General features: G+C 39.1%; 1 protein-coding gene across 3 annotated transcripts; it reads right to left on the reverse strand.

Moving 5' to 3' along the window:
• Nucleotides 1-14,275: 14,275 nt before the first annotated feature.
• Nucleotides 14,276-109,952, reverse strand: USP25 (ubiquitin specific peptidase 25). Of its 3 annotated transcripts, XM_032182739.1 has the most exons (26): nucleotides 109,859-109,952; nucleotides 89,160-89,237; nucleotides 87,942-88,086; nucleotides 78,502-78,625; nucleotides 72,358-72,520; nucleotides 58,323-58,409; nucleotides 52,592-52,729; nucleotides 51,617-51,693; nucleotides 50,816-50,889; nucleotides 49,186-49,334; nucleotides 46,393-46,520; nucleotides 45,486-45,581; nucleotides 44,975-45,136; nucleotides 43,064-43,272; nucleotides 42,282-42,352; nucleotides 37,990-38,218; nucleotides 36,446-36,643; nucleotides 35,176-35,315; nucleotides 32,188-32,301; nucleotides 30,196-30,291; nucleotides 26,710-26,888; nucleotides 25,784-25,862; nucleotides 23,787-23,866; nucleotides 18,980-19,103; nucleotides 18,106-18,301; nucleotides 14,276-17,599 (listed from the first exon to the last, which is right to left on the reverse strand). In XM_032182739.1, the coding sequence occupies exons 1-26, from the start codon at nucleotides 109,901-109,903 to the stop codon at nucleotides 17,427-17,429; spliced, it is 3,354 nt and encodes a 1,117-aa protein (XP_032038630.1). In that variant the 5' UTR covers nucleotides 109,904-109,952; the 3' UTR covers nucleotides 14,276-17,426. The 3 variants fall into 3 exon arrangements, with proteins under 3 accessions (XP_032038630.1, XP_032038639.1, XP_032038648.1); XM_032182748.1 differs by lacking the exon at nucleotides 32,188-32,301; XM_032182757.1 differs by lacking the exons at nucleotides 30,196-30,291; nucleotides 32,188-32,301.
• Nucleotides 109,953-144,179: the final 34,227 nt, after the last annotated feature.

The following is a 144,179-nucleotide window of genomic DNA, read 5'->3' on the forward strand; positions in this document are numbered from 1 at the left end:
TACAACTTGATCGTACATTTATAAGATACTGCTTACTTGGCTGGAAAATCCCTTAGGAAAACTCTTACCTTATGTGGAGGAGACAAATTAAACCCAAGTTTGCAGCTTCAGACTTTTTTTTTTTCCTTCTAAGGATGAATTTATCTCTTTTCAGTTCAGTACCTCTGCTCTCTTCTGACCTAATTTTGTCTGTGATAAATGCCAGGGTTTCAGTGGCGTCACTTGAGCTCCTGTAAGAAAAGAACTGAAGTAAAAAATGAATGCACTCAACATTCCTGCTCTGACTGATTGCTTGTCAGGACACTAAAAGCCTTGCAAGGCTATAGGTGAGGTACAGCCTCAGAACTGCCATTCTTCAGACAAAATTGCATTTCAGTTTTCTACTAATTATTCTGTACCAACATAATGAAGTTAGAGCTCATTCAGACTAAACAGGTCTACAGTTCGTACAGGCCTGATACAGCCTGTTTTATAGGATTCATTCCCAGGGGTATTGCATGGCTAGAGGACATTCAAATTAAATTTCAGCCTTGGTTTAGACGGGAGGAAAGACAACAATTGCAGTCTACTGAGAGGCATTGTGAAGCACAGCTGGCCAAAGAAGTTTCTCATTTTGACTGCTTTCTTTTTTTTTTCCTTACCCAAGCACCTTACAGAGAATGTTTTTGAAATTGCACGAACGATTGAGCACAGCTGCATCTGCTCTTGCAGAAATGGGCATGAAATGACCATGGGAGGTGTCTTTTGGATGGATGCTGAGGTGTGGTGAAGGCCCTGCCACCAAAGCCCATGCCGCAGAATGAGGTGGGCAGGAAGGACCAGGCGTGTCAGGTGACAGAAACATGAAATTGTCTGTACTGGGTGAGGCCAAAAGCACTTCCAACCCCATACTCTGCTCCTGATATTAATCAATAACAAAGTCAAGGTGAAATTCCATGGCAAGAATTTGGTAATTTTTCCTCTACTGTATGCTTCCAGGTTCTGACGCTCCATGGCCTTGGGGCTTGCTGAACTTGAAGGTGTTTTTTCATGGCTCATTGCTCAGCCATGCTAAACTCCTCCCAAGGTCATAGGACTCATATAGCTTTACCTCAACAAGAGGAGCATCCCTCATAGAGAAAAGAATTGAGTAAGAGGGAAAAAACATAGAAGGCAAATCAGATAAATTTAGAATCACATGTCATAAAACATTTAAGATTTTCTTTAGAAGCTGTCCCAAAGTATGTAGCACCTCATGAAGCAGTTGGTGGAGGGCCAACAATTAAATACATGGCTGAATGATACATACGCTTTACTCTTAACAACTTAATAAAAACACTGTTAAAGGATTTCTTACAGTAGAAATTGCACCAAACTGTGCTACTTTAGTACCATTATCAGTGATCCTTTCCAAACACTCCAAAGTATTTTCAACTTGCCAGAAAACACGCAAATATATGACCACTCTTCTGAGGTCTCAGTTTGCCAAGCAGCCAAAAATTTCTTGTTTAGGAGCAAACTCCTACTAACAAAAGAAGACGTCTTACCTGACGTGCACAAGAACAAAAGTCTGCTAATGCTATTAACAGACACTCATTTCACATGAGATGAACCAGAAAATACTGTCATCAGAAGAACAAATTATCCTTCATTGTAACATCTCAATTCTTGCTAGAATGTCCCCTTATGCCTCTGAAAATCAAAAAAAAAAAAAAAAGTAACCTTATTTTTAAAGGAACAGTATTATCAAATCTCCAAACTAATAACAAAATATGGTATTATATTTTTATATGGTGTTAAGAGTACAGTGTTTCTCAAGCCTACCTAGAAAAATCCATAATGTCTTAAAAGGATTACAGAGGCTCTGAAAAGACAATATTTACTAATTACATATCGGGTCTGATGTTAAGATGCCCAAGTGACAACTTAAAAAAAAAATATATGCAGTATATATATATATATATACATATATATATATATATATATATAAAACAACACAGCTACTGCTAAAAAGGTGGCTGAATTCATATGAATACTGCAAAATTGTGCACACACACACATGACTGGGGGACCATCAAAACCTGGAGACCTACACAAAAGGAACATGCTTGTGAGAGTTTTTATTGTTCACATTCTTTCTTCTGAAAGAAGGGTAGGCAGCTTCCATGCATGCTATTGCTTAATCATTTCTTCATCTCCAAAAAGCATTTGGATTTTCAAAGGAAATTTTTAAAGGAAATTAAGTGCTGTCCCCCAGCGTCAATGATACTGAGATGTTTAATGTAGTAGCAACTCTTTTGAAAGCTCATCTAAATTTAAAAGAAGTTTTAGAAGTTATAGGCATATTAATTATTAATATTCTCTCTTACACAATCCTTCCCCATTTCTTACATAGCATTTAAATACCTAAGCCAAATAGAAATCAGGGTCCTCTTCACAAAAGCACTCTGACTATGGAGAACTTCACAGCAGACGATCAGCTTAGGGAAAAAAAGAAAAAACAATCAGCTACGAACATCTTATCTTTACTCAATTTCTCCACAGGTAACTTCAGCACCCTAGATGTTTTTTTCCAGCAATGAGATATAAAAGCCAAAGTGCTTCATTCACTTCTAAAACCAGGATAATATTTTCTAATGTTACTTTCTAAAAATAAATTTTAATGTTACTTACACAACATACAACCAGTACAGAATGCCAGTTATGGAAAAAATTGCAGTAATATCTGCAAAGCTTCATATCGTTCTTGTTAAATATCTTCCTAAATTTGATACTCTTTCTATACACACTTTTTACCTTATACTTGAATTGTTCTGGCCCTTAAGACTTTTCCTCAAATTGCTAAATAGGATTTCAGAAAAAGCTGTTGGGGCTGCAATAGAGGAGGGAAAATCAAATCACATTTTACATGTATGTGCCATGTTGTTCTCTGCCTTCCATGATTCATTATGGAGATGATGGGATTTCCAGAACTCGGATTCCTAAGACAGAGCTCTTCTCCTCCATGTTGAAATCAAAAAGGGCATTAAACTCTGAAACTATAGGAGGAAATATCAGTAGCACAGTCAAAACTACTTTCTAAAGTAAGATACTGACAGAGAAGGAATTGAAATTATTATCATTGTTATTACTGTTATAATCATTATTAAAAGATCGCAGGGGACAGGTTGTCTGCATTCTTTTACACCACCTACTCCCAAGAGGAGTTTGCATGGTGGTTTGACCTGCTATGGCTGCTTTTAGTCCTGCAGCTAGCTCTGACACCAGTGATGACAGCCAACTTTTTCTCTTTTCCCTGTCCTTCAGGAGGAGAGAAGTACAACTAAATAAGGACTAAAAGCTGGATCCCAGAAGCAGTTGTCATCAAATGGTCATTTCAACAAGGCTGTTTTGCACTGGTATCCAAGCTGCTGCTGCTGTTTATGCAAACAGTGATCTACGGTAGTGATACAACAAGCCATGCACAAAACAATTCGGGTCACTGGAATCCTGCAGTTCACTGGGGACACACAAAGGCTCTGGCTAAGGGAAGAAGGCACAAACTAGAAGCTGAAACCGACACTTAAAGTCTCACCTTTATCTTTAGTTTTTACCAGAAATAAAAAGCTTGGCTGAAAATTCTTTTTTTTTTTTCTTTTTTTTTTTTTTTCACAAAAAAATAGCTCAGCAACTCCTTACAGTGCCCAACATTCCAATAATTTTAATATTGGCATAACAAAAACTAAGTTTTAATTGATTTTTACATCTCAATTATTCTAAAACTAATGTTAATGTTATTTAATGTTACTACTTAAAACTACATTTTCAATAACATTTCCTTTCATATTACCTGTAAGATGATAATGTTATCCAAGAGAAGAACAGAGTTCTTCTTGGGTTGTGAGTATATCAGATACTGAGGGCTAAGCAACACTCTGAAATGTGATTCTGTTCCACACAGCCTTCCAAAACATACAAACTTGGATTTCAACAGTAATTATATGAATTTCTCAGTTTCTTTTATGCTTTTCATTTTCTTCATTACTTTTCAAAGTGATTTTTAAGAATACTCAATATTCAGAAAAATCAAAACAAAAATATTTAAATCATTTTAAGTTTGTGTATTTTCAAAGCCACAAGTATCTCCAGACATAAACGTGTTGATTACCAGCTTTTAAGATAGAACCAACAAGTCTTTGCAAAAAAATCTGATCCTACAGTAACTTACAGCCATCCAGAATTCTTAAAATGAAAGTTTGCAGGTTTTTGTCTTTAGCTAAGCATGCAGTATATTCTATTTTCTCCTTTGTAGAGGAAGAATCAGAACACACACACACACACATTTTGTGGTGAATCCCAGACTATGGACAGCAACTATTTTGTCTAATCTGTAGGAGGAACAGACAAAGAATGGCTTGATGGTGCTCAATCAGGACTTATTTTTAACATCTCTTAGGCTTTTTTCTAGTTTATGTAGAAGCTTCATGGTTCTAGAAGTAAGATTCACTATCCCAATCAGAAATGAATTCTTCAAACAAGTGGCCTAACATCATTTTTTCTTTATTTTTGCTCAGCTTCTTTTCTGTACACTTGGGAGGACATATCTAGACATAACTAAAAGATGTTGATGTAGCCATTCACTTTTATCGCTAATGATGTTAGGACACTGTCTAGCAGCAGAACTTTCCTCCTCAACTGGTGGGGTTTCAAATGCACGTGTTCGCGCTACCCAGCAGGTGACAATGAGACTATACATCTTCAAATTTTGTGCCCCTACCTGCCACAAGTGTCAGGTCCAACAGCCCAAGGGCTGTATTTGCTCAGGGAGGCATGCTCATGAACTGTGACAGATGATGCTTCCATCTTTGAAGCTGAAAGCATGTTTCCAGGCAATATACAATCAGCCTTTTAGAGCAGGAATAACAGAGTGGGAATCCATGTTTCATACCTTCATAGCACCTCATTACATCATATCCCATTAAGATTTTTCCAAGTGTATGTAATTTTAGACCATGCAGGGTACACTACATGTTCCCACTGAATGTTTCCATTACAGCTTAAACTTTGCTGAACGAACCACACAGAATATGCCTTGACACACAAAGTGGGGATGGTGCTGCACGGGGTTATTTCCACCATACAATACAAGGAATCAGTACAGACATCTCATAGCAGTCTAGAAACAGCTTGACATCAGAAACAAATAAATTACTGCACTTCCATTCTGTAACAAGGTATGTATATGTATAGTGGTAGAGTAAGGAAAGGTAAAGTGCTGTTTGGAGTTTATAAGAAATGATGTTTTGATCTCACTTTTCTGAGCACTGTAAATACTCCTTTAGTGAGTGACATTGGTGGTAGGGTATGGTTGGACCAGATGATCTTGGAGGTCTCTTCAAACCTTAATGATTCTGTGATTCTATAACTGCAGGCACCAACTCCATCTTTCACTTTTGGCAAACTCCCTGAGTGTTTGGTAATGAGCAACCAAAGGAAGCTACTGCTCCTTTTCAGCAAAGCATTTGGAAGTGGAACTATGGGAAAAGCTCAGTGCCAGAAGTATGGCATATTTCCTTCTGTTCAGTGCCAAGGTTTTGATAGAGCGTGCTGGCAGCTGAGGATAGTTGTCAGCCCTCGAGCTTCCCATGTGCAAAGTGACAGAAGTCCATCGTCACCAGGCTGACAGCCGCATGATGTGGTGCCAGCAATCCGCAGCGTGACACGGCCGAGGGAGAAAGGCGGAGCTCCGTGGAGCAGGTAAAAGAACATCTTCAGTCAAGAAAGCAGGAGGGGAAACAGCAAGCACAAAGCAGCTGCTGCGTTAACAAAACCCATCAAATAGCACTCTTCCGCTCTGACACCACAAATGGCCCAGTGCTGGCCTCCACTCTGCAGCTCTCACAGAGTGCTGTGACTTGCAAGCAGGAGAAGAATATTTTATTACAGCAAGAAAGAAAAATGCGGCAGTCCAGGTCTTGAGAGTTTCATTGTTTTGGTGTCTTTTTTAAACTTCACGTTGATATAATAAAAAACTGACTATCAGAGAGATTTTGCACTGTAAACTTGGCTGCTGTTTAATAGGGCAGATTTCAGTAAACAAGCATGTACATTCTTTCCTGCCCATATGACCTGAAACGCTGAAAAGTTAAGGGAAGAAAAAAATTCAGAAATCCTAAAGCACACATGGAGAGGGGAAACGCTCACAGGAAAGCTCTTGTACATGTGCTGCAGCAGACCCAAATCCATCCATCTTTATGCTTTTAACCATGAGTACATCTAAATACCCCAGGTTCCCTACCATGTTGTTACAGTCATCATTTGCAGTACTCTTCTGGTCTTGAACACGTGGGATTGAGTAACAAAGAGAAGCAAACATTGAGCATAGCTTACCTTCATCAAAAATGAAAAAGTTGCCAGCAGTCCTAGTCCAAAAATAAAAAGTGACTAAATGTACCTCCCAATAGGTCCAGCAAATAACAGGGCTCCACTCTGTAACTTTTGTCCCTGACACAATTTTTCATTTTCACTTCTCTGTAACGTGCAGCTTGCAGGGTTTTGTGTAAAAGGAACTCTTCATTGTCCGTGGGATGAAGAAACATGCAACGTGTGCCACAGGAATGGCAAGCACAAAGGCAAAACAGAGTCAGAGGACAGAAAAACTCTTTGGGAAGAGTTTTCTTTCTCCATTCAGGCTGCTGATAAAACCCTTGTTAGTTTCATTAGTGGTCAGTGATGCAGAAGGTAAGGCAGAAGGCTTTTTGGGAACGTACCCAGCATTACACGCTGAGCACCTGAACTCATGTGCTAGCAGCCAGAGGTGCTCTTCTGCACCTCTGGCCACAGCAGAGCAGAGCCCCTCACTCTCTTCCTGCACTCCCTTCATCAGCAAGTGGCCCTTGCCTGCCCCCAGCTTGGCAGCCCTGCAAATGGAACTAAAGCTGGCTGGAAATTAGCTCACTGCATGCTGACTTACCACTCTGGAGAGCCTATTTAAAAGGTTAATAACTTTTAAAATCCAATTAGAAAGTCTAATTAGCTAAAGTAATCTTTGGTCTGCCTACTTAATCTCAAACAAGGTGAATGCAATAAAGATTAATCTCATCTTCACTTTTTACTTAGGCACCAGATAGGGTGCTGCAGATTGCTGATCACCTGTTTTCAGGTAGGCACAGCAAAGAGACCACATTCACAGCAAGTTCAAATACAGCAGAAGAGCTCAAGCTGCAGAGCTGGTGTACCAGGTGGGATGCTGACGCATCAGTCTTGATGGGTGAGTAGGGAACAATACCATAAATACTAGAACAGGGGCAAAATTGCCATTTTTGGAGCAGCCACCTTTGCATCTTGGGCCAAAATTACCTGATTTGCTAGGAACAGTAGCAGTTAAAATACAGTGCCCAAAATTACAGACAGTGATTGTATTTTCTTCAGTCCGATACCTCTGTGGAATTCTTCCTTTGTGACTTTGACCAAGTCAGGTTGAGTTCACTATTGCTTCTTCACACGTATGTATTTCCAAACAGGTGAGAAACATGTTAGTTACTACACCACTAGCTAATTGGTAAATGGATCTGGACATTCCTGGAAACCCTGTCCCATGGACTGTTCCTTCTCTTTCTTGCTACACATCAATATCCATCCTTAATAAATAAATAAATAAATAAATAAATAAATAAAAGTAAAATAGCTGAAATAACTATTTTCACAAAAACATAAAGAAAACTCCACCAAAGTTCCCAAAAGCATGGATATCCTGAACCGGTTATTAGCACACAGCCCCAAGGTAGAAAGATTAAGTTCACAATATGTCAGATTCCTTTTAAACACCTTTTAATAAGCTATCCTTGATTCTCTTGTTCGTGGACACCCCAGCGTCCCAGAGAGCCCCACCAGGTTCCCGGGGATGCTCCTGGACGCCCATGGATCCTGCTGAAGCCATGTTATCGGTACAAACCGAAAGGTGCATTTCAGAGCACAGGGACGAGTCGCCGCTCCCAATCACCAGCCATTTTACAATCCCAAAGCTGTTCAGTGTGAGTGGCAACATTACCACAGCAAGTAGAACAACCCACCGAAAGAAGCTGCCTGCCATACCACAGCTAACCACTGGAGGCTTGATGTTAAGATCTGCACCTTATTTCTAACCCAGGCTAGGAAGGGAGAAAGAAAAGGAAGACATTGTGATTCGCACAGAGGCAGCAGCAAAAACTGCAACATTATTTTCTCTTGCTATGGCAAGAGGCAGGTGGGAAATGCCGAGACACGATAATGTCCATGCGACCTCAAAAAAAAAAAAAAAAAAAAAAAAAAAAAGTGACTGAAAAACCATGTGTCTGGTTCTGATTTAGGCAGTCAGGCGGCTTCTAACGCCCCCAGCAGCTCCACAGCCTCCCCGCACCGCAGCAGGAGGCAGGGAGCCGGCGAGCGAGGCCGCGGGTGGACGGGAGCCGAGCCCCGCTGCCTGCGGGCGGCCAGCAGGGGGCGGCTCCGGCCCGCAGACGGGCGGCGGGAGCGGCCCGGGCCGCCTGAGGCTGGGCCGGGCCTGGGCCGGGCCCCGAGGCGCAGGGCCGGGCTGCTGCTGCCTGCACGCCGCCTCACGGCTGCAGAGGGTCTCAGCCTGAGAGCCGACAGCCGTCGGTCTGGGCTTTCTCCTCGTCCAAAGCCGCACTCTGCTGCTTGTACATCTCCAACAGACGGAAGGAGCTGAAAATATTTCGGGGTCTTTTTCCCCCGGCGTTAAAAACACAGATAAGCGGCAGTCTCGGTCTCTGTGGAAAGCATTCACGGCTTTAACTGAGAGCTGCACTGGTGCACTCCAGGCCTCAGCAGTCCCTCTGTCCCTGAGAAAATACATCTAGTGCGATCGCGTATAGGCTCTCTAGAAAATACAACATCGAAAGTACGACAGGTGTCAAAGTAAACCAAGCTAGTCCAGACAAAAAATACCAGCACTGTAAAATCTGCAACCTGACAGCACTGCAAATAATATGCGTGATTTATACACTCAAAGAAAAGCTACTCAAATTAATTCAATCATTTTAAATGACTTGCTATATAGGTCAGCTGAAAAGCTCAACAGGAAAGTACTATTAAATATATTTATGTATCTATACACAGATTGTCACTGAGCACTGTGCAAAAAAACTTCCAGATTTCTAGTTTATGGAAACAGACAATTTAAGATAAGAAACAGAAACTTTTAAAATACCATAGTATGTAAAAGTTTGGTCAAAACTGAATAGGAGCCTTCAGATAAGTTGCATCGTACTCCTCGCTGTCAGGCTGCTGCCATATAAGGTTTTTTGGAAAACAAAATGTTTCAGTTTCATGTATCGGTGTTCATTTGCAGTTTGTCTTCAGTCATTTTAACATCAGCATTCATCTGTTTCTGGTGTAAGCCCACCTTAACGCTGAAACGTGTAACTCTGGGACTTACCACATAGAAGTAGCTTCCTATGTGCAACCTGATAGTGTCCTACACAACTCTTCTGTATATGCTGTTGGGACGTCTGCTGCTGCCCTGGAGAGCCGTGACAACTACTGCGTGACAGCATGCCGTGCTCCGGTCAGAGCCTACTGCAGGTCTGACTGACCAAGGTTGCGCAGAGAGCCCCACTACCACGTAGCAAGGGGGAGCATGGACCTCCAGAAGCACTGTCCCGTCACAGTCTTGTGGCTCGTAACTCTGCCTGAGAAGGCTGTAAGACTGAGAGTTGATGGTGCCTTCCAGAGAAGTTTTTGTGGAATCATGGCACATGTTTTTTGTAACTGGGAGCTAACTTTCCAGGGGAAGCACTGATGGTGAAGGGAGGGGAAGGATTTGGGTCCCACAAAGGTCTCTTCATCAGCAACCTGAAATATAAGCACTGGCTGATGGAATCTGAAAGTGCTATACAATTTGAAGGAAGGACAAATTGCCATGAGTCAGTCAGAACTACAGCATATCTGAGATTACTCAGCAAGCTGGATTCAAGTTTAATATAGAATCCTCTGCTTCACTATTTAGGAAGAAAAAACATCCCTTATCTGACAGGGCTAGCATGCTGGAAAAGAAAGCCTCAGAAGGGATTTAAAAAGGGGGAGAAGTAAGTTTCTAGGTAGGACACTAAGGAGAGGAGCAAAGCAGGCACTCAGCCAAAGATGCAGGCTGCTGGTGGATAGGCTCATCAGCACTGCGCTCACTTTGCCAGCACGCTGGCCCTGGAATTGCCATCCTGCTGGTGATGCAGGGGAAGAGAGGAGGTGGATGGTGTATGGACAGCGATTCCTAAGAAAAGAGGGGGCTTCTTTCAGCTACTGGCATTATTCCCACTCCCTGAAATGGCACACCTGACTCCTGTGTAAAACATGCCCATTTTCTCTCCTTCTACAGAATGGAGCCCTCCTCCTCCCCCTCTCACAGCAAAATCCAGCTTTGCCTACATCACTGAGATATCTTCTGCACAAAGGGCATGAGGTTGATCAAATGCAAGATGAGAGAATGCAGCAGCCTCCACTCTCTCCCACTCTGCAGAAATCCTGAAGGAATGTCTGTTCATTCACACATTTGAGCGTTTCTGTGGTGGATAATGCCTCTAATTTCTTTTCTGATCTCTGCTGGGATGAAACTCCACAATACTTTCACTCTGGAAAGATGTTCTAGATGCACTTGGGAACCATCAGTATTTGTTCATAGTCTGGCACTTCATTTTATAAATTTGTAGAAGGCTTGTAAATAGCATTAATGTTAATTAGCATACCATTTAAAACCAAACTCAGTCTTAATAGCAGAAATAAAACAGACTAGCTTAAACTGACAATGTTAAAAGCTTCTCTTAGCCAGAGCTTACCATTCTTCGGTGGCTATGTTAGACAGACCTCTTGTAAGACTACATATATGTCAAACAACTGCTTTCTTACCCAAAAGAGGAACATTATAGTCTGCCATGAGTCCATTACTTTGATTCGCAAGCGTTTTGGTTGAGTAGGAGAGGGGAAGTAATTACCAAGTGAGTAAGATGGAGGTAACAGCAAAGTTTTTCAACTTAACTGAACTTCTGATAGACAGCAGCCACCTGAACTCTTTATACTTTTTTTTTTTTCTGCTTATAACCAAGAACTCACATCATTTATGCTACAAAACAAGCCCCTTTAAAGCAAAAAAATATATAAAGCAAAAATACTCATAAAATTACTACAGAGCAGATAAAAATACATCTTAAAACTTTTCAGTGAACATTTTTAGCCTACTTCAAGAACAAAGACAGAAGAAGAAACATCTTATCTATGCAATCTGTTGTCCCTAAGAGATTATGGCCAGCCTTAAAACTTGCCAGATTTACCTAGTAGCTTCTATTTCTTAGAAAAGATACTCAGCTTTCCAAATCTCGTTGGGCACTGTGTCAAGGGAAAAAGAAATATTTAATTTCACATTGTTACTAATTAGAAAACATCATTATGGCTCTTCTCTGTCAACTATGATGTGCATAAAATTAGACCCATCACTTTCCATTTCAGTTAGACAATTTTACAGAGCATAAATGACTGAAGTATTTTAAGAAGCCTAGAAACACAGATATCCCGGCATCCAGTGGCAAAGGTAATAATAGCAGTACGATTTTAGTTGCCCAGTGCATTTGAATACCTGAAATACACTGGACCAAAAATGGGGGGGAGGGGGTGAGGCAACAGTGATGACTCAGTTCTTAAAACACAGTAACACAAATCTTCATATGCAAAGTACACTGAGGACTCCATCCAAGAGATGGCCAATGAAGTGCAAAGTATTCTGTGTACCTTGCAACAACCACCCCGACAAACTACAATCGCCATCAGCTGGAAATGGAACACTTGTCTGTGCCAAATACAGTGGGGCAGGTCTCAATCTCAAATTCAAAGGTTTTGAAGGTAACAAATTCTCCTTCAGAAATTCAAGGGGTGATGGTACGCATTCCAAAGCAGAACTTACTTGTTAAACATAAACCATGGGCATGGAAGGAAAGAGGTAAGACTTTTGACCATCCAAACTCAACTCAGAATACCAAAAACAATAATCTCTCCCTCAAAAATTTAAATATATATATATATATTATTGGGGGGGGGAAGCTATGTTTATTTTCTTTTTTTCCCTCTCATTTATTTATTTTTGTAAACTATCTGCTTCATGAAATGCAAAAATTAAAAAAAAAAAAAAAAAAAAAAAAAAAACTTTCCAAAAAAGCTTCCTAAACAGATTACAAGAATAAATTATGCTGGGCTATTAAAATTTATAAGATTTTCAATTACATAGATAAAGGTTTCTTTCAAAAACCTAACTCCCTAATCTCTCCCCTGAGAAAACATGAGCTTTTTCAAACTGCATTACTTAACTCTGAATTATTTTTCTTAGAACTTGTTACACAACAAAAAGTTTTTTGTCCTAATCCATATAAATTTATTATGTTTATATAGTAATTCCCTCCAATTTATAATCCCATATTATTAACACACACACACACCCTCCCTCCCCAAAAAAATAGCACCACTCTCCACATAGATTAATGTCACAAACAAAATACACATTTTGTTCCTTGAAGGAAGCCTACAGCAATTACTGTTTTCTTCACGTTGATTACATGTTCATGAAATACAAATGGATTCAAAGAACTTTAACACAAAAAAAAAAAAAAAAAAAAAAAATTGAGGAAAAAAAATCTCATAAAGCAATAGGATATACCTGGATACAGACCAGCTAAAACCTGCACAGCAAGAAAGAGCAGCTTTTTGCCAAAGATTGACTACAATTTTAAGCGCTGTAGGCAAAGCATGAAGATCAAATTCAATGTTAGCCACAGCATCTACAATCTTCATGAACCTGGATATAGTACTATGATACTCCCTCACACTGCTAAAACACTCAGCCTTTCAAATACCAAGTGTTACCAGAAGATACATGTGCGGACTGGGGCATTTTACCTAAAGATCCTGCACATACATACACACCAGAGCAGTCCCAAGGAAACTCAGGTACCTGTAGAGGGGAAATGAGTTTACACTCACGAAGAGTTTACACTGACATGCAGATGGAAGCAGAAGCCGCAGAAATGAAAGCAGAAAAATCCTGGTTGCATACCACTGGTTCTACCTGGTAACAAAGGTATGGTGGCTATACAAGGTAATGTAAAAGTAAAAACTAACCAAACTAGAAATCCTGGGACATGGATATGCCACTGACTTAAACAGGCAGCATCAGGGCAGGAGGGGGAAAAAAAAAATTAGAACAAGGATGAAAGTGACATGGAGCCAAAACCTTTATCTAAGAGATACTTCAATTAAGATATGAAGGGAGAGACGCAGGATGAGCTTTACCCTTCATATTGATAATGAATCCAAGCAGTGAACATAAGCCTGTCTCACTACTTATTTCCCAGCCTGTGAGGAGGGGACTTGGGTTGATCCTAGTCACCAGGAAACAAGTCAAGCTGTTCTCACCAAGTACTGCCTCAAGAAGCCATTTCTGGGAGCGAGAGTCTCTGTCTGGGACTTACATGGAAGATCTCAACAGGGAAAGAAGTTCCTAACAAAATTCAAGATTTTAAAGGCATGACAGTAAAGTTGGAGTACACATGTTCAGTAGCAATGACTGGAATTAGGAAAAAAAAAAAAAAAAAAAAAAAAAAGCATGTGTTTGCCAAAGCTTTTTGGCTTGGCTCTGATAAGAATCAAAACTGAAATAAAAGAGCTAAACCAAGCAGGAAGGTTCTGCTGAGGGAAAAACAATTAGATGAATACCGATACTGTTCGTTTGCCTACAAAGAGGCAACAATCCTTATAACAATCTTAATTCATAATGATCCTCATGAATTAGAGTGTTTTCAGTTAGAAGCTCATCCATCAAGTCTTGGATTTCAAAAGGTCTTCAGGGACATAATGAAAACTGGTATCAATCACAAGCAAAAGAATTCTGTTTCGTTTGAAAGAACTCAAAAGGGAAGTTCACCTATTACATTTTGCTAAAAGACCCCTTTGGATAAGAACTTTTATGTATCTATTAATCTCCATTCAAGGAGCAATGCCATGACTGGTACTCCCCTCCTTCCCCTCTTTTTTTAATCATTCTAGACAAAAAAAAAAAGAAAGTATATTTAAAAGATGTATGTAAATACATGTTAGAAAAGGCTGCATAAAATAGTCAATTTATTATATACTTGGTACAGTATATAATATAGTGGTACACTCTTTCAACAACATTCTTAACTTTTGTTTATATAAGGCCCCCCACAAACATTTGGATTCACTGTATTTTGAGGGAAAAGAAACAAAAGGAAGAATATGAACAACCACCATCATGTCTTTACAATTTTTTTTTTTTTTTTACTCTTTGGACAATATCAGACTTTCCTGTGTGCTACTGTTCACATCAGGTACTTTTCTGGAGCAGCAGTTTTCACATGCATGTCAGAGTAGCCTAAAATAATCTGAAAGATATTTAGGTGTAATACAGACATTATCAATGGTTTTTTGTTTTGTTTTGTTTTCTAAATGTTTGAATGTGAAACATATGCTTTTGACTGTGCTCATACCTCACACTTTCTAGAGCAAATCTGTTCATTGTATCAGTCATTCACTGCAGTTGGAGTACATCTGTCCTCAAAGCTGTGGTGACTCTGTAATGAAATACTAGTCTATACCCTTGTGTCTGGAGTGATTTCAAGATGATCATTTCTAACGAATACATATTCACTCCATCAGTCCTCTTTGTTCACATTAATTCTCCTGTTGATCATGGTCTTCTAGGCTGGAGCTAACATCTGCAATCACAGCTTTAACTAGAAACAATGAGATTTCCAATTACCAAAATATCAATGGAAGTGCAGCAATATTACAGGTCACCTAAAAAGAAGTCACATGAGTGAGGAAAAACAAAAAGGTACATAATAAAGACTGCAGTGCCTTCAGGGTCCTCCACTTTATGAAGCAAAATCTGGAAAAAAAATACCCTTGCATTTAGTTCCTGGTGCTTTATAAACAAGTTTGGGTTAAATTCCCTTAAAGTGAATTCCTGTATAATTGAAACAGCCTCAAAAAGACCACATTTTCCATTTTGAAGAGAAAAAAAAATCTACACGTTACTGGGAAGCCAAATGAATTGTATGCTACTACCTTTAACAGTTGTGCTAGGCGTTGTGAATCCAAGCTCTCTTATTTCAGTGAAAGAAGCAACCTTTTAATAGAATATAGTACCTTAATGATTTAGCTGAATGTTTAGATTCATACAGAATACTTAAGAGATATTAAAATAGTAAAATACATATATATTTACTTCTCTACTGGACAGATCTTCTCAATTCTACTCAAAATTGAACAGTCATTAGAAAATTAATACATATTTATCTTGTGTATTATGACCTACAATTGATTATTTTTGCTTGCTAAGAAATTGAAAAAGCTGAAACTAAATAATAATAATAATCATCTTGTCCTTGTTTACATCTTTATAATTTAAATACCTTAGATATTCTTCCCAAGTGAAATATTTTCTACCTCTTTTTACCTTAGAAAGAGTGCCTTTTCTCCTGTGTTTGTCATGGGAGATTAAACAGATGCTGAGGTTAACAAGTTCCTGGAGGGTTAGAGAGGAGCTTTCCTTAAAATGTTTCACAAACATTCAAATTCAAAACCTGTTAGCAATAAAGAAATAGAAGTCCTCTTTCACTTTTGTTTTTTACCATTGCTTAAAAAGGCAAAGGACAAATTTAATCTGTTCCAAACCTTGTTTAAAAACACATAATGCTAAGTAAGCATATTATTCAGATTCTGATGGAAATGCAACAGATGCAAAATGTGAAATACTTTAAAATGCATCTTCATCCTTTTCATAATATGTGTATCTTTTTCCATGAAAGGTCAAATTTCATAGACATACTCATACCTAAAAAAGAAAAGGCTCCTGAGTAGTACTGCACTAAAATAGGAAATTACCCCTGAAAAAACTTTGAAGTGAAGCTCACATTCTATTTACTTTATATACAATCCAGTGTATCTCAAGAGAGAACAAATTTCAAGACTGACACATGCTGAAAGTGAACTCAGCCTCTTCCTGCATGTGAGAAGCCTACATTTATTCCCACTACACCTCTAGGTGGTCTGAATTCAATCCATCTTTCCCTCTGTGTTATTTTGTTAGCAGAAATTAAAATATTATCCACTTGAAAGCCTATAATAAGAAGTTGAGTGCTGCTCCAAGAAAACATACAAACAAATATTCACATATTTTACTATTCTAATACAAAATGTTCTCTATAAAGAATAGGAATCAAAATAGTGTCAGGTAACAGAATTACTTAAGGACATGTTACATTTCTTTTTCCACAAAACAATTAAATTTCTTCATTAAAACCAGACAGTATTTGAGTTCTACAAAACAAGCCCTGTAGATCTTTTCTTTCACTTCCAACAGAAATTTAATTAGGACACACATAAGGTTTCAGAGATACTTTGTTGCAACAACAGCAACCCATTTCAAGTAAGGAATTAATGAAAGGTTTTATTTCTGGTCACTTACATAACTAAAATACCAATTAAAAATAACCAACCCCTTAATTAACCCCTAAGATTCACAAAGTCCATTTTTTCAAAACCTGTATTTTCTCTACTCAAATGAATTTCTAAAAATTTTGCACAGCAGTTGTCATAGTTCTACTGAAAATAGTTTTTTTTTTTTTTTTTCATTTTTTTCTCTAAGAAGAAAAGGAAGGTGCCATTTTTTGTTTTGCTTCAGAAGCCAGTCCTTGCCATCAGTACAGATGTGGCATGGCCACACACAAGCCAAAGTGTTCAGGTGCAGTATCACACAGATCAGAAAAGAATATACAAAAAAAAACAGTGTATAATACCGTGACAGGTATTCAATATATTCACATACAGTAATCTTTGACTACCTGCAACTAAACTGGCCATAAATCCTGAAGAACCTTGTCTACAAAATTGAGTTACCCACCAATATACTGTCTGTCATACTGTCTCTCTTCTAAAAATAGCCGTATTTACACTAATACACAAGGTATTTGCTTACAAACACAGAAGTAGCCATAAATAAAACTTTATTCTTTCATTTCATTTACAAGCTACCAAGTACCATGTATTTACACAGCACTGGACACTTAAAGTAGTTGCAGTCACAAAATGATCCAGACAGCTGTTGATAAAGTAAAGGATCTTAAGATAAAAGCAAAGTAATACTGTAACAGATAAGTGGCAAAAAAGCAGTTTTGCCATAATGATCAGACTTGCATGTTGCATCAATTCTGGTTGAAACAACTGAGCGCCATGCGATTCTCAGCTTTAATTGTTTGCAGTCTTGCTAAAGTTTGTACAGTCATTTCTCTTTTGCAGTTATTAAAATAAAAAAAAGTTAAAAACTATAGCAGCAACAAGCAAACCCTGTGACAGGAAGGCAAGGTTTAAGAACTAAAAAAGTTTATACAATGTGCTCAGGAAGGCTGCAGAATTTATCTTCCATCAGCTGGAGTTCGACTGAGTGACATCATGATTCGGGCATATCTTTCACACAGTTCATGTGTGGAGTAGGAGGGTAACTTTGGCGGGTCATTGAAACCTTTAATCTCTGTAGAACAATCTAGCAGTTTTGGCAGGAAATCTGTCAGCTTTTCTTGCAAGTTAGCTGCAAATAAAAATAAGAAAAACAACCATGAACTTTTATATCTGCAGGTGAAATTTTCCTCTTTCTGCCCCAAACTAACTCTCCCCTCCCCGGGTGGGAACAGGAGGTGTTACTTGGAATAATTCACTTTCTTCAGGTGCTCCAGCAATTACTAGGACATACTGGTTCCTAGCAAGACCTTAACATAAATGCCCCTTCAAATGGTCTATCAGCATAAATGTTTTTCCACTTTAAAATAAATAAATAAATAAAATAAAGCAAGACATCTTTCCTTTAAGGACATTGCTATATATGGAAAATATTGCAGTACCCCATTATTACATATGGAAAAACTACTCTTCATTTAAAAGTGTGCAGGATTATTCAAGAGTGAGGGTATTTCAAAATATTTCACCAAGACACAAAATATATAGGGTCAGTTCAAGACATCAAAACCAACACATTCTAAAAAATAAATAAATCAGGAGCACTTAAGAGCCTTTTACCTTAAAAAATAAATTACTTACGTTCCATTTCTTGTCCAAGATATGAACACCAACGGTTTCTCATATCTTCCACGGCAACAATATCTTTTTCTTCCATCTCATCCACCAGTAGTAATGGCAAACATGGGACAATAAGCTCATTCATAATGATCAGGCCATTATTTACTTCCTGATCATCTCCTGATTCAAACAGTGCTGCAGCATGTTCATTTAGTTTCTTCATGTACCACCACAAAAAAGGAAAGCCTTTAAGTATACAGCATTTCACATTTTACCATGCAGCAGTTTTTGATTTTCTTAGGGCAAATTTGCAATAACAACAGTTGAGCTTTAACATTCACAGCAACAATAAATATACTCTATGAAACCATTTGATTTTTCGCTATTCCTCAGGCCACTTTGATTGATACCTGCCAACAGAACCTTTGCAGCTGCTCTTTTTAAAGACTGAGGTCCTATCACCTGCTCTTGCCTCTTTTCACCATTGCTAAAAAAAAAAAAAAGTGATACAATCAAGGAAAAAAACCTCACTTCCTGATGGAAACTTTTTTCTAATATTTGTGTCCCTGTCCAACTGTGGTGATGTTGCAAGTTCACCCACCAACAGTGTCAACTGCTGTTCCTACCTAGACCAGACACAATGTCCGCAAGCACACTTTTTACAATGATAAAGAAACTGATTATACAAAAAAAAAAAAAAAAGTAATACATTTTTAATGCTTACTACATACATTTCTTCCTTTCATTTTTTTCCTACACAAGTTCAAAGTATTAATTTGTTAATGAAAGGTGGTTTTGTTTTGTTTTTAAATTATGGCAACACTGTCTACTAGCTCATTTTGTTAAAGCTATGCAGCAAATCCAACTTTTGAGACATACTTCACCCTTCACTTACTAGCAAACATTCTCGTCTGTAGTGAGATATCAGCTCTTCATCATGCCCTCTGTATGGGCCTTTGGACAAGAGTTCTTTGTTATTCTGGTAAGCATAGATAAGGTAGAGCAAGGCTTCCATATAGCTAAAGCAAAGTAAAGAAACAAAATAATTAGATGCAAATCCAGGTACCACCTGTTTCAAGTTAACTACTGTGCTCTTCAAGGATAGGTAACTTACTCATTTGAATGTAAAACCTCACCTCCCCACCCATCTTTTCATTATGTTGTTTTTTTAATAGACATTTTCTTCTTTTTGCACATTAGAACAATGTATTTTATTATCAGTTTAGAACACTTGTACATGAAGTGTGATCCAAAGCTCACTGAAATAAATCTGTATTGTTTCACTCACTTCATAAATGGCTTTGGATTAGCCTTGGGTATACAAGAAAACTTTTTTTTCCTGCATGCATTTATGTCACATCAGATTTGATCTGCTGCTGCTATTATCTTGATAGTATTTTATGCCTTAGCAAATAAGAATTAAAGCCATCAAATTATTTCCAGTAATAAACTGTGAAATTTTAGTCTCACTAACGTTAAGTTTTTCTGGACTACCGAAATCTAAAGTGATGGAAGAAGCCACAACAGCATTTCAAAATCAGAAATATCAGCACTCTATTGGCACTTCTGCCTTTACTCTAAATGCAGAAAATAAATACATTCTTAATCGGTAAAGAATGAGTAACAGAGGATCTAAGAACCTAATAATTAATAATCAGAGATCTCATGATGCTCCAGTTAATAATCTCCCTTCACACTGCTGCATACCATTTTCAGCAAACACCTTAAAGCATTAATTCTCTGATTTGCAGAAAGCCAGTTATGATAGACAGACACTGAAAAAAGTTCAGGCAACTATCCTAAAAACAAGCAATTAGAAATCTTACTTTGTTCAAACAACTAGAGTAACATAGAGAAGTTTTCTAATGGAGTGTTAGAGGAATAGTACGTTATGCACTCCTAGTGAAAAATGGAAGGTCAAGGTTAGGGCTTAAACTACCAAAACACCAAACTAGTAGAAGTGGCTAAAAATTATATGTGAGAACACAAAGCATATAGGATACATGAAAAATACAAGTCAGAATTTTCTAAAGTAGTCAAACTCAAGACTTACATAAGGCCTCCCAACAAGACAACATAAAAAGAAGGGAAAAGGTTACTTGCAATAGCAATGGCTACTGAAAGCTTCACCTTCAAATATCTCTGCTTGGAAAAACAAGATGAACCCCAACACCAGAATTTCAGAATCTACTGTGAAGTTATTTTTTCCACCATGAAAAGGCCATTCCATCACAGTTTCTTGCAATCCTAAATATTTCCTACTTGAGTAATGTGTTACATATATACAGTCACTAGTCTCTACTTTCTTGTCCTCAAAATACAAATTTTTTCATTAAAGTAACAAGTCCTACTGCCCTCTTCTCAAGTCCATTTCTCCTGTCCATGAAAACTCTACAGAGCAGTAATCTCTAACACAAGTGACTGGACAGCACAAAAGTTAATGTAGGAGGACAGGGACATATTGCACAATACTACCGCAAGGAACTGGGATTGCAAGATACAAAGCCAGAGGAGTGGGACCTTTTCTCCCTTTCCATTCTTGGTTCAGTTACTTGTGAAACCACAGGTTGAATTAACAGCATCAACAACTCAGTTGATCCAAATTAGAAACTTGCTCCTGGCAGCGGCCTTATCTCCTAATCCGTCTGTTCCTGCTTTGTCCTCTAGTTGCATGATTGTTCCCCGAACCAGCAACAGTGCTATCTAACAGCAATGTTAAGTCATTTTAAATCATCATTACTGTAAAGCCAAGCTCAGAGGCCTTCTGTGTCTTGAGCCTCTGAGGAATATTACTACGATTTAAGTTAAGCAAACGGATGCTACCTTTTCACATATAAAGCGCATATAAGCTCCAGTCTATGAAGCCTGAACTTAATCTCTCTGCATTTAAAATTAGTAAAGCTGCTCACAGAGTTATGGAGCTCACTGGGTATAGACTTTGGAAAAGGTGCACGAAGCACAGGTATGGTTAAACTAAATGTTAATGCTGCTTTCAAAAAAGAACTGCTGCCAAAGCTGAAAAAACATACTGTGCTTCCAGAAACTTAAAATCCAACTGCTGAGGTCTACATTTTGTTCACTTTTCAGTCACTGCCACAAGAATAAACTGCGAGTAAAACTCCTGCCAAGGTTCATTAGCTGACTACATTCATCTCATCCATAGCAGATTCCTACTCTACAGTACAATCAGAGAAAGTACACCTTAAAGACCCTTTAGATCTTCATCTGCTGTGAAAAGAAAGCCTTGTCAACCACCATAAGGGATCATGACTGAACTCTGAAAGTAGGCATGACTTCTCAGTACTCAGCTAAAACCAAGCTCCAGGTGATTTTCAGAAGTAGTAAGTGCCTGTTTCCTTAACCTTCAAGTGCAGCCTTCCATGCTCAGCACTCCGACACCAAGACCTCTAAATGTAAGCTACCAGCATGAAGGGAGTAGAAGGCATGACAAACTGCATTTTGTGTTTGCTCCACAAAGCACTGGTAAGAAAATCAGACTAACTGGGTAAAGGCCAATTTTTGGCTCCATCTAGAGACTGCGTGCTGCAAGCTATTAATTAGTGTTATTTAAAACAAGAAAAGTTGGTCAACTGAGGGAAGCAGGTTTCTGAAAAAAAGCCTCAAGACAGTCCTGTTAATGACAGTCATGTTTCAATTATGGAAGTCTATTTTTTCATAAATATTTTTAAAGTTACATTTTTATGATTTAAGAGTTAAGGGAATATTGAAAGGAGATCAGAAGAGTCCATCAATTTAGTCTTGTTTTCAGAATATTGAAAATTAGCATTGACCTAATGACCATAATGCTAACGACCACATAGATCATTAGCATTGATCTCTAGAGCATACAGGATGTGAACTTCAAAAAATACCTCAGCCATTTGGAAAACACAGGAGTGTAATTGCAATAGATGCCTTTAAAGTCAGCCAGTGGATACCCAGATTCTCACCCACTCTCTAAGCATGCTCAACTCTAATCTTTGTGTCATTGTATTAAATACCACTTGAAGCATTTATGAAATGGCATTTATTGCCAAAAGGAATGAACACTACACTTAATGGATGTTAGATGAGTCTGATAAATTTTAATTTCTTACCAACACACGAATCTAAGACTAGTTGTTAAACACTTGTTTTCTAAATTATGAAGATGTTTGGTAAAAAATACCTCACCCTAATTATGCCAATCAACTAGGTAGCCGTACCAAAAATACTGTTCAGAATAAAGAGAAACCTGTGTTTCCCTCCCTGATCCCAATCAGAATATATTACAGTAAGAAACGGATTAGTGAAAACACTGCAATTTTCCAATTAAAGCTGCCATCCTGGAGTCCCGATGCCAAGGTACTTGAGGAAATTTAAGCTCGGAGTATGCACAATTTCCAAGGAAATCAAGGAGGATTCCTATGTATCACACTGATAGCTGTGATATTTTTGCCCCTTTAAGGCATCCAGCAATATCAGACTGATTATTTGTTCAAAAAAATCACGCAATCTTCTGACCAAACTTTGTATACAAGCTGTTCAATACTAGCAAAGTAGTATATGCTAATTTAGAGTATTAGTGAATGTACTATTTATTACATGGTGCAAAAACAAGGTTATGAGCTCATTTTGTTAGCCACTACATAAAAACATAGCTTGCAAGAGAGATAAGTAGTATTTAATTATCTTTTTTGTTTGGGCCTTTTTTCACTGGGAGCATACAGGACAAGAAAGAGAAATATGAAGCAATTTCCTGCACAACATAGAGTCAACAAACTAAATTTGGTTCCCCTACATATTGTGTTATGAAAATCAGTGATTGGCAACAAATTTTTTTCACAATTAAACATTTTTATCACGTGATAGTTCAATTTTAACACAACAGATGTCAGCTACTGAATATTTTTCTGCTAGCGCCTTCCCCCCCGGCCCTTGATTGGGGATGGGAGGAAGAGGTAGTTTTTGAACAATGCTTTTTCAAAGACTCTCTCCTGTAAAATACTTTGAGGCATTATATACTGTTATTTCCACCCTTGCTACATGTAGTTGATCACAGTATAAGTTTTTGCTGTAATGCATTAAATACATTAATGTCACCAGTTTGATATAGTTTCTGGGTTGGTAAGAAAAGAGAAGGGAATGAATTAACATTGACACACAGAGCTAAGAAGAATCAGCTATAACTATGATAATAACGTGTGATAATTTTCCTCAAACAGATGGTTTTTTTTTTTTTTTTTTTTGCCTGATCTTTAAAGCCCATCATGAGTGGCATTTTGGCTCAGACAAACACACGAGGCAAAATTTTGCTTCTCTGGGAATCCCAATAAAAAGACAAGATAATATAGGGATTTGACTAGCAGTGATTACTGATAAAAGCAGATAGATATATGTGCACATGTGATGCCAGAGAATAAAGATTTTTATGTTTGAGGGATACCCACAGCACTCAGAGTAGGAGAGAATGAGGAATACAAGTGCATGTGGGGACACTGAAAAGAGTCCATTGTTTGATAAGGTGCAAAGAAATGGAGATTAAAAGTAGAAGGTTGAGTGAAACTGAGGAAAACGTGAGACTGAAGAAATTAATGAACTGAGTAAATTGTAAATAAAATTAAGAATATATTAAACAATTCTTAATAATTGTTTTACTTTATCAATGTCACATTTTGCCTTCAGATTGTTCTACCACATTTGAGTTCTATACTACCACTTACCTCTTTTTTTGGAAAAACTCCAATCCTACCATGAGAAACATGGTTGTTTCCCTGAAATTTCTATAGTCTTGATGCCATCTCTGCATATAAGAAAGGGTATATAGAATTTCATCCACAAACATGAAATACAATTTTACACACTTAAGTGATGAACATTTACATTAAGTGATTAGGAATTCTAGTAAGCTGGCATGTGGGAAAAGTCAGTCTGAATCCCCCCTCCCTCAATGAAAATAAGATTCTTAAATTCCTAAAATATTTCTAGATGAGATTTTTTTTTTCTTCAAACAGAATGTATTGCCATTTGAATTGAAAAGAACACAAGGCATTTTTGGAGAACCACAGTCAGAATTATGGGAATTGTGTCGTCCGTGTCCCCCCCCAAAAACAAAACAAAACAAAACAAAACAAAAACAAAACAACTAAGAGGCTAATAGCCACTTTTCTTCCCTATATTAGACTCAGTTATTTACTCAGAAAGGGTTAGAAAGCATTTTTATGCACTAAAATTAAGTTTAAATTTCAGTGTAAGAAAGACAGAGAAAAAGCCTGAATACATTTATTTGTAAGGGATAAAAATCCAAAGTGTCTTGTTGAGTACTTCAGACCATGGAGATGTTTACATTGGAGCACAACATTTATTTCCTACATCACCATTTTATACAAAGTGACTACTGATACACTTTACAAGAAAAAATGCTCTAAGGGAGAAAGGTATTTTTCTCGCATTCATTTAGCAGCCAACTTTCAGTTGCACGTTAAAGATTAAATAAGTGAAAAAATACCATAATACATAGCCACTTGAAGATTCAATACAAAGAGCATGAGAAAGGTTCCATGAAATGACAACTCCCTATACAGGACAAATTGTGATACAAGTTTGTAGTTTCTCCAAAGATATCTGCCTCAAGAGCTAAAAAGGCGACATATATCTGCAGGGGAACAGAAGATCTCCCTCACCCCCTCACTTAAAGCTACGTCCAGGATTGTTATTCTACTTGTGTAACTGTATTGGTTTCTGTGGCAAGGCCGTTCAGAAAATAGTAAGAAACTGAGCCTTGCACAGCCAAAAAAATGCAACAGAAACCTTACTATGAGAGTCCCTTCCCCTCACCGTGGAGAGGGCATTTAAATGTAGTAGCATTTCCCGTAAGTCCTAAACCTGGTAAACAGAAATGACAAGTAAATATTTTTCACTTGGTTTGTTGAAGGGAAGATTACTCCCATAGATAGTCCTTCTGAACAAGCTGTTGGGACTTCCAAGCATAACAATGAGGTTTAAGTGGTGCACTGGAAGCTGCCTAGGATATAAATATCCGCTGTTCAGAGGCCTTAACGAAGAGTATCATGCAGACTTGAAGCTGATGTAAAACCAGCTACAGAATTAGCTTTATATATGAGATGAAGTACTTTGGCAAATATAAGTCGTGATTCTTTAGTATTTGGGATTTGCTCCTTTCTTCTTTCAAAGTTTTTGTAGGTAGCACAGAAGGAAAAATTAAATGCATAAGCTGGTTATGTATGGTCTCGGCAAATGAAAAGAACCTGGTGCTAATAAAAGAATGGGAATAGTCACAAAAACAGCTGGAGGAAAAGCACAAATGTGACCCTGATGTCTGTGACCCATTTCTAGAGATGCATAAGGTTGGCTTTAAGACTACTTTCACTCCTTCACTGCCAGCACTTTCTGACTAGACAGTTGGTGCTACATGGTGCTAAATTATGAAATACTGCTAGTGACATCAAGACATGTTAAGGAGTAAGGACAGGCTCAAATATGATGTTTATCTGTGGCTAAAGTCATATCTGACCTTGGAATTACAGATGTGGAAGAAAAAAAAGCTTTAGATCAACTGGTCAGATCAGGTTTCCTGCAAATAAATGGTGTTTCGGTAACTAGTTTCAACTTCTCAGTGTAAGAAATGTGTTAAGATAAATTCTGATTATTGATAGTTATTTCACGATACAGTTTAATTTACAGCATAAGAAATACTGACCTCATATTCTTCCATGTTTACTTCATCTGGTTTTATCATTTCAAGCTTAGCTTGAGCAACCTTCATTATGTTACGGCACCTTATGAAAAGCAACAAGAAATCACGAAAGATGGAAATTTGCAAAGGATATTATCCATACAAACACAGCAACCTCATAGGCTATAGCCTTATGCAACAGTACAGAAACACTATGGAAAATGTGCTTTACAATATGCACCATAGAATCAGCAGTGGAAGGCATACTTTTGAAGTACATGTGATGACTACCTATGCTATTTAAGAATTACTTCTTTTATTTTGCTAAATTGTCACATTACTTAGTTTTTCTTTCTAATTTAAATTTCAGGTGGCTTGAAGCTTCCCTATGTTTATTTTGCCAAAGTAAAATTAGAGGATTGGATTCAGAGATTTTACAGCTGTCAATATGCAGAAATCAGACTAACATTCTCTGCATTTCAATTTTTATGTTTTAAATAAGTGAATATATGGAATTTCAAGTGTAAGAGAAATGGTCTTGTTTTCAGATAAGTTATCCATCTATTCCGGTGTCCCATTTTAAGACTTGGCTCTCTATTGCTGGCCTTTAGGCCACTGAAGAAATACAGATTTCATTTCAGTGTTTCAAAACAAGGTATGGTGAACTGTGTGCAATCATGAGCAACACTGAGCATTCTTCATACCAATAAAAACCTAACTTCTTGTTTATTCTTTTTAATAGATATTTTTATAAAGATTTTTTTTTTTTATATATATAAAATTGTTCTTCCATACATTTTATATTTTCAAGCTATTAACTAGTGGATGAAGCCAAATGCACACACACCGCTCTTACCTCTATTACACACCCTATCTGAACATAAAGGAGCATCTCTACACATCACAGAACACTCACAGGCACAGGAAGTGAGACATGCTGCTCTTATTACCTTTCATCAAAGCTAAGATTATGATCTCCAAACTGCTCCAGTAACGTTCTCTCAATTATCTTCTTTGGTGCCTGGTTTTGGATGAAGTAAACAATTGCATGGCGCAAACGATAATCACATTCAGGTGGTGGATCCTCCTGGGCTAATTTTAGCAGTCGTGCATATTCCAATTTAATTGCCTAAATAATTTTAAAAATATATATTATTCTTTTTCGCTTTTAACTCAAACTTCACCAGCATTAACAGAATAATTCCCATGGACACTTGGCTACAAAATCATTTTTAACAATCCCACCCACCAAGTCTAAATTACAAAAAAAAAAAAAACAGACAAATATAAGGTTGTTCCCTAGCTAAAGCTGACAAAAACCCAGGTAGACCTTTATTTCAGAAACAATCCCAGTGTTGCTCTACATCTCCCTGAGTGAAGTTTTATCCAATCTCTACAGTGGCTGCTTTAAGCACGTACAATCTAAAAACAGTATATTTCAGACATTTTACTGAATTAAATTTTCTAAAATCTCTTAAGGTCAAAAACTACCTCTAATATATGGTTGAAAAGCAAATACATAAATAAAACACAATCTACATAAAGTTCAATGAACATGTATGATTTTGAAAACGTTATGTCAGAATGGAAAATGATGTACAACAAAAATCAAACTGTATGATCTCTAAAGAAAACACTTTAATATGATTAGTATCAGCCTCCTATAGGGCAGGACAGACTCCTCACTGAATATTTTAGATAAACTTTAGAGGTCATCAGAAGTGTTTAGTTTGTCAGCATATTAGATTTTAATGAACCACATCTGTTATCTTCGTTAGATTTTACTCACTGAAACTATACAGCATGAACAAGAGTAACAAGAAAAAAAATGGTGACAAATCTTAGTGTGTTCTGTAATTTCTGTCTCAAAATATAGAGGTGATCAAATTGCTGGCTAACACTACTTATCAACTTGAAACATAAGTTAATGCATAAGCAGTTTTGATGCGATATACAGCCAAAATAAAGCTCCAAACCATCCAGAAAAATAGCCTGTTTAATATTCCAAATTCCTTAAAATTAAAATACCTAGCAGCACCAGCAGCATTTTCTTGATGTTTAACTCTTGGAAATTTGGGCTGCTGTTCTCTACCAAGAAACCTTGTGATTCAAGACTAAACACATGGGTGGGATACTATTCATACCAGCCTAAACAGATAATACGTGGAGAACTTTAAAACTTAAGAAAAGTTCTGCATTAACATTTTTAATTACTAATCATATGCATTAGCATTAAAAAGGAGGTTTGGGAGAACCAATACATATCAAAAGCCACAGATAGAGTTTTTATTATCTTAGATATGACATTCTACCATTAGCAAGCCAACACAGATAACTATGCAATTAAACCCTCTTTAGTGGGGTAGGCTAGAAGCAAAAAGCAATTGCTATTTTGCATTTGATTCTTCTGAGAATTATTTAGAAACAGGAAAAATTCAACATAAAACTTAGATTTTCATATACAAATTAAGTAAAATTTAAAATGCTGTGCTATAGATTCATTAATCCTATATGCAAAGGAAAATCAACACTATTTCTTTAAACTGAATATGGGAAAAAGGGGTGGTAGAAAGAAATTTCATAAGCTTTACTTTTCTCACAGAGAACGTTATATATAAAGATCTTAAGGCAAACATACTACAAGGAACTGCCTATAAAGTTTAGAGAAGGATGACAGTACAAGGTCATTGATCAATAAACGTCCTAATTGGTTTGTGTTAGTTATGTCTGAAGTCTGAGATCTAAAGAGGGAATCAAACTTTGGCAGTAACAACAACTCGTATCAAACAGGTTCTACCTGCATTACACCAAAAAAAGGACATCATAGAAAACAACCACAATCTTTTATAAACGATAATTTTATATTAAAAAAATAATAATGAAAAAACAGAATATAAGAAATATCACAGAAGCTTCTACAGTAAAACGGGATTTCACCTGTTACATTTCAAAATACGAAATATGGTACTAAGTAGAATCACTTCATCCACAAACATCCATACTAATGTATTACTCAAAAAACAAAACGTGTTCCACCAGTTCTAAGTTGCTTCTAACATTAGTCAGCAGGATATGAGAAGGGAGACTTTCCTACCCTCCAATAATTTAGCTTTAACAACATTTTCTCAAAGACAGTTCTTGCCTCTCCCCCCCATGTTGACATAAAAATGTTTAAGCATCAAAAGTAAAAAATAAATAAAAAAAAACCTGAGCATTTCTTTGATAATTCCTAATAAATAAATATTTTTATTTTATTTTTAATCAGAATTCCTGTTTTGTTTTTAAACTCATCAAAATACTCGTCACATTTTAAAAAATATATTAATGTAATTAACCTTTCTGGTAAAAAGTTTGATATGATCAAATGAGCACTTTTTTTTTTTAATTAAAAAATGAAGCTTTTCATTAAGTGAGAAATTTGAAAACACGACACTGAATCACAAACAAAATGTATTTCATTAAACAAAGGCTATGGCAGGTGTCTCTCTGTTGCCTGAGTGCAGATGCATACTACAGATGGTCATAACACTTTTCAAAATATCTATTTAAAAATAAATAAATAAATAAACAAAAGAACACGAGATTTTGATTTCCTTACCAAGAGGCTAAAAAGTTTTTTGTTTTGCTTTATTTTTGTATTTTTAATGTTTCCTTTCAGTGTAACTGAGCCATAAAAACTAAGTAGGAAACAGAACGCTACACAAAGGCAAGCAAGAAACTCTCCCCCACATCACCACCCATAAAAATCTTGTTTGAGAGGATTTTACATCATGTCAAAGTAATTCCCTTGCTAATACTCTGAAAATTAATTCAAAAGACTATGAGCTAGAAATGCTCCGAAATTTGTGCATTTAAGAAAACTGATGTATTTTTTTCAATCTGGTATCATACTGAAGACTAACAACCACAAAGAGCCTACCATCCAATTCCTAGTAATAAAATACTGCATAAACAATATTGACATTAACGAAGTTAAACAAAAGAAAGTGATTTGGATTTACTAAAAATCTTTTAAGGAAGACAAAACAAGAACATTTCTTTGAAATAAACAAATAACTAAAGTCTGAAGTCCCTGAATGAAAACACCAATGTCCCAAACAGCCTAGTGAAGGCATGCTTTTATGAATTGGGAAAAAATACATATTCTTATTGATTACAAATCCAGGTTTCAGGTTATTTGCTACTAATATTTAAAAGGTAAAATGCATGAAGGTATATACTTTACTAATATCAAGGGAGCATACTGCTAAATCAAGATTGAAACAGCTATAGATATTTCTTCCTAAAAAAGTATATCATTTAGAAATATCTAAATGGAGGACTGATGCCACAGAAGAGCACTTATAAATGCTGGAACAGTCTTAATACACAAAGGGTGGGGTGAGAAGGTATGTCTAACAAGTCAGAGGAGAAAAAGTTGAAAATGTTAGTTGTACCTTAAAGAACCCTGCTTCTGGCCCACACCTGTCATAAACATTCCTGGCTTTACCTATAGCCATGATAATACCTTGCATGTTCGGGGTCAGCATGACCTGCCATAAGGGATTTAAGGTAAAAGTTTGGAATGATTAATATTTTAATGATTAAATTCAATATGCTTTTAGTCTCATGCAAGATAAAAAGCAACTTAATGCATGCATACATTGAAATGGCACTTTCAATACAAGATCTGTTGTGCTTATTCTGCAAATCAATCACGGCACGTGTAAATATGTTTACCACGACAAAATATGGTTAAAGGAAGCTTAACAAAAACTGAACAGTTGTGTCAAATACAATTTAAAAATCACATGGTCAAAACTTCCCAGAAAAGGAACATGCATCATTCAGCATTAGCATCCATCAGAAATTGTGTACGGATGGAGTGCTACCTCAAGAACTCATGGCTACCAAAGGGTAAAATAAACTGTTACAAATACAAAAAATCACCCAATCACACTTTATATATACTATACTAAAAATATAATAAACTACACTGCTTGTATTTTATACATATTTCAACACCAAAGTCAGGGACCCAAATGCTGCAAATACAATTGGTCCCCAAAGCATTTGCTGACGAATACTTAAAATTAAACCCAAAACATTTAACAAACACAACACCAAACATAACACACACATCTCACTGCTAATCACATCAATTATATACAAACAATTTGATACTTTTAGGTTACCCAGAAAGGCCTTTCCCCTCTGTTATCTGTGAGCAAGGCAAAACACTCCTCCCTCCCTGCCCAAGGTCTAGCTAGCACCCCCACTGGCACAGCAACAAAAGCTGGCCTTTAAGGACAGAAGATGAAGAGCCCTAAACTCCCCAGAAGAGTCTCCCGAAACATAAAAACAGCCTTAAAAATACAAATATGCTTACAAAAGAAAAAGGCAAATGAGGAATAAAGTTAGCATCCTCTAGAAAAAGCAGTGGCATGTGGGCAACAATGCCCAAAATAATAATTAAAAAAGGCAGGTCATTAGGTGAAGCTAAATCTTCCCATCTTTAAAGGTGGAGACTGCACATTGGTGGAAAACCAAACTCAGTGAGATGTCATTTAAATTGTTTTATTCCCCATCCCACACTCCCCATCACTAGTGCTCATACAGGCAGAATGAACAGACATACCCATTTGCGCAGGGAAGCGAAAGCTCCCTGCAGCCTACCTATAACACGTGCCCAGATACCTGAGAATAGGGGCTACACCAACTCTTTCCCCAGCCAAAACTAAGATGGAATAAGCATTGTCAAGGCAAAACAGTTTGATGCCCTGGCAGTGCTGCTTTCTGTTGCCAAAATCAGCCAGAAGAAAATATTGTCTCCTGGGTTAACATGGGTCTAGCATCTGTTCCTCAAGTAGTACCAGGTACTCTCCCACCCTGTGCCTGAATTGGGAAAAAACAATTTTATTTATTTATTTTAATTAAGCTTTGGACATAGTCACTTCCTACAGCCATATATATCAGTTTCAGGGTATTTCCATGGATAATTTAATCCTTGGAGTCTAAAAAGCTTAACCTGAGCAAATAAGAGATTGGATTTGAACATTAGCTTTATTGGACTGACAAGAAAGCACAAACATTAAGAACGTCACTCGCTATCCTGACATTTTTTAAAAAGAATGTAGTGGTCCACAGTCTATCACCAGCATTTCAAAGGCTACCTGACCTGACACAAACATTCAGCTTCCACAGCTAAAAAGACAAATATACCTCCAGTGTAAACAGTACCATGCAAAGCGTGCCCAATTAGAGTAGCTTGTGCTTTCCTTTCATACTTCATCACAAATTAAGACATTGTTACGGTTACAAACTGCTAAGCATTTAGTTATGCGGAAATCTGTTAGGTGTCACAATGTGCAAACATGCCAAAAATTCTCATCAGGCAGCACAAGAAAGCACCGAGTAGGAGCGGTGCACACAATTGCAATCAAATGTACCTCATCGTCATAACCCCCCTCCTCTGACTCAATCACAAAAGTCCCTACATCAGGGATCGCCACCTCTACAACTCGCTGGTTAGGAGCTGGTGGAGCTGGGGCATTATCAGAGCTCTGCAGAAGAAAATCATTATCAGTACGTGTGGGGAGGGGAATCACAAAATAGAGAAAATCCGAGACGCAAACTAACAAGCTGATTGAGTAAAATCAAGCACACTGCTGAAGTTCTGAAAAAATGATATATGTCACTTATATTCTCTAATTACTCATACTTTACTTTAAGCAGTACATTTTAAAATTCGGGCATAATTTTACAAAAAGGTTTCATTCACTAATTACATCTTCATAGGCTAGTATGCCAGTATTACAAATTTAAAGCAGTTGTCAAACGTGGAGTCTGTGAACCACTGTTTCTTTTCATATATTTAGTAATTTTGGGTGAAATATAATTGAGATATCTGAAGAATTCATACTAAGGGATGGCAGCAAGCCAAAGGCTAAGATTTTCTGATGCACTGAAAAAAAAATGGAAAAAGGCCTCTAGCAATTAAGGTATTTGAAAGAATATTTGAAGGTGCATTAAACTCACCAGGCTTTTTTTTTTTTTTTTTTTTTTTTTTAATAATTACACTTAAAACCAAGGGAAGATTATGTTAGTCACTGAAACTCTTGTTATGTTGAAGTAAGCTTTTAAACAACTGAGATGATCTCAGCTACTGCAGTCTGTCATTTTATAATCACCGGTTTACAACACTTGCAGAACTTCAACCTTCTCTCTAATCTAAGCAATCACAGAGTACAGAAAGAATGCTGTGCTGCTGTTCTCCAGTTATTACAATGGCTTTCTTTTAAAATAAAGATTCAGAAACACATAGTATCTATTTACACACAGCATTGTATAAATACAAAGAAAGACTGTGCAGATAAATAAATAAATAAGTAAGAACAAAGGTCAGAAAATGGACACAAATGATCATGTGGTGAGCAACCTACAGTCCTGTTTGTTTTATGTCCTGATGTTGTTTTTCCTTCTTCCAAAATGGACAAACAAAAAGTGGAAGAAAGAGATGTGGCTACATGTCATAATGCATATGGAAGTAGAATAATTAAAGAGGGCTGATACACTGAGAAGGAAGCACAGTTCTCACCACGTTAAATTTGGCTACACAGAGGGCAGCTTTTAAACATCAATAGAGTACCCTCAGATTAGTTGGAAATTGGCTTTAGATTTTAACAGTAGAAGAACATTTGTTTCTAAGTAAGAGATTTTGTGGGATTGTAGTTTGTATTTGTGTTGCTGGTTTGGGGGTTTTGTTTGTTCTTTATTTTGCTTTTACTTTTAAATATTCCATTCCCCTTCATGCAGTACAATGCAGCGGAAATTGGAATAATTGGAATAATGAGACCCGTCTCTGCTTCACTAAGCGTACCATGACATTTCCCAGTCACTGCCTTGTAAAGCCCTAGGGCCGATGACTGTGCAAAATGCCTAGCCTAAACAAAAAGATTTTATTCATGGAATCAGATTTGTAAGATTCTTCCCCATCCCACCAGGATGGATGCCTGCAGATCCTAGAAAGAGGATTAGCATCAGGCAAGACACTTTATCATGACTTGGACATCATCATAGCTACCCCCTCAGCTGGAGGTAACTCATATTAAAGCAGGCTCCCCCTTAGCTGGTCTGTGCTCTGAGAACTCAAGTCAAATTTGCAGCAGCCTAAATTGTTAGTGGCAGAGCACCTTTTCATAGATGGTTAGCTTCCTTGTTGGTTTTGATTTAGATTTAGCAGAGAAAGTATGCTTCTCTGCTCCCCTGACTCCACAGGAGAGAGGGATGGAATATACTCCAGGTGTAAGGGTCAACACCTTGTCACATCATTTTCAAAGGCTTTAAAAAGAGTTTCCTGTTGACACCAAAGTTATTTGGGGCCAGACTGCTTCTGTTTTATGAGGATTCATACCAGAACTTAGGATTATACTTGAAATTTTGCATATTCCTAAATTGTTCATATCACTAGTGGTTACAAGTGGTACCTTAAGAAGGTATTATGTTAGTCACTGAAACTCTTGCTATGTTAAAGTAAAGCTTTTAAATGACTGAGATGATCTCAGCTACTGCAGTCTGTCATTTCACGTACATTCTGCATGTTTCATCCTTAGAGATATGGTTCCAAGGCAGATTAATACACTGCTTTAAAGGAATTTGGTTTTGTGTCAAATATAATCATCTATATACCTAGAGGGAAGCAAAAAAGGGTATTTGCTGAAAATAAAAAACTGTTAAATATTTGTTTCACTAATAGATCATGAAGCAGTTAACCTCCAATTCTTCTCAGAATTTGCAACATGAAAACAGTATCACCCAACACTAATTCTTATAAACATTTTAACATATGCATCTGATTAATCACAATTTTCATAAACTTCTGAATTTGCACTAAAGCTACAGAATAGGGTAGAACTAAGAGTTTTATTATGTTACAAATTTTCTTGACCATTTTTGAGCTTCCCTCCATAATATTTAGAAAAAACTCGTTTTTGAAAGCTATTTTAATTTCCATAGATCTTTCAAGAGAACTCAATTATATTCTCAAATTTCTCCGATAAAAATTATGATATTTGAAGTAGCATTTTTCAAGTCTTTTACATGGAATGTCAATGTTTACTCCTCAAAATAAATGGAACCATCTAATGCTTTGAAAAGATTATTTGATGGTGGGCACGAACATATGATTGCCATTTGAACGATACACTGTACTCTTGACAAGTACTTGAATCACACAGAGTACATCTACCATACTGTTATTCTTCTATTATGCTCATTAACATAGTACATACTTTCTGATGGACTTTTAATGTTGGACATTCCCTGAAGAACAAAAATTATTTGTTCAAAGCTTTTCTTCCCCCATTTTAGCAGCTATAATCCTTTCCACTTGCAAAATAAAAGAAAAAGAGGTATTTCAAGCTTCAAAGTATCCTCACCGTATCCATTATAGCTTCTGGACCTCTATCTTCTTGTTCAGCTAAAGCCTTATTGATCGCTTGTACAGAATCTTCTTTTAAGTGCTTTGAAAGATCAGTTCTTGATGGCTGCTCTAAATATTCTGGTTCTCCTGCTTGAACTTAGTGACAGAAATAAGATAACAATTCCATATGTTAACAGAAGCATGAATTTTGAATTGATTAATTTTATCTGGATCACTATCTGATAGATAAGGTAACCCACACAGAAGATGCAGGGTAGGTCACATCCTTTACAAATCCAACTTTATGCCAGCCTGTGTCTCAGCACATTATGAGCTCTTTCATATAAATGGACTCATATTTTTACATTAGGAACAATAGCCCTGTCCTGTCTAGGCTCCCATTAAGGCTTGAGTGAGGGGTTTTTATCAATCATATGAGGGACAACTGAGAGCAGAGATGAGATTCTGCTTAGACTTTTAGTAGTATACACACCCATTACATGGAACAATCTACAGCCACTTGACTTCCATTTATATTTTGTACTTTGTAATATAATCAATACATCATATTCTTCTGACTTAAGGGAAATACCAAAGTCTCCTCCCCCACACTTGGGAGCAATAAAATTGATTATCATAACAAGAGCAAATTTTGGCAGACACATATATATACACACATACACACATTTGGTATATGCCCTTACTAATAATAAAATACTCAAACTAGTCTCAAAGCATTTACGAAGTCAAAATATATAGAAGATGAAGTTCTTATATGTCATGTAAGAGAAACACGCTCAATCGGAATGACTCAAATACAACAAAGAAAACATCTGGACAACAGCTTCACTATACAAATCTGTCATGTAACCTTTCATATAATGTATGTGCAACCTTCTGAAATGGAGCAAAAAGTGGATGTGACCTAAGACACAATAGTCTGTGTAAAAACAGGCATATTACTCATAGGCAGTTTGCCAAATCCAAAACAACAAACCAAAACAAAATAAAACAAACAAACAAAAAATAATTGAATTTTGTAAAAGCTAAGCACAAAACTGCGAAGAAAAAGGCAGAAGAAAAAATAAAAAATGAAAAAACAAAACAAAACAAACAAACAAAAAAACACACAGATTAAACTTCAAGTTACCTTGGCCAAGTAAATAATTATAATTTAAGATTACACAAATTAACAATTTTTCCTTTCTTAAGAGGCAAAAAAAAAATATTCCCAAACCAATGAGTTTTGTTTTTACTTCTTTTACAAACAGCTAGAAGAAGCTAACCTGGAGCAGGTGAGGGTGCTGGTGCTCTGGGAATCTGAGACAGCAACTTTTCCTGCTGTGCCTTCTGAGCAAGTTCTGCATCCCATTCTTCTAGTTCCTTTTCAAAACGTTTATTGTCTTCCTTGACATAATCCCTTAGATCAGAAGGTAGTGTGTCCATTCCTAGAAGTATCTGTCCCGTTTCTTTATTAAACTCCTCTGCGGTAACATAAAATTTACATTTCAGAAAAGGAAAAATTTTGAGAAATAGATATGTATGTTAAATTGCCTTAAGTGAATTACTGAACACATGCAATACAACACCAAATCTCCCAAACTGTCTTACTGTCTTAACTTTTCTCATCATCTGTTTGGCACTCCTCTGCTACTAGAACATATTGCTATTGCTCTTTCAATCTTTTGATTACAGATTCTTGGGCATCATCACGTCATAGCTACTTTGAAAGACGAGCCTTCGGGCCTATGAACACCCTACGATTCTGATCATTCAAAGCAAAGTTGCACCAAAAAAAAAGTTTTATTAGTGCCATGGGAATTGGAAACAACGCAACTCCTCAGAAGAGAATGAGAAAGAGAATGGGCCTATATGAAGGCACAAAGTCAACTGATAAGAACACCATCTACATGAAGTGACCTTCCTTTTAGCTTTGAGAACAGTCTCCGTAACAGCATACCAAGTCCTGGGGGATCAGTCAGTGGTAACTGTCCCCCCAGCAAGCAGGCCTCCAATTTAGAGGAACAGCCACCCTACAGGGCTCATAAACCCTATGGCTGCAAGTCCACTATTAATCTGACAGTCTAGAAATGTCAAGGTTAATATCAGTTCCCATTTAAAAATGGAACAAATGCCCATTCTAGCTTTTTGTCCCTACGTATAGAAAGGAACATGGAAGTTTTCAACCGTTTGTTACTGAATCTGGCCATTTTCAGTCAGTCCCCTAGCCACTGTTAACAGAGCCTATAAAACTTGCAAAGGGCCTTCCCACTCTCACCACACATATCCTTTTGAGCCTTTTTGTGTAGTTATATTACTACACAACCTGAAAAAAAATCCATGTATTTCTTTGGTTTAATGTGTGGTTGGGAAGGCTAAGTTATTCATATTTTAATATACTGCACAAAGCTTCACGTTTTAATCTTTCCAGTAAAGTTCATTCGAGTTCTGAAGCTTATGAAGAAAAGCTATGTGACAATTTTAAAAGGTCAAGAGTCACTTTTGCATTTTCATATTTCTGCTCTATTCTTCAGTGAGATAACACCTCCAAAGCACTGAACATGTGATGAGCTGGCTAAAATGTTTACTAATTAGCCAACTTAGTTACTTTTTCTCTCTTAATAATGCCAAAACACTGGCATTATCTTTATTCATCTGGAAGTTGAAAAGAAATCATATCATCTGTGAAAACAATTTGACTGACAGTTACAGAGTTTTCAGTAATTCTTAAAACCATTTCAAAAATCTGGAAATCCATCTGAAAAAAATCTTTCTTTATCAATGTGCTCAGGTATTCTATATCATGCTGCAAACATAACCATAACATTACCTTGTATCAAGTATTGTTCCTTATCATTTATATACATTAAACAGTATGCACTGGCATTCCTGTAACCACCAAAAGAGTCCCGTTCCAACTCTTCCCAAGTTGACTTCGTCACAGAAATGTCATTGTACTTCATCCATCTGTTGTGATGGTGGTCATAAATATATGCCCAGTAGTGTCCTGCATTAGCTTGACCTTCATGAACTAGCACAGCATGTAATCTATAAGGAACCTTAAAAAAAAAAGAAAAAAAAAAAAAGGTAAAAAAAAAAGTCAAACTCCTCTTGTCAGCATTTAGTTCTGACTACCCGCCATAATTGCTATGTTAAAAGTAACAAAAATCAAGATGAAAATATGACACAGAGGCAAACTAAAAAGGTAAAACTAGCAAACCACTAAGCAAAATGACTTTGAACTACTTAAGTTACTATAATGTGTCACAAGAGATCTTAGAAAGCATTAGTGAACCTCCAGCACAAATGCCTACTTTGCTATCTTTACTGCCAAGTAGCCTCTTTTTTTAATTCCTTAACATTCTTACTTTTCTTGTATCTCCAAAAATCCCTCAATATGTCAGCCTTAAGCATCTATGATGTGCTCCAGTCCTGACCTGGTAACCTAATACTGAAGTCTGCTAAGACATATGTAAATTCAAGCTAACAATAGCAAATAAAAAGCACAATATTTAAGCGACTTTATTTAAAGGTATATCTCATATTTGAATACTTCACTTTCCAAAAGGTAAAATTTTTCTAGTGTTAATCAGTGTATGAAAACTACAACTGTTTTTCTATATCAGTAAAACAATTGCAAAGAGAAGGCTGGAAGAGAAGGAGATAATTTCCAGGACCATGTAGAAAGCATGACAGGTTACATGTGTTCACTAGCAAGTACGAGGAATGGAATACTTAGCTCCTATACAAGTAGTTCTAAATTTGAAGAGAGAAGCAGAATCCTTACTTACATTTTAAAAGCATCTTAATGATTTATCTATTTCAACCTGCTGAAATAGGACATGCAACAGAAAACTGATTTTCCCTGATATACCTGAATGATAGCATCTTTTACTGCTATAACAGTCCATACTGTAGATGAAATGTCTACTTAACAAGTTGTAGTGAATATTTGTCTGAAATGTGATTTAAACACCACAGTAATCAGTATCCATAAATATATGTGCAACTATGACTTGACAAACTCCTTCAAGTTATTCTTAACCTGATTGCTCTCTTTCAGATGATAAGCAAGTACTGAAGATTTTGCAGCCTCCCTTGAACTGTAAAGCTGGCTGGCGGCAAAGCAGCTGGAATCAAACAGACTCTTATCCCAGATACCAAACTGCACTAAATCTTCAAACACAAGACGTGTATACAGAAGAAATCCTAGCAAGTCCTTAAATCTGAATGTGCTGGGGGTTTTTAACATCCTATCAAAACAGCACAAAAGCCTTCTTAAAATGATGGCAAGTCCATGCATATGCATATATTTTATATACATATATAAAAATATATGCAGATCCTGATTAGAAAAGGTAAGTGAATTCTCTTCAGACTTCAACAACAAAATTTTCTCACTGAAAAACAGAACAGTACAATCCCAGGTGAATTTAAATCCTTTTACTTAAAGCCACGCTAACTGGGTCAGCTTGGAGGTCCCTATCCTTTCCTCCAGCTCTGGAGGGCTGGCTGTCAGAGTCATCCACGCAGTTTCCAGGAATGTCCCCCCAGAGTCTGTGGCTGAGACACAGGCAAATTCAGCGTCTACAGGCGTCTCTTATGATAAGCCATTATATCAACAACAATTAAAGGTCCAGGGCAACAGACAAAATAAATTGTCTACAATAAGCTCCACAGCTTACACTTACTACTCATGAAACAGAAATGGAACTTCACCACGCTCTTCATATGCAGTTACAGAACAGATGCATCAGAGCAACAAAATGAAATAAAAAGAACATCCCCTAAACCAAAATAACAACCTGGTAGAAAAAGTTATGAAAATCAGAATGGCATCCTTTCAACGGCAACAACATGACAAAGAGTATTTCACTGTGACATAAAGCGTTTCGTTCACGTGCGCAGCACTGGCCAGCTTAGAATTTTAAGTAGACCAGGAGGATTGCAAACAACAAATTTTTAGACAACCAACATCTTCAAATTACACTTACTATGTCTTCACTGGCTATATGACTTTACCCCATCTGGTCAACAGTGAACTTGCATGTTATATGTATGAACATCAAAAACAGTGTAAGGGCTATCAGTGTAAGCTATCAGTCTAAACAACTGCACTGAATAGTCACTACAGCAATCCTCTTCGGCATCACAAGCTACCTTACACATAGTTTTTTCCCCTTCTGGCTTCCACATTACAGACTTGAAAAACAGAAGTTAATGTTCCTTCTTCATGAAATGCACAGTAACCTAATATAGGTTCATGGAAGGAAGAAAAAAAAAAGAGGAAATATAAATAAGCATTTGATGGAATCTCTTCATTCAGGAGGACAAAGAAAAATACAAATTTCAGGAATACACATGTATATCATAAGAAGGGATCATTTAACTTCTGAATCTGTGTGAATTAACAGACGAAGTGAAAGTTGCCCTTCTGCTGCTGAACTGTTTTTGTCTGTGTGGGTACTTTGGCACAACAGGGAAGACGCGGGCGCATATAGCTGTCTCCTTTCTCCTGCCTACCTCTGCATCTGACCAACTGGATAGCTTAGTATTGCCCCATTCTCTGGGAACAGATTCACAGTATTGATCTTTTCCTCTAAATGATACAATTGCAGGAACTAAAAGCTTTTCTTCTGTGAGTCAGTAAGATCTGGGCACATAAAATTAGACTTTTTAAGGAGAGTATTTATATATTTGCAGAATACTTCCTAGTCTTTCTATGAACTATTTAAGAAGTTCCCTATCTTCTCCTTGTGTCCTCCTTAGATTCCATCTAAGGAAACTACAGATATCCTTTCTCCCTTGTCAAAAAAAATTCCCTAAGAATAACTTAACAACAGACATCACTACTTTAAGGCATGGCACAGTAATTCCCTCTACAACACTATATACTATCCTTATCTTCCTCCATTTCTGTTATTTTCTCTTTCAAAACAAAACAAAAATCTAATCTATATTGTACAAATCTGTACTAAGAAAAAGTGCTTTACTAAGTAATCTCCTTTTTCCAGTGTAATGATTGCTGACTATTACCTTAGTCAGATATAGATAGATAGAAACACATGAGCCAACGAAGGCTAGCTATTTGAATGTGAAAACAATAAATTACTTCATTTTAGTGCTAGATGATGTAGCCTGTAGCCTTCCTGTTACAACAAGCATTGATGAAAAAAAGCCTGCCAGCAGCAAGCTTAAAGAATGCCATCTAGGCCAGTCTGCCTGAAACTCTTAACATCAGAGTTCAGCTGCCACGAACTATTACAAGCCACGTACAAAATGAAACAGTAACTCAAGGAAAACTAAGCTGAAAAGATCTTACTTGGAAGGAAAATAACTCTTGTTACTTTCTGTTAGCAACAGAGGAAGTAAGCCTTAACCTTAAAACCTGTCTCAGTAAGCATACATGAGCTTGTGAACATCAGAAATACAGCAGGAGCCGTAACTCCAGAACAAAGCATTCTAAAACTGCTTTCAGATTACAGAGCATGTGAATCTCCCCAAAATGCACATTAGCCCAAAAGTCAAGGTTGTGATGAACATTAAATAGAGACATTTAAAAAACAAAAATAATAAAAAAGTCCCACACAGAGAGTCCTACTGGCATTACTAGCTATTAATTAAAACCAGGAGCCTTGAGTTCCCAAGTCTTAGTATGTAGGCTGCAACTTACATGTACAATGGCAAATAAACATCGAGTATAAGGTATATAAAAATAATAGTTTCTTGTGCCTAATGCATTGTCATTCTTAAAGGCATTAAACTCCCAAGTAACAAGGTCAAATTGGGGGGTGAGAAAATTTTATAGTCGGATTAAAACTTTAGTTCTGAATTCAAAAGAGCTGATCAGAGATGGAAATTATTTTGACTTTTCATCACGAAGTTGCTTAAACTTAAGCATGTTGCATGTTGTATCTGTCTCGCATCACCCGTAAAATATTATAATTGTCTTTCATCTGACTGTGCATAATTAAAAGACTTGCAAAACCTACAGTGATTTTCCAATGAAATTTCTAAATCCACTGTATATAATAGTTGTATACTTGCGCTCTTTTTCAAGCATCTAAGAATTTTAATAGAAGTGACAAAAACATCTATTATTGATGCAGAAATTGTACTTACTTGGACCATTGTTTTGTCAGAGTACATCAATTCAATTGTCCGATGTATTCTAGATATACTTTCTTGTAAATCTAAAAGAAAAAAATAAAAAACCTCTTCTGTGACACTGTATAAATGTGCAGGAATATATCTTTATTTTTTCTCGTTAAAGGCTCTGTACATTCCACAATTGATGCATCTGTTTACCTACCTATAGACCCAATGATGAATTTCAGATGAGAAAGCAGATAATGATTTGTGATCCACTGTTGCTCATTTCCTAAAACTCAACCAATCCCACCGATGCTGGAACAACTACTTACATGGTTTTCCTCAGGGCATCAGAATGGACTAAAAGGTCTACCCAGTCCAGAAAGTCTTTGCTCAGAAATTCACTGAATTCTCCCTCACTGAAGGGGCCACTCTACCCTAAACACCTCTGCAGATCACCAAGTCTAGGCCTAGCCCACTATCACACTGACATCTAAAATGCATTTGCAGATGGTCCTTCGGCATGGATCCCACGTCCATTTTGCTCTACTCTCCCCCAATACCTTGCATGCAGAAACCTTTGTTGAAAAAGCTGCGCTAAACAAACTCAATGCACTGTTTGCATCTTCAGTCAATATACCTCCAAGTCTACTAAGATGTATAACTGACTTTCTTATATGCTAGAGGTAAGTTCAGAAGTACAAAAAACAATTCAACACACACATGCACATTAAGGCTACTTCCCTCCCCCCCCTTCCCATGTCCAGAAGTCCTTTCCAAATGTGGCTACGTTCTCCAGTTTGTGGCAATACCTCTAGTATCGTTTTCTACTTCAGTCCTCCAGCGATGTAGACAGCCTTCTAGGACGGAAAGCTCTTCCTCAGTGATGTGCCTTGGTGCTGGATGCATTGGCAGATCAGGAGGAATTCGTGATTGTGTGAATGGTTTATGTATTACTGATCTTTGTACAGGAGATGTGCTTGGAACATCTGAAGAGGAAGGCCCCTGCTGATCTATTGTGCTGCATTCATTCAAAACACGAAATACCAAAATTGAATCATCACATACACATACTAAACGCTGCACTATAAAAACAAGCTTTTAATCTGAATACAAAAAAAAAAAATGGTAATTTCCTACAGAGCAATCCAAGAGAAGTACCTAAAATATCAATACGAAAATTACTACGTAAATCCTGAAAACTTTGTGGTATACCACATTAGCACAATAACAACTTTGGTTACTATTATCACAAATAAAGGAATTGGATCGGTCAAGTCACAACTTACTTTACTTGAAATGCTATTCAACACCTTCAGATAATGTCACACAATAAAAATAATACAAGAGACTCTAATATTTTTGGCTGGCTGTGAATTTAGCACTAAACTTGTTCCAAGCAAGTCTTGTGATTCAAACACTAAAGCGGCCAACTTACAAAAATTCTATGACGGGCAGAATATTAAAAATGAAAATCTGTTACATGTTTTTCTCCTCCTATCAACAAGATGGCATACATGTAATCCAACGTGTAACACGAATCTGCAGACCTTCTTAGCAAGGCACTGTTTATTTACTTTGGGTATGGCACCACGATACAGCCTGAGGAACCTGAGGAACTGTTCTATAGTTCAGAACATTGTCAGAATATTAAGAGCTTAGTGTCACTCCTCAAAACATGTGTTCACACTTTTAGAGGTTGACAAAAGTTGTAAGACTTGAATTTTTACAGAATAAACTTTCTATATAGGAATCTGAACAAAGTATAGAACTTCTGATATTGTATGTCATGCAGTCAATGGCAACTTAAAAGCTTTTCTTATCAGTCATCAATAGATATATATTGGCATTCTATCAGTAATACATTTGAAATCTTTTAAAAGCTTCTTAGACTCATTTACTTCATCAAAGTATAAAATATAAGTATTTTGACTGAACCAGAGCCCAGCTTCCTGAATGCAATATAAAAAGTTCTGTTATAAATTGTTAGTGTTCACCTAGTCAAGACCTATCCTAACTTGTACTCTACTTTATTAACTAATACTAATAGTTACTAGCTTCAATAGTGAGAAAAAGATCTTTCTTAGACATTTATCTCCCTAATGCTTTGGCTACTCTGAATTTAAAGTTGGGCCGTTAGGTTCCTGACTATCTCAATCAGGAATGTAAGCAGAGCAAAATAGAAGAAAGAGTTTAACTCTCAAGCAAAAATTAAAAGAAATCTACACCAGAAACCTGAAAACTCTGCAGCACATATGTGCTGCCCAAATTCAGATTCTTAAAACCATATAAGCCACCTGGGAACCAGTAACCTCATCAGATATTGTGTTTATTTGGAAATGTAGATGTCCTTTCAAGTAAGCAAAGGACAACGACCTGCTGTTTAAAAAACTACACAAGTTTTGATGTTCAGGACCATCAAGCACTATAGTTCTTGTGCTTCATTTGAAAATGGTAGTTCTCCACCTAAAGAAGTTCTTATAGGCACATTGGAGAATACCAGATTATTAACTTTTTGTCTTAATTTATTTTTAAGTCTGTCGTGACGAAAAATACTTCTAGAAAGAGAGCAGAAATCTTACACTATAAGCCTTAGGAGATGCCTGCTTGTATCAATCCAATGAATGAAACAGATTTCTTCCCCTCTCTCTCAGCTGTTGGATTTACCCTGAACAGGTCACTTGTGTCTCACCCTGGGAGGAGAGTTGGGAAGCAGCCCTTACCTGGGTGAGGTCTGGGCAGGCAGCGTCCCACTGGAGGGGGCACTAGCACCCAGGTCATCCACTGGAGATGTGCACACCGGTTTGCTGGAGGCAAACTCCAAGGCATACTGCAGGACATCTACCAAGGGGAATCGTTTAGGACCAGAACCATAGCTTAAATATCTGTTAACCATAAAATGTATTAATGCCATCACTCACATATACCAAAAAAAAAAAAAAAAAAAAAAAAAAAAAAAACCACAAAATAATAATAATAAAAAAATAAAAATCAGACAAACAAAACGGATTTTTTCTGGTTGACTACAAATAAAGCAAGCCTTTCCTAGCAAGTTTCATAAACCACAACTATCATGCTTAAACAGTTTCCAAAGGAAACGGTAAAAGAAGAGAGATACAGCAGTGAAATTGAGAGCAAACAACTACACAAAATGTAGAGTTGAAAGGAGTTATTCTGTTCTACATAGCCCATAACATTATTTCCATTTACACTGGGAACAATTATCTATAGTACCGTTCTAATCTCTGTTGTAAAACCGTGAGATACTCTTTGAGTCTCTTGATTTCATCCCGTTTAATTCTTGTTATTTCTCTGTTTTTGTGCATATACCTGTAAAACATGAAAGTTACATCAGCCCATATAATTAGAACACTGAAAACAAGGTCTGTATTCATCAGCAATGACACTTAGTGCTAAAATCAAAAAAAAACAAAGAAAAAAATTCATGCTCCAAAACTTGTTTTATCTACAACATATCAAGACCTGAGAAGTAAATTAATTATGCCCATCCCCGTGCCCCAACTTTCAGTAATGCTTTATCCCCAGTGTCAAAAGCTCTATTCATACATACCATGGATGCATCCTATAAATGTATACAAACAAGTATTTGGAAAGCTTCTGAAGTGGTTTTAGAAGCAGCCAGGTAGCAATAATCTTGCTTCATTGCTTAGGCTCACAAATAACATTTAGTATCTAGAAAGCCATGATGATAGTTCACCTCTACATACAGACATCATGCACTGATGCTGCAGGTCCTTACATTCTGGGTATCTTCAAACCATGCAGTCTACCTGGAACACCATGAAATATCTGACTTTTCTCACCCTCTTTCCTGAGCTGACCAATAAACACTGCAAGACAGTGACATTTTACTGAGTATTTTGCCTGTGTATATAACTACCTAGTAATAAGTTAAAAACTGAAGTGTAAGTGGGTTTTGGCATGATGTAGCAGTATGTCGTAAGTTGTTATCTCTGTATATTTTCTGAAGCAGTCACTGAAACCCATGAAATTACAACTTTTTCAGACAGAATAGAAATTTACTGTGATTTACCTGACTATGAGATGCACTAGCAACTTCACCAAACTCAAGACGTTAAATTTACATTTATACTAAGACTTTGCAGATAATATACTGTACCTGTCCAGGTATAAAATTGGAGGAAATTCTAATTTGTTGTGTATCTTCTCTGGTCTCCCCAAAGCCTGATTAAATTCAAATCTTGATAACTCAAAAGTTAAGACAGGAGGAAGCTCAGTGAACCAGTGCTGAACAAAGCAAAAACAGAAAAACCCACAATAAATGTCTTTCAGCAACAGAACTTCAGTAATAATGGTACAATACTTGCACACTGACATAGCTGTGGTAGAAATTGCTTTTAGAGAGTGTATCAGCATAAGCTTTCTAAAGCTTCTGTCTTTCAGCTTCACTGAAAACAGAGATCATTTGTCACCTGTGCACATCAGAGCATTTCAACTCACCTACTGCTAACTGCATTAAAGCAGAGCAGGCAGAAAGGCATTCCTTTCACATTTATCTCGCTTGTACTAAAAGCCATCTACTCTTGAACCTCTCTGCCTTGCCAACTGTTCTACTATTCTTCTATAACTCTCTAAAGGCCAGAGAAAGGCTTGTTTATACTTTATGAAGTGATCTTCCTTCTAGTTCCCTCAGACTCGTTTCTGACCCTTTCATTCACCTGGTAACACTCGAAGTTTCTAATGACCTCCTTACACATCAGTAAGTGCTCTCAGCACTGTAAAACTGAAAACTTTTTTTCTTGAAATCTCCTTCATATAAAAACTGCCTCTTGAAGTTTTTTCTCTCTCATAATCACTGCTAACCTGTCCATGGATGAACCTGGTATTATCACCTTATCCCAGCTTTCTTTGGATATTCATCGATGCTCTATCCTTAGTCTCTTTTTATACTTTGCTTCTCAGTAAACCCAACTACAAGAGAAATTTAATTCCATCTCCTGAATTAGAATTATTTTTTTATCTCCACTCCCCAAAATAAAAAAATGTAGTCTATGCATTTATAGATATCTAATATATTTTGGAAGTCTAAGCATCAAGGTGAGCTTCTCCTGATTACTGTAGACATGGCTGTCAGACAATTTTGATGCCAATGTCCAATGTATTTGACTCAGGGCTCAATTCAAGCTCTCTACCCAGCAAAACATCTTGAATATTCTTTTCACGTAATACCTCCAAGACAGACTTTTCTTCCTTTGCTCACGGCTAAAATTCTGGTCTAGTTTCTTGACTATTTACTATTTCACAACTCAGTGCTGTATTTCCTCTCTTCTCCCCTCGCCAAGCTTTAGCAAACAGTCTTGTCACTCTAACAGCTACCCAGGCTGTTGATGAATTTTCCTAGTTCGCTGCCTTCAAAGTACCTCCTCATCCTCCACACAAAATGAGCTGCCTTCCCTGGTCTTGTCTGTGTTAGCCTTCACCAAGTACCACCTCAGTTTTAAAGGAGCCAGTTATAACTTATGTTGTGCAGCTCCTTCACACAGCAGTACATTTCAGTGCTAAAATCAGCAAACCCAAATCACAATCCTTCCCTAAAACCTTTCTACTGACCCCAAACCACTTAACAATGAGTAAACTCCTAACATGCTGAAGTTCATCAACCATAGTGCTGACAACTGTTATCTTACTTTCTTCTTACTTCTAAGCCCAAGTGTGTACACTGACCTCCATCTTTTCCTGAGTTTGGTTTTAAGTTCCTTGGGATAGGGAATGTTTCTTTTTACCTGTTTGAATGTTAACTCACGTGCCAACACCCTATTGCATGGCTGAGGTTTTTATGCACTATTTTTATAAACATAGTGAACAACGAACTAAACATCCCATTAAAAAGAATGGTGGAAACAAGAAAGAATCTTACTTTCAGGATAAAATGGATCTCTCAATACACAAGACTACCATATCAAGTTAGACATCTATCACCTCAGATGAATGCCACTTGAAGACTTTATTCAGCAGAGACAAGAAATTCAGCTTCCTTCAGTAATTCCAAATCTTCTAACTTCGAGGCATTAATTTTTAAGCACTACTAATAGCTGCAGCCACTACAAATTAATTATTTAAGTCCAGGGAAATATAATCAATTTACTTGGCTCTGGTAGTAATAAAGTAATGCTTTCTACTTTAGGTTTTAATGTTAACTTTCTCATTTTGCCACTGCTGTCAACATGACTATGTTTTCACATGCTAAGAAGCTAAACTGATTAAAACCCAGACACCTTCACAGAGCTCAAAGTTTAACACTAGAACAGCACGTGACTATCCTTTCATCCACTATAGAACCTTTTTTAACCATTAAAGGTATAAAAGAAAAGAGAAGAGAAGAGAAGAGAAGAGAAGAGAAGAGAAGAGAAGAGAAGAGAAGAGAAGAGAAGAGAAGAGAAGAGAAGAGAAGAGAAGAGAAGAGAAGAGAAGAGAAGAGAAGAGAAGAGAAGAGAAGAGAAGAGAAGAGAAGAGAAGAGAAGAGAAGAGAAGAAAAAAGAAAAGAAAAAAGAAAAGAAAAGAAAAGAAAAGAAAAGAAAAGAAAAGAAAAGAAAAGAAAAGAAAAGAAAAGAAAAGAAAAGAAAAGAAAAGAAAAGAAAAGAAAAGAAAAGAAAAGAAAAGAAAAGGAGAAATATGACCTCTCTGGAGATCAAATACCAGCAACAGGTTGAAACCAGTGATGTAATACCAAAAGATGATTCTCTCAATAATCTAGAAGAGATACAAGCCCCAAAATTAATGAACCTATAATGCCAGACATCAGAACATGCAGGGCAATAAACAGTGGGTCACAAGACACACACACACACAAAAAAAAAAAAAAAAAAAGACAAAAACAACAACAACAAAAAATGAAAAATAAACAGCATGACAGTAACATTTTGAGAGAAGCCCACAGAAGCATTCAACTCACCTCTTGACCAGACTTGGCAGAGTTTTCTGAATGGAGAGATTCAATTTCCCCTTCAATCATTGCAGCTTCTAGGCACTCATGCAGATCTTTAAAGCCATTAACCTGGAGTGGATACTGGCCAAACATTTCTGTGTTTTCAAATTTTTTACCTTCACATAAGAAATTAAACATTAAAGATTAAGTGATCATTCCTAAAACTGTAAAACAAAACAAAAGAACAATAACCACCAAACAAACAATTCTAGGTCACCTGGCCTAGTCTACTGAACAATGCTCACATTTTCTTATTGAGCAACTCACTTATATATCTTTAAGATACTTCAAAAGTCGCTTCAACATAACACTGAAAATGACTGTTTTTCTTCTTAAACAATTTTTGCCTTGTTTCTGCACTTATCTGTTATATCAAAAAAAACAAAAAAACAAAAAAAAAAAACTCACAATGTTTTATGTGTGTAAAACTGTGATGTGAAGTCAAAGTCCTCCACTTGCAAATAGCAGCTGAGTAGTACAACCCTGTACCGTATCATCACTCTGTGGAACTGCTGGTATGAAGCTGCCCTTTATACATTTTGCAAAAATAAGCCACAAGAGCACATTCATGATTTCTGTCCTGAAAACAAGATCGTAATTTGGTAATAGTGCATAAAGATGTATGTTTAAACATGAGAAGAAATATGGGTGGCGAGTGATTTCAATTTAAAATTGTTACTGACTTTAGGATGAAATAAATTTAGTCTTCTTGCATCAGCCAGTTTCTTTTCCTTGGTTTGTTTTTTATATCTCCTCTGTTGAGATGAGAATGTGAGGGACTAAAGTACTCAAATGCAGAAGAGTGAGAATACTAGCTAGTAGCAAGTAATCTGGAGAACATTTTTGAAGTCTGACAGCAAAGCAGCATTAGCTACAGTATTCCAGGCCAAGAAACAACCTGGAAAACACTTTAAACATTATAGCTGCTTCATTCAAACACATCTCAAGAAACATTTGCTCTTGGGATGGGGACTGAATAAGCAACATTAAAATGCTTTCACAGCTGACGGCCTCCTGGAAATTGACAATAATGCAAATCTGCAAATTAAATGTAGATAACAAAGAGAAGCTCATTCTACACTCTCTGACTCCTCAGCACACTCTGTGACATTGACCTTGACCAGGCTTCTGATGTTTCCTTGTTTTCAAGGAACAATACTTTTAAGAAGGTGAGTTATCTGTACCAGAAACTGTACAGAAGAAAATGCAGTAATTGAAATTCAAAATTTTATTAAGTGAAGCAGAGTGTCAGAGACTAGCTGTAGGAAATGCAGTCGTTTGACTTCTGTACACCTTTAGCAGGGCAAAAATGCCATGATAATCAGTTCTTGCAACCATTTTTGCTCAGCATCTCCCCTTAACTTCTGTGCTTCAGGACATACACTCAACTCCTGAAAGGTATCAAAACAGTCTTCCTGGACTGCTGAAGTTCACTACATTCACGTTCAGGATAACCTTTTGACACACACTGCAGGTGTATTCTCCAAGTGTATTTCTGCAGACAGCTAAAATCATATAAATGCATCATTTACCTAGGTACTTAGATAAGCACTCAACAGGCACCAGCAGAGAAGTCCGAGCAAATTCAGGTGCATACCTTCAAGTACACCAACTGCTAGAAATCGTCCATAAAACAACTCCACCATTGGGTTCTTTGGTTTCTCTCCATCCCTGAAAACAGAGTGTGTTAGCGCAAGATCCCACAAAGCCGCAAATCTTTTTACAAAAATAAGAGTAGAATATTTTGAATTCATTATGGAAATGCCGCCTATTTTACTTAGTTACAGTTCATTATGTTTTGTTCTTTCCACTAAAGGCAATAACAATTCACATATTTGCAATAATAAGTACAATCTGAAAATTAAGTTTCAGAAGTGCTTCATTTCAAGAAAATATATGTAAATCAAATTCATTTTGTGAGTGGTTAAATAGCACATAGCCCTTGTAAAAAAAAAAAAAAAAAAAAAGTTTCTTCCAACACTCTAGAAACAATTGCATATTCAAAAGACAGTTTACAGATGTTCACGTACACAAACTATGAACATTATCTTCTGAAAAGGGAAACAGGAGCAAGGTTTTGAAGAATTTACACTATAGTACTGAAAAGTAAAACTACACTCAAGTGAGAAACAAGCTAACATTACTGACAATATATATCTCTACTGTTCAGAAATTTTGGAATTCATTCATTAAGATTTCTAACATAAAAGAAGTAGGTGAAAAAGGAAATTAATGGTAAATTTAAAGTATCAGCATGTATGGAAAATTACATTTTAACTGATATAAGCTATAGAGTTGGATCTTTTTCAGCCATACAGTTAGAGACGGATTTTCATTTGGTTGGGTTGCCTTTTCCTTATTGAAATGTTCAATTTAGAGAGTAGTAGAACAATCTTACCTCTCTTCTTCAGCTTTAATTTGGAAGGCATCTTCTAACCAATCTAATAATTTGTGTGTAAATTCACTAACATCTTGCTGTTGGAAAATATTAAACGGTCAGTAAACATTCACATATACTACAGAATACAATGAAGTACCATTTTACATGATCAGCATAGAAGCACATCCTCTTACAAGAACTCCAGAGTCACACTATGCCTAAGACTATGCCATGGTTTTGTTTTTTTACGGGTAGCTTTCACAGTCCTGTGATTCTCATTACTTGGGCTCAGCTTTCATACCATGGCAGTTCAAAGGCATCTCATGAATCCCATTGTTCAAACCCTTTGGTATCTAACAAGTGGTGACTAATATTACTTTCACCAAGCACTAAATTCAGCATGTTGCTGCAGCTAAATACCTTAACCATATAACCTCATGAGCGAAAAATAAATCTTATGAAGAAACAAAGAGTTTCTCAGAAAAGCAAAATACAGATGCAGTGATTTAGGCAAGATACTTGAATATGGATATTATGGCCCACAAAACCAATATCTAGACAAATAGTATACTTGGCTTACACAGCCTTGGATGTGTAAGATCAGAAAAATTAAACTCTTTCAAAAAACACAAACTTAGACTTTAAACTAAGCCCTAAAAGCAAAAAAGTGGGACTACTGAGAAGGTTTCAAAAAGGGTGTTAGGTACTTTACTTTGAGGTTTCTAATATAATAAGAAAGTAAGAAAGTGTACTGCATCTGGTAGTCATGATGCCAGAGATTATTTATTAAATTTGTTTTTTATTTTTATTTAAATAAAGGTTACTGGAGGTCACAATATTAGAAAAAAATGTTCAAAAAGACTAATAATTAGAATTCTCTTTTTAGCACCTGTGGACATTTTGGCTTTTTGATTGTCCATTTTAAGTATTCCCTATTGCTAGATGACCATATGAGAGCATGCATAATCTTGAATAAAATTGCACAAAAATTACCTGTTGGGAATCATTTGATTTAAAAGCATCTTTAAGAATCTCAACTGCTCTAGATGGGTCGACATATTTTCTCTTTGAACCAACTAGAAGTGCAAACAGGTACCTCAGTTCACGCATGAAAGGCAGATTCCTATGTTCCTGTATTTGAAGAATTAAAAATATTTAACAAAGCAGCAACAAAAACATAGTTTTAAAAAGTGTTACTGAATGAGCTAAACAAATATTCCACCAGTTGTCATACTAATACTTAAACTTACACGCATTACTACCAAGATTGTGTTACCTGGCCTTTACTTTTTAGTTTTATCACAGAACCACAGGCTAGTTGAGGTTGGAAAAGATGGTGGCCATCCTGTCCAGGCTTAAGCAGGGACACCCAGAGCCGGTTGCCCAGGACCATGCCAGGGAGCTTCAAAGAAGCTCTTCAGGAAGGGTGACTCCACAACCTCTCTGGGCAGCCTGCACCAGTGTCTGGTCAGCTGCACAATGAAGTGCTTCCTGATGTTCAGAGGGAACCTCCCACTGATTACAGATAACGCCCTATTTACACAATAACCTTCTCTGGAAAGAAAACTACACTTCAAGAACTGAAACCTCCATGAAACCACAACTAGACAAGGCTGTTTGGCTCAAAATAAGGCTGAATGGACATGTGGAAAAGCTGAGCTGAGCTTAAGACAAAACAGTTAATCCCAAGACTTACTACTAAATATTACACACCCAGCGCCACAAGCCAACTTCTCCATGCTCATTTCTATTAGGCGTGTGACCCCAGTTTTGTATGTCTTACCATGAATCTTATTTGGGAGCCACTAAACAAATTTCAGCTGATATACATAGCTTACAACCATACTGGAGAATGAAAAGGAAAAAAGAAAAGAGATACCTTTTCCCTACAGGATAATCCATGGAATTTTAGTTTTATAAGAAAAATATTTTTCCATATAATCACTGCATCTCATTATCAGGTATGACTTATCCCTACACTTACCACACAACTCCAATATAGCAAAAGTGAAGTTAATTGGATAAACAATGGAGGAAAGCTATTTACAATTATGTGTGCATCTGATACACTGAGCAGAAGAAAAAAAATTGAAGTTGAGTGAATTATTAAAAATACAACACAAGAATAATTAGATGAGATAAGAAATAGCATGCAAGCTTCATTTAGTGTAAAAAAGTTGAAAGCATGCAGGTTCCTCAAAGAACACCACATACAGCCCTATCAGTTAGTGCAGGCAGATTTTACAAAGCCTCAAGTAAAACACTGCAACCATATGCATCACTTTTGTTGACTTAGCATCCCTCTCTAAATCTAGCAGAATTACTTGTGAGCCTATGCACTGCCTTTGTTTGAAGTTTTTTTGTTACCTGAAGACTCTGAATTTATAACGTGTAAATAGATTGTTATTTCTCTTAACAGAAATAGCCTGCTCTCTTGAAAACTTAAAAAAAATAAATAAAAAATTATATGGTTTCCAGGAAAGAAACAAAAGAACTACCTTCGCCTGTATAATGAAAAACAAGTAAATTGAAACACAATCAATCACACCATAGATTAATCCACAATTTTACTGCTGTGGAGACTGGATATCATTCTTACTCCCGAGCAAATAGTTGACACACACTTGTGAAATTAAAACCCATGTAATATCCACTTGCATGTAGAACAAAGTATCATTCAAACACAGCACAGATGTCAGATACGGGCCAAACTGGAATAACTTGGTGACAAATGTGCTCATCAAAGAGCAGACCTGTTTAGTTATTCACCTGTGAATCCAGTGCACATAAAGCTTCTAGTACATACAGTCTTTTATTTCATCTTTAAAAACCATGCATTGTGTGGAACTGGAATGTGTTCTGCTTATTACTTAAAAACTACTTCTGGTCATGTAAATCCCCAAAATGTTTCACTTGCTCTTCTAGTCCACCTTGCAAAACATTGACCAATTATAACCAATGTTCACAGAAAAGGCTGAAGACTTTGTCAAATGACACCCTAATTCAACAATCAGTCTTCATAATTAAAGAATAAAATCAGTTTTCCATTTATATCTTTAAATCAATTTCTAACAAGAAAACAGAGAAACAAGTTCTGAAGTGATTTGTTCTTACTATTTTCATAAAGTGATCTACTAAAGATGAACAGGGTTTTAGATACATTTTATCAAGATGCTTCAGAACTAGCAATCACCTGTTCACAGGCATAATACACGTGTAGATGATTGACCAAAGAATAATCTAGATATCATCTTTCTTTTATTAAATTTGAATTGCAGAAGCAATAAGCATTCTTGCATTACCCACCCAGTCTTACACTACTTACTTTGCTGAGTTTCAGAAATAATTGTAGTTTTGGGTTATCAACTGGCTACTGATTTCAAAATGATTACTCAGAACAAATGTTCCTCTAAAGCCGAAAAAGGTTCTCTAAAATGAATAAAATGTGTTGGGTTTTTTTTGGAAGCTCTCTTTAATGCATTTGCCATCATCCTTTAACATGTAGGCATTAGCTCAACAAACAGCGATTCTGACTAAACAAAGCCTAAAATCTTCAAGTGGATGTGAGCCAGTCCCCAAGCCATGGACAGTTCTACAAAGGACTCACATTTTATTACAAAAAGAACTGCTGAAGTAACCACAGCACAGCACAAGGTTCTCAATATTCAAGTACACTCTACATGAAATGAGAAAAAAGTTAAAATCAATTTTAAAACAAAAGCTGTACAGAAAGTTTATCATCTAAAATGTTCTCTATTTTATCACCCATCTTGCCTGCATAAGCAACTTCTTAATGCTCTGATGTTGGGACAATCTATGATTAAGAAATGCTTCTAAAGCAATCTAGATGTTTAATGCATAGCAAGCATTCATTATTCTCAGTCAGTATGCCAGGACACTGGCATAACAATAATGTTGAAACACTGGGAAGGACATGCTGACCTGTAATACAGTAACCCCTTTCTTGTGATAATAAAAAGCTTCTTGAAGATCCAGTCCACACCAAATATTCAGGTGGCCTCACTGCATACAGCTGGAGCTGCATGGCAGCAGGAGCTAAGAGAGCTGGGAGGGCACAGGGGCTGCAGTGACTACAGCCAACCATATTTTGTTCCGCAGGAAGAAGCTGAGTAACACACCAACCGAGGAAAAGGAATTTCACATGAGAAGAAAAAACTGATCTGAGATTTTAAATGTATGCCAATGTTTGAAAAACAAGAAAAACAAAGTCCAGTTAATTGAGGCAAACATGCGTGCATTTTTTTTTGTGCTGGTGGCAGTGGGTTTTTTTTGTTTGCTTAAGTAAAAAATTTATACAAATGACTTCTGGATGAAAAATTTTACATGTCAAATTATTACCGGCATTTAGATTCAATATATTGATAGGAAAGGATGGAAACATCTTACTATGGAATATTGCCTGAAGTGCAACCAAATGCTTTAATTCTATATCAAGACACTGTCACAATCTTAGAATTAAACCCTACTTTCCATCAAACAGAAACAAAACAAGATGACAAGATGTAAACCAAGGTCCTGAAAATCTGAGATTATTAATTTTTTTCTTTATTAGCAGGTTATGTAAGTCACACCCAGCATTTAAGATTAAGTGGGGGAAAAAAAAAGCAAAACCAAAAAAAAAAACAAACCACACACACAAACCACTATCAGCACCAAAAAAAAAAAAAAAAAAAAAGAGATAAAAAAAAAAAAACAACACTGAGTCACAATATTTTTTAAAACAAGTAAGAAGACAGAAGTACATTTTCCAGGGCATTTTTTCTCCAGGACTTTTTTTTCTTGTCAAGTGGAGGTTTATATTACAACTTTAAATGAATTTGATTCTACTTGTCTTCACCATATAATGAAATATAAGCACCATATTTGGGGACATGCCTATTTATTTCTACTGTCTATGTTTCAACTAATGAAGAGTTCTCTTTTCTGAACGTCTACCCACAACATATTTCAACATAAATGCAATCCCCTTTGAGCTGCAGATAAGAGATATGAGTGCATAAATAATTTACAATTCCATTCTGGTATTTAGACGTAGGAGAGGATACAAACTACTGCTAATCTTACTAGCAGGCTTGCAGTAGGTTCCTACACAACTCCCTATCATTTGCTCAGTGTCTCACAAATTTACACAGCCTTAGTATTGTTTGTCATGGTCAGAATTTCTAAGCAATAGCACTTTGGAATTGCTAAAGTCGCATATGGCTTCTAACATCAATGCTCTGGTAAGCCATTTTTCAAAGACAACAACATGGCATTATCTATTTCGTATCTCCTCTTTGATGCCAACTGCCTTTTTAAGCCCTCAAAAATGACGGTAAAGAAATTTGAGTACTGGAGTATATTATTAAAACAACCAATAATGAAACACAGGCCAGAAAGTCAATCTAAAAAAAAATAATTAAAAAAATATTTCAGGAAAACTCTTTGGTAGAACATAACATGACTTTATTCTGCCCTTACTAAAATACACCATCTTGCCACACTCTTGTGATATGTTCCCAACACTACCAATGCTGTATCTGCACACCATCTCACAATCTATTGCAAACATTTTTTTCCTTAAGTAAACAAGTGACACCTTGTTCTTCAGTGGGGGGAATGAGGGTGCAGGTGGAAAAAGGGATTATACAATTATGATTGAACATGCAACTTCCCTTTAACGGTGCATACCTAGAGGTTTTGAAAATGGACACTAATTTCTTTGTTTTTTGTTTGTTTGTTTGTTTGAATTGCAGCTTAATTTTTGCTAGTGAACATTCCAGTCAAGCCTGAAGTGCCAAACAAATAAAAACAGGCTGACAACACACTCCATGTGTAAAATCTGAAAGGAAGGAGTAAAGGACAACAGTCTAATTTCTGGATATGCAAGAATTCATTGCTCTGTTTACCTGAAAAACCAGGACATTAAGTGTTTTCACATTTCATGCAGCTACTTCCTCTTTCCATTTCTTTAACTATTTTATAGCACAGAATTCAGTGTACTCCTATGCATTTTTCCTCAGAGAGCATCTACTGAAGGAAGAAAACTTGGCCTGTTTTGTCTGTCAGTCCATGCCCATTCTTCCACATTAACCTGAGGTTACAAGAAACCTGAGCCAACTCCTCTGTTCCACAACCCCATATGAATACCAGAATGAGCATGAGAAAATTTATGTTTACAATCACTTTGCTAAATGTCCAGAAGAGACTAGCTAATAATCAAAAGCTTAATCTCAGATCATGAGTTGCAAATAATAAACATCCCCAAAAAGCAATGAGGGGGCCAGGTCAAAGCTAACAAAGCTGCCAAAAAACCTATACAGATCAAACACATGCAGACTAACCAAAAAGTATGCCCACAGCTGCACAGTGCAAGGGGTGCAGAATAAAACATGCTTCTTCATACAAACTACTTCCACATTAAAAATGCTCACCCACTAGCATCAGTGCTGCCACAACTGTTGCACAAGGCTCAGAGTAGCCCTTCCACTGAATCTAGTCTATGCGGTTGTTTGCTGAGCAGTCTACAGGGCAGGATGTTAAGAGAGGTACTCTACTACAAAGCCAAAGTGTTTTATGTAAGATCCATAATAAGAAGCTCAGAGCGATATTAATTGGCACCTATAACATCTGTGCTAATTTGAACTAGAGAGCAGTGCAAAAATCAATTACAATAGAGAAATGCCGTTATTAACCACTAGGGGAAGTCAGCTTCTAATTTTACCTTTTGGTTTCGAGGCAAGTCTTGAGCATTTGCAGGAGGATTGAAATTCAAAACTAGTCTTCGAAACTCCAGTAGATTAAATAATGACTGAAAAGAAACAAATAAAGTGTTACAGCACATCTGAAAACCCTAAAAAATTGTTCCAAAGTGTGCCAATAAATTAAATGTTAAATATATAGCTTCTAAAATGAAACTTTACCATTATATATTGTTTTACTTAAACTTTGCTAAATACATTTTCAACATTACACAATTACTTTACTGAAAAAGCATAATTAAAAAAAAACTTTATATTTAAATGAAAAAATAAGTTTATATGATAGGTAGAATAAATTACTTTTTTCAGCGCATTTTATTAACTGTATAGCTGTTAGTTTTCAAATCAAAATAAAAGCTTCATTGACTATGTAAAATTTGCCTTGTAGCCCCTCTATTGTCTACCGCCTCAATGCAGAGAGGCTATATCTTTGTAATTGCAACTTAAATCCACTTGCAATCTGTACTTATTCCATTCTTTCCATTCCTCCAGGATTTGAATACTGCATGTTAGAGTAAGGAAACCAGGGTTACACAACTTAGCAAATAAGGAACTGCTGTTATTCTAATTTTATGTACAACAGGACAAGAAAAAGGGCACACCTGTGAAGAACACCATAGTGTAACACAGAGCCTGGAGCCAAGAGAGTACAAGAAAAAGACAACTGATTGCAAAAATAGAAGTCCAAAGCAGTGGCTGAGGACTGAAGTCCAAAGCACTGATGTAACCGCATTGTTGCTTTTCTGTATAGGCATGAACTGCTTCGGTTAAAGTTGAAGATGTAGTGCTTCTTAAAGGTAAGTTAGGCTTAATTCTATCCCTTCATTACCACAGATCAGCATCTGGATGAAGAAAGGGTTTAACATATTTTAAACACACTCAGAGAAGCACAGGAGAGGTTTACCCTCTAATTCATCCCATTTGGTTTTACAGCCTGTAACTTTTTTTTCCCTAACCATATATTAGCTATTTATTTTTGAAAGGCAGAGTTTGCCTACTCTGGCAGCAGACTTTGATCCCACAATTTGTTCTACACAGGTAAAGACTTAAGTCACAGACCACAATGGACTTAACAGGATTTCAACTCCATAATGCCAAGAAAGTGAAACTCAAATTGTGAAGAGGCAGTGGATTTATTCTAAGAATTTTAAACACATTGGATGGAAAAAAAAGATGAGTTTGTGAGAATTTGCTCTCCTCATGAAAGACCCTTGTCCGAGTTTGACCTCTTCTCATATACCATCTCCAGCAAAATCAGGCGGCTATCAAAGTTATATTTCCTAACACTTTTAGATTTAAGAAGACAAAAACACCACCGAAAAAAGTCCTTTCTCACATTGCTAAATCAATATAATCAAGTAGGCAAGCTTTTTTTTCCCCAGCTATTTTGATGGTCAGAATACAGGTTTCCCTTTTATCCTTCCTTGCAGAGAAGAAAGATTAAAACACCGAGTCCTTTGTTTACTTACTCAAACCATAGAAAATGTTAATATTTAATTCAAGTGTCATTCTAGAAGTTCGTACTAATTGAAGTTATGTCTCATGATGTAACAACATTCCACTGATGGGCTCTTCATCAAGCGAAACATAGCAATGCCTTACACACAAAATAAACCAGCTGTTGAAATATAATGTCCAAAGACTGACTTCTCTCCATGACTAATCCAAGTGCTATCAAAGTGCCAAGCAGCTGAGCTGGCCAATTTCATAACACATCCAAATTTAGTACAGAAAATTGTAATAAACTTTATGATTTTGCCTGGCATTTCAGTAAGTATTAGCTCTTTATTTCCCACCTTATTTCTGATTTTCTTCTTTTAAAATTATTTTCTCTTATTTTTTTCTAAATCCATTTGAATCCTTTTAAGTACCTGTACAGATATTCCAACTCATTGTTAAAATGTTAAATTTTAACAACTGCAGTCAGAACATTTGCTTGACCAAGCAAAGGCTGACCATCTCAAAGATCCCCAGCTTATCAGAAACCTCTGATTCTCAGTAAACTTTCAAAGATGACAGACAGCAGCCTTGCTAGGACTTGACCCTCTTCTCTCAACTCCACTGGATGGAGCTCAGTGGGTCCCATAGACTATTTAATATGGGCCCAGTTGCCTCCAGTAACCACTGACTCAATCCTCACCCACAGCTCAGAGCTAGACCCAGGTCCTTCTTTGGCTTTTTATTACCAGTATAGGAACAAAAGTTCTTCTTATTACCATAGGCATCCTCTGCAAGCATTAATCCCAGGTAAATTTTCACTTTCCTAACACCATCCTTTCATGCCTGGGCAGTGTTTCCAAACTCCTCCTCAGTAGTCTACCTCTGCTTCCACTTCCTGCACAATGCTTGTCCTCTCAGCTCATTAAGCTGACAGCAAATGATTAATTTTTACTGTTTTATTTTCCTATTAGCTTAACACCTGCTTACCAAGTGGACAGATTAACACCACTGCTAGGAAAGGGAATCACAGTAGTAGTAAGTGATATCAATTCTAATTACCATGAAAATGAACAGATTTTCAGAATGCCTTTCTGCTACTGCTTCAGTTAGGGACAGAACGAGAGCATAACAGAAAATGAGAATAAACAAGCAAACAAAAAAAAAGATACATTGTCAGTTTAGGGAGTTCTAACAATGCTGAATGACAATAGACTTTTTGAGGCTTTCCCCCAGAACAGGTGGTAATATAGATATTTTCTGTCATGCTAGAGAGAACTATTTAGAGGTGTAGCTTCAAGAATGTAAGATATCAAAAACGTTCAATTTTCCAAGTAATGTCTACCTTAGTTACATACACAGACACCAGTTTCAGAATATAAGTAGCCTTAGTTTCACTTTAAACATCCTGCCTAACCCTTTTCCCCTCTTAGTATCTAGGATTATCAAAACAAGGGCCTTGGAATTAGTTTGGCTGAATAAAGTAATAATTCTTAATATTCAAGTACTGTGATGCTGCATTAACACTGTAAGAATGTAAATTAGTCATCACATTAAATCCATAAAAGCTTAGCATGCAACTCAGATCATTACCAGCTGCCAACGGAGTCCCAAAATAGTAAAGGTACTGACATCAACCATACTTGGAGAGTAGGAAACAGTACTTTTACATCCAGATGAAAGATAACCTATCAAGCTGTTGCATATAGCTTTGGACAGGCACTCTTTGATGGATTCTTGAAGATCTGTAAGCACAGGGCACTAAAAACAGCTGTTTCAGCAACAGATGTAAAAAGAAATAGACTAGCAATTTCGTATGTTTCCACTGTCCAGGTCAAAGAAGCAAGTATAGCTGGTGAATTTTTAATATTGATTACCTTTCTAAAGTTTACATGAAGAACACAATCTTGTAATACAACAAACACAGCCATCTTTCTATTCAATTTGCAAAGATTAAACTCAGAAGTAAGGAAGGGCTTTCAAATTGTTCTATGAAGCTTGTATTAAAGCAATTCAGGCTACTAATTCTAAAACAGGCTATAAGATGCCAAAAACATTTCTCATTTCACATAAAATGACAATGATGTTTAAGTAGAATGAATACATTTGACCAATGTTGTAATGGCTGTAGAAAAATGAAACTTCCTAAGGTGATAAGCAAGAAAAACCGTGGTTATTAAAGCTTAGCCAACAAAAATAGGCCATACCTATAGGCAGGCAGCTGGAACATTGGCTTTTGTGAAACGTGGTCAGCATTGAGGTTTGTCTTAACACAACCACAAGAAAAAGCTGTGCAATTTCCATTCCTGGGGCATGCTACTTTCACCAGAATGAACTGATTTAAAAATGAGTAAGAATGCCACCAATAGTGTACGTGTGCATAACAATAGCAATGTGTCTGCAGCAAATACTAGCAAGAAAATTTGTCTCAATTAGTGCCAAGGCATGAGATTTAACAAGAGAAAATTATAAACTTGAATTTTGGCAAAGAAAATTTAGCAAGGATTTAATTTGGTTAGAAACCAAAATTGAAAGGTATCTTGTTAGTACAGCTTAAAAAGCAATTATTAGGCAGGGGGGAAGAGAAACACGCGTTTCTGCAAAGCTCTTAAATGAATCCCTTCAGGTATTGGCATGTAGCCAAAACATGATCTTGTGCAAGTCAAAAGCTTATATATGCATTAACACCCCAAAACAGCTATTTGCCGAGATGACATTTAGCCACCGTGGGCCCTTTGTGCATTTCCAATTTTATATTTATTCAGAGTTTAAAGCCACAAAGCAGAGACCATATCTACCTTTAGTCTGTATAGCAAGCATAGAGCAATCTTAAAGAATTAATACATTACTGTTCTGAAAATAAAGAGCATAAATAGAATTCTGCCTATGTCATTAAATATATTATTTAGAAGAGTCTGCCTCTGCTAACATGACAAATTTATGTTCTTACTTCACTTTATAAACAACTCTGGTGTACACAGAGCTACTGTTAGTGGGGAAGATTGGCCGTTTTTAGGGTTAATTTTTCATTCGTGCCAATAATATAAATCAAAGAAAAAGCAGAACCCTATATGCTAACCTGCACATATGAGCATATACTCTTGTCAGTAGCATTACTAACTTCAAGTTTTTTAACTAGTGCTAATAAAGTGCTAAGGGTTCCAAAAAAAAAGTAATCCTACTACACTAATGACTATTGGTGTCTTAACACTCTCACAAACTGTGGATTGAATATTAGTGTTTAGCAGAGCTCAATATTGCAAGAACACATGCAATTTCACCAGGAAATAACTTCACTTCTCTCCAAATTTCAAGTCTTTTGGATTCTATACCACTAACTCGGAAGAATTGCTTCTCACTCGTCTCTAAGGCCTTCCCCACCTTTTCTATTCAACGATGTACTTTACCTTTTGGTTCATGTTCTTGAACCTACTCTTTTGACTACAGGAGTTCACGAAGCAGCTTGTTTGTTACCACTGCACCAACTTACGCACTATGCTGCTTTCCATCCCTGTAACTTACTCTGGGGCTGCTTGCTGCTCCACTTGTGTGTGTCTTATTCACAGTAAGTGGTAAATCCTGTTTATCAGAACAGAGACTAATGACAGGTATTAAATGTGCTCATCAGACCTATATTTAAGCCAATACATACATCACATAGCAGTAAAACACAGACAAGAATCCTTCCTATAATCCTTAAGCTAAAATGAATTTGAGTGCTATACTTACTTGCTTTTGCATATAAATTAAACACATTTTATTACAGTGTAGAAAATAATTAATGTTAAAAATTACTAAAAATTTTAAATATATTTTCCTCCTGAATAATGGCCCTGTGTATTGCCTTCCACCTTTTAAAGAAAAAGACCATGATAAAACGAGGAAGTTATCCAGAGCATCATTCTGATATTGCTTTTTTCATTCACTGAGAACTTGGCACAATCAAAAGCTTTCCTAAAAATCCTCACATTCTTTAGAAACCTGCACAGAGTGACAAAGAACAAACGAAATAAGAAAGGACCTTAAAAGCTAGGACTTTAGCAAGTTCCTGTTCCTATACTTGTGAAATTATAGGTATGAGAGTTTTTTCTCTATCCTTCTTGGAAGCAAAACTCCTACAGACAGATATGACACTACCTCGTGGTTGAATTTGTGCAGAACAACTCCACATGTACAGTGGAGTCCAGAAAACATTTAGTGTTTTCAAAGTCACAGAGAGATTCAATCACAGATCTTAAAAGCTTTGGAAAGCATCTCACAAAGCACATTCTTACTCATAAACAATCAACAATTCAGCATTCCAAACTGCTGAAAACTCAAGTATAAAATGCAGTTTTGAGCTGTTGTGGTTTGTTTTTTCTAGAAGGCTTAGGTGTAACATGGAAAAAGATGGAGAACAGCTTTCATACTGTTTGATCTAGAAAGTCAAACTAACTTAAGAACTCCAGCAGACTTGGGTTAAGTTGACATTTTAAGTAAACAGCAGCTCACCATGGTATTACCAGCCTGTATTTAGAGAACGTTTACTCATTTATAGCAACAAACTCAGAACATTACTGTAATTCAGAAGACAGATAAGCATGATCTGAGATACTTCCAGAAGAACTCATCTTACATTCGTGTCTTGGCACATATTAAAAAACGCCATTCAACCACTCCTCTGTTACTTGCTTTAAGCAAGAAAAAATTATGTTAAGACATAAAATATCAGCCAAGATTTCCTTATATGGTTACAGTTCTCAAGTTCTTGATTAAATGCACAAGTAAACAATACACCTAAGCAATTTCATGGCTTTATGCCCTTCTGAACCTAGAAATTGCACATAAGATCACAGCTCAACGCATTTATTCTGTATCCTTTAATTAAATGAACAATCATGTTATTAGTCAAAGTTAAAGCCATCATCCATTAAAGATTTCCAACCCTTCACAAAAGAAATTTCACATTATACACCACTAAATATAAAGTAAGTTTGAAAAATCACAAAGAACCAGAGGAACTTGGAGACAACAGAGAAGAACGAAAAGAAGGAAAGGAATATCCCAACAGAAAAGATCACAGCACGTCTGAACTTGGAAGCGACAGGTAGATCTTTACTCAGTAGGTTAACAGAGGAAGTAATGGAAGGAGGGAAAGAGAACCTAGATTTCCAACATCCTTATTCCCCTGCCTATGAAGCCCTACCGAACAGTTTATATCACATTCCTCACCCACCCCCAGCTCAGACTGTTCCACAGAAAAAACAGTGGAGAGAAAATATTCTGTCAGTGACTTTTAACTTAATAACTCAGAGATTGACACCAGAAGTTCTTCAACACCAAGCCTTCCATTTACATGCCCAGGGAAGCAAGAGAATCATGTACAATGTACATATATGCAACTCTTTTACATAATAAAAGGCATTTTGCTATTAACATACTGGCCACATCATCCATCACAATCCCTTTCATTCAACTTGACAAACAGGAAAAACAAAACAATTCAGAAATTAGCTTCTTGCAGAAAACTGCTTCAAAGATGGAAGAACAATAGCTGAGCCGACAACTGGGAAGAAAACATTTGCTTGATTCTCACCAATCAAGCTGGCTTTCTAGAACTAAAAGCTTCAGATCAAGTAAGATCCTAGCTCCAAATATATTGAAATAAGGAAAGAAAGAAGGTTTCTTCTAAGCACAAAAAGAGTAGAATACCAGAAATGGTATTAGGGACCCTGAAATTAAAAGCAACCACAGAGAATTATAAGACTAGCTTGTTAATTCTTTGTTCTGAAAGCTATGCACTTTCAGGGAGAAAACAAAAAAAAGTCTTGGCTTTCAGTGACTGACCAGACTCCTACAGACTCACATAGAAAAGGCTATGGAGATGCCAAACCCCATCTGTCCTGTTGGGATAATGCATTTGCTTGAATGGGGAACTACCATCCAGATAAACACTCAGGAAGTCATGAGTCCCAGAAAAACACTGCATCTAGTACTTTAGGTATGGGACTTGGAGGCAGAAATAGAACAGCATTTACAGTGCAGTTTTCATGTGATCCCATACACACTCTTTCTTCCTTCCATCAGAACATGTCTTAGTGCGCTGACTGGATGGCATTCACTGAATGGCCAGCTACTCGCACTCCCTCCCTTGACACCTTTTTCAAGGGGTAAACATTGCTTGCACACAACTAAAATCCTACTTCAACATCAGAAAGATTCTTGCACGATGTTTAAAAGTAAAAGACCTTGGAGACAACATGCACAAGTAAGCCTACAGACAATTCCAAGAGGCTCAGTAGTGCACGTGCCCTGTGAGTTATACGCATTCTACATCTTAAGTCCTGCAGACAATTAATTCATGCTCAGCATGACAAAGAAGAAACACTTCACAGGCTTAATAAACGTATTATTAATAAACCCCTTTCAGACTCAAGGTGCAGACTATAAACTCTTAAAAGTAAATGTGAGGCTACTTTTTTAAAAAGGAACCACTGAAATCTAGGAGAAGAAAAGCAGTATATTCGTGTTTTGTTTCTTTAAAGACCTTGATATCTTAGGATCTATTTCAAGTTCAGATATATGCAGTTACAATAATGAGAATTAAAACAAACAAACAATTCTAGAAATCAACTAAAACCTTAAGATTTAGAGATACCTCCATAAAAGTTACCTAAGCAGTAGCAAAAGCATGTATGGGTGAACTCCTTTCAAAAATTTGAGTTTATTGAAAGCTCAAAAGGAGGAGAAAACTGTTAAGGGACTTGATAAGTTTCTTGGCAGATAAGGAAGAAGTGAACATGTTTTAATACAGTTTTGTTTTGACATATTTTCTTGGGGACTCCTTTCTAAACTCAGTCTTCAACAGCAGGACAGGTTTTGAAAGTTACATTAAGGAAAAGTATCATTGCTAATTCTAGTGATACTGAATGTAACTGCTAAAAACAAATCTTTGTTCTGGAGCTATCTGAAGAAAGACTTCCCTCTTCCCCTACAAAAGGCGATGACTTCCATGTGTGTATGCACAAATGCTCTAATACACAAATAGAGATTAAAGGACAATATTTATGTTTCTAGACATGTTTGAGGCTTGTGGTTGCTGTCATTCACTACAAATGTATTTTAAGGAATTTCATGCTCTTAATGTAAATACAACAAAGCCATTGATGATGGCATTTGACTAAGTCAGCTAATTGGTAGCTATAAAAAACAATATACATTGCATAAGGAAACTGTCAAAATGTCAAAATGATACTTTTTAAACAAGCACACCTTAAATAGAAAGATTTTTTTTTCCTTTCTATGCAATTTAGCTTTTAGATTATATTACACAATATATCATTGTGACTGACATTAGTTAACATTTAGATATTGTTGACCTATGTGATGTGTCAAGTTTCAAAAGACTCCTAAAGAAAGCTTGAAAATACTTCTACATAGTCAATGCAACCCAAGGAGTCAATCTGCCCTGTGGAAAAATAAATATGGTATTAGCTAATGCTCTAAATTAACATGCATTAAATTTCCTGGGGTGGTTGTTTGAAACATAAGTCTTTCTGGCTGGCAGACAATATTAATAACCTAAATTTTCAACCAACTGAAGTTATAAATCTTTCAGTGGTTTACTTGAATTACATTCTATAGACCTAAATACAGAAGGTTAACTATCTTTTAGGGTCAAAACATTATAATTCCAAATGCCACATATTTTCACATAATATGGGTGATGACCATAAGAACTAGCTAGTCCTCTTTATAATCCTCTTTCAAAGTATAATGTTGCATGCTGGGTATAAATAACATGAGATCATAGGTCTAGCATTTTTACATTCCCTAGCCGCTGTCCTTATCTCTATGATTAACGACATAAAATTAAAATTCCCTTGAAAACATTTATTAAAGAATTTGCAGTCCTCATGAATTAAAAATATATATATTTTACAAAAATACAAATGCACCTAAAATCAGTAGTCCTGACATTTGGAACTGTTATAGAATGTAAAAATCTGATTACACAACTGAGAAGGTAAAATGCCAAGTCATATTACCTCTACAAAGAGCTTTATGGAGATAAAATGTTCCTCTATACTGGCACCAAGAAAACGTTTCTGCTATTGGAAAAAGAGCTATGCATGTGAGGGAACAGGGAAAGGAAAAGAGAGGGAAAAAGAAAAACGTCAAAAGATCTCTGAAAAACAGAAAATTCAAACTTATTCAAACATGACAGTTTAGTACATGCTTAGAGGCCCATGAAGATACCACCTCGGTTAGGTGGCAAGGGAGGTGGTACAGAGAACAAATACAGAAGTGTTTCCATTCCATTATCTGAAGTATTACCTGCACCTAAGTAAATCCTGCCTTAAAAAAAAAAAAAAGTACAACAGCAATCTAATTTATACAACCTACTGGGATTTCAGAATGATTTCTGAAGAAGTGATTCAATAAAAAATGTGAACAACACAGCCACGAGGTAAGATTGAAGGTCCAGGCACAGATAAAGGGCTAACTAAAAAGAGAAGGAGGGCAGGAGTAAGTAGTCTGGTCCAATCTGAAGGTAGGTTACTGCAAATTCTCTTAGTCCATGCTGCAGTCTATGCTGGTGAGCATATTCTGAAAGAATCTAGAAAAGGGATCAAGTATCAAGATGACCAAGCCTGCTCAGTACAGAGACATGCAATGTGGTAAAAACAAGAGCTGGCAATGATGAACTGACAGAAGGATCATGTAGCACTGAGTCATTATATAGTAAGGTAGTAAATTTCAATACGGGTAAATGTATAGTGAGGTACGTGGTGGAAAACAATCCTAAAATTCATAGAAAATGATGGGCTGAAAGCTATAATTATTCAAGTAAGACTTAGAGTTTTTGACAGGTAGTTCCATGAAAACATCTAGTCAATGCAAGTAGCCAAAAACAGAATAAAATAATTAAGAAAGAATGACAACGTAACAAAAAACATGACTGTAGAATCACAAGGTAATTCAGCTCAAATGGGACTGATGGACATCTAACCTCCTGCTCTAAGCAGCGTCACCTGTGAGATGAGCCAAGCTACTCAGTGCTTTGTCCAGGCAGCTCCTGAAAGCCTCTGAGGTTCAGCAGAGCCTGCACAGCCTCTCTGGGCAGCCTCCCCCACTGCCTGCCTGTCCTTATGAGCAGAGTGCTCCTTAAATCTAGACTGAATCTCTCTTACCTATACATAAACCCATTCTCTATCACAGAGCCATAGAATGGTTTGGGTTGGAAGGGGACTTAAAGACCATACAGTTCCAATCCCCTGCCATGGGCAGAGACACCTCCCACTAGACCAGGTTGCCCAAAGCCCCATCCAGCCTGACCTCGAACACCTCCAGGGATGGGGCATCCACAGCTTCTCTGGGCAGCCTGTGCCAGTGCCTCACCACCCTCATAGAAAACAATTTCTTCCGAGTATCTAATCTAAATCTACCCTTTTTTAGTTTAAAACCGTTACCCCTTGTCCTATCACTACAGTTCCTGATAAAGACCTTCCCCATCTTTCTTATAGCCCCTCTTTATGTATTGCAAGGCTGCAATGAGGTCTCCCCAGAGCCTTTTCTTCTCTAGGCTAACCCACTCCACCCCACAGCCCTCTCAGCCTTTCTTCATAGGAGGAAAGGCTTTCCAGCACTCTGGTCATTTTTGTGTCTCTTCTCACTACTTGCTTCAACAGGTCCATGTCTCACTTGTGCTAGGGGCCCGAGATCTAAACGCCGTGCTCCAGGTGGGATCTCACTAGAGCAGAGTAGAGAGAGATTCTTCACCTCCTTCAACCTGCTGGTCACACTTCTTTTGATGCAGCCCGGGATACAATTTCTGGGCTACCAGAGCACGTTGCTGGCACATGTCAAGTATTTCATCCACCAGTAACCCAAGTCCTTCTCTACAGGACTGCTCTAAATTCATTCATCACCAAGACTACACTGATGTGTGGGATTGACCCGAACCAGGTGCAGGACCTTGCGCTTGGCCTTGTTGAATTTCATGAGGTCCTCCCAACATGCACTGCTGTGCAAAGCATTAATCCAACTTCTCAGCAGTCAGCTGAGTCCAACAGTCCCATAGCTCTGCAGGTTGATGCTTTGGCCTTTCTCCAGTTATCAGAAGCCTCTCTGATTCCCAGTGAACTTTTAACGATGACAGACAGCAGCCTTGCTAGGACTTGGCCCTCTTCTCTCAGCTCCACTGCATGGAGCTCAGTGGGTCCCATGGACTTAATACGGGTCCAGTTGCCTCCACTAACCACTGACTCAATCCTCACCCACAGCTCAGAGCTCCTCTCCCACAGGGGAGGCACAGGGGTCTGGGAGACCTCGTTTCTGAAGACGGAGGCAGAGCAAGCACTAAGTACCTCAACCTCATATGAACCTCCTACCACAAAATCACCTGCTCTGCTCAGCACCAGACCCAGGTTCTTCTTCTTTGGCTTTTTATTACTAGTACTGGAACAAAAGCTCTTCTTATTACCATAGGCATCCTCTGCAAGCATTAACCCCACCTCAGCTTTTATAACACCATCCTTTCATGCCTGGGCAATGTTTCCAAATTCCTCCTGAGTAGTCCACCTCTACTTACAGATCTTCCTTGCCTTTAATTGCTTTCTTCACATCCTGATCCAGGTCAGGTGGTCCACAACAGACTAAACATAATGTCATCTTTATGAGCCTCTCTGATCGTGACCAACAAACTCTCATCTTAACAAATTCATCATCCCTCCCACACGAGCACTGCATACATTTGAACTGCTTTTTCACAAGGAAGGTAAAGTCCTGCCTCACTATCCCTGCTTTTCATTCTTGAAAAGCCTTTATCTGTCCATTGCACCACTCCATTAACTCATTGCTCACCCACACTTTAAGAACTTTTCTGGTTCTTCAACTAAAAAGCTAATTGAGATAGAAAAGATCTGGAGAATGACAAGGAAGCTGATCAGAGGTGAGATCAGGTTCTATATAAGCCATATAAGTCTATATGACTCAGTAGTCAGCTTGGAAAAAAGACACCACCAACTCATAGAAACAGAAACATGACAGAAGTCTACAGAAATGTAACAGCAATCAACTTTTAACTGACTTGTCAACCAGTTGACATGAAAGCTACCAGAAAAAGCCAGTGGGAGTCAGATTCAAAAACAAAACTGAGGTGATTTTTCACGCAACAGGAAGCAGAACTATGGAACCCCTACACAAAGGACCCCGTGAACAGAAGAAGATGGCAAGGTTCAAGGGAGATGAGGGCATAAAAGAGAAGTATAGTGGGGATTACCAACTAAAGCTGCAAACAATCAAGAACCACTGCCCCGAGATAAAAGTAGTTGAAAGCTTGGGAGTGTTTTTTAAACAGAGCAGTATCGTGTATACTTACTCTGTATTCTCTGCAAGCATCCATTTTTGGAAATTGCTAGGCAGAACATTGATCTACATGGACTTTGCCAAAGTATAACACTGATCTTTATGAAAGTAACAATATTTTTTTATCTGAAGTGCTTCAACCTGACAGTAATGTGCTGAAAATGGGTATTAAATATTTTATCCCTCTGAAAATTGCAGACTATGAAAAGTTACAATATACTGAATTTGCTTCTTGTAAATAAATTTTAAAATATATTTTAAAAAATCCTACCATATTCCAGATTTAGCCACAGTTATTTATGGGTTTGGATGATTTTGAAGGTAACTACAGAAACACATACAGATTTAACAGTCACAACTAACAAACTTTTAAGAGATGGATTCAAAATTATACAATGAATGAGAGTAGAACATTAGATTCCACCAGACAAGTTGCAGAATCTGTACTCATTTTCCTACTAACTCTATCAAAAAAAAAAAAAAAACAACAAAAAAAAGGTGGTTTCTAGTTAAATGAAATAGGAATACTACATATAGGTAGAGCTGAACAATTATTACAAGTCAGCAATCAGCTGTATATACACAAAAACGGACTAAGAGCACACATACTGCCTGTAATAAGTAACAGTCTAAAACAGATGCAACTTTATCCGTATCTTTCACTTTGACCTTCATATCACCTTTGCTTTCCAGCTTCTTAAGGTTTATTCTCTATCAGTTATTTCTTCTTTTGCCCTACTCAGCTATGTACCCCCACATAGCTATTCTCGTGAGCACTCCATGACTGAGGATGTCTCGTTTCCTTTACCTACGTAGTCAGCCACTGCCTTCCACTCATTCGCACATTTCTTTTAATACAAAAAGTCTATTTCTCATCCCTAATCCAATTTTCACATGTTTCTATGCATCCATAATCATCACTGATGTCAGCATGAGCTGCAGGCACTCAGGATCATCAGAGACTCCACTCATCTTCAACACCAAGAAAAGGACACTATTTTGAAGCTTCACTTAGTTAGCTTTAGTACTTTATAATCTTCAGGTACATAGATGAGCCAAGTTAAAATTTGCAGTAGTAAATAAAGTAACTCAAACATGTTTCATTCAATGCCCTAAACTTCCAAGGAAAACAGACATCTTACCACTTACGATAACTTACCTCGCATTAAATAAAATGAAGAACATTCAGAGCTAATGAAAGATGGTGCTTACCTGAATGACAGCACTGAACCAGCACGTGTTTCCAACATTCTTTAATCCTACTGGACAGTTGTCTTGCCGTTTTCGATCATAAGGGTTTGGAGAGTCACTCCATACCTCTGGATGCGTCCTCTTTAAACTTGCTTTATTTTCTGCAATACTGGCTTCTAGAACTCTTTGGGAATAGAAGGAAGGGGAAAAAAGTAAGCCAAAGGAAAAAAAAAAAAAAAAAAAAAGACATAAAACACTTTCAGTTACCAAATCAGACATTTTAATTGCATCATTTGATAACTTATTGCTGCTGAACTCGGTTTTAAAGTGGATTTACATGCAATAATGTATCTTCAAAAACAAGACGCCATTTTACAGTTAGTTACATTACAGTAATTCTGTTACCTTTTGGAAAAGAATATCAGTGAGTGAACCTCCTATAAGAGCTATAAATATGATAACCATGTCTATAAGTCATTAATTATTTAAGAACTAGATTCAAATATGATGGACAAGAAGAACTTTTAGGCAGCACTATTAGTGTAGCACTTCCATCTACAAATGCCAATGTACCAATTTTATTGGTACATAAAACCCAACACCACCAATATTTATTTTACTAATAGGAAACAAAAGCTATCTAGGTAAATTTCAAAAACGGGCAAACTTTTTTAATTTCCCTCCTTTTTTTTTTTGCATCTTATAACATGGTACTAACTGTGTTACATAGGAAGTAATTACTTTATGAACCACAGAAACGTATCTCCCCACATTTTTTAGAATGGCATCAAACAAGTTAATTGTATGCATCAATAACCTTACTCTTTGCAGGAAACTTTTCCTACATTATCTTTGCCAAACGTCCACATTTCACATGACAGTATGATCTGGTAAGTGTTATGTTCCCAAGCTCAAGCTTCACTTAATATGGTATTTTTATGTCAGCACATATCCTTAGCCTGGTGACAAAGCACACCTTAAAGGTAATTTGTGGTAGCTTCATATTCTAAATAGAAAGGCAGTGATGGATACAGCCAGGTCATAAAGCAATGTCTCTAACTAATAAACTAAGTTGCCTGGCATGTGTATAACTGCTACTACCCAAAACCATCTAGTCCAACTGTTATACAAAAAGACTGAGCTGCTGTTGAACTTCTAAGTTCACCAAGCACACCATTTCAGGAGCTGCATTACAAGCATCTAAATGGTTGGTCTAGGCAGCTTGAAACATTGCCCCCTTTGGTTCACTAAACATCAAAGAAGAGCAGGTTTATGCTGGTCTATAAATGGGGCTCCTAAAGGACAAAATTTGAATACCTTATTCAAAATAAATAATTATTTTTAAAAAAACTAACAAAGTAGCAGAGAAAAAAAGCACACAATATATTCCCCAGCTTCCTCTTCTTTTTTGTTTGTTTGGTTGGTTTTGGTTTTTGTTTGTTTATTGTTTTGAACTATGCTCTTCTGAAATTAGCAAGGGGTATGTTATAAGACATAGCAAAATTATGAAACTTTATGTGTGCAGTACATCAAATGATTTGGGGAACATATTCATTTGTTATCGCTATGTATACTGAAAAAAAGAAAATTTTAGAATTTAAGAGCCCATTTGGTATAAACACCAACTCTGTATCAATAAAACTTGGCAGAATTTCAAACTCGGCGTTTCCTTGGGACTAGTATTGACTGATATTTAGTATTGATTAAATTTTGATGACTAGTATTGATTCTGATATTTAGTTTTTGACTGATAAAGCCCAAAATGTAACAAATCACTTAGATTCTTCTCCCTTCTCCCTGACACAATCCTTCAAAAGCGTTGTAAGTACAGTGCATCTCTGCATTGAAAATAAAAGTGATTTGATGAGGACACTAAAATCAATTCAAAATAAATGTTATACTTATTTTAAATGATTTATCCTTCAGGAAGATTTATCTAAACTCGTTTAAACTAAACTGAAGGGATCTTTAAAACTGACTAGAAGACTGACAGACTGAAATGAATTTAGAATAATTTTGTAACAAGACAGCACCCACTCCATACTACTTTCATTTCATGGAAACAAACAAACTTTTTTTTTTTTTCTCCGACCTCAAGAATATTTCAAGATATTTCAAGATTCAAGTTCAGAAAATATATATTCTCAAATCAAAACTGTTTACAGACCTTAAGAATAAGGTCATTTATCAATTTAATTGCATAGTAAATTTTTTATTATGTTTTTGTGTTTCCTTTTTTTTTAAGCAATTGAGACATTTCCTCATTTCTAGCTCCACCTCAGATCAGTTTTCATGTCTGTATTGATTGATGTATTTGATTCTCAGAACTTAATGTTGTAAGTAAAAATAAGGAAAAAATCATGATTTCTCCTCAGAGAGAACATGTACATTCTGTATGCCAAATTCATTTTCAGCCACAATGATAGTTGTGATGCAAACTGAAAAAAAAGTGAGCACATTAAACTAGAATCTAGTGATTAGCTCAAAAGTTATATAAATGTATTTTCCAGTGTATCAATAATGCCTCTTCTGTTAACATTCACTGCAACCCAAACAACAAAGTCCTGCTTTGTGATACTACCTTGACAAAGTACCCTGCCCATCTATGCATTGTTCTTGAACAAAATGAGTATCTTTTCAGAAAGTTAGTACGAGAACTTAGCAACCCTGAATAAGCAGCTAAAATACCCTCTTTGTGACCATCAGAGCCCACAGCAGCTGTCGCTAGCAGCAAAACCATCAGCTATGTGCAGCGCATGGCATGTCTCTAGCCTCATGAGACCAAAGCCTTCCCCACCTCCAAGTTTTGGAATCTTGTTCAGAGGGTAACTTTTAAATGAGAGTTATTTAATGCCAGATTTGGCAATGGGTCTTGAAAGCAGTGTTTTATTTCTTGCAACAGCAAGCTGGGCATAGTTAAGCAGCTTTTCAGAGCTGCTTGCATGGGGCTAATCAGAAAAAGAAAAAAAAAAAAAAAAAAAAACAACAGCAAAACAGGGCAAAACGAACCTGCAGCATGAAAGTGCAGCCAAACTATTTTGAGGAAGCCCACTAAACATGCTGAAGGAAAGCCCACTTTGGCAGGCTACTCAGCAAAAAAAAAACAAAACAAGAAAAGGTCTTCATACTGTGACTGCCTTATGGCTGGCCAGGAGTAAACCTACATCTCTCCCCAGTTTCACCTTCTATCCACACAGACAATGCTTAACCACAGTGCACAGTCCCCAACAGGTTCAATGACCATGTAAAAATAAATAAATAAAAGTGCCCATGGGTTGTGCACTTCCTTATGCACTTATTTTAACATGGCCACTCATGGCTTTCATTTTAACATGGCCACTACTCTAGGTACAACGTTCCTGTCAGCTAATTTCTCCCTTTAGTCAATGTGCTAGCTTCCCCAGTGAAGCCCTCTCTGGCCAGCCTCATTCCCATTCAATCCATGAAAAATTATACAGATGGGAGAAGATTTTTCCTATTAGTAAATGTACTGAACATACAAATTTCCCTTGGAGATTTAAAGAGGGAACAGTAAAAAGTTTTCAACATGCCATGTACAAGATGCTCCATTTGGACAGTTGGATATTCCAGCTGCACTCTTCTTAATACCTACGTAGTAATCAGATCTGTCCCCGTTAAGCAGCACAAGGCAATTACATTCAGGAAGACAAATTCTACATGCATTACAACATTAATTATACAAGTCAAGATATTCCATTAATGCTCCCTTGGAAACCATAACAAAATCACTGCAAGTTAGATTCCAAACTAGTATGGATACCTTTGGAAAAAATTACCTCCGCACCAAAGATTATTTATATATGCACAAGTCCTACATGATTAAAAATGCAAGATTCCATCCTGAATGTATTTATCTCTGAGTTCCTATTTGATTTCTGCTTCTTATTTAACTTAGAAAAACAATAGTAAATGGGTGCAGCTTGACCTGTTTACAATCACATTGCTCCACTTGTTGTTAGAAGTCCTACACAGATACTGTGATTCCTATTGGAATGCCAACATTCTTCTACAGGGTGTTAGCTACAAAGTATTTTTTTAATAGTCTGAAGTCCTGCCCTTCAAGAAGCTGACTGAATGGCTCAGAGAATGAATTCTGCAATTCCTGTATTTGTACAACTCAGACATGATTTGCCATCAACTCAGGGCGTATCTTGATATGTAACTGAGTTCATCTAATACTTCAATGCCAAAATCCCAGGATTCTCAGTCTTCTCCATTCAAAAATGAAGTCCCATCCTTTTTCTTGTGCCATGACATGCTTTGGATCTATTCCTGAATATTCTTGTATGGCTTTGGAACTAGACTGGTGCAACAAATGCTCCAAAGAATACTACAGCAAGCATAGAAGATGTATTACAGAGGGTATGCCATACCCCTATTGGTAGCAACAAGCTCTTAAATTGGCCATGCCAGTTGTGTGCAATTTTGCCATCAAATATACCTAACAGTTTCATTAAAAAAAATACCGTTTTTCTCTGTATATTACCAGTGTTACATGCTGTTGTACGTGTTACATATGGAAAAAACTGGCATACTACTTCACCGTCTTCTGCAACCAGAAAAAGTTACACAATCATTTATATAAAATATTTAGTTATGAGCTAAACGGGTAAGATTAAAATGAGCTTTTCAGTCTGAGAAGTTAAAAATCAAAGGCTACAGAACAAACCTAGAGCTTCAAGGCTCACAAGAAGCAAATGCAGCAAAAGCAGTCAAAAGCCTGGGGAGGAAACAAAAAAAAAAAAAAGACGGGGGGGGGGGGGGGGGGAGGCTTTCCTATCCAGACACCAGACATAGGCCCATATTTCTGAGTGGCTCCCTAAATCACAGCTCTGTAATTATGATGACTCTGTCCTTCAAAAGGAATACACAAGAGCTGAACTTCTGAACTAAAATTGGAGGGAACTTATATGATAATCTTGAATACACACATATCCTGTTCCAACTATTAAGAATCTAAATCTCTCTCTCACCCCACCTTTCTTTCCTAAAATATACTATGCTGAACGCAAATAACTAGATGTGTCTTTATTTTCCCATAAAGACTGGGGGGGCACACTTTGTTGGAATGTTGATTCTCACAAATAGTAGTACATTTGGTTTTCAAAAGGAAAAAGACAATTACTTTGGATAAAGTAATACTGGCCATATTCTTAGAATTGGACTTAAATGGATTAAGCTATTACATCTGCGAAATACAGTGCACTAAGGAAAAGGATTAAAGAATTATTGTGATAAATCTCTCCCATCTAAAGTATAAATATTTTATGTATTTTATTTTTTTTTTTACAAGCAGGCAGTATTTCACCTTCCAATCCAAGGATCAAACTATTGCCATTCTTCCCCAGAACAAGGACAGCCAAAGATGAAAAAAGCAAAACCACTCCCACACAGCTCTACACCCAGGCTTATTGCAAATATTTCTTAATTATATTTATATTTCAAATATAAATATATTTCAAATATTTCTTAATTGTATTTATATTTACATATAAATATGCACTATAGAAAGGTATTGTAAAATCTGATCAAGGTTAACTTACAGACTCTTATCACCCCCAAGCTGTGGAAGTTAAGTTCGTAAAATTTTAAACCAAGAAGTTAACTTCAAGCAATGTTTATAAATCCTACTCATTAAATATGTTAATAACATACTTAATCAGCTAAAATATAGCAGCTGCTCTTAGTATACTCAAGTCATAGCATCGCCACCCCCTCCCCCAGTCTCAGCCTTATCACAGAGGTAAGAAAATGTTACTATAAAATGAGAAGTGTAAAAATAAACAGGATAGATAATTTTTAAGCTTTTAATTTCATTGCTTTTTACTTGATACAAAAGAGAAACTTTTAATTTTAGGTCCTATTTAAATATGACCATATATCCTCTATCTTTTTCCACTTCCTCAACATTTAAACAAATACATCAACATGAAACATACTATTAACTCCTAGCCCACACATAACAGACTATTTTCCAGTGTAGAACATACAATATATTAAAGCAACATCCTGAAGCCAGGCATATAAGTAGCACAAGTGAAAACAAACAAGTTATTCTTTGTTAAATTAAAATTAAGTAATAAAATGCAATACAGGCCAATCTCCAACTCTTTAATTTCTGCTTTATATAAGTTGTTTGTTTACCTGCTAATGGCTTGTTCCTCATCTGTTATTCCAGTCTCCCTGAATGCCCTGTTTGATTCCTCCAAACTCAAGGCAATTGCCCTCTGAAGATCATCTTTATCATCTCCAGTGAGATCAATCACATCTGAAAAGCAAAACTATCTTTCTCAAAATTAAAAGTGAAACAGAAGGAAAGGCAAGTCTTACTGTAGAGGAGACAGAACCCCCAAGGATTTCTAACCTGCATTCGAGTCCATCCCTCTTGTGGCTTGCTCTCTTCCAACAACTAACTGTGCTAACTGCTCCCTTCCATCTCGAAGCCAAATAAAACCTCAGCAGCTTGCCCTTGTTAAGATATGACAGCCAGCACTCTTCCTTGCTCCCCATGGTCCTAAGTATCACAAAGCTATGGGGTAAGTTTAAACATCTGTTGTTTCTGAAAGCCCTTTCAAAGAAATGCACCTAAGTGTATTACTTCAGCTACCACTGCTTCCAGGGTATGTGAGGAGGAAACAACCTTCCCTTAAATACGGTACCTGAACTGAGCACAGTTATTTTTTCCTTCTCATGGAAGAATGTGTGTTGAGCTTTCCCAAAATACAGGTAGAAGCCCCAAATTCAACAAGTGTTTCTGTACATGGGAACTTTTACACAGTTTCATCGCATGTGGGAGAGTTCCTTTCTTAACATGATTCTTTTTGCATTCTGTCTGTGTATTCATTGTCTGAACATACTTAAATTTCTGTCTGCTGAAAGTATTCCCTCTCAACAGGAAAATTAAGAAAGTGAATAGTGAAGTCAAAATAAGGATTCATACTTGGACAAGTAGGAAATGCTGGATGGGATACTAACCAGGTAATAACATGAAAACAATGCTATTCTTACTTCCTCTCCAGTCCTGATTATCTAAAGAATCAGATCCTAACATCCTCTGCATATCTCCCTGTTTCCTGAGCGTGGCAACTGCTCGCTCTCCCCCTCCTGAATAAAAAGGACTGCTATCATTCACTGTACACCACACTAAACCAGGCATTCCCCAGGTGGGCTCTGACCCACTTCCCAGAAAAGTCAGGGCCGACAGGAAAGCCTGTCAGCTGTATGAGGCCTTTAGAAAAAACAAGGTCATTGGTCATTGTGATTTCAAGGGCCAAAAATCTCAATTTGCAAGTCAGCCAGACAGGAAGAGAAGGAAGGTGCAAAAGTGACTTTCAAGAGCAATGGCAGATACACACACACACACGGAGCGTTTCCTTCTGTCTCCTCAAAGGCCAAAGTTTACCCAAAGAGCTACGGAAGGGATTACTCTCCAGCCTGGGGTTTGCATGTTAGACATTAAAAGGCTCCAGTAGGAAAAGAAACAAATTCAAACTTGACTTCTCACAAAAAGAGATGAACTCATTCCCAAAGAGCTTCTCTGTTTAGATTCCAACTTTTCGCCTGGATGGGCTAACCCACTGTAAAGATAACTTACACTGTTTCCCTGGGCTTACTTGTCTGATGTTTCTGATGCTTCTCACAATGAACTCGTGATACAAAAATCATTGCCATAACTATGTGTTAACAGAAAAGGGAACGGCTCGTCCTCACACAAAGCTGAAACTAAAGAGAAGTTGAAAAAGGAACTTTTCCATTAACACCAGCATCTTCAAGAATTAGTTTTCAGCTAAGGCCTTTCTTCCCCCAGTGAGCTTCTAATGGGAGCACTCTTACCTGCAAAACGAACTCTGAAATCTGTCATGATTTGAAAGTATGAGAAGACACTATGACCACAAAAGCAGCACTTCATCATTTAATTATTATGTTTTTTACAGTCAGCTCAGATTTTCAAGTGTGGCAAAAGGATACTTCAGCTCTGGATGCCTGAATTTCTCCGTCAAAAGTCGTACAGTAATTACAAGAACTGTCAGCAGCCACACCCACAGGACTTTTGATATACACACTGTCATGTTGAGAACAATGTAATTCAGGCTAAAATAATACCTCAGCCTGGGTCACATACAAGGATGGCTTTGTTCTACAACAGGAGCAAGGGAATAAGGGTCACAGCAGTGATAGTATCCTGTTACTACACATACTGCCTATTATGCTCTAAAATGCATTGCTTGTGTTGTATTTTCTACCCACTCACAGGTAGTCCTGCACAAACACCTCTGATCCACTGGAGAGGACCTGTTTTTCTGAAAGTAAAGATAGTGGTCTCAACTGAACATGAAACAAGCCTCTATCCATTGCATTTATGGTTATACATGCTGCCGGTAAAGTATGAGATTACTCTGACCAACTACTTAAAGAGGGGAAGATTCCTTTAGCTAGTCTCTTTTAAGGGTAGAGAGATAAAACTCATAAAATGATAAAGAAGAAAGTTAGATGGGGAGTATTTTCCAGAAAACGATTCATAGCTGAAAATCACGCTTTGAACAAAAGCTCCCACTGTTACACAAACCAACACAGAATATCAAGGTCAAATCCAACTCACACTTTTATTAAATTATTTCTTTGCATCTTTCCAGACCCTTAATCTTTATTAATCTATAGCACCACCCTACGTGTTCAGAACTTTATTACCAGTGATTACATCATTTTAATATTAAAATTCCAAATCCTTGACTTCGACTTCCTTTCAAAAAGCAAGTTAACAGAATAGCTTCTTTTATCATGCAGGGATTAGAGTAGGCATTGTAACATTCTCTCTTCAGAAATGTCATTTTTGCATACACATTGTTCCTTATTTGCACCAAAAAAAGGACAATATGGTGCAGACCTGCTACCAGATACTACCACCACATGTGATCAGTGCAATTAATGTATATCACTCAGGTTTTACCTATGATAACTTATGTCAGAAAAATAAACTTTGAAATATGTGATGATCACTGGTAAACCGTTCCATGTAAGCTCTTCATCTGTAGCAAATGTATAATAAATTGTTTTGAGGATTTATGCTAATGTATTTTAGTTTGTTTTCTGTACTTAGAGCACGTCTAAGATGTTCTTCAGCATTTCTGCTGATACAGTAACTCATTCAGCTGCCACAGCTCAGGCTTGAATCCTAAGTGTAAAGAGGAGATCTCAGCAGAAGTCCTAATAAAAGGGGAACAGTCTGAGACTAAACTCTTCTTGTAATATAAATTAAAAAAAAAAAAAAAAAAATTCAAAAAACAGCTTACATATCTGCATAGTTTGAAACCCTGTCAGCTGCTCATAGATTATAGAAACGTAGTTATAATAACTGATATTTGTGCAAGTTTGTTGTTGTTACTTTAATAGCCTTGTCTTGTAAATTCTTACACAGGAATTTTTGTAGTGGAAAGATGTCCAATCTTCAGCAGTTAACTTATGTGTGTAATCATTTTGATTTCACATAGTTATTAATAAATTCAATCTTAGCATGCATTTTTAAATACTTATTTCAAGTGTGTAGTGGTAATGCAAACCAATGGCAGTATCTATTCTATAAGAACTAGCAGTGGAATTAATTTGTTTGCTGTTCTACTTAGGTTTCCTATCTGACCAACTGATTTCTGTGTTCAAGGAGTAAGCTTGAAAAAAGCTGACTTCTATCCAAAGTATTTATCAGACATACATGCAACTTTACTGTGATAGAGCTGAAGATAAACCTTTATTTCATAAAGGTATAAGGAAAAATTCCAAATTTATAGTCACCTGACTTTGCAATATGGCTCTCATTTAAGCCAAAGAACACTTTAGTTCACAGTGGCTTATACTTACAAAGGTGGTACTCATCAAAAATCACAATCTTCAGAAATGTATGTTCTTAACTAAGCTGTGACTACAAAGCAAATAAAAAAAGTTTGCTTCTGAAAACAATCTTTATGAAAGGAAAAATTGCCCATCCAAACAGTATGACTTAGTGCATTCATAATGCTTATTCGAAGATGGTATGCAGAATTAATAAGCTGTTTTACTAACAGAGGTGTTTTTGTTTCACAATGTTATTATATAATAATCCACACTTCTTGTATATAAGGTCCAGAGGTTGATACCACTTGTAATTATCTTACAAGCAACTTTTAGTTGTATGTTGAAATTTGTGATAAATATATTAATATATGTAATAAATACACACATATATACATTCATATATCTTCTTTCTTTTCTTACATACTTTTCTTATCAGTTTGTTTACTTAGGAATTACTTCAGTAATTGCCTAAGTCATCAAAGTAATTATTGCCTTGTCAACTTGTTACTTGTACCAGGACAAGGCAGAGAATAAAATCTTCAAGCTTAGGCAGGCTGGGAAACTGAGCATGAGGGAAAGATCTGGAGTAGTAATTAAACACAGGGACAAGCAATAAACAAACACTGTGATGCAACTTCTGGCACAGGGAGGGAAAAATGAAGGGGCAGGGCTGCTGGGTTCAACAGACAGGTGCCAAGTATGGAAATCCAGCAGCAAGACTCCAATTTCAAAACATCAACATTATAAGAATAATAAAAAAAGTTGAGATTACGTTATTTTTAGTTATGACAAGCAGACCTAAACAAGATGCTGTTTTCTACGGTCTATTCTGCAATGTTAAACATTGTGATGGACTTGGGCTCCCAAGTGAAGATTTAAGGAATTTATTTGGGTGTATATGCCAATTTCAGTTCAACCTGGATGGGGAAACAATACGGAGCATATCAGCAGGTGCTTAGCCAACCCAAACAGTTCTGATGAAACCTGCCTATTATCGAAATAGCTAACAAATATGAGGCACCAGCATCTCACAGTAAATTCCTAATCCCAGGTGTTCCCTCCATGCATACTATCTGACTAAGGATAATAGCATGTTGAAATGATGATTCTCACACTGGCAAGGACTGGAAGGAGGGATAAAGGAACATGTGAATTACTAAGATGAAAGGAGAGCCTCAAGGTACAAGAATCCTGACATTTTGAAGAAGAGACCCTTCCATATCAAACTGGAGACACTCCCAGGAAACTGGATAAGAGATTAAACAAATAATCACTGAAATAGAAGGAAATATCATGAAGAGGCCTAGTGATATCCAAGCTGGGTAATGTGACAAAAGGAACTAGTGTCAAATTCTGCTCACAGAAACAATAAAATGCATGGCTACAAAATGGTGCAGGCCAGGACTCATGCCAAGAAGGATCTAAGAGCTACAGCAGATCCACATTTAACTTTTAATTCACATTATCATAGTGTTGAAGAAAATCTGAAGTGTTGCACTGAGGTACAGCGACAGAGTAAGACACAGACATTTAAATAGATTAGGTTTGTTTATGGATTGTTTTGTGGTTTGTTTTTTTTTGGTTGGCTGGTTGGTTGTTTTTTTAAGGAAAAAAAAAAACACCTCAGCTGCGGCGTTGGTTCTTCTTTTCAGTATTACATATCAAGAAAAACACAGAACAATTAGAGAGGATCCAGAAGAGAGGAAAAAAATGACACTAGGTATAGAATACATGGCCAAAGACTTAGAAATAATTTAAGCTCTTTATTCTTGAGCTGAGAAAACTCTGAGGGAACATCATGATACACAATCTTCAGATATGCAATATTTCATCTCAGACAAAAGGAACGAACTGTACTGATCTCCAAATGGGATATCCCAAAGAGTAAAGGGCTTAACCTGAAGCAAAAGGAATTTAAATAAGACATTACGAGTCAAAAATTAAGATCATTGAAACACTAAACAAGCTACTCTATAAACTTTTCAGTGTCTTTGGAACAGAGTTGTTAAAAAATAGATTATATAAACGTAAGTTTAGGTGCAGTTAGGAGTGCCTTGTTGGAAGGGGTTGATTGAATGACTTTTTGAAACTTCTGCAAAGGACCTAAACTCTAGGAGCGTGATGATATATAAGTCAGATCCCCAGAAGAAATGAATTCTACAACTTGATGCCTGTGTGTGTGGCATTCTAGAGCTACACTGTAGTTATGTATGCCCTTATAAAAGGACTTCAGGTCTTTTGTCTTGGTTGTGGAACGCACAATTCCAAAGACTAATAATTCAGTTTTTGTGACAGAACTCTTGAATTTTCAAAATAAGGACGGGAGAGAATTTGTCTTGACAGCTATTTTATTCAAAGACAACACTTTTTCTAAAGTACATGTCTTCTCTTTATTCTGCTGCTTCCTTTAACCCTGGGTTCTGCGAGTTTCTCAAATAATGAGAAGGCAAAGGGATAAATGCTTGGAAATGCAATAGTTCTGCTGTGCAACCATAGATAAAAATACACTGAACAAATGTTAAAAATAAATTAAAAATTAAGAAGTTTCTAGAGCTATCAAGAAACTGAAAATATTGTAAATTACTACTATGCTACTACTTTGGCTTTGCTTTAAATACAGTGCCTAGGATTTATGCAACTAAGCAGAACATTAAAGTGATCTGAGATTAAAAAGTTTCACTTGTACATTGCAACCCTAATATTTAAGCACTTTCAGCCTACAGATTACATCTTAAAAAAGGGTAGTACCACCTTTGCAAAGGGATCAAATAAAGCATGCATCACTTGACGTGAAAACGCTGTACTTGCAGGTGCTTGCACATACTGTTTTGAACAGGCAAAAAGGCAAGTATCATGAGTAATACTGACTGTGCAAGTCAGTCTGATTTTAAAGAGACAAAACCTTTATGCAGGCTCTAGTATACTTTTTGCCAATGCGGAAATGCCACATTTGCTAACAGCAGGATATGGGCTTCTTTATATCTTCTAACATACTGAATACTATTTACTTGCGCAAACTGTTGAACAACCACTGTCATAATTGATAGAACCAATGCATCACAATCCAGACTGATTGTTAAGGCATGATTTCCTGTTATATACACTTTTATTTCACCCCTTAACTAAGTAACCTTTTCAAAGAAATGCCATCAGTCAAGCCCACCTAGCATACATTCAAAAGTCTTGATAAGTGGCTGATGTTTGTTTGTCCATCCCCCCCCCCTTTTTTTTTTGGAGGGGGAAGAGAGGATGGGTGAGTGGGTTATAAAAGACAGTTCTGTTATTTATCTGTTCCTGTATCATCCTCAGTTTGAATGTCCTAACTTGGTAGGACTGCAAACATAGGTGACTCATAACTTCCTAGGCTCCAAATGCACACACGTAGTTAAGCAGTCAGAAACAGTAAGGCTGAGTTATAATCATCTTCATGCAATTACACCTATGTGTGATAGGAAAAGAGGGTCAAATCTGAAAGGCAAGATACATGTACTGTCAGCAACTGCACGTGGATGATGAGAAGTGGTAATAGCACTGTTTTGAGAAGGAAGAGCTGATGACTGAAGCTATCATTACCGAGTATTTTCCCAGCTGTATCCATGCTTCCACTCTCTTCTCCCTTCATCCACTGTCTTTCATGAGACTCCCTAATGTGATAGAACCTACCAACAAAGGGTCATGAAACTTGTCCACATTAAACATATTGCGTTTTTTAAATTCATAATCAAAATAATTGCGGAAAAGGAAATCACAATGAGAGAACTGCAGGATTTTGCAAGAAGCTTTTACTGGAACTCTGCCTTACAGATGGAGGAGAGGGCTCTATGATCAGATTGGTTCAGATTTTTGCTTTGCTGTAGATGTTTAGTTCTTGCCCTGGGGTCCCTCCAACATGAGGAAGAGTTGGCCAAGATGTCTTTATTTCCTAACTGGTTTTCAGTCTAACTGAAACAGCAAAAGTTGGCAAAGGGCTCTCATTTTTTTTGCCAATGAGGAGCTGAGTAGACATTAAAGTTGTCAAGAACATCTGCCTAATGTTTCAACAACAGTTGGCACTTCTTAACTACTGACTTAGAGTGCTATATAATTGTAAAGAATTTAGGTCTGCCTTCAGTGCTCTAGAAAAGAGAAGATCTTGAAATCCAGCTTGGAATCTGCAACTGAAGAATTGCTCTTTTCAGTTTGATCATCAGTCACAGTTAATATTGACACTGCAGGCTTGACTCTTTCCTCTCACCTTGTATCTTCAATAAGGTTGCATAGCACATTAAATGATGCCAAAACTAAACACTTCTATTAATGGGATTAATATAATAAATCTAATTAAACACAGATTGCAAGAGAATCCAGCTTACTATTCCACTGCCACAGTAGATCTTCATTACTGGATAACAACAGCATTGTAAGTTCGTAGAAAGTAGTCTCTACTTACTTAATGCCAATTTCTTGTCACAAAACTAAGTAGTGGGTTTTTGTGTGTGTTTTCTTTCTAAAAGTAGAAGGTTAATACAACCCTCAACCAATAATAGTGCACAATGTATTTTATACAGGATGCTCATAATGCTGACGATTAAAACACTGTTTTCAGATCTGAGATGTTGAGAATAAACTCATACCCAGTTAAAAAAAGTAAATACATAAAAATAAAAGGTGTTTATTTTGAGGTGTCAGAGACAAAAAGATAACTGTATAATTGACAATGAGTTCTACATAAACTTCTTTAAAATATTGCCACCATTGCCAACCCAATATTAGTGAAATAAAAGAAAAAATCCTGCTGTGCCTGAAGCTAAGTAATTCTAGTAACTTCATAAAAGCTACAAAGATATACATCACACATAGCCAAAAGATTAATATATATTTTAACTAAAAAGACTGGATGACTACGTTTAGAATCTTGGAAAGGAAAGACAGCATCAAGCAACTCAAATTTTTAAAATCCATCAGCAAAACTTTCTTTAATTTCTTTTTATTTCCCTTATTTATTTTATTTCATTTCCATATTTGCAAGACACACTGAATATGCAGGACCAGAAGAAAGCAAAAGTTCTCTTGTCAGTAGTTTCCTCATCACCAGTGCACAAAAAGTATGGTTGCTTTAATGTTTATTTCCTTACTTTTTCTCCATAAAACTAACTATACACCTAAGCAAAGTAATTCAATCTGTGAGACTCAGAGAAATATAAGTTTTTGGGACTAGTTTACCTAGTTGATAAACCAGGTAAAATTGTTTAAAATTAAATACTTTAATATTAATTTCACATACTGAAACCTACTCTTTCACTACAAGATGCTACCCTCTCACCTGTCCCTCTGGAAAAGTCACCTCTTTTAGGCAGAAGCTACTCTTAAGCATATTAAGAAACGCATTAATAGACTCTTCTCAAAAAAAATTTTTTTTGACTGTCAGACTATCCAGCTATTGCCTTTAGTTATGTACTGTAAAGCCCACAAATAAATCCTGTAACAGGGAGGGGAAAGGAGAAGGAAAAAAAAAAAAAAAAGACTGAAAACCCAGTTATTCACCCTCACCCTCTGATAGGTACATAAGTACCATAAGTACATTTAAAGGTAATACTTAAAAGATAGCTTAAATTAAAAAAAAAAAAAAAAAAAAAAAAAAAAAGTTGAAATAAATAAAGATAGTGATACTCTAAAAATTGTTAAGTAAGAATTATCAGTCAAGATTAATAGTCATCTTACAGGCAAGTTTTTAGTTTCCTTGCCTTAAAACTAATCTTATGAAATGAAAAAATACCTACTCGTGTCTGCCTGGCTGCCCACACTGATGTATCTGTCATTTCCAGGAAGTGCTGTCTGATAGTAAGTTGCCTCCTCTTGCTGGGGCACCTTGGCATTCTTCGCAGTGAGGAAAGCCACAGCCAACTCCAAATTACCATTGCTGTCCTTTAGCAAACAAACAAACAAACACAAGAAGTGAGACTTCCCTCACCCCCTTTTTTTTTTTTACTTTCTTGTCAACAATGAGGGACAACATTTCAAGCAACTTAGTAGATCAATGACATATCATATTTTCAGGTGAATTACTGGTAAGAAAATAAAATTTCCAAGCTTGTGCATTCTGCAAATTTCACGATTTCTAAACAAAACAGCTTATAAAAATTTTCTTCAACAGAACACCACCTATGACAGAAAAACAAAGATACTGTAGCGTAGGTCAACCCATCAACTTCCATAATGACCACTCTCACAGACTTCAACAGCAGTTAATCATATTCTTCCAAAAATCTACCATTTCAATTTTAAGGCCAGAAGTATCGGTTTTTTGAAGGGCAGTTGTGTACAAGACTTAAGCTCAATCAAAAGCAATAACTATATACATGGTTTAAATTGACTTAATGCTCATATTCTATTTTTAAGTGACTAAAAAGGTCTGCTTGTTGGATACAGTGGATTTTTATTTATATCTGTTTCGGGAAACAGATCACAGAGAAATCTGCTGGTCTTTACTTGCATCAAAACTCTCTTGAGCTGTGTAAGAATTTATGATGGTTGCAGAAGCAGAGAAACAATGCCAGGTTAGCAAAGAGTGACAAATTCAGAAGTTCTTTGTTCTGTACGCTGAGCAGGACCTGTTCATGCTAGAAAACTTTGCTACACCTTGATAAGAAAACAATTAAAGAGCTTAAGTCATCAGGTGTCAAGCAGCTGTACTAGCATCAAAGTATATCAAACACTTGAGCCAAAGGTTACCTTCCAGGCAAGTCATACCATTCCTGTCTTTTCATGTTTGATCACCAGATTAATTTTTATCTCGGTATCAAAACAGATCAGGCTTGCTTCTAAAGTGAACAAGCCATCATTAATAGTTTTTTCCCCCTAAAATACATCTAAAAATAATTCAAGATAGGTAAGGAGAGAAGTGAAGAAAGGATGCGGTTCTATGGCTTTCACAATCAGTTAATGACAGGAGGTACACATTCAGCTACAAGTTGGACACTTCCCAACATCCACCTTACCTTCAGTGCCTGTTGTAGTACCTGGATGTCATTGATACCAGTGATCTCCCTCAGCTGATTCAAAAACGTCTGCTGGTGCTAAAAACACGAACAGATGAAAAATAAGGTAAGAGCCAAGTTACAGCAAAACCACTGCTACTGACGCGCATGCTTCTCTACAAACATCTCTTATACGTTTTATGTACCACCAAGTATACGCTTTATGTACCACTAAAGGGGGAGAGACTGTATTATCCAAGTTTGGTTTAGCTCCTGCAACTTGAGCACTTTTAATTCTCAAATTTGATGGGGTTTGTTTGTTTTTACAAAAGAATGATGAGCGAGCTTATACAGCATCAGTATAAAGGGCCTACATAAAGCCACAATTAGCCCTCCTAAACAAATGAAATTCTAACTTGGTCTTCAGTGGCAGTAGGGGAAATAATTTACTGAACTCCCGTCAAAACCAATTTATTCAATTCCCAATTACTCTCAACCCCAGCATTTCCTTAACATACACAGTTCCCAGCCATTCAAACCTCAAAACACAGAAACTCATCTTCACTGGATATCTCTGTGTTTTAAAAGAGATACTATAAAAGTATAAAAAGTATTGCTTTTTAAGAAAAAGACTAAAGCAAAACATTGGGAATCTGTCTTAACTACCTTCCAAGACCAGCTGATAACAACTCTCACAAACTGAGAATCAGTCAGTGTCCGTGACTGAGCTTCAAGTAATGCTTGCAGTTAGAAAGAGCAAGAGGTTAAGCAGCTCTTCTACATTCACTTCATGTGAATTTTGAGCTTTTGTTTTGCTGTTTTTAAACAAAACTGTTCCCACCCCTGTTTACAGCCAACAGCTGACTCCCTCCACTCATGTTCGGATATCACATCACAGAAGCAAAAATAGGCACTAGGCTGGGATAATCCTTGAACTTCACTTAACCATTAAAAGCATCCTAACAATTAAAACCATGAAAACACAGAGGATCAACCATTGTTCCAAACTAAACAATTCCATTCTTCCTTTGGAAGACAGGGAACGGAGAAAAGCTTGGTGGTATTTGCAAGTGGTTTTTCGTTTTCTGTTGTTTGCCCACCACATCCTGAACCCAAAACAGTAATTTCATCTATAAAAGAAAAGATTTTGTAAAACACAGGGTTTTGTTTGCTCAACAAAAAGCATGTTTTCTATCAGTGACAAAAAAACATTCTCATGTTGCTCTCCAAATTCCATTAAAAAACAACAATTATTGTCTTGCGACCACTTCTAAAATACTTTTCTTTAGACTGAATTATTTGGAACCAAATATTCAAATAGCCTTATTCTCTCCTTATCACAGCTTTGTATAGAGGAGGAAATTAAGAGCTGCATGAATGCTGAATTCCCCAGTGTGAAATTAACCTGGCAGGCACTACTTCATGCCCTAATAAGTTGAAATAGAAGGCGTATAGTTCAGGATGTTTATGAATTACATACACAATCCTCCCTTCACTTATGATCCTAAGGGACACTGTTAACAATCCAATTTACTTTTCTTCTTTTCCTTTTTAAAAGCCCTGCTAGTGGCATGAGGAAAGCAAAGGGATGCAGGCAAACAAAATCCCGCTCTACCCCTGTCCCCTCGTCCCCCTGTTTGTTTACGCCACACATTTCACAGCACTGTACAAAAGCAGAAAAGCAGAACTTGTCTCCCCTGTAAAGTTACTTTCCTGTCCCTGGGTCTGGCAAGAAGCAAAGAAAAAAAAAAAAAAAAGAAGATGAAGAAAGAATATTTGGGAAAAGTAATTACAACAGCATTAAAACTGGAAGGAGCAATTCAAGGGCAGTGCACAGCAGCAGAACTGATTTCTTTTTCTATTTGCTACCAACATGACGGTTACTAAAATGGAAAATAGTTGTAAAATAAATTACAATGTTGAGTTATAACAAATTTCTGTATCTTCCGCAATACACACAAGAGTTGGAAAGGCTATGAAAGAGGGCTGGAGGATATTTGTTGCTCACAGAGACTGGGAAAAGGCAGAAGAGACAGTTTACCAACAAACAACCTCACAGCAGTTCAAAATATTGGCTGCTAATTTATGAGCACAGCCGTGCCATGTCATCCTAGACTTCTGTAGCTGACATCCAGATTTCAGTATTCTGGTGCAAAGCTGTGGTTTGAAGCCCCCTTCCCAAGGACAGGCAATTCACAGATCAGACCCAGGCCCGGAGATGGTCTGTCTTCATCAAGAGATGACTTAAATATTTAAATATATATATGTATAAGGCATAAACATATATATATATTAGTTCAAGCACTGAGCTCACGAATTGCTGACTGGTAACGGAGTAAACAACACGGAGAATCCATAAACATCCTAGTTACAAATGACAGATATTGAGAGCAAAATTAACAGTTATCCCGATTACCTTACAGGCAGCTAAACTGCTCTGGGGCCACAGACACCTGATTCAGACATTTCTGGCTTTCAGGTTACATGTGGACAAGCTGCCATTCATTTCTAATTGAGCTGTTTCAAATCACACAGAGGTTTAAGATAACGGTATGTATCACTTCCTGGAAGAGGAGGAAAAAATAAAAATGAAACTGAAAAAAAAATTTTTTAAGTATAATTTAAATGGCTTGCGCCTCATCAGTGTTTTACGTTGACACTTGAAATGGAAACTAACAGGCCTTTGGAAACAGCTCAAGCTGCGTAAGGCAGCCGAACGCCCCCCAGCACTGCACCAGGCTGGTGCCTTCTCTGCCACGTGTTCACCGCTCTCCCCTCTCAAACCCGAGGTACCAGCATCGTGCCCGCTGCGCACAGATCTCTCCTGCAACTGCATCTTTCACTTCGCCATTACTCTCATTTACTGTTGTACTGCTGGTTCGTTATCACCCGTGGAACTATATCCATACAGGTAATTCCGCTCCTTTTCATTACTCAGGGCAGTGCAGACAATTACTATCTATGAATAACGATCAGACCCTTTCCTCATTCATACTTTGAGTTGAAGTGACCGCAGCATATAAACCCTAAAATGTCCAAGAATACCATGAATGATTGTCATTCACTGAAAGGCTTACTAAAACCACCCAAAACCTCAGAGGTCATGCTACAGCTTAAAAATAAGAAAGGCAGCAGCATACAAGCATTTGCAGGTGTCTGAAGCATCTATATTAATATATGTTACTGCAATCAGGTCAGTGGGGGAGATTCAATACACAACTATCAGCTTTAACATAAATCAGTTGCTTTCTTTTTTCAGCGAAGCTCTTCCCTGATTCTGTGTTCTCTCCAACCCTGCATTAGTAGAGGCTCAAACTGTGGACCAGAACTCACTGCACTTCAGCTCGACCTAATAAGCAGCCCCTCTCTTCTAACACAGATCCAACCGATTACTCCAGCAGAGCCAGGCACAGCCACTGGTGCTAAGAAATCCACTTCCATTCTTTCAGCTTATTTGCCTACACCCACTGCTGTTTGCCATCCTCTCCCCCAGAGTTTCAAATTTACATGACAGTAAATCTTTTGACATCGTTTATCTATAGCACAGATGCTGCAGTTTAGTTAGGAAGAACTCCACATATACCCACCGTGTACGTGTACTGCTTCGTGCCTACACAAGACACACACACACATACTCCAAGCAGCTTCAACTGTGTTTGGCCAAGGGCTCTAAGAAAGCTCCACGATGTGGTCTGTGCCAGCAGGCTCTGCTGGTGCAAATGCCACAGGGTAACCCAAGTCCTTGACTCAGCAATGGCCAACCAAGGTCCACTGATGCTACTACAGATGCTACTACAGCTGCCCCAAACTGCAGCTGCCCACAGCCCCATCCCGGCACATAACGCAGCATCCAGTTCCCCAGGGCTTTCTTGCACGAGCTGTTCCCAGCCTTCCCCCTTCCTCTGCCTCTCCAAGGTACGTGGTATGTATCCCGGAGCTTTCAGCTCTTGGAAGATCTTAACTAACAGGAAATTCTCCCGTTTTCCTGGACAAATGCCAAATTTGTATATTAGGAATGCATGCCCTTATTTCCAATTCTTTCCTTTTTCAGCCATCCCTCCCTTCCTCTCAGGAAATGCCCAATTAAGATTATCTGGTTTATAACCTCACACAATAGCACATTCAGTGGCTGTGCCAGTGCTAGTGGAGCAGAAAAGGATCTACACTATTATCTGCTTAGGAAGATACCGTGTCCAAATTAGTTCCACAACAACACTGTAAACTCTGATAACTTTTAAATGCATTTTTGATAATGTGAATCTCATAAATTGACTAATTCTGAATTATACTGCAGATAAATTTGAAAAAAAAATATAGTCACATTTTCATCTGTTTATTCCTCGATTCTTAAACTTCTAAAGAAGTACATGTAAGCTTTGGCTTTATTTGTGGCAACATCCAAATATTTGTATTTGCAACACAAGCACTTTAAAACTTAGAAAATAAAACAACCCTCACCAGTTTCCAAGTATAGGAGAAGTCATCTGTTTAGTAATAAATTAGATGGTCCAACCATTACTAGGTGAAAGCGGTGCCTTGCAACAAAGGCCACTTAAAGAAAAATACGTAACAAAAATGAACTACACGAACCCTTTCCTTCTCAAGGAATGAATACTTTAATAGGGACAAAAAAAAAAAAAAAAAAAAAAAAAAAAAAAAACTCACATGGACAAACGCTGAGAACAGCATCTCAACTCATTTCCCTCTGCACAAAACCTGCTTACTTTCCTTTCCGAAGCAATGCTGATCTGAAAGAGCTATTTGCTGGAGGAAAGCCCAAGTGAGATTGCAGAAGCTATTTTATATTATAGACTGTTCTGGTGTGACCTGAGCTGAAGAGGACCTGCTAACGGTGCGAATCACAGACAAGTAGCTAAGCAGCTAGTTTCATCACGTGATGCTGCAGTAATGAGAAGAATACTGAGAGATGAGAGGAATGAAATCCTCCACATATAGGCTTTAAGTGTCTGCCAAAAACAATACAAAATAGAAAACTTGAAAAAGTACGAGCATACCAAAGGCCCTCAATTACTAACCAGGACCAGTTAAAAGGCCCCCAAGCACTGCTGAGCATTATGATTTCCAGCAATACCGATACATTGAGCATCATCTACATAAGATGTTGGTCAAGTTCCATCCAGGCAAACAAAAGCTAGCTCCCTCAATGAGGAGACAAAGTTTCAACACTGGGTAACACGCAGTTGACTCCAGAATGCTTGTCTGTGCTCCTACCATCACTGTCCTGACGATTTTTCTCAGTGTGTGTATACACAGAACAGACATGAATACATAAACTTGAAAGTGTGTATACATATCCACATAAATTTAAAAATGCGGTATATTTTTAGTGTGAAGACCAAGTTAAATCACTGCACTGGCACTGACCATTGTGATTCTTACAGCACCTTGCTAAAGCATGGTGGGATTAGGTTTCCTTGCCTGGTATCTACTAACTGGGCTTCCTTTTGTTCAGTCATGAACAGAGAAACCTCTCGCATGGCATTGTATCCATTATAAAAGTAGGTAAGAATACCATTTTATTTTTATACACACGCAAATGCAAATTTCACCCCAAGCGTTGGCTTGGAAAAAAGTCACCTGCAGAGAGACAAGAATGTGCAGAGAGACTTCAAATTTTCAGCCTGTGACAGCGCTGCAGCCAAAACTGCCAACTACAGCAGCAGTTTGTGCGAAGCGGGCAGCTACCCACTGGGTGCTGGACTGTGAGCAAACTTATTTCAAGGAAGCAGAAGGACACACCAACCACAGCCTGGATCAAACAAAAAGTTTAATGGGGGAAAAGGCTTGAACGCATCACTTATGTGCGTACAGTCCTCCCTGAGAAATTAAAGGCAGGATCCCATTTAATCATAGTGTTACGTAGCCTATATTCATCATAAGACTACACTCAGAATACTCACCACATTTCTATGGTTTCCATGAACAGTAACAAAGCTGCACTACTTCAACTGAACGCGCTTTAACAAGTGGCTTTGCAATGAATTTCAAGATTGAACATTAAGGATTCCACACAACACGAAGTACGCATTCATGTAAATACTCACTGTTCTCAGCCTTGTGTATTCACCAGCAAAAATCTCATCTACTGTCTTCTTCATATAACATTTACATTTATTTTAGTTCAAGGTATCTAATATTTAAACTGTTTAAATGAGATTTTGAAGAGTTTCTATTTACTGACATTAAGTCTAGGGCAAACCTGGCTCAGATACTTACACATATTTATAAAACAACAAAAGTTAAATGCGAGCCAAATCATCACCTGCATTCAAAAAGCAACAGAAACATATTTCCTCAAACCTGCGTAGTGGATTTTGTATTGTTTCCTCTCAGACCACAGAAGTACTGAAGCTCAGCTCTAGATTCCAACTCAACTGCCCTACTGTTTTACTACCTGGCTTACAGCTAAACATACTAAGTTTACATTACCAACAGATTTTTCCCCAGTAAAAAAAAAAAATTAAAAATTAAAAAAATAAAATCAGTGTCTGAAGGCATTAGGTATAGTCATTATAAAGATAAAGCACGAGTAAGGACTAGAAAGGCAGCAAAGCCATTTAAACCAGCTTACAGCAATATGATAATGAACGGTGTGATCTACCACAACAAAAATGTGCATGACTCTCGAGCCAGTTCAATTTCCATCAAAGCACCAGGGCTTAAAAGCAATCCTCCAAACGAAGAAAAAAAAAGAAAAAAAAAAAAAAAAAAAAGGAACAAACAGAAAAAAAGTAACAGAAGTTCTTTCTTAAAATTAGTCTGTGAACTGGTTTATAACACTGTTGCTTGAATGAAGCATGCAAAGAATTGCTTAGTTCCACATTTCTGATTCTCACTGATAACTATTCATAAACCAACTTCAGTGACAGGCTTATAATCAAGAACAGACATCAGTCTTAGTATTACACTGAAATCATGAAAGGTGTCAGAAACATAAAATCATTGAGAGTTTTGAGGTCTGAGTGTTTTAAACCACCATCACCATTTTTCACATCCAGCTCAGCACAAGAGGAAGAATGTCCCAACAAAACACTGTCAAGCTACGGTTTTATTGCTTGTCACTCTGCTGTTATCATCGTAATGTCAACTCTAAGACTTAACTAATGTACACAAATGAAATCTTTACACTTGCTTAACTAGGTATAAGTTAAATTTCAAGTTGCAGTCAATCAAATTGCTGTGTGAAAGTTTGCCCTCTCACAAAAATTGCTTTTGATTCTTACACACTCAATTAGCAAAATTAGCAAAAGTCAATTAGCAATTTATTAGCAAAAAGACAATTAGCAAAAATCTCTCTATTCCCATTAAAATCTTGTGGGTTATAAGAAGTACCAGTGGTGAGTCTTTCAAAGTACAAGCACACGTTATCTGCAAACTATGTGCAAAATTCAGAAAGATTCCCCTGGGAATCCAGCCACAGGCAATGCAATGCCACATCCCAACGGCATGTCTGAACTTCAGTTCACATCCCCATCCCACGTCAATGCGTTCAGACCCCAGCATCAAGAGAGCTTCCAATAGTATACACAAGCCACAGCAAATAAAAACCAATGGGCTCAGTGACAGGTGACATTATACAGACAGAAAGGAGGAGGAAGATAGAGGATGACAGACACACAACCAACTCTTCATATAGATATTAATTGCAATTGTTATTATTACAATGACTCCTGGACACTTTCCGTTGTAAAAGGTTCTTTTTAATTTTTTCTTCCATTTATAGACAGTGACCTTCATTCCTAAATGTGAACTTTTACAGTGTCTGTCTGCCCATACAATGTCACTAAAACACAGGCTTTCTCCTCACAGAAGTTACTGCCCAGGATATTTTACTCTACCAACTATTACAAGTGTCCGTTTGAATGCATGAAGAATTCATGAAACTTTGTCTTTCCGAGGTCTAAAACAGTGCTGCAGAGATTCACACTTTCAGCTTCCTGCTCAGATGTTTTCTGTGCATCTCAACCGCAGCTCAACCCCCCATGCCAAACACAAGCTATTCTGGCTCACATTTGAGAGACTTCGCAATCCTCTCATCACCCATTTATTACCCGTTTGTCACTGGAAGGCTAAAAGCTACCTCTCAACCCAAGGTGGCAGTTCTGCTGGCCCACTCAAGTGGTTTGTTTGTTTTGTTTTAATTATTTTTTTCTAGACAACTATCACGATTTCACACTGTGTTCTGCACAGTAAGGAAGAGTTCCCAGTCAAAAACCATCAGGCTAGTCTTTTCTTCTCACTCTGCCATTCTTGTAATGACAACAGCTACTCTAGGAATAAACAAACAAACTCTGGAAGCTGCAAGCACAAACCAGCGGGATCCCAGGCTCTGCACTACCTGCAAACAGCGAGGTCTAAAGGTGCTGTCAGACCACAAGCTGCTTCTGAACAGGCAGCTGTGCTTCCCAGGTTGTGGTTCCCTGCAGCGTCAGCCCACGCGGATGCGGCCAGGTGCCGTGCTCTCCTCCCTCTCGGCCAGCACCACTTGCCCGAAACTGCGGCAGGAGGACAGCCCAGGCTCTTGCTACGCTGGCAGAAAGCTGCTCTTTGTTTTTAATTAATTTCCTGCTGACTTAGTGAGAGCCAGAGCTGGCGTGAGGGAGAGGACAAGATCAAGGCTGTGCCTATTTAGGCTGGATTAAACTGTTGTGGAACAACAGCCTTCTGAGATTGAATTGTTTCTCTGCTTTTGTTTTAATCCTATTTTTAATTGAGTGAGAGAAACCGAAGGGGAAAAAAAGTCTCTTGTAATGTTTGTCCTATTTCAGCACTGCTGCAGAAAACTTACTCCAACAAAAGGGGAATATAAAATTAGCACAGCAACAGAGCGCTTGCAGTGATCAAACACTCCTGATGCAGCTCTACAGGGTAAAAGTGCACAGCAGGTACATATGCACACCAAGACCTGCTCCTGCACATACTGAAGCCATGTGCTGCCCCCTGCTCCGTGGCTTAAGTCTTCCAGTCCAGAAAGATCACTTTGACTGCAGCTGTTAAACACCAAAGAGTCCACCTCATCGCTTTCAGAACAGGACAGCATGAAAATCCTAAATAGAAGTTGAACTGCACTGTTTTAAGACCAGTCTTTATTACAAATAGTCCACAGTATCTGACAGGAGCTGCCCCTGCCGGTCCCCACAGGGCCGTGGGCGCTGCTGTGAGGTGCACCTGCAACATGGCCGCTCCTGCTGCGGCCCAGTAGGCTCCCTCCCCGCAGCATCTCGGCACGGTTGCGTTAGCAAATGGAAACCCATCAGAAAAGAGATGCACCATTGTTTTCAGCATTCAGTTGAGCTATTTTATAACTTATCCTGTTCATACTGATCATTTTATATGAAGTTCTGAAGAGACGCATCTTGTTAGCTTGAGAGGGAAAAAGAACGAGTCTACTGATAACATGAAGTCAGACAAAACCTGGGGCGCTACCTGAGAGGTGGCCTGCAAGGCTGTGGCCTGCCAACAGCCCCTTCTTCTCTTGCAGAAGAGCCTTTCTGAAGTCAGGCACCAGCAAGCCCCTGCAGACACTATGCCCCAGCATGCAAGGTGACAGGCACCTGGCCCGTGAAGGCGAGTGAGTAGCTTCCACTTGCAGTAGGGAATAGCAACCTGGACAGCTGCAGATGACACTGGAACTAAAGCAACACTAAAACAATACAAAGACACTGTAGTATTTAAATATGTGTTGAGATTTGTAGCAAGGATCAGCATATAATTTTACTACTTCACAATCCAAAAAATAGTGAGTTTAGCAGTGTTCTCCACAGAAGACAGTTGACTTTTTCCAGGCCAGTTTATTTCAAGGAGAAAGAAAAAAGAAAATCAAAAAGATTTTTTTTAAATGAACTTTGAATTATGTCATATTGAAACACACATTTGCCTCAGCCCCCAGGGAGAAAGCTGAACGTGGTCTCATGAAACTTCTGACCGCTGTGGTTTTTACCTGCCATTTGTTGCAATCCAGTCCTGTGTCTCAGTGGTGTCATAGCAGTACCACCAGCAGTGACTCTCCGCCACCCATCATCATACAGTCAAACCTTGCAGGTTGACTTGAGCTAAAGGTGTATGAAAGACTACTCTAAAGAGTTGACTGTTTTGAAAAGTAACTTTCAATGTGGAAAATTTAAATATGTCGCCTTCTTAGCAACATCGTTATGTCAACACATTTCCCCATCAAACAATAGATCAATACATCAATAGCAAAATTTCCAATGATTTTCCATTCAAAGGTATTTTGTTAAAAGGTTACATTAATTGAGAGTGATGCCTGATTCATCGTTGTAAGTCCGGTTGCATTCAGGGTACTGAATTATCACGATTACGGATACACAAATAACGTAACACACCCTCAGTCTAATTGCATTCCATGAACTACCATGGCCACACTTAAAGAGTTTGGTCACATTCAATTAAAACTACCATGGCTGGATTAACGAGTAGTGCAATTCATTACAGCAACAGATACACAGGTTCTTTGGAATGCCAGTGATGGATTCACTGTCTGCAAAGCACGTGCAAATACCAAGAGTATGAGTAGCTCTGCCTGGCTACAAACACATTAAAAGATATAAAGCAACTCTATAGAGATTCCTAAGTTTCACAGGGTGCACTTGGCATAACCAAAGCGTTTGGATCTTACCCAAAAGTGTCCCAATGGGGGAAAAGAGAGGCTCAGCCCATCAACTGGTCCCAGAAGTCAAAATGTTATCTTCCCTTACACGATGGTATCTTGCCTAACATCCTGTCTCCCTTAAACTAATTTATATTATTTCCTATCTTTCAGGTAGACCTTGAGTGACTCTAGTCATACATACCTTTGTTATGATTGGTGTGAAATTTTCTCGCTTTGCTTTTAAAGGTATAGACTAGAAAAAATTAAAGAACAAACTCATTGAGACATGTTTCCACCTTGGAGGTGGGTAGCTTTTGGGATGGAGGTGTGTTTTGGTGTTATAATGATACTATAATGAGCAAAGTTCACCAAAAGGACAGCATTTTGTCAAAAACATGACAGGCTGTTGTCCCAGAGTAACAAAGATGCAGCTTATCAATTCTGATGTACCTTCAAGTTCCCATCCTATCACAGAGCCTGGCTGTGCTGTCTCCATGCTCCATACAGTTCCTTTTAGAGTCAGCACACCAAGTTCCCCCAGGTGTGGTCAACATCTAATGTTGGAGGCCCATCTATGGAATACAGCTACACTCTACCCTGGAAGCTTCTTCAATGCTGTACCTTTTCTTTAAAATATGAATGTAAGTTTAATTTCTAAGTCACCTCTGACAATTATTCCACAGAAGGTCACAAAGCAAAAGTCTTCAGCGTGTTTGCTGGGGATAGAAGGCAGCTGCAAAATCCTTCCCTGATCTCAAGTAATGCAGCAGAGTCTGTACATTGCATACACACCCCCACCAGCACTGGAAAGTAGGTGGCACAGTCACCAGTCTTTAAATCAGACCTAGAAAAAGCTCCAAGGCAACATGCCAAGGTAACAGGAGCCAGAACTGCTGATGAGCAGGGAAATCTGTCCGTCTTTAGCATCAATAAGCCCAGAGGTTATCCAGTCGGCCAGCAGACTGGTACCCAACACAGCAGCCCCATCAGCTTCAGGTGAGGGTTGATTTTGGTTCAACCATGGTTGTCAGAAGAGATGTTCTGTGCCTTTTGCCAAGTCCCATAAAACACATGAAAGAATAGAGGGAACTTTTAAAACTTTCCAGTAAAATGATAGCTATTTATTTTTATTTTTTTTTTTACCTTCCAAACAAATAAAGGAACATAGAGGTAAAGAGAATGCTTAATTCCAGTATCCTGTTTAAAGGGGGAAAAAAGCAATAAACATAGGTGCCTGAATCAAACAAACTTGCAGATGACTACCACCAAATAATGAAAAGGTTCTAACATAAGAAGAGAAATCGCTAGTGGGAAAGTAAATGGAAATAGCATGACCCTATGTTGGAGGAATTACATGAGAAACAAAATCAAAACGTGAAGAATATTACAAATGAGAAAGCAGGTAATTCCGAGAAGGGAAATGGAACTCCACAAGCAGTTCAAAAGCTAACTTTTTTTAAAAATCATATTTACAAGCTTAAAAGCTTCACTCATATTTTACCTTAATTCTGTACAAAAAAAATAGTTGAAGTCAGCAAAATAAAGAAACACTTTCTCAGTCATAACACAGGATTTCTAGGATACAACAAAATACATGCTATTCAGTCATCTAAGGCCACTTATACCTATGCACTTTGGAAAGTGTTTTGTTGTGTTTTTTTTTTTTCCACTTTGTTTTGTTCTGTTTTTAATACAAAGTTCACTGCCAAGAACTCTGCTCCCATAAGAAATTTATCTTTCATTAATAAAATGAAACTGAACACAAAAGGAAAGCAGAGTAGGAGTCTGTTCTCATCATCTCCTCTTCAGCAAAGAACACCAGGTGCCTGTGCATACCCATCCTTTTCCAGCTGTTCATTTTAAAGCACTCAAACAGCATACACCTGGATGTACATGAGTACTACGTTCAGCTTCCAAACAGCACTTTTTATCCTGGCTTACCACAGTAAAACTCAACTTCTCAAAATGAACTCATAAAAGCATTTTTTTGAAATGGGAACAAAGTCATTTTTGGTTTGAGTATAAGAACAGAGGTCTTCATGACAGATACCTCGCTTTTATTGAACTCGCATAGCTGTGAGAATGGCTACCACAGAAACCATGTGCAAACTCAAGCCTATCATTTATTATTCACCAGAAGTAATAAATGGCTTTAAGTATAGCTACACAGTTCATAAACCAAAACTTTCAAGTCTCAGACACTAATGACAAGTCAACGTCCTGTTTAAATCAAAGGGAACCCTATGGATTATGGGGTACAACACAAGTGAAATTATGACAAATTAATTGGTAGGAAGAAGCCACAGACACATATAATGGCACTATATGATGTGTTAATTTCCACAAATTCTGCCTAGACTGAGGCAAGACATAGGGGTCAATTAAATAGCTATGGATCAAGTCTTTAAAACACTACTGGCTCTCTGAAAAGCTGCTATTAAATGTATCATTTTGTCTACATGTGCTTACTGTAAGACTTAAAAGAAAGAAGTGTGAATATACGCATATGCTTTCACCTGACGGCTAAGAAAATTTTACTCAAGGATGTTATAAGAATAATCTGCATTTGCTTAGAAACTGAACTTTGATAAACTTGACTGTTGCCAATTTGTTGATACGAAATGGGTTAAAACAAATGTTGTGCAGGGTATTAAGTTTTTCGGCAAGAATCTAGCAGTTAAGATAATTCAGAAACCTACTGTAAACAAAAGCATTAAGTTAAAGCAGCGCATCTCTGAAAGAAAAAAAAAAAACTATCAGAATTTGCACACGGATATTTCTGCTACTTTATAAAATGTCTTACATACCCAAATTGCTGTCAGGTGTTGTTTCCAGAGCTAACCTAGTTGCACTCCAGCCTTCATCTTATTCACATTGCACCTTGATAGGATGCCACCTCTCTAACACCTGTACTTAGGCGACGTATGTTCAAACTGTGGCAACTCAGTGTTGCCATCTCTCACGACACTGCTGTTTCTGCTCAAGTCCCATCAACAGATAACATCCACTTTCAGGAAAACCCTCCTGCTGATGGCTTTCAACATTCTCATACATTTCAACCATTTATATCAAAGACAAGCAAAAGTACATAGCTAAGGACAGTTTGAAAACAATAAAAAAAATGATACCTAACTGAAGAAAAAAAAAAAAGTATTCTTAAATTGCAGGAGTCTGAGTGTAAATAAATTAAATTTTTATACTGCTTGGAATTAGTGATGTTACTAAATATACAGAAAGCAAATCCACAATTACATAGACAAGAAATCACCAGACTTGCTGCAGACACCTGATGTTACTGTAGTGTCTTACTAGTGAAATTGCATGTCAATCTGTCTTTTTCACTACCTTAGGTTCAGATTGTTTCTTCACAGCATTTCTCAGGAATCTCACTATTGACTCAAGTTGTTGCTTAACTTCTAATTCCTATTAAAGCCTAAAACCAGAGACTCTGCACCACATTCACCAGGAAAACTACTACATAGTTTATTACGTTAAAATTACCCCGCTATCAGAGGATACAGCCCCACAGCTATCAGTAGAAGGCAGCATGAGTGCCTCAATCACTCCCAGTGTAGAGTGAGATTTACACTCCCCGTATGCATTTCTAAAAACTGGGATAGTTACCTAGGGCAAAAAGGCAGTACAGACAGGCTCACTCAGAAAGCTGCATGAATATTTTCTCATGATGGTTTGTAGAGTCCTTAGTCAATCTATTGCAAGTTTTGATGACCTAAAGAAATACAAAGCCTGCAATACAATAAGGATGTGGAAATTTTAATGCTGTAAAAATGCAGCATTAAATGGCTGCACTCAGCATGGCACAAATGACAGCTGCTCTCTATTTTACCTACAACCTGGGCTTAAATGCATTGGCACAACACAGCTTATGACAACAATCATTGCCTTTTATTAATGCTGTAATAAATACATTATAAAAATCAGAGAGATACCGTTTGGAACATGTTGTTGCCAAATTAAGAGTTACAACTGTTCACAAAAAGTATTAAGAGATGCTCTTTGCCAACCTGATGCAGAAAACTGGAGGGGAAAAAACAAAAAACAAACAAACAAAAAAATCTTTTCCCTTTGCTTTGCATAAAGCCTGAGTTTGTCCCATTATGCAAGGCATGCCCCAGCTATCCCACTCAGCAATAAACTATCTCAGTAGCTCAGCCTCAGCTTTAAGCTACTTTGTCACTGTATGTTCTTGTATTTTTTTAATAATCCAACAATTTTTAAAAAAGTACATCGGAAAAGCTTCAACTTTACCCTTAGCTTCTATACAACTAAATCCTGTGATTCAGGGCACTTACTGGCTTCTCACCGTGAGTTCCTCTTGACTGCTCATTAACCAGAACTTTGCACGTACCCTACGAACAGACTCACCACCACCTCTGGCAGAAGTCATGTGCGAGTTGCATGAATTTCCCTGAACTTGGTTAAACTACTGTTAGCTCCAGTCAAATATTTTCCACTCTTGGCAGATAGTGACTTCTTCAAGAGCACACCAGCTGATGAGGTGCAAACCTCACCTAACAGAAGCAGTCTTTATTTCCTAACGGGAAGACGAAGGAAGTTTATCTGGAATTCATCAAATCATCAGCTGTGTTACCATCACAGCCTCTCCTGGGCTGCTGTCTGAAAGCCCTGGCGTGTTGCTCGCCCAGCACTGCTGCTCAGCCAAGCCCAGGGAGGAGAAAACAGCCCCCTGGTGAGAAGCTCAGCACCCTCGAGTTACAGGTGCCTGACTGCTGACGGAAGAACATCAGATTGCCAACTCGGGCATGGGTTTCTGGCAGGGAAGTTTAACACGGAGGGAAGGGAAGGGAAGGGAAGGGAAGGGAAGGGAAGGGAAGGGAAGGGAAGGGAAGGGAAGGGAAGGGAAGGGAAGGGAAGGGAAGGGAAGGGAAGGGAAGGGAAGGGAAGGGAAGGGAAGGGAAGGGAAGGGAAGGGAAGGGAAGGGAAGGGAAGGGAAGGGAAGGGAAGGGAAGGGAAGGGAAGGGAAGGGAAGGGAAGGGAAGGGAAGGGAAGGGAAGGGAAGGGAAGGGAAAACAGACTTTGTTCTGACTCGATGCAATCTTCACCACCCTACATAACCACACTCACTGGAGCAGGAGAACAAGAAAGTGAAAGCACTCGGGACACTTTCGTTTCCCATAACAGCACAGCAAAGCTGCTCTTGCACATCTTTCCAACCCAGTGAAAGCAGGAGAGACTTTCTTGTCTCAGCCCAGGTCCTGGCAAGACAGACACCCACACTCCCCCCATCACTTAGAGTTTTAAGAGCCCTGCTCCATCATAAGTACAAGAAGTCACAACAAAAGCAAAAAGTCATACTTTTAAAGGAATGTATTCCTACATGAAAACATGCAAGAGAAGACACTGCTGCTAAGCTTTCTGTTTATTTTTTCTGCAGAGGAATATCAGGAATGTCACGCGCGGCTCCTAGCTTTTGCCAGACGATGGGCTGGGCACTGCAAATCAGTTCTTCACTACAGAAAGCGGAGAGCAGGAAAACACAGAGGAATCCCAAGAGCACCCACTGGGTGCTGGGTAGCTGCCTGTCCCTGACACTGCTGGGGTGACTTGTGGAGCAGTACGAGCACTGCTCAATTCAGACACCTCGCTGTCGGCTCTGGACCGAGAAGGCAGAGTTGGTCTGGGTCAGGGTATCAGAGCCCAGGATCGTGAGGCTGAACTCTGTCACCCAGCCCAGCCCCTTAAATAACTGAAGTTACAGGCTGAGATTTGCATAAATCAATTGAATAAACTGGTGAAACTTTGGCATGTTCTTTAGACAGGAATAAATGAAGATTTAGTCAAAACCAGAATGGGAATTTAAAAAAAATCATCTTCCCTTCCTTACTTGTTGTCAGAACACAACCATGACAAACCTGCTGATTTCACTATATCTCCAGTTACATCCAGTTATATCTCCCATGAACACCAACAAATCTCACAGGATCGAAGGGATGTTACTTCCTCCCTTAAGATATCTTTCCAGCCATAAGAGTGCAAGAAAAGCAATTGCTCTGTTATCCTCCCACTTATCTTTACAAAGTACTCTTAAAAAACGTGAAATATTTTGCTAATTTGAAATTCGGGTAATTTGATTTTTGACCTTTTCACAGAAGCTGCTGGGTTGTGCCATCTTTTGTAGTTGCTGCTCAGAGTAGCTGTAAATACTGTCTTAGGGTTATCCTAAAGACCCTGTAGGAAGTAGCGAAGATATTTTAAACTATTACAGAAGGTTAACAGAAAAATGTATAAGCCTTAAATATTCTCAAGTAGTATTTTCCTTTCAAAGTGTGGACCATAAAATATTTAAAGATGTTATTTCAGACAGACGATAATGATAATAGTATAGTTGTAAACTCCTGCTACCACTACCAAATTATTGAACATTTGTGAAAGGTTTTCTAGAAGGCAGCACGTTTTAAGCTGCTACTAAAGGTTTCAGATCCATAGCACATTATACTAATATAACACAAAAATGTCCAAGATTCAAAAAACTGCATAGCTACCAAAGCAACAATAATTAAAACTGCCCACACACTCCCACCGAAACGCACCGGCGCATTCCTAAAATTGGAAGGTATTTAGCATACCTTTCTGAGGAGAGCTTGCAAAATTGTGTCACTGGTCTTTGCACAGGAGTCTATGTGGAAGGTGTAACTACATATATATGACGGGTTTTATGAACTTCTTTTTTAATTATGTGACAATACAATTAGATCTGAAACTGTGACTCGATGGCACTCCATATAATTATTGCAAACTATATAGCTGTTGGTGCAAACACGATCAGCAAACCAGTCTGGTTATTTCCCACTCTCCGTCCGAAGGAGGCATTAAAACTTCCAGTGCCAGCCAAAGCAGGTGTAGCTCCCATATTCCAGCCCTGCACGGCTAGCTTGCCTGCCACACAAACAGCCCAAACATGGGCAGCCTGCCCAGGGGGAGACACGTAATCCGGCCCCATTTCACAGCCCAGGGCGCCCTTCTCAGACGCAGGAGGACGCCTGTGTCTCGGCCCCAGGCGAGATGGGCTCTGGACACAGGACGAGCGCAGCAGCCCAGCAGCCTACAGCCCCATGAGTCCGTCAGCAACCCCAAACTCAGACGACGAGAACACCAAGGTTGTAAGGTTGTACGTCTCCCAGTAAGGTTACCACCTACCAAGGTGAGAACGCAGCATGACTGCCACATGCTTCCCACGAGCACCAAATGCTGGGGGGGCATTTGTGAGATCTGTGAAATTTCTGTGAGATCGCCTCCTGCCACTGAGAACTGCAGAGCCATCGCCGCCTCAACTGTGGGAGACGTGCGGCTGTGTCACCCTCTGCACAATCAGCTATCGCTGCATTAAGAAGCCAGTGACTATGCTTTCAGGAAAGAAAAGCTGCCATTGCCATATTACTAACAGTCTTTCAATAAGCACATCAAATATACAGGTTATGCAAAGCAGAAAGGCACCTGCCAGCTAACAGAGTTTTCTCTGAAATACCCCCTCTCCCCCCCCCCAAAAAAAAAAAAGACCAAAGAAGAGAGAAAGCGAACAGTGTTAGACCTTGCTTAATGCCATGCATTATTTCTAGTGGTAAATATCCTCAAAGGTTTGCGCTTCTTTAAAAAAAAAAAAAAGCTGTGCTGATACACCTAACTTTATTCCACTACTCCTGTGATTAGACTGCCAATATAGTGCTGAATCACAGGTCTGAAATAACAGTGGGTGTGGGAAACGAAAGGACAGAGAGAACAGGCCTGGAATCCACGCACCAACCAGCACTCAGTCTTCCTCCTAAGGCACTGGCACTCGATAACACACAGAGCTCAGGGGCCTGCTACCATTCACCCCCTAAAACCCAGTTTCTGCAGTCTGTTGTTACGAGCTGGCTGTCACAGTGATTACACATTAGGGCTGAAACACGTATGACCTCTCCACACTGCTTTTTTCCAGTTACTAGAAAGTCACCTTCCCCCCGCCCTCTGTCTAAAGGGCACGGACCTGGCAAAGGGGCACAGCAAGGGCGTCAGCCTGTAACTGCGTTCAAGCACCCTGGGCTCCACAGAAAGGTTACCGATAGCCTACAAGCCCCCTACAACATTACAGAACCACACAAGAGTCGAGAGCAATGAGAGTATCGTGACTAATTTGCTTCAGGAGATAAATGGCTAGCTTTAACGAGGAGTCAAGATGACCACTAAACATAAAAGAAAGAATGTCTTTTGAACTGGTCCGGATTCTTTAACTACAAACTGAAGATAGCTTCAGCGGGAGGGGGGCTGTTTGTACTTAGAGCACTTATTAACAAAAATCTGCTTCGCCCAGTGCTGTTGAAGCTTGACACATACTTCCTGTATGACAGAAAGACAACATCTGATGAACAATGTTGGGAACCACAGCTCTGAATAAGGTATGCTGGTGACTCAGACATCTCTTAGAAATCCAATATATTTCTGTTTGCGTGTGGTTTCTTCACGCTAACAGAAAACAATCATGACAAACTTGAGGTCTGCAGAACAAACTCTCTTTATTTGTAGAGCATGGGATTTTCTTCTTTTGAGGGAAGAAGATGAGCTAGTGGCATGGCAATCTCTCCAACCATGCATCAGTCCACTGTGCTTTCAAGATCTTTTTTAATGAAAATAAGCTGAAAAACGTCGAAGTTTGTCAGCCAGTTAGTTATTTGTTAGCCTCACTACGCAACATGACACTCACTTTGGAGTCAAATAGCATTTTTTGTAAAACGTTCTCAAGGTTGTTTCCCTCTCCTCCAGCATGCGATTGAGGATAAAGTAGATAATAAGAAGTTTCAGATAATAAAACAATCAGATGATTCAACGGAAACAAATCCCTAGCACGAGAGAAGTTTGCCATGCTATACAATTTCTGGGGGTACTTAGAGAAGTAATGATCACACGTGGAGAAATTTCAATGTTAGAAGTCTCAAACTGACTTCATTCTTTGCTCCGGTAGGGATTACCAGGTGACCTGTAAGATTCGATCCCCAACCGCTCTGTAAACTCAGTCTTGAAACTGAAGTAATCCTGAACTACTGACCTACAAGCAATGGTTTAACTGCAAACTGTAGCATTTCTTCTTCAGTACTGCTGACAGACCATCCAAGCCTTGACAAGCGCCCAGCAAGTATTATGTAACAGAATATCTGATACAATAATTAGGGGATATTTAAGTAAACCATCAACAACGCTGTGAAAAAAAGAAGGTCCGGTTACTCAGGAGAGCGGCTGGACCAACATCAGCAAGAAGCGAAGTGCTTAAACACAGAAGATACAGCACGGGCCCTTGCAGCAAACGCCTGCCACGTGCGTCTGTCAGCGCACATCAGTCGAAATCAGGACTGACTAAGGACTGAAATTGCCTGATTTTGACGAGGAGACAAAAATCGGTCCTTCAGCCCCTGCTGTCCCACAAAAATCAGCGCTTCCCAGGGTGCCAGCACGCTCGCCTGTCCCTCCAAGCGGGCTTCCCGAGCGCGGTGTGCCGCCCTGCCCGGCTCACACCTGCACCGCCGCTGCTCCGCTGACCCACAGCTCTCGGACCGCTGCCATTCAACTTCCTCACCGCCCGTGCCAGTGCAAACACACCTCCACCACCGCACGGAAACATCACGTGCCGCTAAAAATACACGCATATAGGGAGGGAAGAGGGGGCACCCCCGTGCCGCAGCCAGGACAGCAGCAGACACCTTCGGGGAAAGGGAAAGCGGCCGCGCGGCTCAACCCCCGGCTTCCCCTCCCCGGGCGGCGAGGAGCTGCCGGAGGTGTCCATTTTCGAGCAGGCTCTGGCTTCTCACCAGCTCCCGGCCCGGGCAGCGGCCGGAGCAGCGCAGCGCAGCGCAGCCCCCCCTCGGCCCCGCTCCCCGGCCGGGCCCCGCACGCCCGCTGCCCCCCCCCCCACCACCCGCAGCCCCCTCGCGCCCTTCCCTCCGTTCGCCCTTGGGCCGGGGAGCGGGGGGAGAAGTTCCCCGAGGCCGGCGCAGGCCCGGGCGGGCAGGGCAGGGCAGGGCAGGGCCGGGCTGTGCCGAGCCGAGCCGGGCCGGGCCGGGCCGTGCCGTGCTCTCACCTTGGCGGCGCCGCCGGGCTGCAGCACGTTCTGCTCCACCGTCATGGCCCCCGCGCGGCTCCCGGCTGCGCACCGGGCTCGGCGGGAGGCGGCTGGGCCGGGCCCGGGCTGGGCGAGCGGAGCCGGAGCCGGAGGAGGCGGCGGGGCGGGAGGAGGGGCGGGAGGGGGAGCCCGAGTCACCGCCAGGCGGGCGGGCCGCCGAGCCGGGCGGCCGCCATGGGGCAGCGCCGATCCGCTCAGGCCCCGCTGTCACTCCCCGCGGCCCCGCCGCCGCACAGCGTTGCCGGGAGCGCCGCCGGCTCCGCCCTCGGCACGGCGCCGCCCCGAGCACCTGCCCCGGCGCCCGGGCACCCCTCGCCCGCCGCCGCCGCCCTCCTCCCTCCGCCCTCCTCCCCGGCCGGTGCCTAGCGGGCAGGGGCGGCGGCGCTGCCCGCTTCGCCCGCCTCCATCTTGGCGGCGGCGGCGCCCAGCCCCCGGGGGCCGGCGGGGCAGGCGGGGGAGCGCCCGGGGGGACACCCGGGGGGACGCCCGGGGCCGGGGGAGGCGGCGGCGGCTGCCCGGGGGGCTCCCGGGGGGCTGCAGGGCCCCGGGGCGGCCCCGCTGCCGGCGCTTCCCCGGCAGGCCGCCGAGTGCGCTTGATGGGGGGGGGGGGGGTGGTTAATGAAGCGCTCCGCCGCTAGTAACGCGGGGAAGGGTTCGGATCCCAGCGTTGTGGAACGGCGTTAAAAAGGGGTGGATGATGGCTTCTCTGTTCCTGTTCTCCCCCCAGCCTGTGCAGCCGAGATAAGGAGCAAGAAGAGAGTTTCGGGCGTCCTCGCAGCCAGGGAGAGCCCGTCCTGGAGAGCTGGGGCCGCCCGGACCCGCTGCCCCCCTCACGCCATGGGATGGGGACCGGGCGGGGCTGGGGCTGCCCCTGCCGCTTCCCCGCCGGCCGGGCCGGGCCCTGCTGCTGCGGCAGGGACGGGCCCTCAGGCCTGCTCCACAGCCACCGGCAGGGCTGTGGAATAGCTGCAAAATCAGCCTGCTCCCCAAAAAAAAAGGTCTCACAAATTTCTGCAGCACCTGGTTTGCTTTGGTTGCTGCGTGGCTAAGATGCACTTGAATTGAACCAGGGTAACGGGAAGGACCCACCCCACGTGCTGGATCGCCTGTAGGTTGTATGGCAGCCGAGCGCCAGGTAGGTTTCCCAAGGCAGGGAAGCCTGTTCTGTAGGAACAGCTCTGGGGAGCAGCGTGCTGCTGCTAAACACTACATAACTCAAACTAGACCTGCAAGCCTGATGCAATGAAATGAATTGTGTCTACTCGCAATTCAACACGCAGAGCCTTTTACGACTCAGTAATTCAATTCCTCCCCCCAAGTAAAGTGAGATTACCAGGTAATAACTTCACTGCAAGGCCTTGGTCTTCAAGAAAAACACCAGTTTTTGCACAACTCAGGACAACCTGCAAACACTGCCTTAATTCACTGTAGCTTCAGAGCAGGAGATGTTGCAATTTGATCAATATTTGCTCTTCTAAGGTTTGGTGCTCATAGATTGTATCGGTTTTAATGGTTTTGCCTTTTATGCTGCAATATACAATGTAATTTTTAAAATTGATGTTCCCAAATAGTTTATCGTGCAAAAGGCAAGATACTATGAAGATAATATAATGAGATCAGGAATGGTTGCAAATTACTTTTCGGGGAATAGCCAGAAATTCTCTCTCCTTAGACTGATAGCTACATGTGAGATTGCTAACAGCAGGAGTTTATCACGTTCTTTTTTTTTTTTTTAAAAAAAAAAAAAAAAGTTTTCTATTGCACTGCTGTGCCAGAGTGCTAGACCAATTTCTCTGTCCTCTTCCAAAAGAGTCATGCTTTTTCTCATGCTCTTTTCCAGCTTCTTGTAACACTGTGTTTTTGGGGTATGCTACACGACTCATGTTCAGATAGTTTTCACCAAAGGTATTGCTTATATTCTTCGAAAATATTTGCTTCAATGTAGCATTAAAAAAAAAATTATCTTGAAATAATTCATGTGTCTGTCTGAGTTTTATTTAACTGAATGGAAAGAGCTTCCCCAACAGATAAAATGGGTCCAAAAAGAAAGTGTTGAAAAGAAATTTTACTTTTTGTCCAATTTACCTCAAACCAGGATAGAATGACAAAGTATGAATTTCCATTAAATTCCTTCCCTTTTCTCTACACACACCCTGAGTTCAAAAATAGACAAAACAAACAACAACAAAGCTAACACTTTTAAGGGCTCCTTCCTGCTCCACTTCCTTTATGAAGAAAAAAAAAAAAAAAAAACACAAAACACAGATGAGCAATATACTTCTGAGACAGGGATTTGAAATGCTGACACAGTCTGAGCTATAGTCATGCAAGGTATGGTTCTGTAGTACGTAGAGTATTGCTGGAAAGCAAGTGGAGTTGAGATTCATGCTCTATTCGCAGCACAAGTTCTGTATCATGAGTATATTCAGCACAAAATTGCCTTTTATACTTTGTCAGAAAACAGTAACAATTTTGTCAGGGCCACAGTTTAGAAAGAGCTCTTGACTTGATGATATTAGTACTCCTTAGTATCTATAATACAGCAAAGACCTATTATTTTCATAAATTAAACAAGAAGGTATCTTGGTTTCTAGGGATCCAGTCCTTAATTCCTTTTCTGCCTTCAGATCCCATTGGAACCCGGATTCATTTGGTGTGTGCAGCAAAGAATTCAGCATGACAACTTGAGGTCCACAAGCTGTCACACCTGCGGTGTTGCTGCACAGTAAAAACCATGCAGGAGGCTTGTCCATTTTTTTTATTTATGTAATTTCGTCTAATCTCTGACATCACGGTACCCATAACATGTTGTTTCTGAGGTGTGCCACCTTAACAAGGAGCCCACAGTCTTAAAATTCTGAGCTCCTATTGCTAGTCTGCAGCGATCATTTAGCTGTCACACTTCCAGAGCTGCAAGTGTTTTCTTGCTACTCTTATTGATGACGCTAGCACACAGAAAGAGAAGTGATTGTAAAGGGAAGTTTTTGCTTCACAGAAAAATGAAGGCTGCGTGATCACATTTGCTTATGAATCTCAAGAGATTAACTGTATTTGTTCTTTTTTTATCCCTTCCTGTTCCTTATACTGCTGGTTACAAGCAGGGCAGTATACCTTAATGCACCTTTAATATCTTAAATAGTATAAGCCATAGCTATATATGGCTTTTACTTCCAGGATATTACTATCCTGGAAGTTCATCACATCTCCACCTAGTTTCTCTTCATCTTTTACACGGTACAGTGGTTAAACATTTGGCAAACACGTTGCACAGTCTCTCGGTGTAGTCCTCACATCCAGCTGCCTGCTCCCCTCTGCAAGGCTGCCCCCATTTACACGCCCTCTCCACCAGCCCCCGTGGAGAGCAATCCACCTGAAAAACAGCTGCAGCTCCACCGCCCTGAACCGGTTGTTTTTCTGCTAGATGGCTTCCCCAAAATGGTTGACTGGCTGCTGCCCAAACTGCTGTGCCAGCCCAAAAGAGAGGGTGACACAGGCTCAGCGGCAGAACATGTTAAGCTTTGCTTCACCTATTTCTGAAACCAGCAAGTGAGCATGCCTTTCTGCACACCGCCTGCTGGACGCAAACTGTGTTCCTGCTCACAATTCTCATGGTCTTCCCGTTTTTATGAATAGAGAAGAGAACCCCAGCCAACCACAAAACACTTTAGCACATTTAATTGTATACAAAGATCATGTACAAGAAGAATCAACTCATTATTTCCCCTGGTTTTCAATAGGCTTGTTTTTGTCTTTAATTAAGTGCATCATTTATTTAGGATTTTAATTATGTTGTGGCTACATTGGTTACAGTTGGGGAAGTGCAAGTCAGGACTTCTTGGTTTTCTTCTCCCAGATCTGTAACCTGTTATATCGGCCTTGAGAAGGCACTGCTATAAAACAGTAAATGCTGTAAGCATGCAGCTTCTGTAATTAACCCTAGAGAAGGCGTTCTCTAGGTCTGCATGTATAAAACCTACTCTGAAACACTTTTACTTGCGCCTTTTTTCTTTGCAGTAAATAGTTCAGCCACCTGAAACAAAAACTCAAGAAGCTTTTTAAGCGTGACACCTTTTAAACCATAATTTAACAATTACTCTCTGTGTCATTGGTGACTGTTCAAACATTGCTTCTGTGCTTGCAAAATCTTATGTTGGTTATGCTCTGGGAGAACCAAAGTGAAAGCTAACCAACACTGTAGCTTAGGTCAGAGGGCAATCATTAACCGAAGGCCCTTCGAAAATCTGAAAGCCCTTTGAAAACCTAAAAGCGAAGCTAAAATTATATGAATGTAGGTTTTGTTAATGTTCCATATTCCATGGTTTATGTATTTTAAATTTAAAGATTGCTCACATTCAGGTTGCTTCTAGACAGCAGCTGCCTATTCATGTACCTCCCAAAAGTCAGATGCTACATTCAAAACAAACAAAGAAACAAAAAAGTGAGGTTTAAAGTACTAAGTGCATGTAACTGCAGCTGAATTCCACTGAAATTATGGATTCTCAGAGAACCTGAGAACCTGGTTCAAGTGCCTTACATTTAACCTTAGCCATCTTCACATTTTATTTACTTTCTTGACCACACTTGCGCGTTGATCATATATTTCACACAGCTTTCCTGAGAGGCAATAAGTTTTTTTCCTACGTGGCTAAAGGTAATTTAGAGCTCAGCAATGAATAGTAGTCCTTCCACTAGGCATTACCCATCATTTATCAAGCAGTGGAAAGTTTCACAACTTTTCCCTAAAAGGCTTCTTTCTGTCATTGAAAAGGTAACTCATTTAAAGAAAAACATTTCACAAAAAGTTACTATCTCCACTGAATTACAAATTCAATGACAATAAATAATACAAACATAATATACATACTACTAAAATAATAATAACCTAAATGTAAAATAATAATTAAAAAATAAAAAAACTTTCTTAAACTTCACCTAATGATTCTTTCCAATGTTTAGTTTGAAAGCTTATTGGCTCAAATATTTACAATGTTTAGCATTATAAATGTGTAACACTCATATTCCAGGTCTAAGCAAATTATTTTGGATTTCAAAATAACTAAGCCAGTTATGCAGAAAATTCTCTTCTTTCTTATTTATTTATGTATTTATTTATTTAGAATATATTTTTTCAAATGGCAGAACTTCCTGCCAGATAAAAAAGTCACATTATTATATTCCATTCATCCAAGTGCTTACTGAACATAATGATAGCCTATTGTACCTCCTGGACAAGTTTCCCATGCACGCAGAGGTGTACATACATGTACTCTTCCTTAATTAAATAATGAAAGACAATTGTTTCATTAGCCAATGACCTTAACATTCAATGGCCTACATGGATAAGCAAGGTTGCTCTCCATCCTGTAATCCGCAGGTAAAAGTAGAAGGCAAGGCTGATGGGACTAGTACAAAATTTACATTTTTTGCTTCCTGTCACTTTTTGTTGCCTGTTTGTCTTATTACCCATTAACTGTTACTCAGGGGTAGGGAGGTGAAAGGACCCACAGCACTGACATGCAATATGTCTCCTAGGTTTTATGTACTCAGTTCTTAGGGTGACATCAAAAATCTTTAGGTAGTCACCACATCTCCCTGCCCTAGGTATGGAAGGGATTTAGAGGAGATCTACATCACACAGCAAACTCTGACTCTCTAGATTGCCGAAAGAGTTGCATGCCTAAAATCCTTCCCCTACCATGGACTGGGAAGCCACTTGTGGGCCGGTGGGAAGGAAGCTGCCCCAGATCGGGATTCGTGTTTCACAGCTCACGCTTAATGATTCATCCTCACGTCCCACCGCGCCACTTCCCATCGCAGCACAGTCTGCAGCCTCCGTATCTGGATGCTCTTCTGCAACGAGGAAATGCCAACTCCAAACCCTTGCTGGTGTAGGAGGGCAGAGCACCCACATCTTCCATCTCCTGGGAGAGGACTCTAAACACTAAGAGATTAAATAAAGAACAAACATTATTGCCACCTCCTTTCACAGGCTGTATTTTTCACGTAAGCACCAAGGCTGCTGTGTGTCATGTTGATTCATTCCTGCCAGCGTGCTCCAAGCATACCTACCAGTGGTCGCAGGAAAGATGAACCAGGGAACACCTCTTCCCGTTTGGGAAAGCTGCCAGGCACTCAGCCTGGGCAGGATGGACACACATCGCAGAAACAGATCTTCCTGGCACTGAGGAGACAGTACTGGTTAAAAGCTAGGTGGGACATTTGATTTTTTTTTTCTTTTAGATCTATACTTTCAGTCAATCCAACTGTAGACAGAGAGCTTTTTATAGAACATGGCAGGATGAGCAAAAAGTTCATTGCGTTCAACTCTTAGCAACATCCACAGCAATCTGGACAGGCCTCACAAATGACCATAGCCTTCATTGCAAGACACGATTATAGATTTTTGTCCAAGGAAACAAAAAAAAAGGACAAAATAGGCTTTTAGGATTTATAATGTTTTAGGGTGTTATAGGAGTTTTGTAGCATAAATTTTTATATCCTCAGCTCAGAGTTTTATTGTTCTTGTTGCTTTTTTTTTTTTTTTTTTTTTTTTAATTTGTACTTCTCAGTCTGCATTACACAAAAGTACTCACTATCCAGTCTAGGTGCAGTCAAATTGTTACTAATTTTTTTTTCAAACAACTGCAAAATTACTTATTTTATATCACCTGAGAAGTTTTCTCACTCATAGCCATTTGTCCACGTGTCCTTCATTTTCTTGAGTAAGTGTCAGTTTGGTTTGTAACTTATTGCCGACTGTAAGATAGTGTTTGTAAAAATTCAAGTAGATGTGAAACACTATTGAAATGTGTGTGATTGGCTCCTGTTGTCTCATATTTTTTTACCTGTATGTAGAAATTCTTTTTTTTTTTTTTTATATGCAATAACATATTCTTCATGCTATTTCAGTGACCGATGGTGTCTGACCACACTTACTGACTGCCACAATAGCAGCTTTGTAAGTCAGAGGGCATCCAAGAAAATCAAACCAAATACTTGTTCTTCCTTTCTTGTCATGGTTTTAACCAACAAGCCTGGTTCACTTAAATTGTACAGAACAACACTGATTGTTACAGACCATTTTCACATCTCTGCCACACTTGACATGTTTTATGTGGGCACAGAGTTCATTTGGCCGAATAAAAAGTTACCATTTTAATAATTTGTATTGGGAAGGTTACCTACCAGAAGGAAAGAAGAATAAAGTCTTTAATCAATGTAAAATGGCCCTTTAAAAGCCTCCCTGCTCCCCTCAATCCACTCACAGCACTGCCAAGGTTGCTGCCAGCAGTCGCTCTGGCCACAGCTGTAGGGCAGCCTCTAAACAGGCCTGCAGTGGTGTTCCCTGTGCGCTCACGCGAGGGACGATGTTGGACCCCAAGAGTGCAGCTGGTACCACAAAATCTGTCACTTTATGTATCCTAATGAGATTTCCAGCCCCACTTGTGCTGGACAGACCAAGTGAAAGCAAAGCCATTTAATATATGGAGCATTTAAAGCTGATCTTGTCAGCAGAGTCGACTGTGACTGTTCCTCGTCACGTTTGGTAAAGAGCAGTGAAAGCCACCTAAGAGCACGCTCAGCTTAGTGACCTTCAGCACTGCAGCATCAGGAGCGGACCCAAAGCCTTTAAATGTTAAAACATGAACAGCTGGGGTGAAACATAAGACTGAAAGGGTGACACATTAGATAAACTGGAGCCTGATGAGATGAGATGGGGTCATAAATTGTGTTAGTCATACTGCGTGACACATGATCTCCCGTGGCACTTGCTTCTCAGTGGAGGCTTTAATTGAGGATCCTTTGTGCCGTGCTTGGAAGAATATTTACCAGGAAGCCTGTTAAAACTTTATTCAGCTCATTACACTATTACACACTTGTTACATCTTATCAAGGAGAGCCTTCCTGGGGCCAGCCCTGGTGGCGTGAAACTCAGCCTTTGTAGAGGCAGGAGGAGGTGTTGCAGCCCAGAGGACACTGCTGCACCACTCAAGCAATGCTAATTTGGAAAGGGAAGGAAGCATCCATGACTTAAAGTGGAAACAGGACTGAGGCAATCAGTCCAAAACAGGACATCAGGCAATGCCCTCAGGGGATGCAGTGGTCTCATCTGTCTTTGTCTCAGAAACACCAGGTACCTACTGACAGTGAGAGCTGGTCTGACAGCAGTCCCTGTACTTTGCACTGAGGCACGCTGTACTTGCATGTACTCTGTGATTTAAAACAAGCTCAATATTATATTCCAGAAAATTGATGAGGCAAGAAAAACTCCAAAGACAAAAACCAAAGGGAAGTGTCTATTGTAAAAATGGACAAAATGATGACAATAAAATAGTCACGTGAAGCAGGTGCGGATAAATCACCTAAGCATGAAGGCAGAGGCAAATGAGAAGCTTTTCAAAGTGTAGCAGATCACCATTACTGGTCAGAGAAGTTTCATACATTGAGAGGTCCAACTAGAAAACAGTGTCAGAGCTATCTGTCCTGATGGCTCCCTGTTTTAATTAGCCCAGGCTGGGAGATGGCATGGCTGAAGGGTACAAGGAGCACTAACTGCAGAAGGACACACGCAGCAGCAAGGAGGAGCTGCAGGAGGATGGCAATGGGCACTGCGGGTGCACCAGGCTTCGTGCCCTTGGTAACGCAGCCCACAAGCAGGCAGCATCTCAGCTCCTCCCCTGCTCCGCGAGCCTTTCCAGAACAACGCTTCATGGTGTGCTCTACTGGAAGTGTGAGCTGCACGCACGTGATGACAGAGCGAGACAAACAGGGCGAGACACAAAGTTCCCCATCCCTCCTAATCTACATCTGCAATAAGGTGAGAAGTTCAGGCAAACAAGCCTTACATGGTATGGTGGTGGTTTGTTGTTGTTGTTTTTTTGCTTGATTTTATTTCAGATGCATGGTAAAAGGAATTCAAACCATTTTCTATTATAGGGTACTCTGTTCTTCACAGAAAAGAGACATGGATTGGTGTAACTGGCAAATGAAACACATCTCAGCTAAAGGCATCCCTTTCCTCAGAATCCATGTTGCTTTATTTGATCCATTCAGATTTCCTTCTTAAAGCCTCCTCTGCATTTGGAAGTGGCCTAAACCTAGACTCATGAATGATACGGCTCCATTGACAGGCACATCCCTGAGGCTTTCAGAGGTGACCAGGAGAATTACCAAGGGCCAACTGAGACTCTTACCTGGCAGACTCACTACTCTCTCTTCTCTCTTGTGGAGCTTGGCCTCACAGCTCGTCACTGAGCCTGTTGCATCGCTGTCTCTGACAAGAGCTAGTACTCATTCATTTCCTTCCCAGCTGCTTACAACTGCAGATCTTTCAAAACGTGTCTTCCCTTTGCTAGCCCTGCCAGACAGGCATCCTTATGACAAAGCAGGAAAAGACAAACTAAGGAAGTAGATTATATCAGCTCATCTATTATTACTTCTTAGGAAGTTGCAACACCTTCTGGTTCTGACACAGACATTACTGCAGCAGCCTCATCACATCAGACACCTCTCTGACGGCATTTCAAAATGCAGGCCATTACAAGCAGGCTCACTGCACCAATGAGGTAAGGGAGCTTTGGGTATGCAACCTGCAGAGTGGTGTCCTCCTCCCTCCCCTTCTAAAAGGCGGTTGCATTCTTGACCACAGTGCTGTAACTTCAGCTCCCCAGGAAGCCTGCAAGAAGACACACATTGTGGCACGCGAGCAGAGAGCAGATATTGCTGCCGTGGCTGGAGCAGCCCTGCTCCCTCTGTCTGCAGCAAGGAGCTGACACCCCATGCCACAAGACCAGTTCTGCTCACCAGGAAAGGAAGAAATGGGATGAACTGGGTGAGAACCACAAATACCAGCACTGTTGCTGGTCGAAAACTTCCTACTTGGTTCCAAGTTTAGAGTGAGAGATTAACAAACCTGAGCTATACACCAGCTAAGGTAACATCAGAGTCTCTAAATTCAGATTTCGTACCTTGCCATGAGAAAAGCTGCAGCAGAACTGCTGTCATGTTGCCATATAGTGTTCATATAGTCAGGAACTTTTCCTATAACTCCACTTGATTGTTTCAACACAGAATATCAAGAATAATGTTAAAAGGGAAAAAACAAGAGGTCCACTCCCAACATTAAACAATTCATTGCACAAGGATAGATTAACTTGTAATTTAAGACAGCTCTCCAGCTATTCCAGGATGGTGGCAGTAGCTTGTTTGAAAAAATTGTATTTTCTGACTGTGTGCATATGTTATGTTGCCATTTAGGTGGTGCCACTCCTTGCATACAATTTACTTTGCATAATTACAGGCAGTTTTGCAAAATATTTATTTGTATTCTTTGGTGTTGGCATACCAGATAGTTTTTCATTTGCTTGAGAACGTTTGTAGTAGCCTTCTGTTGTAGCTGTTTAAACAGGGCTAAGGATTGACTTTTGCAATACCATGGACCACAGAAACATACTCACGACAGAATGAGTGACAGTTTAAGGTTCCAAGCCTTTCTTCTGCTTCTAAGCCCTTCACAAGTTGTTGCCACTTGTTTGTCACGGCCAGACATCCCCACAGAAGAGCAGCTGGCTGGGGCTGTGCGTGCATGCCTCAGATGCAAAGTCCAGCAATTTTCTTTAAAGTGCTGATGAAAGTCAGTCTGTGCTAAGACAGCAGACTTTGCGCTGAGGTGTGCAGGTGTTCCATCCTGCCCAGCCAGCTGCGGGAGGCGATGCCTATAAAAGAGGGACAGAACAAACAGCTGCAGGGGCTGTGTCTCAAGCAATCCCAACTCAGCTTGCCAGACTGTCTCTGTCCATGTCCCTGGACCGAAAGAGTGGGTAAACTGCTTTGTTCAAGGAAAAAACATGAGTGTTATGCACAACAGTGTGCTTGCAGTACAGGTGAAGAAAACCTGCGAATTCTCCCATTTCCAAGCAGAAAAAATCATTGGGGAAATTCTGATTCATTGAATTCACTGCATTTATTTTACAATACCTCAGGTTTGGTGGACTTCTGAACCCAAGGCAGAGTTCTGGGGAAGCCTTTGCACAGTTACTGCAGGCAGCTGAGAGCATAAGAAGTCCTCTGAGCTTTGTGGTTGTGCATCAGAGCCACCAGCTGAGATGATTAAAGAGAGCAGGCGTGTTTGCACAGTGCATAGAGGCGCTGGAGCTGCAGGCAGCGTCTCGGCCTCAGAGCAGCGCGGTGCCAACGAGCACGGTAGCTCGTGTGCATGCTCCCAGAGCGCCCTGCCGCGCTCATGCGGCTAGACCGATGGCACCATGCTGCGAACTGGTCACGACATGAAACGTGCATACCCCAGCCTCGTGGGCTGCAAGGGAGGCACGGTAAATTGGCTAGGTCAGACGGCATGTTAGGAAGGAAGAAAAGCACAAAGAGCATGTACCATATGTGGTATATATGTAGGGGAATTAACAGGGCAAGGGAGGAAACAAAGACAGAACATTAACTTGTAACATACTGCACATCATTTTTTGGATTCAGCAAGTCTTTTGTGTCCAGATTCGTATTTGGTAGACATTTCTCCCTCTCTTTTCATTAGATTGGATGGAGTGTTTGGACTGTGCGCTTGATCAGATGGTCTGAATTTTTGGGTAGACCTGTGTGGTGCCAGGAGTTGGACTTGACGATCCTTGTGGGTCCCTTCCAACTCGGCATACTCTATGATTCTACGATTCTAGATGCCCAACATCTTCAATACTTTGTCCTCATTTTATCCCCCATTTCCTTCCCCCCCTTGCATTATTTCTTCCTGTTTTCTGAGTATTGTAAAACAGTTTCACCAAAGCTCATTTCTTTTACCCATACCACATTGTAAAATGCAGGAGGCAATTGTTGCTCACGCTCACAGATGTAAACATGGATCTAAAACTGAAGTTAAAATGATGACTCATTGAGTCTTTTTCAAATACAGACAAATCTTATGAAGCTTGAAAGAAGAATTGTCCTTCCTAGATGCAATGTTTTCATTAATCCTGGATATATTTAATTTTCAGACTACCTCTCCTGTGCACAAAAGCCAATAAGCGGAATAAGAATATTCAGCTGCTATATAATGAGAGGATGTTTATAAAAAACAAAGCTACATTCAGCAAATTATTGTTCATTTAGATGGATGAGGTGAGAGGTATAATTAAGCCTAACTTTAATGTGAACTTGTATGTCTATGATTAAGAATCCATACAAATAGACAAATTAGATTTTTAACTTATGCAGGATTTGCAACCTGGTTGTTGTGGTAGACATCACAGGTCTGGTTTTACTAGTCTGTTAGCTGCACAACTCCACATGGTGTGGAAGGGAGGTGATATCTGCATTCTTTCCTATGACTAAGTTACTCTGACATGAACCTAGTACACACAAATGAAGATGAAGGACGAGATTCTTCATTCCACCCACGAGAAGGAGTAACTCATTTGAGCAGGGAAATATTTCAGACATAGCTTGAAGGGGATTCTGAGCTAGCACAGACACGTTCATTTGGTGACAAACAGTCCTCCAAGGTCTACGCACTCCTACGTAGTCTCCTACGTAGGAAAATTCTAGCTAATTAATTTGGCAGTCTGGATTTCTTCTTCAGCCTACAGAGTGATGCAAAACGCATGGATGTGGCACAAGGAATCTGCTCCTACAGGACACAGATCAAAATCCCTGGAGAGAAAAGAAAACAGGTCAGTAGATGGCTGTTACATTCAAAGGGCGCTGCAATGCTCATCGCACAGCAGCTAGCTGCATAGTGCAACTAGTCTTCTTTAGCCCACATTATAGTTTCTCACATGGAAGGAAGAGCTAATGAATGGGTTCTGTTACCTTCACAGCAACAGTGTCTGCCTCCTCCAACACTTATTCCACTTACAAAGGTGTTCTTCCTACGAATACAATTTCCCACCTTTCTTCCACCGTTGCCCTCTAATTCCCAGGGAGACCTATGGCATGACATGCTGTGGTGATGCATGGGACAGTAACTGCTCATCTGACATTGTGTTTTTTTTTTTCCTTTTTTTTTTTTTTTTCAAAGGTGATACCCAATCTAATATACGTAAAAACATACATATAGTATATACATTATTTATGTTATAATATATACATATACATTTTTATAATATATATATATGCTTTATATATATTATATATACATAAAATGACAACAAGTTGTCAGCAGCCAGCAAAATCAGAGCACACTACACGTCAGGTAATTGAACCTTATGCTTTGCAAAGCCATAATTAGTCTGAGCCCATTAATACCTACAGCTTGGGAAGATATCTTCAACCTGCTTTTATCAATGGACACAGCTACCTTCAGTACTCAGGCACTTTTCTGAGGAAGAAGTGAAACAGGGTTTCCACACTAGGTTCAGCTATCCCCAGAGAATTAAGCAGGCAGCTTGGGACCATCAATCTCATTTTAATCCACTTGCATTTATTAGTTGACATTCAAGACTTTTTTCTCTCTCTTTAAAATAATCAAAATAATTTAGTTTTAGAAAACTGTAACTAAACAGACCTGACCAGGAACTGGATTTTCATTTCATAGGAAATTTCATGATGCCAATTTTTTCCCATTTCACAGAATCACAGAATCACAGAATTGTCTAGGTTGGAAGAGACCTCAAGATCATCAAGTCCAACCTCTGACCTAACACTAACAAGTCCTCCATTAAACCATATCGCTAAGTTCAACATCTAAACGTCTTTTAAAGACCTCCAGGGATGGTGACTCCACCGCTTCCCTGGGCAGCCCATTCCAATGCCTCACAACCCTCTCAGTAAAGAAGTTCTTCCTAACATCCAACCTAAAACTCCCCTGGTGCAACTTTAGCCCATTCCCGCTCATCCTGTCACCAGGCACGTGGGAGAACAGACCAACCCCCACCTCACTACAGCCTCCTTTAAGGTATCTGTAGAGAGCGATAAGGTCACCCCTGAGCCTCCTCTTCTCCAGGCTGAACAAGCCCAGCTCCCTCAGCCGCTCCTCGTAGGACTTGTTCTCCAGGCCCCTCACTGGCTCATATTCAGCTGACTATCCACCATCACTCCCAGGTCCTTCTCTGCCAGGCAGCTCTCCAACCACTCCTCTCCCAGTCTGTAGCTCTGCTTGGGGTTATTGCGCCCCAGGTGCAGGACCCGGCACTTGGCCTTGTTGAACTTCATGCAGTTGACCTCAGCCCATCAGTGCAGCCTATCCAGATCCTCCTGCAGAGCCTTCCTACCCTCGAGCAGATCGACACACGCACCTAACTTGGTGTCATCTGCAAACTTACTGAGGGTGCACTCGATGCCCTCGTCCAGATCATTGATAAAGATATTAAAGAGGACCGGCCCCGGTACCGAGCCCTGGGGAATGCCACTAGTGACCGGCCTCCAACTGGATTTGACTCCATTCACCACGACTCTTTGGGCCTGGCTATTCAGCCAGTTTTTAACCCAATGAAGTGTACGCCAGTCCAAGCCATGAGCAGCCAGTTTCTTGAGGAGAATGTTGTGGGAAATGGTGTCAAAAGCCTTGCTGAAGTCAAGGTAGACCACATCCACAGCCTTTCCCTCATCCACCAAGCGTGTCACCAAGTTCCCCCCCCCGCATCCAGTAAAGGATGGAGATTCTCCTTAGTCCTCCATTTTGCACTAATGTATTTGTAAAAACATTTTTTGTTTTCTTTGACAGCAGTAGCCAGATTGAGCTCCAGATGAGATTTGGCCTTCCTAATTTTGTCCCTGCACTGCCTCGCAACATCCTTATAGTCCTCCCGAGTGGCCCGCCCTCTTTTCCAAAGGTTGTAAACTTTCTTTTTCCTGCCAAGCTCAAGCCACAATCCTCTGTTCAGCCAGGCTGGTCTTCTTCCCCGCCAGCTCATCTTTGGGCACGTGGGGACAGACCGTTCCTGTGCCATTAAGATTTCCTTCTTGAAGAGCGCCCAGCCTTCCTGGACTCCTCTGCCCTTCAGAACCGCCTCCCAAGGGACTCTACCAACCAGTGTCCTGAGCAGCTCAAAGTCAGCCCTACGGAAGTCCAATACAGCGGTTTTACTGGTCCCCTTCCTGGCTTCTCCAAGAATGGAGACATCTACCATTTCACGGTCACTCTGCCCAAGACAGTTTCCAACCACCACATCTCCCACCAGTCCTTCTCTGTTTGTGAAGAGAAGGTCTAGCAGGGCGCCACCCCTGGTAGGCTCACTAACCAGCTGTGTCAGGAAGCTATCTTCCACGCTTTCCAGAAACCTCCTAGACTGCTTTCTCCGGGCTGTGTTGTGCTTCCAGGATATATCAGGGAAGTTGAAGTCCCCCACAAGAACAAGCACTGACGATTTCACAACTTTTGTCAGCTGCCTGTAGAACTCCTCATCAGTCTCCTCATCCTGGTTCGGCGGTCTATAACAGACCCTCACCAGGATGCTTCCCTTGTTGGCCTTCCCACTGATCCTAACCCAAAGGGACTCAACCTTATCATTCCCAGCCTCAAGTTCCGCGACATTAAAACTCTCTCTGATATAGAGAGCCACACCACCACCCCTTCCATGCTGCCTGTCCCTTCTGAAGAGCCTATAGCCAGACATTGCAGCACTCCAGTCATGAGAGTGGTCCCACCACTTTTCTGTGATGGCAACCAAGTCGTAGCCTGCCTGCCGCACAATGGCTTCCAGCTCCTCCTGTTTGTTACCCATGCTGTGTGCATTAGTGTAGATACGCTTCAGTTGGGCCATTGCCTTATCCCCCAGCCTTGCCATTATTCTAACACATGGCTCAGCTCTAACAAGCCTTGTTTCAGCTCCGTCCCCCTTCTCACCTGGTTTAAAGCCTTCTCAATGAGGGCTCTGAGCCAACCAGCCTCTGAGCCACGTGTTTATCAGGTGGGTTTTCCGTGTCCTCTCTGTACCCCTCCCTGCCACCATAGGGATGGATGAAAACACCACCTGCACGCCCGCTCCATCCACTAACCATCCCAGTCTCCTAAACTCCCGTTTGATGGTCTTCAGGCTTCTCTCTTCAACGTCATCACTGCCAGCCTGGACTATTAAAAGAGGATAATAGTCAGAGGGGCGAACCAGGTTGGGAAGCTTTCTGGCAATGTCCCTGACCCTGGCCCCAGGGAGGCAGCAGACTTCCCTAAGGGTAGGGTCAGGCCGACAAATAGGGCCCTCTGTTCCCCTGAGAAGGGAGGCACCCACAGCAATCACCCTTCTTTCTGTCCTGGTGGAGGCAGTCCTGAGGTGTGGAGTCGACTTCCTCGCTGTAGGCACCCTCCTGGGAACACTTGCTACCTCTTCCTCAGCTACCGGTCTCTCAAGCTCCAGGGCCTCAAACCTGTTGCGTAATGGCACCTGGGAAGGTGGGGCCGGTGGGGGAGGGCATCCCCTGGGATGTTGAGCAGGGACCTGTCTCCATTCCTCCTCAACTCCTAGGTCCCCTCCCTCTGCCCAACAGCAACAGGGCAGGGGGTCCAGCCCCATTTGGGGTGTATCACCCCGGGGCCTGTCCTTCAGGCCGCGCAGGGAGTTGCTCCACCAGTCTATCTCGCGCTCACGCTCCCTGATATCCCTCAACCTCTCCACCTCCTCCTTGAGTTCTGCCACCAGGCGGACCAGGTCGTCCACCTGTTCGCACCTCATGCACACAGTGTCTTTGACCCCCGCAGGTGATAGCAGCGGGCTCAGGCACTCCCTGCACCCAGAGACCTGAACTGCCACAGCTTTGATCGGGCAGTCGGTCTGGGTGTGTACAGACTCCCAGGAGAGCGCACTGTGCCTGGTGTACACCATCGCAGCCTAGCTAGCGGCAGGCCGCCATTAGAGGAGGTGTTGGTATGGGCGGGGAGAACGCTCTGCCCTGCCCGCGCCAACTGCCGCGCCTCTCCCTGCTGAGGCGCCACGCGCTGTGTGCCCGTCCTGGTGGCCGCGCTCCCTAGGGGCAGGTTATGAACGGCCGAGTAGCGCTGCTGGCCCCGCTACTCCTCCTGCTTGCCTCGTTCGCCTCCCTCGCGAGGGCTGCCGGGTCCTGGCGGCTCCCTGGAGTGGGCTCGGTGCTGGAAAAATCAGCCCTGCCTGTCCGATCCCCTGCTCCGCTGCAGAACACCTCTGCCCAGGAGCTGATAGCCTCAGCAAGTGACCCACTTGTCTTATTTCCACTTAATAAATTCTCTCTATGAAAATCAATGTAACTACGGCAAAATAGTTTAAGTTTATTTGAGTTAAGTAAGACAATTCAAATTTTAAAAATTTCTAAAATGGTCCAAGCATTCTGTCCTGGATGCACGAAATAAAATATGTTGTGCGGTGGTTTGGTGTTTTTGTTTTTTTAACATTTTATTAGTTTTCCTTCAAACAGATCAACATAGCGTATTTTTCAAAGCATTTTAATTTTGACAGAAACAATGCTTCACTAACAAAAAGAATATCCAAACAAGCTACAGAGAGGATCTGCCATATTTGGCATACACCTTTTTATGTTTACAGTTCCTAGACAGCCTCAGGTGTGTTCAAAATAGGAGAATAAAAACAATGGTGATCATTCTGGAAAGCTTTGGTTCAAGACTGTTTTTTTATGGCTTCAGCATTTTTTTTTCTTTAAAAAGATTTTTGGTAATATTACTCTAGTACTTCTTTATATTTGAACAAAAGATGCTAGGAAAAAATGATGCCCCAGTTGTGTAAATGTTAAAATCCGTGGCATTTTAGAGAGCCACTGCAGAGTAGTGACCTGCTGAAAGGAGTCATTAAGTAAGGAAGCCTCTTTCCCTCCCTTAATGTCTTCTCCCTATGAGAGGAATGTTTTAAATTTGTCATTACAAATCTTTCTGCAGCTTTACCATGAGAAATACTGAAGGCCTTTTCCATGTGCTAAGCCAAATGTACTGTGAGTAAGAGCTGCTGTTGGATATGGCACAATTTTGATCAGCATCGTAAATACAGCTTCAAACCCCTTTTACATCAGCCTTCACTTCAGCACATTAGATTCCATCTCATGAGGAGGGTTGTTGTGAAAATCTTGATGCAGCCAATTTCTCAATGAATAAGCTTAATTCATAGGATGAGTCAAAACAAGGAGCTCTAAAACGATCACCAGTTTATATATATTCACTGTTCCCTAAAAGGACTAGTTGTTTGACTTGAGACTTGTACTTTACCTTGAGGTGCGGCTGATCATTTTTTGCCTTGGTCCAGGGACCACATAGAAAATACCTCTATTTACCAGGCTCAGTTAAAAAAGTGTATATGCAGCATTTATGTGGTGTTTTGACAGACTTAATTTTCTGCCTATGTGATCCCATTTCCCGGGGATACATACGGCCCTCTCTTTGTTATGCAGAACTGTAACTGCATGAAAAGAGGATGAGGTCATCAGCTATGTTGTGATACATTCATTAAACAAGTCCTCTCAAATCACCTTAAATAAATGAAACACATTGTAAGTAAAATCAGATTCTCACCTACCTTAAATGCTGGGCTGCCAGGTTAACTGAGAAACAACATAAACATTAATAAAAAGAAACTCTGCTAACAGCAAACAAAATGGCATACCCATTATACACAGAATAGCCAGTAGCCTTCAGACCTTTGTAGAAACCAAGTTTCAAATTCAGGTAAGTTTTTTTTATGTTTTAATCACTGTAGAAGAGCTGGACAATTTTACTGGGTGAGAAGGATGAATACTGCAGGACCTGGAAACAAATCTCAAGATCCAGATACTTACAGCATTGTTTGAGTAAAAGTTTAATATTAAATAATGAAGATGATATAGCAGTGCTGTCCAGAAAAGGACAGCAGTTCACAGGACATCTTAACAGAGATTCCCCACAACAAAGTTGCAAGGGGTCAGTGCCCACCTGGAGGACTGTCTAAAGTAAATCACAGGCAATACTTATACTATCTTTGAAGGCTAGTGGTTACCTCTCTGAACTCCAGTTTTGTGTAGACACAAAACTCTGAACTTGGAAGGACATTCCCAGAGATGGGTGAAGGTGCACCCACACCTTCAAATGCCAGAGCAACCCCAGTGTCACCAAAACAGGCACATCTGACCAGGCCCACTGTGGTCAGCCCATGAGACAGCTGGGGACAGGTCACGAGCCTGGGGTGCTTGTGCCTGTTCCTCAGACAACCCTCATGGTGTAAAGGATAGTCAGTGCTTTCTGAATAGAAATGGCATCATCCACAGCTGACAGCCACGAACAGAACAAAGCATTAGTCAGAACTTCTCGTCATATAATTTGCCTGGCATAAGCGAGAATATTTTACCCCCAGACATGAGAAACATCACATAGAATGCTCTTGAAAAACAGAAGTCAGGAACAGCAGAGAACCCGCGAGGTGACAGACAGACCAATACTCCTGAGAACAGGCGGCCAGCAGGTCAGGTGGGTGGTGCACGAGGTGAACGTAGCTCACCACCCCTTCTGCAGCAGTGCTAAGGCACACAGGGCATGAGTGCAGGTGGGAGCAGGCACCTCCTGTGTCCAGGGGCTCCTCACCCTGTAAGCAGAGTCCCAGACCCGGCAACCAGCCCCTAGTCCAGGAAAGCTGGAAAGCTGGGACTGACGATGCAAGCCCACCTCTCACAAACTGCCAAGGGTGTCTATGATAGCTTCCTTGGCTCTTTCACAAGCCTCCTCCGAAGGGTAGCAGCAAATTAGATTCCTGACCGGAGGCAGACTGCTGGTCAGGAATCCCTGCAAGATCCTCTTTTGGTTGACTACAGAGGGAATCCTTGGAAATTAAAATCATAATTGTGTTGACTGAAATTAGCCACCCGTAGGTGGAGAACATGAAGTCCTTCTCCTAATGCCTCCAGGTGTTTCTCTTGGGCAAGGTAGAAAATTTTTTAATGATTTAGAAAATGTTTTTGATGAATCAGGGTTCGAGACTCAGCCAAAAGCCCTAGCATAATTTCCCAAAATGTTGAGTGACAAAAACGTCATTTAATAGGAATGGAAAGCACAGGCTACCCAGAACCCCTGGGTGGAGTAAACTACAACCTTCACTCCTGAAGTCTTTGCCATGACCCTGTACCTTGTGCAGTGAACATTTTTCTCTGCTGACATTACCAAGACACCTAAGGAAACTTATTTATGCTATTCTTTATCATTGGAACTGCAGGAGCCTGATTCTATGCAAATGCAAGAAAAGGGTATCATCCCTAGGAGAGGTTATAATTCAAATAAAGCTCACCAAAACATCAAAATTATCATGGCCAGCCAGCTCTTTTACGCTACCATTGCTCTCATGTACTGTGCTACACAGAGGCTGTAAGAGGACAGCTGGTGAAAGCAGCTTTGTTTATTGCTAACCAATGAACTTAGAAGGGGGAAGGATTCCTGTCACAAAGCAGGATATAAGGAGGGAAAAATAACAGTGTATTTCTGTTGCTGTTTTTATTCTGCAATATTTTGTACAGTCCAAGTAGCCAACGATGCTGTTTTCTTGGCAACAGAACAAGGAGCTATTGTAATTAGAAGCAGCTAGACAAATTTCATATGAAACATGCAGTATATGCTGGGGCTTTCTGAAAGATTGCTGTAAAATTCAAGGTTGTAAAAGAATATTGTAGAAAAAGCATACGCAAGTGAATCAGGGAAGAATGGAACTGGACAGGCGAATAATTTAATAAACTCTTGTGGGGAAAGTCAGCCAATGACACTTGGTGGTCTCACGTGTTGCGCTCTGAAGCTGCTGGTGATGATGTGTTGCCACAGGACAAGATGTGAGATCAGCCACGTCTAATCCTGGCATCTGCATAAACTACACAGAGAGTGCAGGGCAATGGCAAAGCTGGGTCCTCTCTGTCCTTGCAGAGACCATTTATAACACTTTTTAAAGTGTTAAAACTGAATAAGACAGTGTTTACCTGAGTAAACTTTTTGTTTAAGGATGCAGCTTAGTATAAAATAATAAATCCAATGCGAGACTTTGGAAATCTTTTCAAAAATGCATTCCCTTTGGTTTTTAAACTGTGCACCTATGCCATGGTTTCCTAAGAAGGGTGTATGCCTCAGATGCCGGAGAAATTTTATCTAGCCAGCTAGACGTTGCTACAAGAGTGACAAGAGAGAGGCTTCATCTGGAGTGCTCGTCTGTTTAGTCCATCCAGGGCACCAAGCTCTTTACTAGGAGTGGTGATAGATGAGCTGTCTAGTTTACAGCCCTTAAACCAGGTGCCTGGATCTGTCTGGAGTTAGTACCCACCTTTAGGCTGAAAAGAGGTACTGCAGGTTGTGGCTTCACACCGGGTCAGTCTGGGCAATTCATCCCCAGATAGTTCAGTTTCACCTTTAAAGCTGTGAATGGACTAACATTTTATGGCCCAAGTGCTCTGATGTTATCGACAGTATAACTCATAACCACTCAGTACTTATAGGAGAGAGAAAAAAAAAAAAAAAAAGCTGAAACATAGCATTATGACTGCCAAGTATCTTGCACAATTAGCATAATCATTAACAACCCAAAAATCCAAATTCTGTTCTCTGAGTGCAGAAGATCCACAACCAGAGAACATTAGGAATTGGATTGTTAAACAACAAGAAACAGCCTCCTAAGAAAATCCCTTTTCATGCCCAGTGGCACGGCATTGATCTCATGAACATGCACATGTCCTGAATTTGCAGGCAATGCTGAGTGTGGCTCCTGCTGGAGCCCACAGCCTAGAGAACACAGCTCCAGGAAGAGACACAGCAGCATGTTTCCCAGGGTGGGATGCTGATGGGTGCTGCTAACCACCTTTCATACAAATTTTATACAACAATACAAATATACATATAAATTATTTGAGAATCTTCTACTGGGCTTCATGATATCTTTTGTCAAGAAAGTTACATTGTGCAATTAACAAAAATGTATTGTTTGAAACAATTAGGGATTCTGAAATTCACAATAATGTCATAGGAGGTAATGACATATCTGTTACATGTTTTATTACCCATTATCCCAGTAACAGAACATTAAAACTACAAAATCTCAATTTCTTAAAAAAAAAAAAAAAAAAAAAAAAAAAAAAAAAAAAAACTCTACTGCTTTTGTGCACCTATAGAAAAAAATCCTGCAGAGTACAGCAGGTATTTGAAATTATCAAATTTTCAGAAGAATTTCTTTCCCACCAATTCAGTTTTGTTACTTACCATGAAAATTATTTAATAGGTATAACTATGACATACACAACTCTTAAAATGCACTTTAAAATTGAAACTGAATGTAACCACTGTATATACAGATCTATTTAAGATTCAGCCTTCCCCTCCCAAACCCATACAAAATTATCTTCAGTTTTTATAAATTAGTGCAATTCTGTATCTGTAAACTGTTTTTGTTTGTTTGTTTAATTCAGAAGAAGCTACAAATATATTATGGTATCTCTCCTACAGGATTGTGTATTTTTTCACGACCTGGATTCACTCTATGGAAGCCTCTTCCCCAAGAGATGATGACTATAAATCTCATCACATTCAAACAACAGCAAAACTCTCCCATTAAAGTCTCAGTTCTTTGATTAGGAGTTCAATTATACTATTCTAGACATACACACATACTATATATATATGTGTGTGTGTGTGTATATACATATGCATTTTTCCTCTCTTTTATAGAAAGAAAAAAAGATGCTATATTAAGAATTTAAAAACAGCAGGAAGAACCAGGGAGAGGATATGACAAGTGTCATACCACCTGAAAAGATGTAGTTAAGGTTGGTCCATTCACCTCTCAGCCAGATCTGTAGACTACCATTCCATACATACCACTTGTGAAAATGTTAATTTTCTTTAAGCCTAATGTTTAATCACTTTATCTAACAAATCTACAGATTTCAGCTATTGCAGAAAGTATTTTTTTGAATCAGTTATTATTTCCTCTTCTTTGTCATCAATTTTCAAGACACTGTCAATGTATTCCAGAAACTACAGAACCATTCAGAACAGATGACACAGCAATAAAAATCTGGACATTCTTCATGTGGATGTGCACCTTTAGACCTATTTTCTAAGTCTATGGAATAGGAACTACTACATACTGCAGTATAGTAACACTCCTGGTAGTAATAACTGAGGAGCATTACTTGAATATGATGGCAAGGGTCATTTAACTGAAAAGAAATGCCTCAGAACAAGCTATCTACCTCAGCGCCATAATCAACTCGTTCTACCCCAACTGGTATAGTAAGAAACCCATCTGCTGTTTTTAGGTATCTTGAACATTGAAGCTCAGGGTGGTAATCTTAGGGATGAAACATGAATCTCTATTCCAGTCAACTGAAAGGATGGGGAAGGTAACATGGGAACAGAACTTTTATACAAGATGGACTTGGACTAGAGAAATTAAATTCTACACTCTTATAACAAAAATGTGTCTGACTATATAAATGGGCATATTTTACCATTACTTTGTAATGAGGGATGACTGAAAGAGGATTCAGAAACCATTTTATGCCAGCAAGTTACAGTGGTTATTACACAAAGACATCACAGCTAGCACAGCACTGCAGAGAGATAACCAAGTTAATTTTAAACTGGCTAGTCAAGCACTAAAAAAAGATTTTATTATAAATCTGCCCATGGCAGCAAGGAACTAACTCAATATTAACCAGTTTACCTGCTGAGAGTCAATTATCACATATCAAGGTCTTGTATTGCCACTTCTGATATCACAGTGGATAAATTAAAGGTAGTTCAAATACTGGTAACTCTAGTTCACAATCTCAAAATAATTTTTTAACAACAGCTTTTGAGATGATAACGTATCTTCACAGTGAGAACTCCTCCACAATCTCTCCCTTGTTTTAAAAAGAAAATGGAGATTAGACCAGACTTGAAAAGGTCCCTCAAATTAGGAGGTATCAGTTGCTGCAAATCAAGTACATTTGAAACACACTTCTAAGAGAATAACATTATTCAGTCTTTCAAGTTGGAAATTACATTTTTGAAGGGATTGTTATGAAATTTCTCATGATATTTGCATATATACAACCTCCTTATATTTTAGATTATTTCTACTCTACATTTTGATTGATTCCTGGCGTTAGAATAATTTACTTTATTGTGCAGCTATCATGTGATACTTTTTTTTTTTTTTTTTTTTTTTTTTTTTTTTAACTTGAGAGAACTCAGAACCCTTTGCAAATCACGGGGTATCTACAATTTGTTTTCAGCTGTCCAGCCCAACTAAATGTGAACTTTCTCCGAAAGAGGAATTGCCATACTGGTGTGTTTGCATAGCATTCATCACAACTGTACTCTGTCAAAAGTATTCTGTCAAGAATTATGGCAATAACATTGAACACAAATTATATTATAAAAAATGACAATCTTCCAAATCATCAGATTAGACATCATCAATAACTGGAAAAAAAAAAAAAAAAAAAAAAAAAAAAAAAAAAAAAAAACCAGAGCAAAACAAAATAAAACAAAAAACTTTGGAGATTCTTCTGGGTACTAATATGATTACATTTTTTTCTTGTGTGCTTGAAGCCGAGCACAACTACTGCTTAGTATTCTTCTTTTAGCACAGGTCATTTCACACACCTCACATAAGGTTAATAAAGTTTGAATATGATTTTTGCAATTCCTAAGTACTTGCCACTCCTCAGAAACAGACTTCTGGTATGTAAGATTTCTAATGGACCAGTCTGTGACATCTGATACAACTTTTGCTACAGGTTGTGGAGGTGATATAAATAGTGTAAAACTTGTTCTTAAAACATTAAACCCTAAAATAAATCAAGACCAAGAGAAGAGACATTCTGGTGAATCAGAATGTCTGGAAATGCTCTTGAACTACTGCAATTGAGACGTGAATACTGGCAGCATCCAACAGGTCTCATATGCTCCCCGAAATAAAACCTGGACGGTTCTCCAGCTCTTCTGCAAAGTCAGCTTCCACTATGGGGGTGCTTGCTGTCAAATTAGTTGCCTCTTGAGGAATCAAATTCGATGCCTCAAAATCTATATTTAAACCCTTGCTGCTACATAATCAGGCTATTAACACCATACACTCACACATTCTTCAAGATTTGGGGCAATTCCACAATTACTACACTCTGACTGGTGTTAAATTTCGGAGTCATTTACTGCGTATTAATTACATCATATGAGAGCACAGCATGACTAACCTTTACTAACATTACCCGTAGTACATAATACATGTGTAGGGCCTTAGTGACAGATATTTTTTTTATGCCCTCCTCTGGCTGACAGCTTACACATAATGATTTTATACTACTACCATTTAGTGATTTCTAATCTAACATAGGAAGTAGCAGCTCATTTACAGTTACTGTTGATTTCAGTTTAAGACATACTCAAGATTATTAAAATCTCCTCCCTGTTCATTTAAGTTTTATTCCATTTCTTCTGCTCTGCCTGAACTGCACTCTTCTGATTTTCTTTTCTGCAGGTGACAATAACCACATGAAAAGGGACTAAGAACAGCATGTAATACATAGTATGTAAGAAGGGGAGCTAGAATATATCAGGCCTCAAACCTTGTCTTCAGTAGCATCTCACACATCTTTGTTTTTGCCATATTTTAAGCAGTAAATGCAAGCCCTTAATCATGTTTCTCAGCTCCCTACGACTGAATTTAATAAGCGCATTGGAGCCCCTTAATTTGATTTGCTGAGAAGATATGAAATGGAAACACTAAGAAAGGAAAAGTGTAATGACTTTTTCCTCTCTGTGCCGCTTTCATATCAGCATGTCTTTACCTGTAAAAGGTTTCAATATTCATGTCATATTTTAATAATCAAAGGAACTCTTTACACTGTCAATGATTTCTTATTAAGATGCAAATCAAGAATAATCTCTGATCTTCTAGCAGAGCCTGAAAGCACTTTATTAATTAGTCAGGCTCCATCTAACATCTGACAAGACTTCCCTCATCATAGGAAAACTGACTTCAAAATTATCTTCTGAGTTCACATTTGCGGTCAGCAATAAGGGGCCTGAATTGTATATAAGCCATCAAAATTTTATGGTAATTTTTAATTGTCACTAAAAACCAGCACACATTCTCTTTAACAATAGAAAAATTGAATGCTTTGGTTTAATTGTTTAACCAGTATTTTATAAATCTGTTCTGACACCTGAATTCCATTAGATGCTAAAATGAAACATCGTGTTCTAGAGAAGCAGAACAGTATTTCACTGACTCAGGAGTCACTTCAGCTGCATTTGTCTTCATGACTTCTCCATTACAAGTTTTGTAGTACCTCCCTTTATCTTTTAAATTTACGCCTTAGAAAATGTAAGTCAATAAAGCATCCATAGTGATTATGTGACTGCTACATCTCACCTGTTGTCATCATATAGTCCATAATCAACCTTCAAAGTGTTTTGTTGCTATCTCAGCTTGAGTAATAAAATCCTTAAGACAAGCACCATGGCTTGCCTTCATTTTTAGAGAGCTCACCTTCCTAGCAATCAATAACAGATTCATAATAAATTATTAATATTTCTGTTCCTTTAAGACCTTCAGTTATATTGAGCAGAACTTGGCTAAAGCCAACAGAAACCTACACTTGAGCTGAAGAACTGCCTTTCATGGTAGCAGCTTTTGGATTTTCTTTTTTTTTTTTGCATGAAGAAAATCCAAAAAAGCAATATACATAAAAAGCAATAATATCTTGCTGTATAGTTATAATCACAATGGGAAAACCTGAACAAGGTGAAATGGATAGTGTTTTCCACACATATTTAAAAGAGGCAATGCTACAAAAAGGCTGCATGAGGCTGGTTCTGATTTGACAAAAAGCTCCCTTCCATAATAAATTTTCAATTTCCCAAGTTCAGCAGTACTGCTCAGTATCTCAATTAAAAATTGAAACTAGAAAATATTTGTTTAAAGAGGTCATCCAGCTAAATACACTAAAGTGAAGAATTTACACTGTGACATGAATGAGTGAAATCTGGCAATTTTACTTCTTTCAGGCAGACCTGTAGTTCTGCCCAGCCTGATGTTACTTCTTACTAACTGCACTCATCTGACTGGAGGCAAATCACTAATAAAACATCACAGCTGCTTTTGAAAGGGAAGTGAACAGTTGTGCCTCATGTAATCTGTTCCTGGACCTGTCTGTCTCCCTTTCATTCTTCTCTATGTCCCATCATATTCACTGAACTTTTAAACTGTTTCCCTATAACTTTAGAAAATGCCTGTGCCTTGAGTTCTGTCCAGGTCTTCCTGCAGTCTTGTTAAAGTCAAACCTTCAACTCCACAGATGATTTATGGTTTGTTTTTGTTTTGTTTGGCTTGTTGTTGTTGTTGTTCAAAGTTGTTTATTTGTGTGTTGGGACTGGGAAGATTCCTGAGAAGATCACTTGTGATTTCCTCTCTTCCAAGTCTTGCTCAGATCTCTGTGACCTTCAGAGCTCTGTATGGTTTCCTACAGTGTCACATTCAGGGCTTTGAAATATCTGCTCTTGATTATACCTAACTTCAAAAATATTATTATTGTACCTCACTGATTTTAAAAGCATGCCTCGTTGCTGCTTTACAAGTTGGGAATGCAGCTAGTTTGTAAACAGCACTGTGCAAGCGTGGCATTACAGGTTGAGTTTGTTTTCCGCTGGGTACCTGCCTGAGAGGTCCACATCAAACCATTTCATAGAATCATAAGGGTTGGAAAAGATCTCCAAGATCATCTGGTCCATCTGTCCCCCTACCACCAATATCACCTACTAAACCAAACCATGTCCCCAAGCATCAGGGCCAACCTTTCCTTAAACACCACCAGAGACGATGACTCCACCACCTCCCTGGGCAACCTGTTCCAATGCCTCACTACTCTTTCTGAGAGGAAATGTCTTCTAATTTCCAACCTAAACCTCCCCTGGTGCAACTTGAGGTCACTCCCTGTAGTCCTATTGCTAGTTATCTGCGAGAAGAAGCTGACCCCCAGCTCTCCACACCTTCCTTTCAGGTAGTTGGAGAGAGCAATGAGGTTTCCCCTGAGCCTCCTCTTCTTCAGACTGGACAACCCCAGTTCCCTCAGTGTTCCTGTGTTCCTGACCCTTCACCAGCTTCGTAGCCCTTCTCTGGACATGCGCCAGGGCCTTGATGTCCTTCCTGTAGTGAGGGACCCAAAGCTGAACACAGCCCTCGAGGTGAGGCCTCATCAGAGTACAGGGGGATGATCACCTCCCTGGTCCTGCTGGCTACACTATTCCTGATACAAGCCAGGATGGTGCTGGCCTTCCTGGCCACTTGGGCACACTGCCGGCTCATGTGCAGGCAGGCATTGACCGACATCCCCAGATCCTTTTCCTCCGCACAGTTTTCCAGTCACCCTCCCCCAAGCCTGTAGCACTGCGTGGGGTTGTTGTGACTTCCTTGGCTGTTATGATTTCCTAACCCCGCTGCTGCGCGTTTTGGAGGCGCCACTTCACCTCACACAACCTGGCGTCCCCCCTCACAGCACCAGGGGCACACCCCGCAGGGCAGCCCCAGCCCCAGCCCCAGCCCGCCCCGGTACCGCCCCGCTGCGCCCCGCGGCCGCGGCGCTGCGGCGCCACCTGGTGGGCACCCGGCGGGCAGCGCCCCGCCGCCGGGGCCATGGGGCCGCCTCGGGGCGCCCGGAGGCTCGGGCAGGCGGCGAGGGCGCCATTACAGCTCGGCGAGGGCGGGAGGGTGTGGGAAGGGCGGCTGCAATAAGGAGAGTCCTGGGGATGCCCTCACCCAGCTGTCTCCCAGCGTAGTGGTTTCCAAGTAACTGCTGAGGCCCGTAAGGGTCAAACATGGCTATAGTTAACCCCGCTGAGTCAATCCACCTGTTCCAGAGGTGAATGAAATATTTCTCAAGGCAGATTGAAGGCTTTTGTTACTCAGATGGATTTACAGTCCGCCTTGTGGGGTTGCAAGTGACTTTTGGCCAGCGTGTTGCAGGCGGAAATCCCCTGCAGCCAAAGGGAAGGAGAGAGCAGCGACTTACGTGCCCTGCCATGCTGCAACTGATGCCCCCACACCATCTCGCAGCCTCCTGCCAGCTCAGCAACTGAGTGCAAGCACTGCCAGTAGCAGGGCAAGGAAGGGTCAAGGCTTGGTGTTGCCACAGCAGAGGAAGGCTGGAGGATCCTGCTCCACCTGGTCAGTGGCCTCGAGCCACCCCTTCATACTGCAGGGCAACCCTTGCCTTTGATCCTCTGCAGCACACCCATCTAGGTTTCACCCCAGATGTTTCTTGACAAAACCACAGTTTCCACTTGAGATAACATCATGACTTGCTATGGGGAATCCCAAGTGAGATGGTTTTCTTCCTGTAAAGACAAGCAAAGCAACCCCTCACTCACCTTGTTGTTGTTTATCTGTATACAACTTCAGCAAACTTTTATATGTGCAAACTTAGCATAGAATCAAAGGATCATATGCTCACAGATACAGTTTTTCTTATTTTTTTAGACCTTTCAAAATCCACAGGCATTCTCACAGCCCTTTCCAAATTTTCCTTCCCAAATTTTTTGTCATATTTTTGGAAGCACTGATGTCGGAATTGGATATGGCATTCAACAGTGGTCTCACTGTTGGTGCAGAGAAAAAGCAAAACAAAAAAGCAAACAAACGAACAAAACCACATCACCTCCCGAGTTACATTTATTTCTTAGGACAGTGGTATGAGGTTGTTTACCACTCACAGGACAGTTAGGCTTCCAGCAAATTTTCAACTTTCTGAGCAGAAAAAGATTGCCTTTCTTAACGCTAGACCAATTTAGTTCCAGTGAAGGGCCCTTTAAAATCTTATCCATAAAAAGTCCAAGTCCCTTTTCTCTGACCTATATATACTGCCTTCCAACTGAGTTCAGATTTTTATTCCTACATTACTGTATTATGGACAACTTGCAGGTGTACCTGACCTTCTTCTATAGCGACCTTCTTCTATAGCTTCTTAATGCATTCCTGCCCTAAGATGAGAGCAAATATTAGAGTAAAAACTCATTCTGAAACTGTTGTTTTTTTGAAACTTAAATCATAATGCAGGCCTGAGAGGAACACCCTACAGAAGTCTGTTTTATGAATATTTCTTTTTCCAATTAAGCTGGTGATCTCAAAAATTACAGTGTTTGGCAGACTAGATTAAATGTTTGTTTTCTTATATTTATAACCATTGATTTTCCTCTAATTTCTTGTTCTAGGCTAGACATTCCATGATTCTCAGCAGGATTTATGGCTATTATAATTTTATTACCAAGATTAGTCTCTTTGTCCTCTTTAGCTGCTACAAGATTGGCTTTTCTCCTTTTCCACTTCTGTATATTAATTTAAGTGGGGACTGATATTTCTACACGGACCTTTCTCTTTCCTTTATTTATCACAATAAGAGGTATTAGAAATACGTGACCTTAAATTTAGACATCTAGAGGAATTTTAGCTGCCTGCCATGTGACATTCACAAATGGCTGGTAAATGTAACACAGTTCTGATAGGAAACTTTCTGAGTGACAAGAGAGACCACAAAGAATACTATAGGGTATCTGAAATGGTGGTAGACTCCTGTGCCCATGAATCTTTCCAGGATGTGATACAATCAAGAGATGTGTGGACACTATGCTAAGAGATATCTGTTGTCTCTTGGGCTTTGAGCCTGATGAAGCATGTCCATTTACAATGGGACAAATGGCAATTCTATTAATTTGTCTCATCTAAGACTACAATGAGCTGGACAAGTATACTAATAGCTCATATCCCTTCCTCAGTGCATGGTGCCCAGCATTGTGTTGGGACCAACACAGATTAGCTCCTTGTTTTTATATATCCAGTCTGTCACGAGATTAGTGTCATCATAACTAAGAAAAGAAACAAAAACATTTGGTACATAGACTGTTTTAAAATGCCAAGCTAGAAATACATATACTTTGCCCTGAAAAATAATAATAGTAATTAAAAAAGCAAAAAACCATAACAAAACTAGGAGGGAATTGCAGCACCTGATGGAATGGGAAGTGAGTCTATATATTGGTCTCTATGCATTTATACGTATCAGACTGATGGTAAGAATGCATCCACCTTGGGAAGCTTTTAATAGAATCATGGTCATTTTCACAGAGCCCAGAGTCATACCTTAAAACAGTGAGCCTTCTACTTTGACAGGAGAATAGACTAGGAGATCACCTCTTTCTTCCTTTCAGTTTAGTGGCAAAAAATTAGCAAGAAGCTCTTCCAGCACTTTATGTTTCTACAGCTGCCAAAATACAAAGTCAAAATCTGCCAGAGAATCCAATCACTGCCTTGCTTATAAGCAGGAATGCTCTGGCCTGGGTAGTTTAATGCTAACCAAAAACACAGAAAGGAGGGCAGACCAAAAATAAAATAAAATAAAATAAAATAATAATAATAAAAAAGATAACAGTAATGAAAAATCTGTCCTAGGGTGCATTCATCTTCAAGAATAGGAACTTTTTTATTTCTTCTTTGGAAAGTAAACTATACTATGCTACTTTATCTTTGCCCTTCTCTTAAGCTCTTTGATAAGTATTATACTTTAAGGAATATCATCAACAGTTTCAATTATTTATGAATGCTGAATAAAAACAGATCAAATAAGACATGGAGCTGAGGCTGAGCCTCAGACAGGCTGAGGAGCACAGAGCTCTGACAGACAGAGATGGGTTAGTTTTTCAGACTTTTTTTTTTTTTATGAGATTTTTCTTGACAAATATAAAAGCATACTACTACATACTAGGAAGGCTAAATGAGGATCTTTCAAACTTCCAATAATAAATGTCATCTAAAATAATGTAATAAAAAAAATTTCATTTAACAATGAGATTCAAATTCCTGGTTTGAAAAAAAATCATTAATAGTAGAGCTCATGTTTTTATGGTGCCCTAAAACTGTTTTAATCAGTTCTTTCAGTCATTTGAGAATAAGACACCCAACTAACGTGCAGTAAATGTAATCTCCTTCTCATGTCTGTATTTTAGCTAATGCTTTATAACATATGGAATGGTGACATGAACTATACTGCTTGCAGCAGGTATAGGGCAAGATGTCATCTCCCTGTCTTCCTCCACCCACACCACAAACACAGTAGAGATTTCTTTTCTCGGTAGTATTAATTTGTTTTCCTGATTATCACTAACCTACATATTAAACCAGCTTGAAACAACCCTTTTCTCACAAAGGTGTTTTCAGGTGTGTCATTTCTCAGAATTGATTTAAAGTCTGCATGACTAAACCTATTCAAAATGAAACAAGCAAGGAAACGAAAAACCCAAACCCAGTGACAGGGATCTCTGTCAAAGGCAGCAGATAAAGATGAGAACAAGCAGCTGTGTGTGTAGTGGGGGGGTATGGTGTCAATAAAATATTGATTCAGCTTGGCTGTAATCATAATAGATCCTCTGACCATTCCCGTAGTCCTTATCTCCCACTCCATCATATTGCCTTTACATGACTTCTTTAATTGAAGTGATATATCTTTTTGGTTACTTGCCTTGTGGTAACATATGATGAAAGACTAACAGTCAAGTGAGGGAGGAGAAAGACAGGGGCAGCTGTTACACTTTGCATTCACCTTCCTAATACTTGACTGGAAGGATCTGGAGGCATGTCTCAGGCAGACATCAAAACAGCTATTTTACAAATATGTTAGAACATCAAAGCAAAAGCTCTCGTGTACCCTAGTTGATTTCCATTGCAAATGCAACGCTAACTCATTTATTTTCTAGTTTGCGCTCATGATTATTTTAATTTGCCATGTTTGTTTGGAGGCAGCCGTCAGGTTGATGCCATGGTGTAGTGTCACACAAGCTGCAGCCTGAGATACCCCAGCTGGGCATCTCGGTATCAGGAGAATTTATTCATGCTTTGTACAGGAAAACTTACAGTGGTATTTCAGAAAATAGCAAAATCTGTTACTTTGGAATGTTACAGATATTTTAAGAATCCCATATGGGCATATCTAGTCTACTGTTTCTGAAGATTGTCAGAATATACATGTACCTTAGTGGCAGATAGAAAAATCTCAGGATGCAGTTGCTGGTATCAAAAGCAGGTTGCCTGCAGGTCCAGTTGTCCTTCTGCATGAGAAAAGCTGAATGGAAGCTGCTGGGTTAGCGGAACTGTCACTGGTGCCAAGGTTGACACCTAACTGAAACTTTATTAGAGGATCAGTTACAGATCTGTCTCAAAGCAACAGTTCTACCAGTTTTTGAAGAGGAAGTGTCAGCTCTAGTTGTGAAAAATCATGCAAACACACCCTGGAACCACACAAAAGAAAAAAAATAAAAGAAATCTTAGCTTTATAACCACTGGATTTAACCTCACTGGTCTGTTGCAGGTATCTCACGGGTTCATGGAAATTAGGACTGGAAGGGACCTTAAGAACAGGTTACAGTTGAGAAGTTTTTTTTAATGTTTATCCTAAATGTATCTTGCTGCAATTTCCATAAACATTTGTCATGTTTGTCAGGGAGCAGTGTCAGTGGGGCTGTGCTCCAGAGGAGGATGCGCCAGGAGTTAGGGGTAACTGCCACACAGGCAGTGCCCTCACCAACCAGGGTGCAGCCTTGCAGCATGTCAGCATGGCCAACAGAGTCAGGCACTTGTAGCAGGGTCTGGACACAAGCGAGGGGATGAACAAATGCCAGGTCCATCCAGGGGCAGCTGGAGATGGAACAAGATGTGAACTGGAGACAAGATGACAACATGAACCTGAGATCCATCTGGGAAGCCCCACCAGAGAAGCAGGATAGGGGGCATTGGCACTGGGTTCTGGGCAAGGCTCGTCACTCAGGGCAGTTAGGAACTATAGGTGCTGTCAGAGGCCTGACAGTATTCACAGTGGACATAGTGATTAGTTACATTCTTTCATTTCTGTGGAAGTTACATCTGCTGTTTTTATCTTTCCTTTGAAGTTGCACTCTTACACTCATGGAAAGGAAAAAGAGAATTGTAAAACTGTACTTAAAAAAAGTGTATAATATCATCCAACTCAGTTCTCAGGTTTGGTGTTATCTCTATAGAAGCTGGGTTTATCTTTATAGAACCCCAAACTTGTGCAGAATTTGCTGTTCCATCTGGATGAATATATGTCTATGGGGCCTAATGGAATTCATCCCAGGGTACTTGGAAAGCCAGCTGATGTCATCACAAGATCTCTCTCAATTATTTTTCAATGGTCTTGGGAATCTGGAGAGGTCCCAGTTGATTGCCAGCTGGCAAATGTTGTCCCAGTGTTCAAGAAGGGCAAGAGAAAAGACCTTGGTAATTACAGCCTTGTCAGTCTCACTTCAGTACCTGGTAAAATTATGGAGAAAATTATTCTGGGAGTTATTGAAAAACACCTGAAGGACAATGGAGTCACTGGT

This window comes from Aythya fuligula, chromosome 1 (assembly GCF_009819795.1).
Source record: "Aythya fuligula isolate bAytFul2 chromosome 1, bAytFul2.pri, whole genome shotgun sequence".
NCBI classification, from domain to species: domain Eukaryota; kingdom Metazoa; phylum Chordata; class Aves; order Anseriformes; family Anatidae; genus Aythya; species Aythya fuligula.

Bases quoted from the DNA above. Each gene is read 5' to 3' on its own strand.
- USP25 (XM_032182739.1), bottom strand. From the start codon at position 109,903: ATGACGGTGGAGCAGAACGTGCTGCAGCCCGGCGGCGCCGCCAAG. The intron at 46,521-49,185 runs GTGAGTTGAATG...TGCTTTGTTCAG, and splicing joins CTGCCAAGTCTGGTCAAGAG to CACTGGTTCACTGAGCTTCC. The intron at 38,219-42,281 runs GTAAGTACAATT...TTTTTTTTTAAG, and splicing joins CTGACAAAACAATGGTCCAA to GTTCCTTATAGATTACATGC.